The sequence below is a fragment of the Sander vitreus genome, chromosome 12 (assembly GCF_031162955.1).
Source record: "Sander vitreus isolate 19-12246 chromosome 12, sanVit1, whole genome shotgun sequence".
NCBI classification, from domain to species: domain Eukaryota; kingdom Metazoa; phylum Chordata; class Actinopteri; order Perciformes; family Percidae; genus Sander; species Sander vitreus.
Genome location: NC_135866.1, coordinates 3,605,545 through 3,741,421, shown reverse-complemented (window position 1 = coordinate 3,741,421; position 135,877 = coordinate 3,605,545). Strand labels below are relative to the sequence as shown.

The 135,877-nt window shown below is 41.0% G+C and overlaps 1 protein-coding gene across 1 annotated transcript; it reads right to left on the bottom strand.

The window, feature by feature from the left end:
- Positions 1 to 33,805: 33,805 nt before the first annotated feature.
- Positions 33,806 to 129,681, bottom strand: LOC144526635 (phospholipid phosphatase-related protein type 4-like). The gene is given in 13 exon segments (XM_078264236.1): positions 33,806 to 34,297; positions 34,421 to 34,854; positions 42,002 to 42,134; positions 43,719 to 44,337; positions 50,094 to 50,322; positions 52,130 to 52,265; positions 68,703 to 68,876; positions 70,421 to 70,478; positions 75,516 to 75,711; positions 80,164 to 80,200; positions 80,202 to 80,294; positions 93,713 to 93,898; positions 129,598 to 129,681. Coding segments are annotated over 13 exon segments (2,871 nt in total).
- Between the last annotated feature and the right edge of the window lie 6,196 nt (positions 129,682 to 135,877).

Below are 135,877 nucleotides of genomic sequence, written 5' to 3'. Positions count from 1 at the left end.
TCGAGTCATTCAACATGGAAGCTAAAGACGCTCTGTTGACAACCCTTCGTGAGCAGAGAAAGTTGTAGGAAAAGCTAACCGACCTTGAGGGAAGGTCCAGGAGGAACAACGTGCGGATATTTGGAGTCCCGGAGGACTCGGTCATCCGTTTTGTCGAGGAGCTGCTACAGAGAGAGCTAACTCTACCAGTGGGGACTAACCTGCTAATTCAACGGGCACACCGAGCGGCAGCGAGGAGACTCGGTCCCGGTGAGACTCCGCGGTCTATAATCATAAACTTTCTTCAATTTGACACCAATGAGATGATATTAAGGAAAGCCTGGCAAAAACTTAAGCTTGTTAAGCTTGGCAACACACCCCTGTTCTTTGACAACGATTACACGGCCGAGGTGGTACAGAAACGCAGAGCCTATATGGAGATCAAAAAGACCCTCAAGGCTAAAGGCATCCGGCTCCAAACGCCCCTGACCAGGATCAGAATCCACTGGTCCGATGGACCTCGGCTCTACAACAACGCGCAAGAGGCAGCTAAGAGATGAGGAAAAGGGGAATGGATGTACAGATGAGGGAAGATGACGAGGGGCGCACGATGGAGGAGCGGATACAGGTGGCATCGCGGTGGCAACACATCGGAGGACCATGGGCGCATGGTGGATTAACTCAACGCGCGAGAGGGAGGCTGCACGAGTTTCGGAGAGCCGAAGATGACATCTGATTTAAATGGGAGAAGCAGACGTGAATAAGGGTTCATCTTAAAATAAGTATGAATCACGATCATATACTAACTGTATAGTACGACATGTTAATGTACAGAGACAGAAAAGGGTAGGGAAAATAGATTATTTGTATTATTAGCTATTATATCCATTTATACATTTTTGTTCATAAATACAGAGAATTGCTTTGTGGTAAGATAGCCTTAAGATGATGTCAGGGTTTGGGGATTAAGGATGGGAAAAAGAGACTAAGTCATTGCAATACCCCAGGAGATATTTGTTTACCCATTTACTTTGTGTTAAATGTGGAGTTTGTATACTAGGCTATAGCTTGCCTGCCACTACTAGGCTTTTCATATGTTCTATTCAGACTGGTAGAGTGGGAATGCAGAGAAATGTTGGACACTACTAGAAGGCAAGGGGGACTATAGATTATAGACTGATTATAGAGGTCCGTTGTTATTGGAAGCATTGTTTTGGAGTTCGAGTTCATATTGTTGTTAGAATTGCAGGTGTCAGTGGGAGAGAAAGGGAAAACCTAAAAAAAGGAGAAGATGCAACATAGCCAACTTAAAGTGGTGTCTCTGAATGTGAACGGGTTGAATAACCCAATGAAAAGAGGGAAGGTCATAGCAAAGCTGAAAAAAGAGGGATCACAGGTTAGTTTTTTTACAAGAAACAGATTTAACGGATCAGGAGCACAAAAAATATAAAAAAAATTGGGATTTAAAAATACATACTACAGCTCATACAAAAAAGGGAGGAAAAGAGGGGTAATGATTTTAATTTCAAATACAATAACATTTGAGACTTTAAAGGAAATGAAAGATAAAGAAGGAAGATACATTCTGATTAAGGGGAAAATTGAAAATCAACTAATTACACTCGTCAATGTCTATGCACACCCGGACAGTGATAAGAGTTTCTTCAAGAATTTATTTGAAGTTGTTGTTCAAGAAATAGAAGGGATACTGATATGCGGAGGGGACTTTAACATCACACTGAATCAGGATTTGGACAACTAGTACAAAGAAAAGTAGCAAAATTCAAGTGTCCCGATACTTCCTTAATACTGTATTAACAGAGCTAGGAATTTCAGATGTTTGGAGGGAACTACATCCATTCGAGAGGGATTTCACATTCTACTCAGCTCCTCACTCAGTCTATACAAGGATATATTATTTTTTCATGAATACAGCAGATAGATTTAGAATAGAAGAGTAAGAGACATCTCAGATCGTTGTATTCTCCACCTGACACTAAATATGAACAGCGGGAAAAGGAATACTGTATGGAGAATGAATGTTAGTGTACAAAATAACTCAGGATTTGTTGAGGAGATCAAAACAGAAATAAACACATACAGGAAAGAGAACGACAACGGGGAGGTAGATTTTACTACTTTTTGGGATGCCATGAAAGCAGTTATGCGGGGAAAACTAATATCTCGAGCAGCATACAACAAGAAAAATAGACTGAAATTATATCAGAAGAAGATTGAAGAGCTTAAAAAATTTGAGCAACAACATAAAGACTCAAGAGATGCAGGTTTACTTCAACAAATCAAGGAAGTGACAAGACAAAAGTGAATGAGATACTAGGAGACGAAGTGGAAAAGAAATCTAGACTTCTGAAGCAGACTTACTACGAATCAGGCTCCAAAGCTACAAAATTACTAGCTAGACGAATAAGGAAACAGCAACTCATGAATACAATCCATAAAATCAGAGATCCCACAACCAATTCACTAGAATTTGAACCAGGAAAAATAGAAAAAGTATTTGAAAAGTATTACAAAAAGCTGTATACAGAACCGGACTCAGCAGATGAGGAACTAATAAGAAACTTCTTAAGTTCATTAGATCTACCAACAATAGGAGAGAAACAAAAAAAATGTATAAATTCATGTATCACAGCAAAGGAATTGGAAGAAGCAATTAATAAGTTAAAATCAAATAAAACCCCAGGGGGCAACGGCTTCCCGGCCGAATGGTACAAAATGTTTAAAAAGGAATTGGGTCCAATGTTATTAGCCGCATTCAATGAAACCTTCTTTCCTCTTGGAAAGAAGCCATAATCACGGTGCTTCCCAAGGAGGGGAAAGATAAGGAATTCTGTGAAAACTATAGACCAATATCAATATTAAATTGTGACTATAAGATATATACAACCATCTTAGCAAAGAGACTCGAAACTTTTATGACAGAACTAATTAGCGAAGATCAATGTGGCTTTATTAAGGGACGCCAAACACAAGACAATATAAGGAGGACTTTACATAATTGAAGAAGTATAAAAAATTGGAGAAAGTGCACTGCTGCTCAGCTTGGATGCAGAAAAGGCTTTCGATAGCGTTAGTTGGAAATTTCTATACCTTACTTTAGAAAAATTTGGTTATAATACAGACTCAGTAAACATTATTAAAACACTATATCAAGACCCAAAGGTTAGAATTAAAATAAATGGCAGTCTCACTTACTGGTTCAACCTGGAAAGATCTACCAGACAGGGCTTTTGCTTATCACCAACTCTTTTTGCGTTTTTCATCGAGCCTTTGGCCCAAGCAATAAGAGAAGATGAAGGTATAGCGGGGATAGAGGTGAAGGGCACAGAACATGAAAACGGGCTTTTTGCAGATGATGTTATGATCAGTCTAAAACAACTGGATGTTTGTCTTCCAAGACTTATGGAAAGACTAGATTCATTTTATTACTTGTCAGGTTATAAACTCAATGTGACAAAAACACAGGTAATACCCATAAACTATATCCCACCCCAAGCCATTCAGCAAGCATATAAATTCAAATGGAAAGCAAAAAAAAATAGAATACCTAGGTGTAATTATTAGTAGAAACCTAACAAAACTGTACAAAATTAATTATGGGACTCTAAATCAAGACATTCTAAAAGATATGGAAAGATTGTCGGCGCTAACATTGGATTTCAGCTCTAGAATAGAAATCATAAAGATGAATGTGTTACTGAGAATTTTATATTTGTTTCAATCATTATCAATAGAAATTCCCACATCACAATTCAAAGAATGGAACAAAAAAATCTCACGTTTCATTTTGGGGGGAAAAAGGCCAAGGATAAAGTACGCAACTCTTCAGATTCCTAGGGACAGTGGCGGATTAGCCTTACCAAACCTCTTAGAATATTACTATGCCGCACAGATTAGACCTTTGGTATATTGGTGTGATCCTGAGTATACTGCAAGGTGGAAAGATATTGAATTAAAAAGAGAGGGTTACCATATCCAAAGTATGATTGCAAACAGGGACATGTTTAAAAAATATAAGAATATGCTTGATCCAATTACTCGATTCGCTCTGGAAATCTGGTTTACAGTGATTAGGAAATACAATTTAGAGAGGGAAATCAAAATTTTGAGCTGTATGAGCAATATATTGAGCAATATGCACAATAATTGATCAGGGCAAAATTAAAAGCTTTCAAAAACTGAAGAGGGAATACGGACTGGAGGATTATTACCAGTTTAGGTATTACCAAATTAGAGACTTCTTTGAGAAAGAAATAAAACCAGATCATCCTCAGGAGCTGAACAAAGTAACTATAACACTATGTAATGCATATAGAAACAATACTGGAAAGGTTGTTTCAGCACTGTATCAGGGTCTAGAGAAGAACAGAGGAACTTCTACACTGTATATAAGAGACAGATGGGTAAAAGAAAGTAAAATACCATTCACTGTGGAGGACTGGTTTAACTTATGTGATGTACAGCGTAGCGTCTTTCTACATCCAGGATGTGGAAAGAATTTTGCTGGAAAAAATATGATCAGGTTCTTTATTACTCCCAAAACAAAGAGCAAATTTTCAACTACACAACAAATATGCTGGAGACGTGTGTGGGGAGCAGAACGTAGGTCACACCTATGTTTTTTGGGAATGTACTAAAATCAGAAATTATTGGAATGATGTGTGGGTAGAATTGAAAACAATACTGGGATATGAACTACCAAAGACTTTTGAGATATTATATCTGTGTAACCTGAGAGGGGAAAATGTACAACATGAAGACTGATTCCTGGTTAAAATTCTGCTGGCTGCGGCCAAGAAGGCAATCACCAGAAATTGGTGTAGAGAGGACCCTCCCACTCTGAAGAACTGGCTGGACATAGTCCAGAAGATACTCAACATGGAAAGACTCATATATATATTGAGACTCCAGCAAGCAAAATACGATAAGAAATGCAAAAAATGGACAGAATACCAATCACAATGAAGAGTCACCACCGGAAACTCTGATGTCAGGGACATTTGAGTATTATTACTAAGAACATGTACCCCACTGACGCTGTGCTGTGTTCTTTGTTCTTTATTGTTTATACCAAACATCAATAAAATCTGAGTGAAAAAAAGATCAACATGCCTTGGATTTATTTCAGTTACCTAGCTTCACCAAACCTAACAACCGCGATCCCGCATAAGCTGTGTCACGACGGTGGTTAACTTAGCACAAAAAGTAAGGAAATTTGTGTTTGGTAGATTATTTCTCTGCATTTGTGGGATGAGCAGCAGCTCTGAGTATGTGGGTTGCGCCCATGAAAAATTTGCCAAATCTTCTCTGCCATTGCCAAACAGGTTATTATGCTGTTGCTATTGACACTTGTTTTGAGGTTCTGGTACCCCCAGGTGTGCCAATCAGGTGCCTGATTTAGAGATGAGATTCTGCAACCAGTGGCAATCCCATATCTCCACAGTCTGGGACCGAACTCTATCCTCCAAGATGACAACGTTCGCCCCCACAGGGCGGGATTTATCAGAGACTACTTCCAAAATGTGGGAGTGGAGAGGATGGAATGGCCTGCCAGCAGTCCTGACCTCAACCCCATTGAACACTTGTGGGATCAGCTTGGGCGTGCTGTTTGTGTTAGAGTGACCAACACAACCTTACGATTTACGACAAATGCTGGTTAAAGAATGGGATGCCATCCCACAGCAGTGTGTGACCAGGCTGGTGACCAGCATGAGGAGGTGGTGCCAGGCTGTTGTGGCTGTGTATGGTTCTTCCACACGCTACTGAGGCTCCTGTTTGTGAAATGAATAACTTGTTAAATTGCCTTAAAAATGTCTTGTTTCTTCAAACTTCAATCATCCAATCCACCAAACAACTTAATAGCAGAATATGCTGTTTGGCATTGGCAGAGAAGATTTGGCAAATTTTTCATGGGCGCAACCCACATACTCAGCGCTGCTGCTCATCCCACAAATGCATGTTCCTTACAAATAGGGCACTATTTGAAAGGGAACTAAACAGGATTTCCAACAATATAAGATTTATTGCCAAAAAGCATTGTTACCACAGAGAAATAATCTACCAAACACAAATTTCCTTACTTTTGTGCTAAATTTAGTTAAATCAACCCAGGGTTTCCTAATCCAGCAAACATCTACCAGAGCCCCATATTTTACATAAGAAGAGCAAACTATAATTCTACATAAATATGAAGAACACAGACAAGATTTTACAGGCAAAACGCAATAGAGTCGTTGCTTCCTAAAAAAGAGAGGAAAGCTAGAAAAAAAAGCCGACGCTGTTATGCGTAAATGGCTTATCAATATCACTTCCCCATCAGTCAGGCACAAGATCTGACCATAATTACACTTGCGTGCTTTCCATAAACTGTCGTTGCTTTAGCCTATTATTTCAGTTGCAACCCTGGTAGTGGTAAGCGATCGTCGGCGCAAATAAAAAGTATAAAAACATAATTCAAACCGATGTGAGAAATTGGCAACGCACGGCTCAAGAAGCCGACAAATAGCCCATACGTAATTCCCTCCGCTGAAAATCTTTCATAACAATACCCAATCGGGGTTGTCGGCCTCTAAATGTTTTAACTTTTATGAGCGCATCTCTCTCTCTCTCTGCACACTGAGCGCCATCAGATCTTCTAAGAATGGTGACGCCGTTATCAATCGAGTATTATGAATCGAGTAAGCGGTGTTGTTACACCGGTTGATCTCTAATTTCCAACATAACCTGCTCCCAAGCAGCTTAGGTGTTCAGCATAAGTTACCACGGCGATTTTACCCGGTATCAAGTGATCCACCGTCGCGATACACAACACCCTGGGTTTACCTGAAGTTACCTCGTTAACACCAAATCTTGCTTTGTAGTACAGGCCTCAGAGGACATTGAATACAGGGGCAAATGAGCAGGGAGGGAGCAAACAAGTGAAAAGCATTAGGGTCATCTCAGACTCAACAGGAAACAAAGCTACACCAGGACACATGAAACCAAACACTACAAAATAATACAGGAAGTAAACCGAGCGAAACATACAAGAGGAGTACAGGAAAAACAGAACAAATAACAAGGAACCAGGAATCAATCAAAACAGAGAGCAATGGTAACAAAGTAAAACAGGAAACATAACAGAAACCCACAACCCTAACACTTTCTCTGCAAAAATAAGGATGTAAATGGACTGTATTTATGTTACACTTTTCTAGTCTTAACAACTACTCAAAGCGCTTTTACATATTGCAGGCACCATTCGCACACATTAATACACTTCAAAATGGGACTGCAGGATCAAAACACCAACCTTCCGATCGGTAGGCAACCGTCTGAGCCACAGCCGTCCCTAGGAAAGCCCAATCGCCAAAAGTCAAAGCCGCAGGCAGCATTGAATGGGTTTCATTCTTTACAAAGCAGAGATAGTCCCTTCAGCTGGTTTAATTCTGTATTGAAAAAGGGATGAGATCAAGCACACAACTCTTTCAACAATACAATTGATGCAGCAATATAATAAGCCCCGCCATTTTTACCCCCTTTACGAAAATTGGCAATGGGTTTTGCAGTACAAACGTTGTGTTTTTGGCGCCTCCCTATGAATTAAACTCAAAATCTTCAGACAGACTGAAGATGTGGTACAAATTTTATTATTGATCAAACTGTTAGTGAGTTATGGCCAATTTCCTGCTAAGCTCCACCCTTGCCGAAATTATTTCACATTTTTCTTTTTTTAAATTTTTGCACGTATTGTTTTTAATTATTTGACATATTTCTTTAACCCTTGTGTTGTCTTCGGGTCAAATTCGACTCGTTTTCAAAATTTCTATATCAGAAATATGGGTTTCTTTTTAACTACCTAATTCAACACAAATCTAACCGGCATGCATTGGGCGGCGATCGCCGTTGATCGATTCTACGCAGGCCTGGCTCATCTCGAACAAGCCCACTGGTTTGGTTCTCTCTGGCTCGACTCTGGCTCTCTCACAGGATCACACCGGCTTCCACTGAAGCTCTCTCCCTGTCACTGGCTCAGCACAGATACTTAACACCTCCCCTCGTTACAGCTAAGCAGCCTCAACTGCGGGAGTGACGTCACACGCTCAGGTGCACACCTGCAGAAAACAGCAAAACACAAGCAGAAAACAATATGGCACGTAACACCCTCTCCCATAAGAGGAAACCCCTCTCCAATCTGTACATCACTGTAAATCTTTCCACCAACATTTGTTCTACGTTACCATTCCTGGCCCACCATTCTGACTAGAATCTCACTTTCAAGGGGCGCAGGAAGGGGGGTGCTGAGCTGGATTTTATTTATTTTATTTTTTAAATAATTTAATTCGCTGTCTGACATCATTTATATTTTGGTATATCAAATAATGAGGCAAATAGCAAAAAAGGGTTATGGATAGGTTTGAATGTAGCCTACTAAAAATGAACTGTTATAGCTGCTATAGAAGTCAAAGTGAAAGTGAAAGTGAGTCATGTGACGTGACTCGCTGTGGATTGAGGCTAGTTGACTGGAACGTTAGTTGTAGAGAAGAATATGTCGCAGAAAAGGATACAAGATTGTTTCTTCCGGCATAGTAATGCGGCTAAAATTAGCAAGATTTCATCTGTAGATGTTACAGTTGATGTTTCCTCGTCATTGCATGCATTTTGGCGAGAGTTACGCTTTCAGGGCAGAACATCAGAGGATCAGCGACTGCGAACCAGCAGTGTCTCGCAGTATTTTCACTGGACGCTGATCTTCAGCCTTTCCTGAAAGAGACACAAAACCATCAAAGATAAACGGTTTAAAACAGTCATCAGGCACTTCAGGAGCTAGAGACTCTATGGACTCGACTCTGGGGGAAGTTTTAATTAATCCCACCCCCTTTAGCTGTTTTTAAAAGGACCCCAGCTGCTTCTGCTTCCAAGCTTCACAATTAGTAACTAAGTGACCAGACTTACGGCCGACGAAGCATCATTTTTCAGACTTTTTATTTGTTTATTTTTTTATTAAACATTGACAGATTTTCAGGTCATGACAGTTTCAAATGAAACTGAAACGGTTCCTCTCTCAGATAGAAGCTAAGGGCTTCTAGGGGCATAAACTCCAGTACGCTGCATATCCATTTGGCAATGCTAGGGGGTTCCTCTGACACCCACTTCAATAAAATACATCTTCTAACATAAAAGAGCAGGATTTTAAGAAGTTTTAGCTGATTAGAAGGAATATCTGGAGGATGGTCTATACCAATAATACAGAATAAGGGAGAGATGTTCAGTGCCTGTCCTATTATGTCATTAATTTCTTTACGCACATCTTCCCACAATTTGTGAATATGTACACAGTCCAATAGACAGTGGACATATGAACCTTCCTCAATCTTACACTTAACGCAAAACTTTAATAAGTCCGTGTTCATTCTGTTCCTCTTCAATTGAGTGAAATATGTAGTCTGTGATTAATCCGAAATTGCAGTTCCTTGGCCTTTATTAGTGGTGATACACCCAGATGAGGTAAGCCAGATGTCGTCCCAGTCTTCAGTTTTGAACACCAAGGTCGCTCTCCCATTCTGATTCTGAAGTCCCGATACTATTTACACGGATATAGGTCAGAAGGTAGGATGGAAGTAGACCTATAATAGCCTTGTATATGAAGATATGCCAGTGTTGAAGTCTCTGTGTTGATAGAGAAGGCCATCCAACACGTTCATACAGTTCACAATGGTGAGTGAGGGCTTTAAAACCAGTGATGAACCTCAGAGATCCATGGTATACAGGTGCTGGTCATATAATTAGAATATCATGAAAAAGTTGATTTATGTCAGTAATTCCATTCAAAAAGTGAAATTTGTATATCATATTCATTCATCACACACACAGAGTGATATATTTCAAATGTTCATTTCGTTTAATTGTGATGATTATAACTGACAACTAATGAAAATCCCAAATTCAGTATCTCCGAAAATTAGATTACTTAAGACCAATACAAAAAAGGATTTTTAGAAATGTTGCTGAAAAGTTTGAACATGAAAAGTATGAGCATGTACAGCACTCAATACTTAGTTGGGGCTCCTTTTGCCTGAATTACTGCAGCAACGCGGCGTGGCATGGAGTCGATCAGTCTGTGGCACTGCTCAGGTGTTATGAGAGCCCAGGTTGCTCTGATAGTGGCCTTCAGCTCTTCTGCATTGTTGGGTCTGGCGCATCGCATCTTCCTCTTCACAATACCCCATAGATTTTCTATAGGGTTAAGGTCAGGCGAGTTTGCTGGCCAATTAAGAACAGGGATACCATGGTCCTTAAACCAGGTACTGGTAGCTTTGGCACTGTGTGCAAGTGCAGTCCTGTTGGAAAATGAAATCTGCATCTCCATAAAGTTGGTCAGCAGCAGGAAGCATGAAGTGCTCTAAAACTTCCTGGTAGACGGCTGCGTTGACCCTGGACCTCAGAAAACACAGTGGACCAACACCAGCAGATGACATGGCACCCCAAACCATCACTGACTGTGGAAACTTTACACTGGACTTCAAGCAATGTGGATTCTGTGCCTCTCCTCTCTTCCTCCAGACTCTGGGACCTTGATTTCCAAAGGAAATGCAAAATGTACTTTCATCAGAGAACATAACTTTGGACCACTCATCAGCAGTCCAGTCCTTTTTGTCTTCAGCCCAGGCGAGACGCTTCTGACGCTGTGTCTTGTTCAGGAGTGGCTTGACACAAGGAATGGAACAGCTGAAACCCATGTCTTGCATACGTCTGTGCGTGGTGGTTCTTGAAGCACTGACTCCAGCTGAAGTCCACTCTTTGTGAATCTCCCCCACATTTTTGAATGGGTTTTGTTTCACAATCCTCTCCAGGGTGCGGTTATCCCTATTGGTTGTACACATTTTTCTACCACATCTTTTCCTTCCCTTTGCCTCTCTATTCATGTGCTTGGACGCAGAGCTCTGTGAACAGCCAGCCTCTTTTAGTACAAGGTGTCAATAGTCGTCTTTTGGACAGCTGTCAAGTCAGCAGTCTTCCCCATGATTGTGTAGCCTACAGAACTAGACTGAGAGACCATTTAAAGGCCTTTGCAGGTGTTTTGAGTTAATTAGCTGATTAGAGTGTGGCACCAGGTGTCTTCAATATTGAACCTTGTCACAATATTCTAATTTTCTGAGATACTGAATTAGTTGTCAGTTCTAATCATCAAAAGTAAAAGAAATAAACACTTGAAATATATCACTCTGTGTGGAATGAATGTATACATTATACAAGTTTAACTTTTTGAATGGAATTACTGAAATAAATCAGCTTTTTCATAATATTCTAATTATATGACCAGCACCTGTACAGTGTCCAGTGCATGTAAACTTTGAGATGAAGCATGTATGTATAAATCATCACCATAGTCAAGTATAGACATAAAAGTGGCAGCAACCAGCCTCTTTCTAGATTTGAACGAAGAATTTGATTCTGAAAATAAAACCCTAGTTTAAGTTTTAATCTTTTTGCTAGCTGCTGAATATGAAGGGTAAAAGAAAGAGATTCATCTATTAAAATACCAAGATATCTGTACTTAGAACCTTACCCTGGGAAGTGAGAATTGAAGGCAGATTTGATTTGGATTTCGAATTTAAAAAAAAGCATGACTTTTGTTTTTTTCAGCATTTAAAACAAGTTTTAAAGGAACACGCCAATTTATTGGGACTTTAGCTTTAGCTTATTCCATACATACCCTTCTCATCTCCGTGCGTGTTGTAACTCTGTCTGACGCCCCCACCGCTAGCTTAGCCTAGCACAGATCCTGGAGGTAACCGGCTCCAACTAGCCTACTGCTCCCAATAAGTGACAAAATAACACCAACATGTTCCTATTTACATGTTTTGTATAGTCACAGCGTGTACAAATAACAAGGTCACATGAGACACAGCCATCTTCTAACTATATAAATACTGGGAACTACAGTCAGGTCCATAAATATTGGGACATTGACACAATTCTAATCTTTTTGGCTCTATACACCACCACAATGGAGTTGAAATGAAACGAACAAGATGTGCTTTAACTGCAGACTTTCAGCTTTAATTTTAGGGTATTTACATCCAAATCAGGTGAACGGTGTAGGAATTACAACAGTTTGTATATGTGCCTCCCACTTTTTAAGGGACCAAAAGTAATGGGACAATTGGCTGCTCAGCTGTTCCATGGCCAGGTGTGTGTTATTCCCTCATTATCCCATTTACAAGGAGCAGATAAAAGGTCCAGAGTTCATTTCAAGTGTGCTATTTGCATTTGGAATCTGTTGCTGTCAACTCTCAATATGAGATCCAAAGAGCTGTCACTATCAGTGAAGCAAGCCATCATTAGGCTGAAAAATCTAAACAAACCCATCAGAGAGATAGCAAAAACATTAGGTGTGGCCAAATCAACTGTTTGGAACATTCTTAAAAAGAAAGAACGCACCGGTGAGCTCAGCAACACCAAAAGACCCGGAAGACCACGGAAAACAACTGTGGTGGATGACCGAAGAATACTTTCCCCTGGTGAAGAAAACACCCTTCACAACAGTTGGCCAGATCAAGAACACTCTCCAGGAGGTAGGTGTATGTGTGTCAAAGTCAACAATCAAGAGAAGACTTCACCAGAGTGAATACAGAGGGTTCACTACAAGATGTAAACCATTGGTGAGCTCTCAAAAACAGGAAGGCCAGATTAGAGTTTGCCAAACAACATCTAAAAAAGCCTTCACATTTCTGGAACAACATCCTATGGACAGATGAGACAAAGATCAACTTGTACCAGAGTGATGGGAAGAGAAGAGTATGGAGAAGGAAAGGAACTGCTCATGATCCAAAGCATACCACCTCATCAGTGAAGTATGGTGGTGGTAGTGTCATGGCGTGGGCATGTATGGCTGCCAATGGAACTGGTTCTCTTGTATTTATTGATGATGTGACTGCTGACAAAAGCAGCAGGATGAATTCTGAAGTGTTTCGGGCAATATTATCTGCTCATATTCAGCCAAATGCTTCAGAACTCATTGGACGGCGCTCACAGTGCAGATGGACAATGACCCAAGCATACTGCGAAAAGCAACCAAAGAGTTTTTTAAGGGAAAGAAGTGGAATGTTATGCAATGGCCAAGTCAATCACCTGACCTGAATCCGATTGAGCATGCATTTCACTTGCTGAAGACAAAACTGAAGGGAAAATGCCCCAAGAACAAGCAGGAACTGAAGACAGTTGCAGTAGAGGCCTGGCAGAGCATCACCAGGGATGAAACCCAGCGTCTGGTGATGTCTATGCCTTCCAGACTTCAGGCTGTAATTGAATGCAAAGGATTTGCAACCAAGTATTAAAAAGTGAAAGTTTGATTTATGATTGTTAATCTGTCCCATTACTTTTGGTCCCTTAAAAAGTGGGAGGCACATATACAAACTGTTGTAATTCCTACACCGTTCACCTGATTTGGATGTAAATACCCTCAAATTAAAGCTGAAAGTCTGCAGTTAAAGCACATCTTGTTCGTTTCATTTCAACTCCATTGTGGTGGTGTATAGAGCCAAAAAGATTAGAATTGTGTCGATGTCCCAATATTTATGGACCTGACTGTATATTCTCAGAAAGGAACTGGTGACTGGTGATCATGGCTGACTTTGAGGAATTGTCTGAGGATTTTTACTTGGTATCAAACCAAGATCCAGAACCATATTTTTTTGAGCCAGAATACACAGACGAGGAGTTACAAATTTTGGAAGCTGATAGACAAAATGCCGAACAGACTGAGGTCGAGGGGATAATCAGAACGAACATGGACTGGTGGTGTAAATGTGGAACATGCCAACCTATGCCGACAGAAGCCGAGTGCCTTTGTTGTAGTGAATGGGACCAGAGCTTGCCATCGATGGCAAGGCTTGATAGCAATGAAAATCTTTGCGTCACTACCACAGAGGATGCCCTAATACACCCGGCAGTTCCCGTTGTGACAAGATCAACTGGAAGACCCCATTCTGAGTGAACCTAATGGACAGCTGTCCACCAAGTAAGTGATTTTGTAATAATCATGACGCATAGTTCAATGCAATTGTAGTATAGCCATCCTATACAGTTGGTCTATACACGTAACACGTAATATGCACACATGCCAACTGACATAGCACCCTTGAAATAGCCTTTCATGATCACCTGTTTACTTGTAGCCTAGCTATTCATACAGACTTTTCTGTGCTCTTAGTCAATACAGTTTGGTGTCCTACCACATAGTTTTGGAGTGGGCCCTGAAAGGAGAAACTTTGGGTAGAAGCAACCGTAAACTATTGCCACCATGTGTGGTTGCTGCCATTCGAAGAAAATATCCCTCAGAGACTGGTGTCTATGTGGGATTTCAAGAGGTGGAGGAGGCAATGGAAATGTTGTAACTGTAAGTGCCAACACCAATCACACATAAAGTAATTAGGCCATACTACATGTCTTTATCATACACAATTGTCGACACAATTCATAAACTGGTGATATTCCAATCTATGACAAGAATAAAAGTTGCATATTTTGTTGTGTTGGTATTATTGTACATGTTGCATAGACTATATCTGTGAATAAAGATATGTGACTGACAACATAGCATAAAAGAGCAACCTACGAATATCAGAGTAGTACTTGTCTTGATTGTTTTGTCCCTGACTACATTACTCTGTATACACTTTGCATATTCTACTCAGCCTGTCTGATACTTTGACACTGGTCTGTAAAATGACACTGTCTTACAGTTTCTTCTCTGCCCACACAGATTCCATCCTTTGACCTCTTACAAGACAGCAGAGCTTTATTTAATCTTGAAAATATGTGAAACCTTGATTTGCTTTATACTTATTGTAATATTTTCTAGTTCAAATACATTCTTGCAACATCTACAATTATGTCTTTTCATTGTTGTTGACAACATATGGTGTGTAGTCAGTATGAGATTGAACACCTTTTACTGCACAACTTGTAGGCCTACACAAGGCAGATGCACAGGAGAGCTAAGAGAACAAGATAAATCACAAACTGAGAAATATTTTTATTTATTTTACAATAGCTGGACAACAATAACAAAAACAATATACTGTACAACAATAATAACAAAAGAGTCACTTTAGGTGGCAGTGGTGAGAGGATGAAAAACAAGCCTATGGGATGCTAGGTGGGTGGGGTGGGTGACCATTTATTTATTTATAAATATATCATACCATTATGAGTCTGGACCTGTGAACCTTGATGTGTGTCCGGAAATGACCTATCCTGCTTCCTGGGTTTTGAAACTCTGGCGATGTTAGCAGCCAAACGGGGAACTTTGAAATGGGATTCGGGCTCTTGGTATTTCACCGATGGATCCAGCCTTCTCTGAAAGACTGCATCCATCATGTCGTTCCTGAAAGTCTGTGTTGTTTCCTGGTAGACAGGTCTGGCAATCCACTGTCTGGATTGTTTTTGGAAAACCACATTGTGTCTTTGGAGGCCTGAAATGAAAACCAACATGACTGAGGACTTTAAGATAAATAGATAAATATGGTAATTTATATATTTAGGCGATAAATTACATACAGATCATTACTGATATGTGTATCGCTGAAAACTCTGAAGTATCAGGAGGTTATAGTATCAATATAATATATTTTTAGTACTTACCAGACGCTGTTTTTGCCTGTTGTTTGCCTGTTGCTCTGTTTGTGCCTTGTCGTTGTGTGTTGTGGTTCTCGTTATGGTCCATGACTGCCAACATTGTTCGCGCTTGCATTGATGCATATTCAAAGTGCAATCTTTTGGGACAGTATTTGAGAAGGGCATTATGGAAGACCTCAAGTTGTCCTGGTAAAACAGAAATAAAGACAGTACAAATGAGAAAATACTGTATAAACAATACATGGAACACATATTACAAGTTGTGTGCATGATCTGTGGAAGATTGACTTTATGTAATGTTCATCATTGTCTGTGGTGCAATATTACCACCTAATGTAGCTCAGCGTAAATTCTTTCAGGGAGACTTCAATAACATTACCACTTTTCTCCTAAACGGATCAGCTGTTTTCGAGTGAATGGATTTTCAGTTAAATCAATCAGATTCGGCCTCGTATTTCACAAGCCAATCACAGCATGACATCCATGTTTTAAATCTGTTCTCTCCTCTGCGACTGTCAGTTGTCATTTCAGGAAGAGTGCGACCCTCCTCCTCCCCTTTCACCTCCAGCAGTGGCAACCACGGCGTTTTCTTCCGGCTGACCGCTCCCTTCGACTCCTTAGTTCTGGTCTTTGTGCCCCCTTCACCACCATCACCAGTGTCTAGACTCCATCAGGGGTATGTTCGGGTTTTCCTAAACCCTTTAAAATATATCTACATTTTATACGGTGGAGTCTAATCTCCAAAGACTATGTACAATTCATATTTTGCATATGTAACTTACAAATAAATCTTGCATATCTGCAACGAAGTCTCTCCTGATTGAAATAGTTTCACAGAAATAGTTCCCACACAAACTAAAATGTATGAAGCCAATTCAATAGCTGTGAAGTATTTGAACAGTGCCATTTGTTCCAGGTCTTTCAGTAGGCGTGCATTCATAACCATTTCATATAGGACCTTGAAGGCAGGGGAGTCTTCGGCCAACCACTCAGTGTGGTAGCATTTGTGTTCCATGTCATGTTCTTCCCAGCGATGGACCCCACAGGTATGATGGAGAATTGACTTCCATCGTCTCAGCAATTCCTGACAGTAACATTAGAGCACAAGCAGAAATCTTTTCAGGATTGTCATAACATACAGGACGAAAAACTAATTTGAACAAAAATAGACCCTAAAAAATAAAATAGATAGGTGATGTGTGCGAGCCAGCATTGACATTCCACTTTGCATTATACCTGCTTACAATATGCACATGAGAAATAAATTAGACTTTGCCTTTGCAATATGTGTGTGTGTATATAATGTATGATTGTGTACCTTTGGATCTCCTTTTGATGAGCTACAGCTCCACCACATGTGATTGCTCACACTCTTTATCCAAGGTGCCAGGTGCCGTTCTTGTCAAAAGAATGCCAAAACCAATTTTTTTTTTTATTCCTAAATTAAAATAAGGAAAAGCATTATAACAACAGTGCACTTCAGAAAATGCTTATTATATATGGTAATTGTGATACACAGAGAAACCCCAGACAGCACAGCAGAAGTATCAGTTGTGCACAATAGCGCACACTAACAACAACAGACTAATATTTTGCGGTATGCCATGGATCAAACTGGTGTTCTATATTTGGAAAATCCTCCCTCATTATTTTCCTGATAGAGGGATGTCTGTCAGTTGTGACAACCTTTACATCGATCCCTTCGTCAAGGAGCTTTTCCAGTCCTTTCTGGAAACCCATTGGCTCCATCGCAACAGAACTTTTGGCCTGGGTCACCTAGAGGGAATAAGTAAGGGTTACTGCCTACTGTTGATTACATTTCTGATAAGACTTTTTAGAACAATGACTGAAGTTTTGTATCTATTATTATATTTATTATTGATCACTTTTACCTGAATCAACTCAAATGTTACAATCTGATTGGTGGAGTCATCCATGAAGGAATATGTAGTGTTTTTCAGGAGTGGCCTGGGCTGTCACTTCTCCCATCTCCACAGATCTGCACTTCCTCACCATCCAGAGTCTGGCAGATGAGTCTTGCTCTTATAGTGTCCTCCTGCTTCTTGTAATCTTCTGCGATAACTGGAATCAGGTAGCTGGACTGTATGCTATAGTAGGTGGTTTTCTGGGGCAGCTGAAGGTTCAAAAGCCCTGCCCAGTCAGCAATGTCTGTGTAAGTAGCACCAGTGAAGAGTGTTGCTGCTGCTGCTGCTGCTAGCAGGTTGCTCTCCACCATTCCACGGAAGGTTGGGCATGATTCCCAATCTCCAGTGTGTCCACTGTTACATTGCCATGTGACTCTGATCCTGCTGCCAGATGTTTTCACAGTTTGGTTCACATCACACATTGCAGCTCCACAAAAAGCATTTTTGGAAGAGTTCCATGAGTTTGGACTCATTAACCAGCCACTTCCTCTCTTTCCATCCTCTATATTGTCCAGGAATGCTTGCTGTGCTTCCTGTGGTAGAGGTGGAGGGGTTTGTCAGGGACAAAACTGGAGTCAGCAGGATCAGCGGCAGGTTCTGAGGCAGGTTCTGAGGCCATGCTGATGTCCAAGGCAGATGTTGCTGAACTGATATCCATTTCAGAATAATCAATTTGGTGTGTTTCCTGTTTATGATAAACCAACATGGAAAAGTTTAGTTTCTCTACTCACCTTTACATGCATACATGTTTGTCATCAGTTAAAAATTGATTTTCAATATTCAGTTATCTGACTATCTATTTTGCATTTCATGATGATCAAGATAAGTGTCAGCTGAATGATCAACATGTATGTAAATGTTTTGATAACGTTTGTTACCTATCATGGATAGATAACCTGGCTTGCTACTTACATCAAAGATTAGTCTTTTTTTGGCCTGCAGGTAGCCATTATCATGAACGATGACGCAGTGTCCTGCAAAGGAAATATAGATTGTATTTAGTTGTAAGATTTGTTGCATTTATCACACAGAACGCATAAAACAATTGAATGATAGAATATGAATTATCCTACTAATTGACATGTCCAGCTGGGTGCCAAAAAAAATCAATGGCTTTGTCCCATTAGCTGTCAGAGCAGTACTTGTGAGCTGCAAAGGTAGTGGGGCTTTGAACTCTGCAGTAGGTGCAGCAAAGGTTTTTTGGGGGGTTGAGTGTGGTACACCGGCAAACAGGCTGGAAGCATCCTCAACTTCCAGCAGATCCTGCTGCAGGTCACTCAGCTCATCCTGATTAATACATATTACAGAACATGAATAAAGGATTATTATTACAGGAATCGATATATTTGAAATGCAATTTATTACAGCTGAACCAAATGTATACAACAGCATATAATACAGTAATGTTAGATAAATGCAGTGGTGTAGTCATGATACGCTGGTATACCCACTAAGAATCCTCCTGGGGGAGGACGCACAGACCCCCCCCACTATGATATGGCCCCCCTCCCCCAAAGGCAGATTCTGGCCAATATATATATATATATATATATACAGGACAGTATAGCCACTACAATATATTAGACTACACCACTGGATAATTGCATTACAATAGTCTACATTAGAATAAGGGGAAAGTAATAGCACAAGGCAAATTGTTTTTGCACAATGAACCCACAGACAGTAGCCTACTATTTCACAAACAAGGTCACTGTTTCTCAAAAATGAAAACCTCCCCCCTCCAATTCATTAGCGCTATAGTCCTGAGAGTTAGCCATAGCACCACTCATTTGATACTGGGGTGAAAAAGTGCATTTGTGACAACACAATAACATTACAGGGGATACATGGAGCCCGAGAACAACTGCAATGGTAGTGACCACCCTATTCATGTTATAGTGTTACTAACGTTAACACTGTTACAATAGTCATCTAAAAACATAACGTAACACTTACCGCAGCCGCAGGGGATCCACTTTGTCCTGTCTGTACTATCGATGGGATGGCCAGATCCTTCAGGACACGTGTGGCTAATTCCATTTTTTAAAAAATAGTCATCCTCAGTGAAATTTTCTGAGCAAACACGATGGTACTTGATGATGGCTACAGGTGTGTTTGGATCTATATCCAGAGCCAGTAGCCATAGATTGATCCGGTCAGCGTTTTTGGTTGGAATTCTATGAAACATCATGGTATTACCTGGTCTCCCCTGTTTACAATACAGCGAACACCCATGATTGTAAACTATGCTTTTACTATCTAGTAATTGCTGACTCAACAAAGGCACTCGGTTTCTGTCGGCATAGGTTGGCAGGTTCTGCATTTACACCACCAGTCCATGTTCGTTCTGATTCTCCCCTCGACCTCAGTCTGTTCGGCATTTTGTTTATCAGCTTCCAAAATTTGTAACTCCTCGTCTGTGCATTCTGGCTCAAAAAGATATGGTTCTGGATCTTGGTTTGATACCAAGTAAAAATCCTCAGACAATTCCTCAAAGTCAGCCATGATCACCAGTCACGTTCGCTACTAGCTAGCTATTCACATTGGTTTTGTTGACGGAAATAACAACTGCGCTTTTCAGGTGTTGCACTCCGCCCAAGCAGCAGTGCTTCGCCTTTCTGAGAATATAGTTCCCAGTATTTATGCGGTTAGAAGATGGCTGTGTCTCATGTGTCCTTGTTATTTGTACACGCTGTGACTATACAAGTCACAACATGTAAATAGGAACATGTTGGCGCTATTTTGTCACTTATTGGGAGCAGTAGGCTAGTTGGAGCCTGAGAAGTTCCTTTAAATCATAAAGATTCTGTTGAAGCGTGTTAAAAGCAAGTTGTAACTGGGAGAGGGCCTGGTCTGCGGTGGGTGCTGAGCAATACAGTACAGTGTCATCAGCATAAAAATGAAATTTTACTTTAGACACGTATATAGAGGATGAATAGCAGTGGCCCCGAGACTGACCCCTGAGGCACGCCTTTTGTTATTCTGAGAAGTGCTGAAGTAATTAACAAACCAGCTGACAGTTTGTTCAGAAAGTCCAGCCCTACACAGTCTCTGCTTAAGCACTATGTGGTCCACTGTATCAAATGCATTAGAAAGGTCAATAAAAAGGGCTGCACAGTGCTGCTTGTTGTCCATGGATTCAATAAAGTCATTTAAAACCTTAAGAGCTGCCGATGTTGTACTATGCCTTTTTCTAAAACCAGATTGGAAGTCAGATAAAACATTATTACTGTTAAAAAAATCATTTAATTGATCACTGATAAGGGATTCTAGAACCTTGACCAGGATAGACAGTTTAGAGATCGGTCTGTAGTAATTTAAGATAGAAGGGTCACCACCTTTTAACAGAGGAACCACAAAGGCTGATTTCCAGATTGGAGGAATAACATTTGTGTTCAAGCACAGATTAAAAATATTAGGGGCACGGCAATAGAATTTGCTGCTAGCTTTAAAAAGTAGGGATCCAGTTTATCAGGGCCTGTAGATTTTGTTGTGTCCAAATGCTTGAGGGCTTTATTTACGTCTGAAACTGTAATAGGACTGAAACTAAAAGACTGACTAGAAGGATCCAGACCAACAGTCTCAACTGTAGAGGAACACTCATGTTGAGGATTGAATGACTCAAATAAAAACCCTGAGGCTATGAAATGTTCATTGAAACAATCAAGCATTTTGGCCTTGTCAGTAACTTTTTGAGAGTCTATCACAATGCTTGAAGGAAGCTCCTGGCCTTTACTGTTTTCTGAATTTGATAGTTTTCCAAAGTTTTGATGGATTATTCAGGTTATGAGTGGTTTGAGAAAGAAAATGATCAGCTTTGGCTTTTCTAATTTTGAGAGTACATGTATTGCGCAGTTGCCTGAAGACCAGCCAGTCAGAGTTCTGAATAGATTTTCTGGCTTTTGCCCATGCCACGTTGCACTCATGGAGGATATTTGTTAAATCAGGAGAAAACCAAGCATTGTTTCAGCCTTTGACTCTGTACTTCTTTAGTGGAGCATACTTATTAATTATATTGGTAAACCCCTCATGAAAGAGGTTCCAGGCACTTTCAACAACTGCACTGATATAAATTTTTTCCCAGTCATAGTCATAGATAAATCATGAAGGAAGCCTTGTTCTGAGAAGTGCTTCATATTACGCTTGACTATAATGCGTGGTTTTGTTTTAGGTATTTTAGTATTTCTAACTGTTGCTACGACACAGTGGTCACTGATGTCGTTTGCAAATATGGAAGCAGTTGAGTACTTATGAGGAACGTTAGTTAGAATCACATAGCAATGATTTTTCCGTGTTTTTAAAGTTTGGCCATGTGGGACTGTCAACAATCTGAAAGAGATTTAATGAATCACAGTAAGCTCTGAAATCATCAGATACTGGTTGTAACCAGTTCCAATTAAGGTCTCTGAAGGCTACTAATTCCTTAGAGTTAAAATCAGAAAGGAGTTGCATTAAGGAGGACAGAGCACTGCTAACAGCTGAAGGTGTCCTATAACAACCAACGACCGTTATTCAAAGTGATTTAGAGACTTCGAGCTCCAAGGCTAAAAATTCTAACTGTTTAACTAACGATATTGACAGCAGTACATTAACTTGATACTGTTTTTTGATGTAGATTGCTACACCCCCACCTCTATTATGGCGGTCAGTCCTAAAAACATTATAACCACTATTATTACTTTCTTTATCTGAAACTGATTTACTTAACCGGGTTTCAGACAAGACAAATACATCAGCATCTGTAGAGTGAGCCCAGATACGCAACATGTCCATTTTAGGAACAAGACTGCGTACATTCAAATGAAAGAAAACAAGACCAGACCTTTCATTAAAATCTGACAGGGTGTTAAAGCTTGTAGGGGTGTCTGAGCCTGGGTTGGGCTGCACATTCCCTGACAACAACAGTAATAAAGCAATTAAACATTTTTGCTTAAAGCAACACTAGAGAACTTTTTGTAACTTAAAATAATGTTTCTAAAATTGTTTCAGTGGTTCATCAACTCGTAACAGGGTGAACGGCACTCTCTACCGGCTATAACCGCACTATGCAAGTTTGCCAGATCGGGTAGCGGATCTGTAGTTTGAATGAGACATAATGGGGCAATTCCGCTTCCAACCTGTAGGGGGACCGAAGCGGGAAAAGTTCTCTAGTGTTGCTTTAAGTGATTTCTTGTATGATTCATTAATTCTCCGTCCAAAATTGGAGTCTTGGAGCACACAAGAGATTTTAATATTTGTAAAGTGTGTAATATTGTTCCTGTTGTTTTCACTAATCACTCTTTGGTTTTATGTCATGTTTTTATTAGAAACATGAAGCCTAAAAGTGGAAGGGATATTTTAGCAGACATCACCAGGAGACTGATATAGTGGAACTAGAGAGATTACGTGAGTCAACAGGAGATCAAGGACATATTGAAGCCCTCAACATCAAATAGCTAGTTTTAGCCGACCTGCTGTACGTTAAAGTACAGGGTGCACTGGTCCGGTCCCGATTTCAGACCATTTCGGAAATGGATGCTCCCTCTTGTTTCTTCTTCGCCCTGGAGAAAAAGAATGGACAGAGGCGGGTAATTCAATTTATTTATTTATCCACGCACTGCTTTCAGACACAGGGCAGGAGATCATGGAGCCGAGGCAGATCTGAAGGCAAGCCGTAGAGTTTTTACTCCTCCCTCTACTCAAGCGAGTACGAGGAGCAGGAGGCTCTACAAGAGGAGTTCACGAGCGGGCTACCTCAGGTCTCTGCGGAGACCAACTCCTGTCTTGAGGCACCCATACAATTGCAGGAGGTCCACGCTGCCCTGCCGAGTATGCAGGGGAGACGTGCCCCAGGCATTGATGGCCTCACAGTTGAGTTTTTTAAAGCCTTCTGGGACATATTTGCACGATGTTTTAGATGTTTTTAATGAAAGTCTGGCCTCTGGCTCCATGCCCATGTAATGTCGCAGGGCGGTTGTTACGCTGCTACCAAAAAAAGGCAACCTGCAGGATATAAAAACTGGCACCCTGTGTCTTTGCTGTGTGTGGATTACAAGCTTCTGTCCAATGTCTTGGCCTCTAGGCTGGGGAAGGCTATGGAGCAGGTCATCAATCGGGACCAGACCTACTGTGTGACGGCAGGTCCATGGTGGACAATGTCCACCTCATTCGTGATGTTTTGGAGGTCTCCAGCTCGTTGGGTTTTACCACTGGTCTGATTTCTCTAGACCAGGAAAAGGCTTTTGACCGCGTTGAACACAGCTTCCTCTGGAAGGTAATGGGGAAGTTTCAGCGCTTGTTTCATAGCCAAGATCAAGGTGTTGTACAGTGATTGGTGATGGTTGAGACTGTGCTGAAGTTTAACGCCGGTCTGTGTGCTCCTTTTAGAGTGTGTAGAGGCGTCTGGCAGGGCTGTGCTCTGTCCGGGATGCTCTACGCACTCTCCCTGGAACCCCTCCTCAACAAACTACGTACCAACATTGAAGGTCTGATTTTACCTGGTTTTAGTGAGAACATGATCTTATTGTTTTTATTAAGAGCCAGCGTGAGTCAGACATTTTAGAAAACATTGTTTCTAAAAAAGTGGAGCCCTCGCTGTTGGTGAATGGCATGACATTCTCCCAGTTCTCCCCCAAAACCTGGCCTAGAAAAAAGATGGCCTAAAGTACCTTGGTCTATTCCTCGGTAATGAGGTCATGGTATGGAGAAACTGGGAGACCGTCATGGAAAAAAATTGAAAATAAAATGAATAAATGGAAGTGGCTGCTCCTTCAAATGTCTTATAGAGGTAGAGTTTTAGTTTTAAACAATCTTGTTGCATCCCTTTTGTGTCACCGGTTATCTTGTGTGGACCCCCCGTCAGGCCTACTGGCTCAGATCCAGAGAAAAATGGTAGATTTCTTTTGGGGGGGTCTGCAGTGGGTGCCACAGGGGGTGCTGTTTTTATCAAGAGAGGAGGGGGGACAGGGCCTTGTCCACCTGGCCAGCAGAACGGCCACCTTCAGACTTCAGTTTATACAAAAGTTTCTGACGGGGCCGCCTGACTTGGTGTGGAGGAATGTGACCAGCTGTATCCTTAGACATGTGAGTAAACTGGGGCTGGATGCTGCTCTGTTTTTAACTGATCCTAAATTTTTAAAGTTAAGTGGGTTTCCTCCTTTTTATCAGGGCATTTTTAAGTCTTTTTAACTGTAAATTGTGTGGTAGGTCTAACTCTCTGCACTGGTTGTTTAAGGAGCTGCAGCAGGCAGCAGGGCCTGGACTATTGGTGGCCGGGGCTCTGGGCTCTCTCCTGGGCATGACATCCATCCGGGTCGCACAAAGACTCCTGAACCTACAGTATGGACACAAAAGCTGAGTGGGAGAGAGAGGAGACTCCTCATGGAGTATAGCGGGGGGGAGGCTAGGCCAGACCCCACAGACCCATTCCCAGAGGTTTACCTGAGCCCAGAGTTTGGAGAGGAGACCGGCCAGGGTAAGTGAGCATCATGCATACAAAATTTAGGCACCAAAACGACAAAAAAAATGGTGATTTGCAGTACTCCTGGGTCTTATGTTCTCAACAGGACACAAACTCTGCTTGTTTTATGACCTCTCTTATACAGCAGCACCTTAATGTGGTGCTGACAGTAATAAATATGTGGCATACATACGAATTACAGTGCCTTGCTTTTTGTAGCGATATGTACGAATGGTTCATGAGAACAACCTGAAATGAAATATTTACAAACTGAGACAGAAAGATTTGATATCAAACTTTTATTTTGTTACAGAGACACCACTGGAAAACAGAAACGTAAGGATGTCTGTCATCATCAGTACACTGTCACTGTTGTACACGTTCACAGAGTCATTTCAAATGTAACAGTTCAGCCATCGACACTGCAGGTAGCACTCAACATAGTCCTGCTAGCCCAAATTTGACGGCACAGTCAAATAATCCTAGTCCCAATGCTCCATCCAACAGTGTGCGGAGGAGGAAAATGAAAAAAAAAGTGGATTGTGGCTTTATGTGAAGCGTATGTGTTCCAGTCCCAGAATGCTGTTCAGTATCTATCTTTACATGTACACACTTTGAATACAGACTTGCATCCCAGTTTAGGTCTGGACTTAGTGTCTTGTTAAAGCACAGAGTGCTAATATGAATTAACAAAGGAGATAACATGTAGAAATAACACTAAAATTAAGAAAAACAATGGGTTTTTTGAGTGCTAGCTAGCTAATGCACACTGTGAAGACAAATCACTGGTTTTGGTTGGCAATTGTGCCTGTAAAAACACCCAAAATTAGAATATTTGGGGGGCATGGTGGCACCCTGAAAGCTTCTCAGAGTGACTCAGTGTGTGTATGTAAGCCAGCCAACAATGCAACACATGTACTGTACAGCAGAATCAAATATACAGGTGTGTCATCAGCGTACACCAAAACATAGCCACTGAGAGTCACCACACACAGATTGAATACCATTAATACTCACTGGATATAAGGTGTGACATCATAGCTGTCTCAATCGAATGACTATTCCTCTCTGCTTTTTGCCCTAAAGCTTTTTATTTATCTCTCATTTACCACTCATGTATACTCCACAGAGTGTGTTCTGTCAGGCTGCACAGTCCACTGACAGCTGCAGAGAACACTAACATTCACACAAATGGTGGTAACCATGGATACATGTCTGGGTCCTGCAGCAAGCAAAGCAGATCTAAGCTATAACTGCAGTCAGTGTTTCCTACAGCTATCAGCAGAATGTTTGGTGTGTGTGTGTGTGTGTGTATGTGTGTCCCATACATAGGTTTTACTTGGGCACACCGCCCAGGTAGATTAAGACCCACCCAGGTTGATAATATCCGAATTCCATCGTTTTCCAAATCAACGATGTTTTTTTGTTTTTTTTACAGCGTACACAGACCAGCGGCCTCCAGCCCCTCCCCCCTTGTGAAGTCACTCTCGCTTCACTTCAGGCTCAGAGGCTATAGTTAGTAGTAACTTGCTGCTGGTGGTCTTGCCGTGGGATTAACTGTATTAACAAACCAAAGAAATGCTGTGGCCACGCTGCTGTAAAAGCTCCCTGAACGTCATTTATCAGAGTTCGGTTGTTACCTCTCTCTGCGGCAGTCTCCTCCACTCCATATCTTTATAATGGAGCTAACCGGAGCTAACCGCTAACAGAGCTAATCGTTGCTAACTAAGCCTTCAGTTCCCGTTCTCTGTGCCTGAATCCATTAACTGTATTTATGGACTCAAGCCGTAATAAAAGCCGAGATTTTATTAAATTGGCTGTAAAAGTTTTAAACTACAACTCAGAGTTGTTTGAATGACAGAAATCTTCAGATGAGATCTTAATGAATGCAACAAGGACATGTATAGTGTGTGTGTGTGAGACATAATTAACATGACGGCAGCTGTTTTACAACCACTTTCTATTAACATGTTAGAAGCGTTGTAGTGTGCCAACAGATGTGAGGCCTGGGTTCAGTCCATTGAAACCTAGAAATGGAGATAAAAATGTAATTACAGACTTTCTAGCAAGTCTATGCTAAACATTAGCATTTTCCATCAAGCTTACAACCCAAACTGGATATATACTGATGAGTATAAAGATACAAATGTCTATGTACAGCGATAGAAACAGCAAACCTTACTGTTGATCGTTATAAACAGCTAGTAGATCATGTCGACTGATTATAAATCGGATAGAAAAAAACACCAAGACCCACACCAAGAATTCAATAAGAATCAGTTTTGTATCATATTCTGTAACCACTCATTGTGGATCCTATTAGATCTACATGACATAATATATAATAGCATTGCAGTAACATGGTAACAGTACTGCTGGACAGTTTTCTACGACAGTCCACTGTCTTGATCACATGAAGAAATAGTGCAACATTTTGGGAAATTCTTTCCAAGAGAACTGTTGAACAAGAGCGTAACTACAAATGCTCATGTTTTCATTGCTCTTCTGGTGTCCAGCGGTTTGTAGTCAGTCTCAGAGGTTGAACTCCAAACAGAGCCAGGCTAGCAAGTTACCTCTGCTGCCAGTCTTTATGCTAAGCTAGGCTAACCAACACTTCCTTCTTCACTAACTGTAAGTATTCCAACCATGCAACCATACACATGGGAGTGCAGATGGTTGCCATGGCAATAGCATTTGACAAGCAGATATAAAACAAATCTTTTTCACATACCCTAATCAAAAATATCTGTATATCATATCAATAGAGATTAAATAAAGTAAAAGACAAAATAACTGATTATTATAAATATGACATAATTATTAAGTAGTTATCTGTTATCACATTCATCTGATTCTGATTTTCATAACAAACGGGTATATATGTGGTGTAACCAGGAAGCCATTCATTGTGTAACAATAGGTAGTATGTGAAGGCTAGCTATGTATGCTAGCATAACAAACAACAGGGACTCTTTGTATGCAAGCGAGCTAATACACACTGACGCACAACTAGTGTATTCCCAACTTAAGACTCACTTCAACATCAGCTAGTTCAACCCAATTTTATATACATATTATATGATGATTTCATATAATAGTATGAGGGATAAATATAAATATGATAGTTAAGGCTCCAGTTTGGCTGGAGTGTTCCAGGGTTTACCAGCTGAAGGAATCATGCAGCTAGCTAACACACTGTGCGAAGGCTTCACAGATGATCAGGCGCAGGGACATTCTTCCAGTAAAATGCTCATTCTTGAGATCACCATGACATTGTAATCACTGTACTTCACTTGGCACACAGATTGCTTGGACACTGAGCTACCTCCTCCTACTCTAACCATATTTAAGCACAGATGCAGGCCGCCAGGGAGCATGGTTCTCAATTTACCAATGCAAAAACTTCAGTGAAGTAACAATGTCACTTCTTAATTGGAAAAATACTAAATCAGAATACTAAAAATCTGAATTAGTTATGCCCATAAACATTTTTTAAGGTTATTCTGCCAATACTTTGACTATTGATTGTACGCCTTACCAATCCAAAGGTTTCCCTTGCAAACACACATCAGTATCCAAAATCATCTTCTCTTTTCCACCACACCATATCTAACAAGGCTCAGCAAATAACATTTCAATCAAAACATAGTTCTTAGTTGCTCTTGCTAAAAGCACATACAACTATACTCAAATGTACAATTTTGAAACGAAGATATTCACTTTCAAATATTTGTACTGAGTAGCGTATGTAACTGAAATTAAAATCCACTGACATGCCTTACATGAAATATTGGATAACATTTTATAACACATTCCACAACATTGATCATATCAAAATATACTTCTCTGTCTCCAACACTATACAAAGGAATAACACATTCATGTACGCCATTTGTTTTTACAGGGACTGTCTGACTGTATCACAGTATTCATGTTACACACCCTGTCTCACTGAACATCCTCATATGATATGCTGAAAACCAAAAGGCCTCATTCACAAAATGTATGGATTCACACATTAAATGAGAGTTTTCATTACATTCCTCTGGATGGTGTTACATTAATAGCACACCTGTATCCTGCCATGGTTGTTATAAGAAAATATTGGCTAAAGGTTCAGGCAGGTAAAGCAGCTTTTGTTAGGGGGTGGGTTATGTGTAGACAATTAAAAAATGTTAAAGTCTTTCTGTATATACAAACTTGACTCAAAATTCTTGTGAATCCAGGCAGTTCATGTTAAGTGTCCATGGCACTTCAACTGGTTACCTCAGTATTGCTGTGCTTCCATATTACAGTCTGACATCATCTCACAGTCTGGCACCATCTCACAGCATTTAAGGTTAGATGTGAGATGATTGTCTAATCAATGTTAAAGGCCGTCATAATATGTAAAGACTGGGGATCTTGCAGGGTCACACATTGCGATTTGGGGCCAAAATACATTTCTGATCTGCTGCTACACTATGACCCCCCCAGACCTCTCAGGTCATCTGGGACACGTCTGCTTTCTGTCCCCAGAGTCAGAACGAAACAGGGAGAATCCGAGTTCAGTTTTTATGCATCACATATCTGGAACAAACTCCCAGAAAACTGCAGGTCAGCTGCAACTCTCAGTTCTTTTAAATCAAGGCTTTCTTTTTGATGCTGCCTTTCTTTAAACAATTGTTCATTTCTTATACTGAAGTTGCATTGTTGAAACTGTATGGCAATCTATATAAGCATATAAAGAGAATTAAAAAACGGGAACGGGAACGGCAAGGATTGCGGGTGGATTACGTGTATAGAGCAACGGCTTATACATTGTCCCATACTAGTAGCCTAAAATCTCGTATTTTATCTGCTTTTATATTTTTAATTTCTTTTAACTGCTCTTCAATATTTTATGTAAAGCACTTTGAATTGCCTTGTTGCTGAAATGTACTATACAAATAAAGCTGACACCAGCTACTGCCTGTTCTCTCCAAACCTCCAGCTAAAATGAACAATATTATTAAAACCCAAAAACATAAAACTAGATCACTGATGACCACGAGAGGCACAAAAACCTTTTTGAATTCTTTTCATCAAACATGGTCAGTGTTTCTTGCTGACTCTATATCTGATTTAACTGTGTCCATTCTTTATTGTTAGGTAGAAAAGAAATGAGGACACGCACACATGTAAAGGAGTTGAGTAGCAACTGTCACATTCAACCATATAAACTTGACATACCGGCTGGTTTAACTAGAATACTCGCTATAATAATTTTTTTTTGAAATATTAGAATATAAGTCCTCTCCACTCAGCTATTGCGTATTCCATTAAAAACATATGAATAGTCTCTTCACAACGCCATCAGCAGCAACATCATCACCAAAATCTTCACCATGGCCTTGCACCTATACAATAATCAAAAGGGACATTTGACCACAAGTGGGAGTTTACAGAGATATAAAAATATGTACATAGCTATAAATATCCATCTGTTGACACTGTCATCACGCTGCAGTAATTGTGCTTTCTTAAACTCGACAGGATCCAAACTTGAGGATCTTTATGTTCCCAGGCAGATTAGCATCAAAACACTGACTGAATCTCTATGCGACTAGCCCACAGCCACAGTAATCTTTTGATGGCACTTAAGTTAAGTTAAACAAAGAATGTAAATGATGAGTAATGTCCAAACGCTGTGTGTTGTTTCTGGTAATCAGCAATCTACATCAATTGTTTTGTATGTCTGAAGGTGCTAATAAAAAATGAATATTGACACAAAAAAAAAAAAAAATCAATCACATCATGAATTCAACAACGCATGCAAATACCAAAGCAAAGGAGGTAAGTGAGGAATATTACATCATAACTGGGAAATAGGGCCAAATAGTATAAGAATTTAGTTATTTCACAAAGTGTTAACATTTGAAGTAAGTTGTGGTTTTACTAGAAAAGTCACAATATTTTGAAAAAGTTTAGAGAAAAAGTTTAGAGAAACTCAGCCAAACTGATGGTTGTTGAGGATCTAAAGTTGTAGCTTTCAGAAATCTGCACTGTTTAATCACAGATGTTAGAGCAAGGCTAAAACAAGCAGACATAGACATTTTGTTGCTCTGGAAATGTTACAAAATGTATAGTACGACGGTATAGTACGACGATATTGGTCGTTTCAATCCTACCCTCTAATACGACCTACAGGAGCGTTTTCCGTTTACTCTCAATCTAAATGCAACAGTTGCGGGTTCAAACAAGTTGTTAATGTTGTGAAACTGTTGCAGTTTGGTTAGGTTTAGACACAAAAACATCTCAGTTAAGTTTAGAAAAAGATGGCGGTTGGGTTAAAATCAGACGTTACTTCACTTCCGGATACGCACGTGATGCAGAAAGTGACTTTGTCTGTGAACTTATACAAACTCGCCGCTTACTTTTATTTTCAAACGGGACACGAGTCCTGTGTTGTTTGACCCATCCATGCCCCTACTTGCCTCCTTACGCGTTTTTAATGACTACGGCCACTAGAGAACAGCGGCGGCACCTAAAAATAAAACATAAGCATACTGTAATAAAACTGTACAAATGACTTGTGAAGTCTTTTTTGAGGGAGGATAGTCTCTTGTGTTATTATGGTATGACATTTTACCATACAATTAAGACATTATATAGTATACTTGTAGTATTATATCTTTATTGTAAAATTTCAATTTATTTTATTAAATTTGATTTTTTTTCCTCAACTTACAATATTTTATAATATTGCATTGGTAATTCTTGTTAAATGAAAGTTTTTCATGCAACATTACAACTTTTTCCTCAAAATTACAGATTGTGTTGTATTGTAAAGCCTTTTTTATTAAGGAGTTTCAAGGTTCAAAATCAGGGGGAACTGGACTTGGGTAAAGCTGCTCGAAGATTCAGAACCGAAGCAGTCTCTCGAATGAGAGACAAAACGTCTTCAACCAGCTTTAAGCAATTCTTGTAATATTGCACTTTCTAGTAAAATTACACTTTATTTTATTTTAATATTATGCCTTTTGTTTTCTCAAAATGACAAACATTCGTGTATTTTATACCTTTGTTCTAAAATTACCGTATTCATTTATTGTAATTTCTTGTTAAATTACATTTTTTTTTTTTTTATATAGTTTTTTGTAAAATCACATCTATTTACATAAGAGAATATTAACTTTTGGTAACACTTTACTTGAAGGTATCTACATAAGAGTGACATGACACTGTCATGAACACATGACACTGTCATGACAAAGTCATGACACATGAACCCTAACTCTAACCCTAACCATAACTTGTCATGACAAAAACCGAATGACACTTACTAAAAGTGTCAAACGTTTATGACTTGTTTATAATGTTTATGACACGTTCATGACAGTGTCATGTCACTCTCATCTAGATACCATCAAGTAAAGTGTAACCAAACTTTTTTTCTCATAAACTTGCAACCTTTTTCTCAAAATATGCTAGAATTATTTCTTTTAATAATTTATATAATTTATTTAATAAATAACTTATTTTTTCCCCAACAGTTGCCCTAAAACGCAATAGTAATTACACCCATTCTTTAATACTGGGAGACATGATGCACTGATAAAATGAACCAAACAAAAAAGAAAAAACTTGACTTCCTTCAGTCTTTGGACTTGTGTATGTAAGTTTGTTCAGATGGCTCAAATGCTGTATGTGCCAGTGTACAGTACAGCAACTACACAGTCAGAATCATATTCATATACTGCACATAATTAAAACACAGCAGGTAAAAAATAGAGCACTATATTTAAACACAAAGTCCCATGATATTGTTCTTATCCAACACAAACACAATACCACCATGACCTAAGAGATACTGTTATTGCCCAGTGTGTAGCCCAGACACAATAAAGACTGTGGGTTTAATTTCCACTGTGGCCACTCACATTCGTATATACAAACACAGCACAGTTATGGACTTTGAATGCAAGCGTCCATCTAATGGCATGTGGTTACATAGAAAGTTTTATATATATATATATATATATATATATATATATATATATATATATATATATATATATATATATATTGTTTCCTGTGTTTGACAGAAGCATGAGAGCTGACAATATACTGTATGTATACATGTTGTGGAAAGAATGTTATCCCATGGACAGCTGATCTAGCAGTCAGAGGTTAGGGGGGCAGAGTCATTAGGCTGAATCCAACCTTGCTGGCAGGGAGGTATGGGACAAAGCAAGGAGGATGGAGTCTCTCCTTCTGAGTGAGTCAAATGGTCAGCAGTTTATTAAGCTCATTATCCTTGTGCCTATGAAGCAAATTCACTCAATGCATTACATTTACAAAAAACTGAACAGTGTATCAAGAAAAAAACACAAGGAAAAATGTTGAATCAAACTCACTACTCTAAACATGGGCCCTCACTATAGTAATTTCTTATTGGCCAGTTGGAGCTTGTAGGCATGGCTAATTGTGTTGATACTCTCTATAGCTTTTGACCGAAAGAGGATTGTGAACCTCTTGCTAATTGTTTTTAAAAAGCTTACAGTATGTCTCCTAGTAAGACATAACATTTATTTAGTTGGGTACTAAACCAGCTGCGGTGCTGGGGGAGACATAATTGGCTATATATTGTGTCCTAATTGGCCAGGTAAAAGATTGGCCAGGTAAAAGGTTGTGGGTGGGACTAGCACTTTTTTGTGGACAGATTTAACCAAATTTCCTTTAATATTTGTTCCGAACTGAAGTTCGGAATGGCCCATGTAGCATCTCCATTGACATTTTGTCCTGGTCAAGTAGGACATGTAATCACAGGTATAGATGGATTTATTTAACACTGAGCATGTCATTCTTTATAGGCCAACCCCAGAGTAGGAGGCGGAGTGTGAGTCAGGATGGGGCGGGGCAAGGTAGGGGGAGGCGTTGGGCTAGGACGAACAAACATCCCCTGCATCTGCCTGCTTGGATGGTTAGGGTGGATGGGGTTTTCTTGAAAACTTCGAAGGTTTTCGTGGAAACGGTTGCTGCTTTCGTTGTCGAGGCGGTTACTGTCATCACAGAGGCGGTGGTTGTTGTGGAGATCGGGGGTGGGCCCTCGATCTGGGACATGGACGATGTGGGAGCCACTCTTCCTCCTCAGGGTGGACTCACGGCTGGACGAGGTAACCGACTGGCAGTCTGAGCCACCGTCGCTGCTGGCAGCCGTCCCCTCCACCGGGGTGACCCTGATGGTGGTGATTGCTTGCGGGTGGGGGTGGAAGGGAGGAGCAAAGGTGACAGTGGGGGTGAATGGCATGTTGGGGTTGGTAGAGTTGGGGTTGAAGTTGGCAGAGTTGGGGTTGAAGTTGGCAGAGTTGGGGTTGAAGTTGGCAGAGTTGGGGTTGAAGTTGGCAGAGTTGGGGTTGAAATTGGCAGAGTTGGGGTTGAAATTGGCAGAGTTGGGGTTGAAGTTGAAGTGAATGTTATTATAGTTGGGATTGTTGGGGTTAAAATTGTGGTGCTGGAAGTTGTTGGGGTTATTGGGATGTAAAGGATGTAAAGGGTGTACAACATGTGGATGGTTTGTGTATACACCTCCTACCACGCCCCCTCCGTCTCCTCCTCCGTCTCCTCCTCCCCCTCCATCTCCTCCCGCTTCACTCTCAAATTCAGTTCCTGCAACGCTCCTCCGCCCATCCACTGACCCTCCATCCCTCAGCGAATCACAGCTGTCAGTGTGTGTGTTCAGGTCGTTGAGGGTGAAAGCTGACTGCCGGAGCGAGGCTCGTTGTTCTGGTGGTTTCCATCGCCAGGAGCCACTTCCGTCGGTGCTTGGAGGTTTCACCACAGGTTTGTTTGATCTGGACTCTGGGTGGGCTTCAACACGGACTATGCTGCCACTTCTTTCCAAACCTCCTCCTACAGAACAAGACAAATGATCAATAACTCAAAAAATATCTTCTGCTACTAAAAATAATAACCATCTTGAAGGTTTATATCAATACAGTACATCTAAAAGGCACAGCACTCATAGTGCTGTGATTGCCACTAAGCAGAGTCCAGAATCTGATACATTACTCCTTGCCAATTACTTTCCAGACCGTATTTAGTCTATTGCTGGGAAAAAAGTATAGAACTAAGCTAGCTTCTTTTCCCAACAAGCCTAAGTAAATACTCCTAACTGTATGTGTGAAGGCACAGAGGTGAAATCATAGGAATAGAATGACAGAGTAACAGACATTACCATTCAAATCAACATAGCAGGATGGTCAGAGTGGCTGCCATTTTCATTTGTAATGTTGCCATTGCAAAGAACTGTAACTAATGTCCATATACACCACCTTGCGGCACGTCCCGGACACACTGAGATGAGGTTTTGCAAAAGATGATTCTGGGAAAGTAACAAATGTGTTTCCCTGAATGCTTAACTGTTCCCTCCAAGTTTAGGAGTGGCAACATTCTATATTTTTGTTACTGGCAAGAAATCCCATGAAAACACAAAAATATACTATGGTCAGTGTGTCTCTCAAATACTTTTTGATTTCCTGTCCTTAATGAAAGAAAATGTCACTCAGTGCAACAGTGTGTCTCATTGATGTGTTTTAGTAGTTTGGACAACAATGAAGCTCTATGGCACAGAGGAAGAAAATATACCAGGCTTTGATACACACAAAATACTTCTTAAGTGTCTGCATTGCAGAAAAACTGCAGACACTTTTGGACCCAGACACAGAATGAATGATGTGGAAGCAGCCAATCATGTTGGTGATCTAATAATAAAACAGCTTACAACAGAAAGGCAGTAAGGCAACACATAGCAGTAAAATATAAAAAATCAAAACCGGGAAAATTAAACACTTTAAAAAAATAAAACCACTAGGAAGAAAATGTCTGGGACAGTACTCACTGGGAGAGATGACGAACTACCAGAAAAAGGTAGCGCAAAGACTAAATACACAGGGAGACCAGTGTGATTAGACACAGGTGAAACAAATCAGGGTTGGGCAGACCTTACAAATGAGGGATAACAGCGGCGGAGCAGGAAACCCCAGGCAGATGGTCTGGGGGCAGGGCAAAGCTGATGGCTTCAAGCGGATAACCAGAGGGCAGGGCAGATAGGCTGAGCACCTCTGGAGGCTGATCAAGGAGTCAACTACTGGAGGTCAGTGACGGAAATTGGATCCCTCTGGAGGACAAAGACGGCGACAAGACCCCTCTGGAGGAAGTGACGAGACCCACTGGGATGCTGCCCCAAAGACAGAACCTTACTGGAAGGCGATCATGAAGACGGGACCCCACTGGAACACGTATTAACACTGGAACATGGCCACAGAGGTGGGACCCCACTAGAAGACGACCACAAAGACGGAACCCCTTTCAAGGTCAGCCTGGGGACCCATGATCAGGAACTGTAGCCTGTGGAACCAGGGCAACAGGAGAAAGAAACTGATAACGGCTGCCGCTCAGGAACTGGTAATTGCCGCGGCTCAGGAACTTGCGGCAGCAGCTTCTCAGGAAGAACTTTGCAGCAGCTGCTCAGGAGGAACTTGGAAGTGTTGCAGCTTGATAGGAACTTGGGAGAGTTACCGCTCAACAGGAATAGGTGTCGGATGGACCGGCGACTGGGAACCAGTAGCAGGTATCTGTTTAATCACAGATTCTGGCTGGGTCTGGTTGGATGTCAATCAGACATCTGGGCTGAGGAAACTCTGGTTTGCTAGCCAGCTGAGGCTTGGAAAGCTGAGAATTCACCAGCTGGAGGCACAAAGGCTGATTGGCTGCTGACAGACTTGCAGACAGGACTGGAAATCTCATGCTCTGTAGCCTCCCAGCTAGCACCAGTTGTTAAGGTAGGGCTGGATCCTCTTCATTTAGTGAGCAAAAAAAGCTTAGGAATATGCTCACCCTCTGAGTCCTTGGGGGGAATAACCCTAGCTCTTGGGACGTTCAGCTGTGGGGGAGCTGAGGTTGTCGCAACACAGGAGGCCAGGACTGCTGCATGTGCACAGGACACTGGAAAGCAGACTGGGAAGCAGGCTGGAGGTTAGCTGGCATGGGGCTAGCTACCTGGGAAGCAGGCTGGTGGTTAGCAGGCCAGAGGCTGACCGGACGGGTTCTGGAACGGCTTGCCAGGGTGGCAACATGGCCCAAAGAAACACTGGGTTTCTTCCACAAAGCCTGGAAGTCTTGGGGATGTTTCGATGACCTCCCAGAGACAGTTGGGTTCCCAGGAATGATTTAGGGGCTGGAGCAGGCTCGGGACAGGCTGGCTGCAGACTCACATAGCCAAGCTTTAAAGATAGTGGAGGTAGGCTGAGAGGCTAAGAGTATGCCAGGGTGCAGGCCTGGAGGCTGGTGGACAGTCAAATGGACGACAGCAAGTTGAGGAACAAAGAGACTCATCCAAGGCCTCTACTTAAACCACTGCTGCTGTGCATATTTCAAAAGCTTTATTGCAAAAGCTTTTGCAGAGTTTGCCAGCGTGGTTGGGAGGCAGTTTTGCTACAGTCCGATCAAACTCAAAAACCTTTTGTAATAAAAGGTGTTGCTCTGCTGGGTCCATATTTTGGTCAGTTTGTACTGTCAGAGTTTCAAGTTTGTGCAGGTTTGGACCCAAAATGCAAAAAGAACAGATAAGGAGGCAGGCAGATAATGTTCAAGAACAGTTGGTCCAGCAGGAAGTTAACAAGCAGTCTACTCTAATGTCAGGGCAAAACCATAAACACTGAAAACACTAGGAAACTCACATTAGGAAAAAGGCTGGAACTCTTAACACTCGAAAGAAGGAGGAGAAAAGGAGGAGGAGAAAATGCTGTACTCGTGCTGTTGTTTATTTGGTTGCCATGACTTCACGAGTGATGACATCCTGTCACTTCCAGTTGCTCACCCTTAAAGATGAGAGAGACTGTTTGCTTGAGTTCACTGAAGCAGATAGCTCAGAGACGTGTAATTACGACTTTCTGAACCAGTGGCAGCAATATACAATATACATATAACAGTGTCATGTTGGCCTTATGCACACCTCTTCAAATGTGTTACCCGGGTCTTTTTGTCTTTTGGGAACTTGTGGGATTTGTGGTTTATGGACAAAAAAAAAAAAAAACGTTATCACCAGAAGTATCCTTTACCATTTTAATCTCCAGTTATTTCTGGTTATCAAAATCTAGTGTATTTTGCCTTAAAGTAAATATAAATGGACTGTATTTAGAGATCGGTTTTCTAGTCGACAACTCAAAGCGCTTTTACATAGTACAGGAACCATTTACCATTCATACACATTCATGCCGAGGCTGCCATACTAGGTGCATACTAGACATTCACACACATTGACATGCTCGCATTAAATTATATATAGTACTCGAGTTAGTTACTCGCAAAAATATTGGACACAGCCGGTGAAGGGATCCCGACTGGCGCTGGCTAATGTTGCCATGCTAACAAGCTAACTGCTAACGTTACCGGAGCACCGGGCAAAAGGGCCACGGCTGGTTACAACCACTGTGACAGACATATGACAGAAACTGTCAAAAGTTTGACTTCCCCCCTAATGGAAACATGCAATTTAACTTTGGCAAAGCAACCGTGTAGCCTGAATTGTTGGATTGGGACACAGCTTACGTTCTCTACAGGTCGCTCTGCAATGTATGTAACGTTATGTTATGGAATATTATTGTGGCTTACGTTACTATCGCCAGCCTAGTTAAGATATGTTGGACAGTAAGATGATTCCCACTTTGTTATAAACTGGCATGCAACTATAATGTATAATGTACAGTGTATAGACAAGCTGTATAACGGGTCTGGACAGTCGGGCACAAAGCTCTGCAAGGTCGCGGTCTTTTTAGCGGTCATTGTTGTTACGGTTAGTCAATAAAAGGGCGACTGTCAGCCAGGTACAGAGCGCCGCAAGAGCATGGTTTTTATAACCGTAAACATAGCAGCATCTAGCAACCCCACTGCGCTGTGGAGTAATGTCTGGCAATGCAAGACTAGCATCTAGCTAACATTGACAATGTGGGAAGTTGAACTTCGAGTCTGGGGAGAAGGGGCCGAGAGAGACAGTATTTTGAATTTGGACTGCATTAACCACTTTAAACGATAGCTGTCAGTATTGGACCTTTAACCCTCTAAAGCCTAAACCATTTTTTTTTATCTTTGTTCCACCTGGTCTCCTTGTCTAATAATGCTTGTATAATCTCAACCCTGTAATGCACAATCAAATTATAGACATCATTTATTTTATACTACCTGGGCTATCAGGATATGTTTGCTGCACGGATGTCACATGGATGTATAAATTGTTATATGACTGTAAAAAAGAAAAACTAAAGGGAAACTGAATCTCACAGAAATGTATTGAAATCACACAGAAACAATAAGGAAAAAGATTTTTGGCGAGGGTGAGCGTGTGTGTGTTGTGCGTGTGTATGTTGTATGTGTATTTGGGGGTTGTTATGATTTTTTCTGCAACCTGTCCACGGCTATAGGGAAAAATGTGTTCCTGGGGGCTGCCTGAGGGGAGGGTGGTGAAGAAGGGGTGTACGGAGTGAGAGGGGTCCTGCTTGAACCCAGGGCTTCTCAAAGTCTGGACCCAACGGCAAGTCAATCCAGGCCCAGCCCTTTTGTTATGAATACAATACCTTATGCTGCCTTCTTTTAAGTAATTGTTTATTTCTTACACTGCACTGTCACTTTTATTCTGTTATTTCATATATGTCTTATTCTATTGAGGTTGTTTTTATATTTTATTAATTGTTTTAACTGGCCTTTAATGTTTTAAGTAAAGCACTTTGAATTGCCTTGTTGCTGAAATGTCCTGTAAAAATAAAGCTGCCTTGCCTCAAGAAGTATAACGTTTTCCATTTTAAATACATTTTCTATTAATCAATAAATTGTCAGCGACGTTGAATATACAGTAGTGGTGTAACACACCGTAGCTGATCCGTAATCCGTGCAGATCCCGCTCCGGTTCTGATTAATTGTTGAAAAGTTGAACCATCATAGTGTGAAATACAGTTGTGCTGCCGCTGTTATGGAACGGGGTGGAGCAGAGCGATGAAGATGCAGCGAGACTACGTCTGTAGCTTGTTCAAGTCACAGTACCAAATTGAACTTATGTTGCTTAAAAGTTATAAGTGAGTTGATTAAATGTTATTTTGTTATTGCCAATCATTCTTCACTAAATATCAGATGTGGACCTTTGAGTGATACGTTCAGTACCCCTGAAATAACCGTTGGGATTTATCCTTCTGGGGTTATTGTGCAAAGTCTGCGAAAAGACACTGCAGTTCCAGGCTGGATTACAAAGCTTCTGGAAGGACTATGATCACATAGAAGACCTGTTTGGAAAGACCCAGATTTTAGCTTTGATGCTAAACAATCAGAATGATGCTAGGTTGAAGCGATATAGATATTGAACATTGCGTAAGGTGATTTATGAATTCATAATTATGGATTTATTGTACAAAAACATGCAGCTCAAGGCTAGATTATAAAGCTTACATCTGGAGATATTGAATATGACGTAAGGTTTGCTGTCGAATACGTCATTGTCATCCTCAGCGGGTTAATTTCGGCAAAGCTCTCATACAATGTTTAATTAAAATCTCAGCAGTGAAATTATAATAGAATGAGAACATGGCAGTTGTTTAGCCGCCAATAGGTGACTGTGAGCCGGCTACAGGCACCGCCAGATGACAGCCCTTTCAGGGGCCATGGTAGTTGAGTCAAGCCAGAAAAAGTGAGCGTCATGCGGCGCTGACAGTTAAGGAGAATTCCGGCAGATTTTTACCTGAATCTTGATCGCTATATATCTCTGAGTACTGTCGATAGGAAAAAAAACGAGCAAAATCGGTGCTAGCAAACTGGAGTTGCTGCAGCTACGTCCAGAGCTCCCAGTTAGCTAAAATTCAAGTTTTCGTCGCGAAGGCATGACCTCTGGAGGACATAGCCAGATCACCGGCGCTCCGTGGATTGTTGTCGACAGCGGGGGGCGACGAAGGTGGGGAAAGCAGAAGCGAGGATAACGGTCGGGTCTGCTGGCCCGGCCAAGCTAGCTACCGGCAGGATCGAGACAGGTGACAGTACAAACTTTGAATTGAGCAAAGGCTACCGACGTTGCTCTTTCTACGGACTAGAAGAAGAAGAAAAAGGTAAACAACGGCAGAACTGTCAACAGCATTGACATCAGTGCTTTGATTTGATTCGATGACCTATTCCTATTTCGTCGGATCAAGCCTTTCATTCACCATAAAAGAACTCTTAATCTTAACCTAGTAAGTTTACAAGAGAGACTTGCAGTCACTCTGAGAGTCCTGGCATCCGGTTGTCGGCGAACTCGTTCAGGCCTCCCGTTTCCGTTTTGTTGAAGAAAAAAAAATGTGCATAGTTGAGTTGCTTAGCCTTGTTTCAATGTCGGAGGTATGGCTTTTTGGCTGCAACTTTTCCATGAAGACCACTTCTGGCCCGACTTCTCCGGACAGTAGATGGGTGTACCTGGGTCCAACTGGTTTCTGCCAGTTCTGAGCTGATGGCACTGCTGGACATCTTCCGATTTCGAAGGGAAATAAGCTTGATGTGTTTTTCATCTGCTGCACTAAGTTTCCTTGGCCGACCACTGCATCTACGATCCTCAACGTTCCCTGACTTTTTGCAAGTGTACCTATAAAAATGTATGCTGGTTTGAAGGCAAAGGGTAGTAACACCAAATATTGATGTGATTTAGATGTTTTTTTTGGTCGCTCACTTTGCATTTTGTAAATTGATAAAAATAAACAGCATTCTTAGTTTACAGCATTTTTTCCACACCTGCCTAAGACTAAGCGCTGTGTTCACACCACATAGTACTATTTCATTTTGAAATTATTTTCCATTGAATATGGAAGATGAAAAATAAGTGTTTTGGCATGCCTGAATGGTGGCTCTATCTATGGTATTGAAAGGGTGATTTAATTCTTGCATGTTTTGTTTTGTTGTGCATGATCAAAAAACATTCCCCCCTCTGCTTTCTTCACATATCGCACGCTGTATATATAAATATACTGTAACTATGGGCAGTACAGACCTCCTCCCACTGCTCCTGTGGTAGAGGCTGGTGGTGATGGGTCCTGGTCTGTCAAGGCTCGGTACCGAATGGATCCACCATCCTCCGACCGAGGAGAGTGTAGCAGACCCTGCTGTTTGGATAAGGTTATCACCTGGAATAGGAGGATGACAGTGGAATGTGAGCTGTTTTGCTGCTGAGATACTTACTCATTACATAACTTCTCTTCTTGTAGGTGGAGTGCTATTGCTACAACTAAGAACCTTTTAACAAAAAGGTTATAAGGTCTACGCAAAACACACAGCCTGCATTGAAATTATATTATATAAATAAATACATTTTATAGACTTCAATAAATTCCTGATCTTATAACATTACAAACTGTTGAATAAGCTTTAAAGCACAATGACTCTATAAGGTCAAAGATATAGGTTGCATCTTGAAATACTTCCAACACCACTGCATTTGGCAAATACAGCAAATACCTCATCAGTATTACACACATCAGTATTACAGTCACAGGAATGTCAGAGCATCAACATCACTCCATCACTATTTTGCCATGTACATGCTTGTATTTAATCTGTGGTGCATAATAGATACATTTATGTCTTAGAATATTTTTTAATCACTATGGATTTACCGGTCAGTGAACCAAAATGCGCTCCAGCGCTAAAAATTATGTTTATTTGTTTGTAAGCTCACGTTTTGCTCACAGCTCTGGGGTTTCTTGTTCTCTTCAGAGAAGTTGATGAGGCAACAATTATCTGTAAACTAACTCAAGTTGCCAATTCAATAAAACTCTCAAACATCTGTTGATGAAGACTGTGGGATGTGGTTAAAGCTCAGCAAAAAGTCAAAACACCTTTAGTACAGATTAGTTTGCCAAACTACCCTTTTCGGTAACAATTTATAATAACTACACACTATGAAGCATTACTTAAGTTAATTCATCATTTATAAAGCATTGTTCCTACATTATTACACATCAGTATGGTATTCACAGCTATACATGTTTTATTCTTGATAAACAAGCTCATCTATAATTTATTTATGAATGATGGATTCACTATTTCTAAATTAGGTTTAACATAAATAAACCAGGTATTTAGTGTCAATGATTGGTATTTACTTAACTAATATTATAGCGTGTAGTTATTTATATATGTAGTTACTCATTGAGTTACTTATTTTTTTCAATTGTCAATTGCTCTATTAAATGACATAAATTGGAGTAGTATTTTTGTATTATTTTTAATGATCTGTTTGATTTATCTTGTTTGACTGTGATTTAGATGTAGTAAAGGGTAGGACCTGATAAGCCTATGGCTTCTATCCATCCCTTTTCGAACGGGTCGAGATGTTGAAAAAAATGTTTCTTATATTTTTTTATTTGTTTGTATATATATTTTATTTTAATAGTTCAAAATAAAGATTTCAGTCATTCTCACCTCCCCCATGCTAGCACTTTCTTAAAATAAATAACAAAAGGCCTTTGAACTCTAGTACTCTGAACGTTTTTTTGTTGTTTGTCTGAGAGGGATACACTTTTGATAAGATCTAGGTCTTATACCTATGGAGTATGAATGCACTTAATGTATGTCGCTTTAGACAAAAACCTTTTTTTAAATTAATGTCATGTCCACTAATGTGATCTAACAACACTTGACTTGCTTTTGATTCACAACAGACATATAGATTAAAAAGGTAAAGTTGGTGAAGAAAAAGAATGATTAACCTGCATAAGACGAGGCTGTCCTCCAGCACTGAGTGGCCTGCAGGGGATGGTGGTCTTCTCAGCCACTCTCAGCCACTTTTCCCTTACTGACCCACCTCCATCCATAATGCTGTCCTCTGATTCACTCTCCTGATCCCTGCTGGTGAGGTTTTCCTCCTCAGGAATGTGAACCAGCTGGGAGGATCCAGGCCGGGATTGGATAGACACTCTGGCCCCACCAGCCATTCCGCTGCTGCCATTATGGGTCTGGTGATTATGATTGGCCATAGGAACAGAGCTTGCTGCCAGTTTCATGTATTGAACTGGAATGTGAGCCCCAGCACGCAGCTCTGTTTCCTGACAAGCGATAAGTGAAGGCAGGTGTAGTCCACCTCGGAGCTCTGCCTCCAGGCCCATGGCAGAAGGTTCAGAGGAGCAGCGCAGCTCCATGTTCCTCTGAGGAGATGAGGAGGAGGCTGGTCTTATTCCATCCATCACCTGCAGGGACAGCTTCCTATTGTCGTTTTTATTCTTCCACTGGCTGAGCAACTGTTTGGATCGGGTTGAGTCCATTGATGCATGGATGGAGGCGTGACGGCGTGGAATGCGACCCTCCTCCAATGAGGAGCCTCCGTGGGACCTGGAGGAAGGGGCAAATAAACTTTAAGGGCATCAGGACAAAATGTATTGAAGAATATAAGATTACTGTGGCAAGCATCCATCAGCATTTTATTGAAGTGTTTTCATACTTGCATTTGTACACCGCTGACCATTGAGGCAAGTTACCCGCATGCTTACCACAGCAATGTGTTTAGCTAACACAACACTTATGATAGAATATTATTAACAGGGCCCAGTGGGTGTCATGGAGAGAACAAAAAAAAGTTTTCACTGTTTCCTGCACTTAAATTAATAAAATATTCTCTCAACATTTTGTGCTATCGAATATATGTCTTAGTAATTTATGCAAATGGAACATTTGTTTGAGAGCACAAATTCTGCTTTCTCTCATGACAAAAGAAACAAACATACTGTAGTCAATCCTATTGGAGCCTGTTACTGTCTGTGCAGAGCTAGTAGAAAGCACTCATGCTGTGTGTGGCTAAATTTGGACCAACTTTTAGAAATGCTGAGGCCAGTGGCAAAGATAACACAGTTAGAAACAAAGTGGCATCTGGAGTGTGGCAAAACGCTAGTCATGAAGAATCAAATCCCCTCCTGCCCTCTCTTTCAAAGCCAATGCACTGTGTACCACAGCACTTCGAAATTTTGCGATAGAGAAAATGGCCCCGCGCCAAAGCATTTCCAATACTTTCTGTCTTTCAAATAAAAAATAATTAGATGAGGAGCCAAACAGAACTACAGGGACAGTTTGTTGGCAGCCAACAAGCAGAAACAGCTGGAGCAGAGGTTACACCTATCTCCCTCAGACTGACTCAGACTGCATCAGAGATGTGAACCGCTGAATGGGCCATAACTTTCTCCAACTTAACACCTCCAAATTAATAATACTGTTCAATCCACATAACACCATCCCTAGTCCCATCAGCCTTGGTCCACTATCCAGTAATATCAAACCCACTGCCAGAAATGTAGGAGTCATTTTTGAGCCAGACTTCACCTTCACCCCACATATCAATAAAGTTGTCCAGTCCTGCTTCCTCCATATCAGAACCATCTCTAAAATCAAATACATACTGTCACAGCATGACCTGGATAAAGTAGTCCATGCCCTCATTTTCTCACGTCTAGATTACTGCACCTCTCTTTTAACCGGCATCAACCACAAATCATTATCCCGCCTCCAGCTGGTTCAAAACTCAGCAGCCAGGATTCTCACTGGTATTAACAGATGGCAACACATTACTCCAATCCTAGCTTCACTTCACTGGCTCCCTGTCCGTTTTAGGATTGATTTTAAGATTTTACTGATCACTTTTAAGGCTCGTCAGGGTCTGGCACCCAACTATGTCTCGGAGATGCTTGTCCCATACGAGCCTGTTCGCAGCCTTAGATCCTCGGGCGGGGCCCTTCTAACCATTCCATGGTTCGAGGCTTGTAACCAGAGGTGATCGTGCCTTCTCGATCAGGGCGCCTCGGCTTTGGAACGACCTGCCCAAGGAGATTAGGCTTGCTGCATCAGTGACTTCCTTTAAATCACTTCTTAAAACACATTTTTATAGACTTGCTTTCATGTGATGCTGTCTTTTTTATCTTTTTGCCTTTTCTCTGTTCATCGCATTACTGACTGTCCTACTGTAACTTGCTATTTCCACTTACCTCTCTGTCCTTTAGAGCTGCCTCATCTTTTGCTGTGTATGTATAGGTATGTGTACTGATGTGCTGTGTAGTTTTGGGATGGATTTCAAACATGAACTTCAAGAAAGCAGCAGGACCTGATGGTATCAGTGGACGGGTCCTCAGACTGTGTACTAACCAGCTAGCGCCAGTGTTAACAATGATATTCAGCCTGTCACTGGCTCAGTCTGCCATACCCACAGGCTTCAAGATGTCTGCCATCATTGCTGTGCCCAAGAAAACAAGACCAGCCTGACTGAATGACTACCGCCCAGTGGCACTCACCTCTGTAGTGATGAAATGCTTAGAACGAGTCAAGGATCATATCTGCTCCTCACTACCCAGTACAGTGGACCCACTGCAGTTTGCCTATCAGCCCAATCAATCACCGGAACACACCACACCATAGCACACATCCTCCACCCTATCTCACCCGGAAAAGAAGAAAGCTACGCAAGATTACTGTTCTTTGACTACAGTTCAGTGTTTAAAGGGAACCCATTATGCTTTTACGTATTTTCTATCATATCTTTAATGTTACAGTGTCGGATTTTCACATCAAACGTGGCCAAAGCTTCAAATAATGAGGTAAAAGTATTTCAGAGAACTCCCTGTGAGCAAAAAGCTCAGATTTCCCAATGTTCTGAACGCTCCGCTTTCAACGGTTTTTTCTACTCTTGGCTCTGTGTCACGTGACTCTGAGCTGGGTTGCTATAATTGGTCATCTGCTCCAGGCAGGCTACGCAAGCATTTTTTTAGGCTAACGTTACTGTAGTGTTTATTGCCACAAGTGCTGTAGCTACATGTTAACGCCAGAGAAGCTGTAATCTTGGCTACCAATGTTGTTCATGTCTCCCCAATTTCGGGTCACATTACTATTATCTGTGATTTTTGACAGTTAAAGGTGCTGTTATATTCCATTACTGTCCAATGCTATAGTAATCTAGATCTTTATATAGAAGCAGTGGAAAGAAAATCCAACTTTATCATCCAGGATGCCTCCCACCCCCTCCACCATAGCTTTGAGCTATTACCATCAGGAAGAAGGTTCAGAGTGCCTCTGTATAAAAAGTCATTATACAACAAATCCTTCATTCCCAATGCAATACATATACAAAACTCATGCCACTGACACATCACACACACTCTGCTTTCAATCAAATGCACTCTGCTAATAGCAGGGAAACCTGCAATCTTGGCTGCCAATGTTCATTTCTCCCCAATTTCGGGTCACATTACTGCTGAAACATATCCGGTTGGGTAGTATTTGGTTTAAAAGCCTTTATCTGCGATTTTTGACGTTAGAAAGTGCTGCTATATTCTATTACTGTCCACTGATAACTATAGTAGCTGCATGCTAACATCAGGCAAATATGTAATCTTGGCTGCCAATGTTCCAACCTTCCAACCTGAAAATAATTATTTCCATACTCCCTTTCAAACTCAGGGATAAGTTCAGGTCTGTCGCTTGTGACATACAGGAAAGACAAACGGAGAGCAAGTTTCAAAGATCTGGTACATTTTGTTGAAAAAACAGGCTAGGATCCGCTTAGATAAAATCTTTCGAGACATTTAAGTTCCCCGCCTAGCCAACAAAGCTTCTTGATCAAGGACCTTTAAAACTACCACCAAAGGAAGTAGCTTTGTCACTGCCACAACTGCTGTGTCTGAAAACTCAGAGGAGAACAAAACGTACCCATTGCCTGCCACTGATCCAGGAACTTTTAATATCAACAGGTCCTTGTGAACAGCTTCTGTTGTTCTGTGATTGAAGTAGTTGATTGATTAATAGGGTTGGGCATCGTTTGGATTTTAACGATTCCAATTCCAATTCTTCCTTTTGATTCCGGTTCTTATCGATTCTCGATTCCGATTCTTTGAGGGGTGGAGTTGAAACGGGTCACATGCCTATTTTCACAAATAAGAGGAATGTTTTATTTTGATTCAATGGCGGTTTGCAGTTTTTCAAGTTTTTCCAAGTTTTTCAACGTAAAATAAAGCCACATTAGAGCACCGCTTACTGTGCTCCAAGGCTGCAATGCAACAAGCACCTGGCCGCTTCGGAAACCAAAACTTGGGCATATTAAATTGGGAAGCGATGATCGGATTTGAAACCAAACGATTCCAAACGATTCCAATAAAGAAACGATTCTGATGGAATCGTAATTTTTGAAACGATTCCAAGTAGGAATCGGTTCTCGATGCCCAACCCTACTGATTAACATGAGGCATGGCATACACCCGCCAATCACCACTGACAATATCTGGCAGAATATGATGATGAAGCCACCTCAACAACTCTTCTTTTGTATGTCACTCTACTGTTACATCAGGAGACTGCTGAGTTGATTTCCTAATCCTGATGAGTAGACCTGATATGGCCACAGAGATGGCCTTGCTATTTCAAGCTCATCTTCTCCACCTTTTCCTAGGTGTTTACTCTGACATTTCAAAACTTGAGCCAGCTAGCTAGGTAGCCCAGGCTAGCAGAGTCAGCAGGAGACTGGCATTTGATTTCCCGATCCTGATGGGTGACTCATGGCCACATGCCATCACTGTCCAACCACATAAAGCAGAACTACTATTTGTAAAATAGACAATTCAGCATACATTGTGGGGAGCTGATGGAGAGCTAACAGGAGAGCCTTCTTATTCTCAAATTACATCATACAAAATATCTACATCATACAAAATTAAAAACGCTTTCCATTCATAACATGACATCACACCTAAGAAGCAGTTAATTTGTAAGACGAGCTTTGTTCCAATCTGTGTGCATTGCCTTTGCAGTGTCAAAGAGGACTCTAGCCATCTCATATAATTCTTAGAAAAAATGAAAAGGGGAAAGCTTATACAGAAGGACATTATGATTCATACTGTCAAATGCACTGCGTAAATCCAAAATGATTGATCCTACGATCAAGCTTTGACTAAATTTGTTCTATGAGATTACAAAGGGCAGTCTAAGTGGAGTAAAAAACCAAATTGCATTGGGTGAAGTGAAGGTGAAGTGTGACATGTCCTGTATTTGAAAAATGCAGCAGTTGATCTCTTACCACCTTTCCATTTTGATGCTATTGGCAGGATGCTAACGGGCCAATAGTTTGCTGCATCAGTTGGTTCACCGGTCTTGAAAATGGGTGATTGCAACTGCACATTTCCAGGCATTTGGGAATGTTGATTGGCTTATGGAAAGAATAATAAGGTAGGTGCCAAAATAACCTCTTTATTACTCTTAAAAAAAAAAAACGGGAATCATATTCATAAATGTCTTTAACGCTAGAGTTTTTGAGAGTACTGGATCTGAACTCTCTCCGCTGTGAAGCTAGCGCTAGTGGGATCTCCATTTGCAGAGTAAGGCTGTACCGGACTCTCCCGGTGACCATGCTGCCCCGGGGGAGTGGCGGAGCAGCGAGAAGCCTCTGCTGACGAGCGCAAACCTTCCGCTGTCTATCAGTATTAAATTGAGACAGGTTTTATAACCTGTGCAAACGTCGTTAAATAGTCCAATTCCGTGTTTTGGTACAGTTGGTTTTAACACCTGATGCGAGCCGTACAGGAATACGTGGGAAAACCACAGTTTTACCGACATTGCCCTGACCCACTCCGTCTCTCTGCTGAGCCCTGTTCATGTAACAGCAACAATTAAACTGTATTTTACACCATAATGGTTCAACTTTTCAATGAATCCGCGGTTCACACGCATGACCCATAGGGGCGGTCCATTACACTACTGTTTTCCTTGACATAAAGACTTTTACCATAAATTTCTGCCTAAAAATGTATGAGAATGCAGGAAATTAAGTCTTTGTTGCTAGAAATTGTTGTTTGTATTTTTTATTTTGGAAAATATTAGTTATTATTTTTCTTTTTTTTAAATATTGCACATTTTTTGTTTATGTAGTTCTTCTTATGGTCGTTTATATTTGTATGCTAAAGTTACTGGATGTAAAATACATATTTCAAAATTGTAGTAGCCCATTTCATACATTTGCCTTGATAATCAGGTAAACTCATGATACCTACAGGTGAAACAGTTTGTGACAGTTAAACATGAGCACATTATGGCCCCTTATTACTAGCACTAAAAATATTTACCTTGGCAGTGTGCTGCTGCTGAAGGTCATCATGTTGTCATGGTTGCCCAGGGGACTGGATGGGGTTATCACCTCCACCTCAGCACTGGCTCTTTTCAAATTGGACATAGACGGCTCTCGGTAGGAGGCACTTCGCGTCAGGATGGGCTCTGGTCGGTTGGGGGACAAAGTGTGGGAAGAGGTCCTGGTGATGATGGGCTCTGGTTGGCTGGGAGCCAGCGTGTGGTGACCTGCAAGTGGATAACAGGGAGAGGTCAAACTGCTAAAGTCAAGTTAAAAAGGGGGTGATCTGAAGCCATCAAAGTCATCATTAGAAAAATAAAAAAAAATGACTAAATTAAAACTGTGAAGACTGCTTGGTTTTGGTCAGGATCAGACATCAGAGAAGCAGCATCACAAGTTCATGTCACATCTGCTTTAATTCTGAAGAGGTTTGTTTGCCATCCAAGTATTTTTATTCAAATAAGGTGTATTACGTTACAAGTTAAAGGGGCACTCAGGATCAGTACAACTACTGGCCTGTGAAAACAGTATTATAATGTCTTAAGTGGCTCTAAAGGCAGTTACACACCAACCAGACGGCCGACCGTTGGCAGAAAAGGCAGTTGGACTGACAAAGTCTCCCCGAGTTGGTCAAAAAAGTGCCTCGGAACACACCAAAGCGACGAGACGTGATACGTCTCCATAACAGCAGGTGGCGCTAATCTGTATTGTCGCCCAAAAGCTGATTGGACGAACGCATCACATAGATCTGGCTGCTGCTTCCGGATTTTGGATTTTTCGAACGGCCATTACTGGTGACTCATTCAGATTACGATCTCATATTGTACTAAAATAGTTCACCGACACGTTTCTGAAAACATTTTAAGCGAGAAATAGGCCATGCAGTTGCTGAATCTGTCTTCATTTCAGATCGACAAAGGTCAGTTTAAAAGATTTTCGTCAGATTTTGAGAGGCTTAGTCACACTCATCCCGCTTGCCATTTCCAGGTGAGTCCCGACTGCCCTGTCTCCAACTGAGCATGTCAGGTTGGCCAAAACGAAGGCCGATAGCTCCTCCAACGGACGACGGCACGGAACACACCGAACAGACTCGAGTCAATGACCTCGCCAGACTGTCCAACGGCTGATTATGGGCCCGGTGTGTAACTGCTTTAAGTTAGACAAAAATAACCCTGAATATGTCATCAGGTCCTGGCTTTAACAAAAAGTCTGCTTTACAAACTGAGGGCGTAGAGTTTGGATATGTAACAAGCATGGAGGGTTTAATGAAAGACACTTTTTGATTAGCATTGTGGGATGTGTAGCATCCACCAGTTTTGGAGCTTAACCCATTACAGGAGGATTCAGGATATCTCTGCTTCTACAACTTTAATTTGCACTGGGAGACATCATCAGCCCTTTTTCTGCTCTTCTCTCAGAGACTTTCCTCTGCTCTGTGAGGCATGTTCATTAGATTTAATGGCGCTCAATCCTAACACAACATACAAGTTAAAAAGCAAACGAACATTCATTGCGTCTTGTAGAAAAACACAACTTGGGTTGAGATTGATAACTTGTGCTTACTCGTGTAACGGTAACGTAGCTATTTTGGGGAATAGCTCTGTCTGTAGGTCAGTGTGAAGCTGCTCTGTTTCAAAGAATATAGGCTAAAAAATCGTGCATGCAGGCTGAGATTCAACCATGGTGTTCTGTTTAGAGATGCAGTGACTTAAACCAAGTAAGAGTAGAGGAGCTATGAGTAACATTAAGGTCAGATGTGAGTAGGAAAGTCAGCTATTTATTTTCTCCTTTGTTTTTGTTTTTATGGCATTTCACTTTGTTTGATGTCATTGCACTGTCGGTACACAGTGTGACTGTGCTCATTAGCATGCCCAAAGCTACACTTTTGGGAAAGAGCAAAGCTGAACCACAAGGACCTCTGTGCATATTATTAGGGTTTTGTGTAGCATTTTCTTCTGGAAATGTATTCTGGTAGTTGACACATTATGGATGCCATCTGTAATTCTAAGATATACCTGGCAGGCATGGGTTTACCTTGGTGGCTGTTGCTAATTGCTGATTGGCTGACATTGGGTAAGGAGGAGAGGGGGGGCTCTCTTAGGGTGGGGGTAGGTGCTCGACTTCTGGACCGATCCTCACTGGGCTGGAAGTTCCCCACTGCATACACACCCTGCATACAAACACACACAGTGAAACACAGAAGAGCATGCAGCAGACATAGGCATAAAAAAAGAGTTTGGCAAATCCAGTTTCAGGTGGCTACCATGTCAGCTGCTCAATCCTACACTCAAGCCTTTACTAAAAGCCCAGTGAAACGGAAGTTACAATGTCCTATATTCAGTGATGTGATGTGTATTGGCGGGGTTTAGTTCCTTGAGGGATCAAATCTCTTAAATGATTGGGTTGCTTCAAAGCAATGACTTTGTAAATAGGGCAATGCGATACAGACCTGTAGTAATACCATAAAGCGGCAACGTCCGGTGCGGAACAATGTCGCCAATTTGGAAGTGCCAAAAACTGCAGTTCATCGAGTGGTCACTTGAGGCTGGCTCCAAAAGCGAGTCAATTCCCACATGCGCCTATGTTAAAATGGCCAACTTTTTACAGCAGAATTAAACACGTTTACTAGGGGTGGTAATCACCAGAGGCCTCACGATACCATATCATCACAACACATTAAACATATTGCAATATTCTGCGATATATTGCAATTTATTACCTTGCAATTTATTACCTACTTCAAATTTTTCCCAATTTCAATTTATGGCCCTTAAAAGGAAGCTCTGTCAACATCTATTTCATCTAAAAAGATACATTTCCCTGTTTGTTCATGTCACTTTAATTACATTGCTGCAAAATGGGACTGTCAAGCAGACAAACTGACCAAGACATATATAAAAATAGATCGACACTTGGCGGCTGTGTATCGATAAAGTATTGCCACAGAAAATATTGCGATGCTATCCTGTATCGATTTTCCCCCCCACCCCTAATGTTTATGTAACCGACCCCAAATTGGCTGGTTGTGTTTAAAATTTCAAGCAGGGATGATATGATTATGTGATCAATATTTGTCATCATAATAGGACATTTAGTACATTCATCCAAGCTAATTTGAACGGAAGCTGAAATATTCCTTCAGATATAATACATGAAAAACACAAAGTATGAGTTTCCTATTTTCACTTAATCAGACACTAATAGCTCAGGTTATGCCATGTTGTTTTAATTGAGTCATTTTAATTCTCAACACTTTTCAGCAGTGGCAAACACTTTGCGGTAATGCCCACTAGGTGGCAGCTGCGCAGCACTGGTGTCGTTTTTTTCTTAACCTGTTACAGAGGGATAAACGGCGAACATTTAGCTCTGAAAGAATCTTGATGGTGGTGTCTGAAAACTTTTATCTGTTGATATAGCTGCACTGTGGGACTGTGTGGCGGACTGTCAGAGAGCGCGGGTGCAACGGAGGAGCGGTGTGTTTCCACTCTGCTAGCCGTAGCATGAGAGAGCGTGGTGGACTGGACTCTGAACTTCAGGCCTGAGTTTGGATTTCCATTTCTACTATCTCACCAGTAAGGTCTTTCCCTCCCGTGAATTTGGAGGATCGTGTCGGATACATTTTTTTTAGACTGAGCTCAAACAGGTACTGAGTTGTGCACAACTAAATTTAAGAGACTATTGCTGCAGCAAAACTTAAAATGTGGTTTCTGGCCAGAACATATTTTGTTGACATTTTTTTGGGGTGGGAAATGGGAGTGTAATATGTGTTGTTGGACATTTTCAATAATACTAATTTTTCTTGAAAAGAGTTACTGTGTGTTTGTGTTTTCATTCTCTGTGTGAAGTCAATAATCATCTACAGCCAAAGACAAATTAGTGTCAGTGCATTTGATATCTATCTTATCTTTATCCCTCGAACCAGGACATTACTAAAAGTATTAAAGTAGTGATCCCAGACCTTGAGGTGTTTTTGCAGGTAAATGTTGAAGGCTGATTAGAACCTGGTTACATTTACAACCTGGTTAAAAAAACAGTTTAGGTCTCTATAGCTTAGTTCACTCTTCATGACAACTTGGGAGTTTTTTTTGTTTTTTTTATAACTCACCCTTTTAAATTATATTCAGGCTCAAGTTCTGCATAATTAAGAGAACAGCCACTTTGAGTGACAGGTGGCTGTGACACAACCCTGGGCCTCACCTCTGCTAAGTGTCCCCATCAGTTCAGCTAAGCTAAGTCGAATCACTGCACTTGACCTCCCCGGCCTTGTTTTTGCCGTTTTCAAGCAAATATCCAACGCATAATATGGCTTGTTGTGTGTTTAATTGTACTAACAGACCCTCCAAGAAGTCTACTCTCCTGTTCTTTTTGTGGGTGAAAAATTATTTAATTCAACGTTGTATGTTAGCATTATTAGCACGTTAACTAGCTTATTAGCCTTAGAGCAAGACGCCCAGATAGGGGAGCTTTTAACAATAAACCTGCATGCAACAAAGTCAAAACTTGAGTGTTACAATTTAAAGTGGTAATATTACAAATGATGTTGCAAAATAAATGTTAACCACATTATTTGGGACCATGCTGCCCAAGGGGTGTAAATTCCAGGGGGGTCGGGAGGGTCAGGACCCCCCCCCCATCTAAGGGTTGTCCCCCCCCTAGAAATATCATTAAAACAATGCTGTGTATTGTAAATAACATAATGATGTATACTAAAAATATCTGTGTAAGCAGTAAAACAATACAAACCCCAAAAAATGCTTTTTAAGTTTAGAAACATTTTGAGTCCCCCCTCCCTTGCCTCACAGTGGTTTGGTCCACTGCATGCTGTAGTGACAGGAATGTAGTAAGTAGGCGGTTCAAGGCTGTTTTATTCACATTAAACATCGGATGAAGTTTTTCTTTTCTCAAATAGAAATGATGCTGAGTAATTAATGAATTAGTCATGACAAAAAGTTTGCTATGTTAGTGTAGCTAATATAATGTAACGTTACCTAGCTCAAAGCTTGTTGGATAGAAATGCACCCACTACAACTAACGTTACCACGGCGATAAGCCTAACGTTATGCGTGTAAACTGATATTAGCGTTAATATTGAAGATCTACAGTTGTGTTTTGCTGAATATGAAGTTAAGTGGCTGATCAGTTAAATATAGGACGCAAGATCATTTTATAATTATATGACCGTGTGGTGAATCTATGAAACTAACTCATATTTAGACATCTGATGTTAAAGATTTGTGTTGTTAAAAATGACAGAGAAAAGAAAAACAGACATAAGATCCTTTTTCAGTACACCAAAACGCCAAGTAAGTACAATAAGTCTTCATATCAAGACAATTTGGCAACATCTTTATAAGAATGGGTGTTTATGGAAATAATAACATCACTATGTTACTGGCAAAGGAGACAGAAAGAACTGAGGAACAGGGAGACCAGGGACAGTCAGGTGTAGAGTCTCAGGTAAATGTAAATGGACTGCATTTATATAGCGCTTTCCTAGTCTTAACGACTACTCAAAGTGCTTTTACATAGTACAGGAACCATTCACACACTGTTCATCAGATATCAATATCTTGCCCAAGGACACTTCGACATGGGACCGCAGGGCCAGGGATGAAACCACCAACCTTCCGATTGGCAAGCAACCTCTCTACCACTGAGCCACAGCCGGTAAATGTGTTGAGCTCAGTTCATATTTTTGGAGGTGTGTGGCTGTCAGGGTGAGCAGAGGAGCTTTACCAGTGGCTCACTAATTTACATTATGATCAGCTAATTTAACAAGTGTACAAAAGTATTGTATTTCTTTTATATGGGGACACTTTTTCAAAATAAGTCATTATGTTTTAAAGTATTTTTGTGGCTTAACTTAAAAATAAATACATGGTTTTAAAGAAGATTTTGGTCAATTGTGTACACATGTCCTCTACAAGTATAAGTGGCTGTATTATTTGTGTCCCCTTCAAAAATTGCTCTTCAGAAATTTTATGTTTGTCCCCCCCCTACTGTTCAGATTTACGCCCATGATGCTCCCAGTTGACCGTCAGCAGCAGGAACCACTGAGCAGCGCAGCCAAGCTTTGCTTCTGTCATGGATGTAAAATAAGACTATACCGATCTATACTGGCAAGGTAACATTACGCTAATGTTAGGGGGGGGGGGTGGCAGTAGCTCAGTCCATAGGGAGTTGGGTTGGGAACCGGAGGTAATTTGATGGCCCAAACACAAATATTTTTTATTAATAGTATTACTAAAACAGGCATTTTAAGATTAGGCATATTTCTTCATTTTAGCTAAACTAAATAGATTATGATCTGTTGAACATTGAAGTACTTTAGGTTGCATGTAAAGAAGTCTTTGAACGAGGTTAACCTACACACACTTACACATTTAACTTGATATATCTGTTTGTAAATGAATAGTCTTGCAAGACTCGCTGCCACCGTGAGTTCTCTCTGCACAAATACAGTCCACTTACATATGAAGGCACTTTTTACTTCTCAAGTTTGCTCACACATACAGTATTTCCAACATAAATTCCCAGCTTCCCCGTGCGCCTCTGGTCGCCCAGCTTTCCTGGCTCACATCACGCTGCTCAAATACTCAAGACACAGTTCAGCAAACAGTTCAATAGTAAATGAAATCCATCAGCCAGCATGGCTGTCTGTCTCTGGTGTGTGCCATCGAGGTTCCAGCACACTATTGCATCAAGGGAGAGTGTAATTAGTCAACAAGCACCAGCTGTGTCAATCAACTCAGCTGGCACTGCTCAGGAGCCCCCACCCACACACCTCTCTCCCTGCTGCTCAATGCAAAACACACCCACATCCTCCGCTGAGGAGTAACTGCAAAGCTGCATTCATAATCATTCAACCACAAAGGGGGCCGCAAAGATCCAGAACTGCTCCAGCACTTTTCATTAATAAGTAAATTAATCCAATCATACATCAGTGTTTCACTGTGCGCTGTTAGTCAATGAACAAGGCAAATGTCTTTGCTTAGTTCACGTCTGTATAACTGCAGGACAGTCAAGTGTATGTGCCTAGCTCCCATTTTATAACAGTAGGAGAGTTGAGTGTCTGTTATTTAAACTGCTAAAGTAAGCTGAACAGGTGAAGTGTCAGTAGGCACCTGTGTTGATGACATGATTTATGATATAAAATCTTAAGTAAAACCAGTTTGACTAAAATAAAGTAAAATTAAAGATATATATATTTTTTGCAGGACTAGATTAATTGAAATGTTCAATATAATCTGATAATATTTGACAGGAATAAAACTAAATTAAAGAATAGCTGACAACATTCAGGGAATTTGTTTTGGACTAAAAGTAATGAATAAAATGTAATGACTTTTCATCAACTAAAACTGGACCAAAACGTTTTGAGTTGTCACATTATCAACACAATGTACCTAAATTTACTTAACGTCTGTTCAAGGTGGCGCTTTTAACTCTAATATAATGCTGGATATTTTAATAATTAATAATGTTATATTTTGTGAGTAAAATCTGAATCTGCAACATAACCATAAAAAAATACACAGTAAGTCAGTAGTACACCGTTGGGCTGCATTGGGGGCCTTCTGTAAGTTACTTTGGGGTACAATGGTTCTGGACAAAGCTACAAGCAGCAATACAGGAGGCCAAGCATTTTGAACAGGCACTGCACTGCATTAAACGGTCCATCCATCCATCTTCCTCCTCTTATCCAGGGTCGGGTCGCCAGAGCAGCAGCTCTAGCAGGCGACCCCAAACCTCTCTCCTGCCCACTTGATTATCCTGTTCTTTCGGTAGATCGACAGCTTTGCCTTCCTTGCCTGTCTCTCTTTTCGTCCCAATGGTACGGTAAAGCGAATTCAATACCGCTCCCGCTGCTCCGATTCTCCGGCCAATCTCCTGCTCCATTGTCCCCTCACTGGCAACAAGACCTTGAGGTACTACATCTCCTTCATTTTGGGTAAGGACTCATTCCCTACACTGAGTAGGCACTAACATCGGTTTCCTGTTAAGAACCATGGCCTCAGATTAAATGACCCAACAGTAAATCCCCCTCAACCAGCTACAACATTAAAATAATGCTTACATGTTAATGCATCTGTAATGATACTGTTACAACCTCGTCCTTTGCATAGCCGTTTGTTGATATAATATCAGTTTATTGTCTTTTGAGTTGTAAGCTGGTAGGCATGTGTGTCTGGGAGATTCATGGTTAGATGACGGAGATCCTATGAGAAGTTTGAGGAAACAGAGGTGGAGGGCCTCAAACGGAACCACCGCTACACCACAGACAGAAAAACAGAGAAACACTGGGAGAAAGACGTTCCGACGGAAAACACTTTAGGCCCAAATGCACTAAAAGCGATAATTGACACGCCTCATTTGATGCGTCTTAATTGATGACGCGCACTGCAGGCATCAGATTTGAAGTGCCAACACCACAGTACCAGCAGTATTTTAGAAAACGCTCGCTATTTAGGCAAATGTTTTGTATGTTACAGATACCCCTATCAGTGGGGGCATTAGACTTTGTCCCTTGACGGACAGGGTTGTAAAACCTCCGTCAGCCCTGCAGTCACTTTTCATCACGAAAACAGATTTTTCGTTTTGCAATGACAGCGCAGGTAAATATGTAGTTATAGTGTTTGTTCTTCATCCTCCACCTGCATTAATCGCTCATTATTTCGCGATTCGCCCATCACAATTATTATCGGGCTTTTTAAAGAAACTTTCACACACTCAGCTACCGTGAAATTTTGCATTGGTGTCGGCGCAACGAATTATGAGCGTGATTCACACAATCATTAACATCCTCTAATATATAAATAGAAGACAGTTTATAGAGTGGATCTCCGCGGTGTACACCCCTATCGCGCTGCTCTCTGGTGTGGCCAGTTTAATTATTTAACAACGAACACGACCTCAGTCAGTCAGTGAGACAGCAGAGAGACAGCAGAGAGACAGAGAGAGACGGACGTGAAGCGCCAGTGCTCAACAGTTTGGGGCCGTAAGGCGCCTGAATATAGGCTACATGAATTAATATATATTTTGATTCGGATCACATCATTACATAGCGTATTACAGCAACTCTCCCAAAACATATAGTGAAAAAACAGTTTCGGTTACGCTGGGTCCTCATTTTGACGCTCCAAAATCGAAACAAACTCGGAGTAGAGTATCAAAACGCTTTTGGTGCGTGTTCGGCCATTTAAAACAATGGGTGTACTTCAAAACGCGTGCGTCAGACGCTTTCAGTGCATTTGGGCCTTTTGCTTTCTTGTTTTCCCACAACCACTCTTTTTTAAATACACCTTTTTTTAAAACAACCTGAACGAACACAATGAGGGAACGCTGGGGCTGGCCATGCCCAGCCGCTTTACCACCGTGACAACATGCAGCGCTGGGAGAGTCGGGCTTGACAAAGTACTACCCCTTTAGAATTAGGGAAGACCTACACTCACTCAGGCAAGTTAGTCTTATCCTCAGGTTAAACGCGACACGTAGGGACAAGGAGACAGGCGGATTAGTGTTACCGGCTGAGTTAACCTTTAGCAGCGGTAATTCGTTGTTTATCGAGCCTCAAATCTTGCAACTTCCACTGGTGAAATATTTTTTGTTTGAACTGTGTTAAGGACTGATTCTGCATCATCTGATGTAGAGTTAGTGTTCCGGAGCACAGCCTCACAGATCAGCAGCCAACGTTTCCTCCTGCAGGATGAGGCCCAACAACAAGGGTGTAGGCGGCTGAACAGGGCTGTGTGCGTGTGTGTGGGTGTGTGTGTGTGTGTGTGTGTGTGTACCGGCTTCAGTTCTGCTCATGTGTGTTGCGGGTATGCTGGACATGTTTATCCGAGTGTGTGTGGGCTGAGGGTGATGGTGTGTGGGAGGTATGAAATATCCACCAGATTCCACACATATATGTCTACTTCATGCAACTATACTGAATAATACACTGTAGCCGGTCATTGTCAGTGTGCCAAAAATGGAAAATGACAAACTCAACAGAGGAAACGCTTTGGCCTCATCCACTATTTTGTAATGTATCACCCTTTAGGCGTCTGCTTGGGTTATATAATGTCATGTCTGACTTTGGAACAAAATATCACAACCCACTGGGATTTCAAGACTTTCCAAAGGCAAAATCAACTGCCACATTACTTAAATTACAGCTGGCATGAGCTTGAACAACCTTGTTCAACTTTTGTGGCGTACTACTAGCCTGAATGCCACCACAGAATAATTACCCAAGGAATAATTAGGTGAAAGTTACTGCAGCATGCCACAGGGTTGCAAAGCAGCTATATTTTCCACAACAAACTAACTTGGAAAGGAACAAACATAAGGAACATAAGATGCTTATTTGATCTCAGTTTACCCAACAGTGTTTACCTGAGCTGCAAGAGAGACAGATATTATTGGAATATTGGCAGCGGTCATACGCTCTCTCACCTCTTTGAGGGTGAGCAACTGGAACAGTGACAGGACGTCTTCACTCACGAAGTAAAGACAACCAAATAAACAACAGCACGAGTCTCGACGGGCTAATTTACAATGGAAACCACGCTCACGCTGGTCTGTGAAATATGACAGCTATGGTAGCTTGGAAAATAAAACAAATACATTTTGGGACTGAATTGGATAAATTAAGTGTTTATCAGACCCCAGACGAGACAAGAAGTTAACATTAGGAGTGCACCCTGCAGTCCTATTTGACTCTGACTCCCCGCTTAAGGAAACATGCTAAGTTGAAATACTATCTTTTCTGACAACAATGCTAAAGCCAGTATTTTCTCCTTTGAAATTTCTGTTCCGTAACGGAATGTCTGTTTGGGTTTTGGCCATTTTGACAGCCGGGCCGTGTTGCCAGATATACCTGTAAAAACGCAAACCTAGCGTGCTACAGCCATGGAAGCAGTAAACAAAACAAACAGGATCAACGAAGATGGAGTCATTCTGCCCGTCCTACATTTTTTTCATTTCTAAACGGTTGCATAACCACAGACGAGGTAAAACACGGATTAATATTGGAGATGCATTTAAAAGATGGAGACAGCTTAGAGCCCAAAAGGACACAGAGTTGACAAATTTCCTCCTGAACAGATAAGCATTGAGCTTCATTCATTTATTTTACAGCTAACGTTTATGTGCTTGCATTAAATTATATACTGTATAGAGTACTCCAGTTAGTTATTCGAAAAAAAAATTTCAGACACAGCCGGTGAAGTGTTCCTGACTGGTGCTAACGCCGCCATGCTAATACACGCTAACTGCTAACGTAGGACCCATGTCATATGCCAGAAACCGTTTGACTTCCGTATAATGGAAACATGCAATTTAACTTTGACAAAACACCCTGTAGCCTGAATTGTTGGATTGGGGCATAGTGTTCTCTACAGGTCGCTTTGCAATGTATGTAACGTTATGTTATGTTATTGTGGCTAACGTTACCATCGCCAGCTTCAAGGTGTATGATATGTTGGACAGTAAGATGAGTCCCACTTTCTTACAAACTGGTATGCAACCATAATTTGTAATCTACTGACTGTACAGTGTATAGACAAGCTGTATAACGGGTCTGGAAGTAGTAGTACCGACAATCTCCCTCCTGCCCGAAATTGTTCCCCGCTTCTGTTCAGTGGTCGTAGCCAACAGACATTGACTGTGCCCTGAGTACAGACGACCGCGAGGTCGCAGTCTTTTTTAGCGGCTGTTGCAGTGACGTTAAGTCGAGAAAAGATGGCTGTCAGTCGGGCACAAAGCTCTGTAAGATTGCGGTCTTTTTAGCGGTCGTTGTTGTTACGGTTAGTCGATTATAAGTGACTGTCAGCCGGGTACAGAGCTCTGCAAGAGCACGGGCTTTTATAACCGTAAACATAGCAGCATCTAGCAACCCTGCTGTGTTGTGGAGTTATGTCTGGCAATGCGAGACTAGCATCTAGCTAACATTGACATTGTGTGACGTTGGGTTTAGATTTCTCAACCTGGCAACTCCCATGAACTTCGACGCTGGGGAGGAGGGGCCAGGGGAGTCGACTATTTTCAGTATTTCGAATTGGGACTGCAGTAACCATTTTAAACGCTAGCTGTCAGTATTACATATTGGACCTGAAACTTTTTCCAGGTTAGTGGGGTGCATACTGCTGAAAACCAACATGAAAACATTTTGTAATGTTCCCTCAGCATTTTGTATTGTTGCGAAACTGTATGTTAAATGAGCAGTGACGTTAAATCATTTGTTTACTTAAGTGAAAATGTGATCTGAGATTCACATTGCAAAATGTGTCATGTAACGTTATCTGGAATTGTTTATTAGCTATGTGTGATATCTGTAAAGCTGAATGGACTAAAACTGATTTAATTCTGATCCAAAGACTCTGTGAGAGGAAGGACACTATATCTTGGAATGTTATTGTAAGACATTTGATGCTTTTAAGAAACGATTGCAAGTTAAAGCGTAACTCTCGCCAAAATGCAACCTAGGGTCTTTTTGTGAATGGACCCGAGTCAAACTTTCGTTTAAAAGCACATTTAGGATGGAATCGCCACTTTTAAGATTTACCGAATTTTCGTTTTTTGGTCAAATGGCCTTTTGAATGGGAGAGCTAGGGGCACTTTTATGCTAGCCTCAAAATAGCTATTTTTAAAACACTTAGAAGGCTCGACACAACATGAAACTTTGCTCCAAGTATCACCAGGGGCTCTACACCTTAACGAAAGCATTGACAACATTGTTTATGTACTCAGAGTTTACTAAAAAGAAAGGTTTTGAACAACTCACCGTAGCTCTTGTTGTTTCCGGCCGCTACCACCTCGGCAGTCAAAACGAGTTGATATCCAAATGCGAATGAACGGACTCCATATGAGGCTTCTTTTTCAACTACGAGGTCAATATTGTTTTTCAATAACAACAAAACAAGAAATAATCCATGCATTTATATGGAACTAAGCTTAAGGAGCTTTCCATCTTTACTCTCCTCCCTGTTATGTTGCATTCGGAAATCGATTGTTTTTGACTGATAAAATGGCTGAGGCCAGAAACAACAAGGGCTACGGTCAGTTGTTCAAAACCTTTCTTTTTAGTAAACTCTGGGTACACAAACAATGTTGTCAATGCTTTCATTAAGGTGTAGAGCCCCTGGTGATACTTCGAGCAAAGTTTCATGTTGTGTCGAGCCTTCTTAGTGTTTAAAAAATAGCTATTTTGAGGCTAGCATAAAAGTGCACCTAGCACTTCCATTCAAAAGGCCATTTGACCGGAAAACGAAAATTCGGTAAATGTTTTTAAACGAAAGTTTGACTCGTGTACATTCACAAAAAGACCCTAGGTTGCATTTTGGTGAGAGTTACACTTTAAGCAAATTGCAAAAAACTGTAACGTTACTGTTGTTCTAACCATGTATAACTGTGTCTAAGGTATCAGCTGATGCAGCCTGGTTTGGATACCTGGGCTCAGGGCTCCACAGGAAATAAAAGGCCCAGCTTCCTGGACTTGGTCCGCGCTGGCTCGCACTCCTGCCGTTTTGTATGTTCTAACACCCTACACACATTTTACACACATCCACATGCACACAACTGATGTTACTGATGTTCACACTTTATATTTGTATTTAGTTCAAATTTACATATATTTTTGGTAATAAATCTCAAAAAAGTTATTGGCATTTTGTGTCTCTTCCCAGTTTTTGTCATGACCTAGAACCAGGTTTAGCTCTGCCAGGTTTAGCTCTGCTAAATGGTATAAGTATTTCATCTTAGCCTGTGTTGTGAGTATATTTGCTTGGCTGATATTGTTTTCCATTCATTATGATTCGGTAAATATGGCATGTTAACCGGCTGGTGCACGTGTGCATAAAATTGCGGTTATGCGTCGGTGGTGCATACGGTTCCTTTGTTTTACTGTTTTTGGCGGTAAACTGTTTTGCTCATTCATGCAATGACTGAGGGGAAGGACACAACACTTTTGGGCTGACTGAACAGGGTGAGTTGGAAGATTTTTGATGACTCGAGTTTGTAGAAATATAATTTATGTATTGTGTTATTTGGGCTGAATGATGAGTTTAATCCTAACGCCAGACGCTGTTTCATGCTGGGAACAGGTGAGCAAGAAGTCTGATGTGTTTTTTTCAGCTGATCCATCAAGCTTTAGTGCATAATTACTCTGTGCAAGTAGCTGCATGAAGACTAGGTGGGAGCGTAGTTAGTGGGTCTCTGTGTGTTTAGATAGTGGGGAAATCGAAAGCGGCTGCAGGTCCGCCCTCGTATTATGCCTGGTGAAGCGTCAATGCTTGTCTGGCCCTGTTTCAGCGTGAACAGTTGGTCTGTTGTGTAAGTCCAAATGTCAGAAATTGAAGCTTTTGTTGCTATTACTGAGCACTTTCCTGTAGCTGTGGGGGACAAACGTCTAAAAGAAATGTTAAATAGCTTTGAACTATGAAATCAGAATTTGTCCAAAAGGAGATAATGATTGACGATGATCATTTTCTTTTCTTTTTAATTTACTTTTTATTAGTTTTCTTTTTATGTGCTATCTGGGCACGAAACATACAACATAACAAATAACATAACATGACGAGGGGAGGATAAGTGCATTAAATAAAACAGCAGTTAACGTAAGCACATCATATATAAAAATATAAAGATGCTGTTTGAAAATAGGGAAAAAAACGTTTCTTGATAAAGGATTCAAGACATGACGGAGGATTTGTGCATTAAGTAAAACGGCAGTTAACATACGCACATCATACATCAAATTATAAAGATGCTGCTCGAAAATAGGGAAAAAACATTTCTTATTAAGAGGATTCAACCTTATTTTTGCGATCTATATGAAATCAGGTCTTACATTTGACACATAGCTAAGCCATTTTGACCAGTTCTCTACAAAAATATCTGTTTGGTTCCGTAGTTTGAATGTAATTCTCTCCATAACATATATATTATAAATTATATCAATCCACTCATTTATTGTTGGTTTGTCTTTCTTAAGCCATTTTCTGGTCAAAGCCTTTTTACACTCCGCTAACAACACACTCAAAAGGTATTTATCTCGCTTTGCATATTAAAATCCATCCAGATCACACAGGTACATACGACTTTGAGATTTAAAAACATTTTCCTTTTAAAAACAGCCTCCAGAACCCCAAGAGCCTCTCTCCAAAATGGAGCCATGGAGGGGCAGCTCCAAAAAATATGAAAATGATTTGCTAAAGTATTCTAACAGGACCTCCAACAGGCAGTCTGCTTTGAATAGTAGGTCTTTTGTGCTGGAGAACAAAAGAATCGAGTTGCGTTTTTCCAACTGAATTCCCTCCAGGAGGGGGAGCTTGTCACTGACCACTGCTGTCTGCAAGTCCTGTCCCATTCCTCTTGTGAGACTGCTTCCCATCTTTCCTTAATATCCAAAGTATGATCACTTTTAAGGTTTTGAAGAGCTGAGTATAGTTTGGATATTATCTTTTGGAGGGGGACATGTTAAGAATTTCATCCCTCCCCGAGGCAACATTCCTAAGGAATTTCTTGCTCATAAAATCCCTGATTTGCAAATATCTAAAGTGATCCTGGTTCTGCAGTCCAAATTTTTCTTTTAGGACCTGGAACTTTATTTTATTTATTTTTTATTTTACCTTTATTTAACCAGGAAGAGACTCATTGAGATTAAAAATCTCTTTTTCAAGAGTGTCAGGACACGCAGATTTTTAATCTGCTGCCTGTCTGGGCCAGGGCCAAGACAGGCAGCAGTACAACCAAACATATAGTACATACAAACACAAAATATGCAAAAACACCAAAAAACATAAAACAACTGACACAGCAAATCTTTCAAAGTCAACCACAATCCTAAACACATCAGGCAAAACATCTGCAGCCAGATGTGGCTGCCTCCAAGTCAATCATCACCCTCTTAAAAGCGATCAATGAGACCAGCTCAGTAAGTTTCATGGATTTCTGTAACTTGTTCCAGGCAGAGGGAGCAGCAAACTTAAAGGCCTTTTTTCCCAGCTCAGTTCTAACCTTTGGAACAGACAGAAGGAAAAGATCCTGGGAACGAAGATTGTAAGTCCCGGTACTATTTACACTGATATAGGTCAGAAGGTAGGATGGAAGGAGACCTAAAATAGCCTTGTATATGAAGGTATGCCAATGTTGAAGTCTCCGTATTGATAGAGAAGGCCATCCAACACGTTACATACAGTTCACAATGGTGAGTGAGGGCTTTCATACCAGTGATGAACCTCAGAGCTCCATGGTAAACAGTGTCCAGTGCATGTAAACTTTGAGATGAAGCATTCATGTATAAAACGTCACCAAAGTCAAGTACAGACATAAAAGTGGCAGCGACCAGCCTCTTTCTAGATTCGAACGAAAGGCAGGATTTGATTCTGAAATAAAATCCTTTGGGCCATCTTTTTGCTAGCTGCTGAATATGAAGGGTAAAAGAAAGAGATTCATCAATTAAAATACCAAGATATCTGTACTAGAAACACATTCAATTTTCGTACCCTGGGAAGTGAGGATTGAAGGGAGATTTGATTTAGATTTCGAATTTGAAAAAAGCATGACTTTAGTTTTTTCTGCATTTAAAACAAGTTTTATAAAGATTCTGTTGAAGCGTGTTAAAAGCAAGTTGTAACTGGGAGAGGGCCTGGTCTGCGGTGGGTGCAGAGCCAATGTGTCAAATTTTACATTAGACACGTTATGATCAATGTTATTGATATAGAGGATGAATAGCAGTGGCCCCAAGACTGACCCCTGAGGCACGCCTTTTGTTATTTTGAGATAGCAAGAAGTGCTGCCCTCCGCCTGCACACACTGAGTTCTGTCTGTAAGGTAGTTAACAAACCAGCCGGCAGTTTTTTCACAAAGCCCAGCCCTATGCAGTCTCTGCTTAAGCACTATGTGGTCCACTGTATCAAATGCTTTTGAAAGGTCAATAAAGAGGGCTGCACAATGCTGTTTATTATCCATGGATTCAACAAAGTCATTTAAAACCTTAAGAGCTGCCGATGTTGTACTATGCCCTTTTCTAAAACCAGATTGGAAGTCAGACAACACATTATAACTGTTAAAAAAGTTCTTCAACTGAATCTTGACCAGGACAGACAGTTTAGAGATTGGTCTGTAGTTATTTAAGATGGTAGGGTCACCACCTTTTAGCAGGGGAGCCAAAAAGGCTGATTTCCAGATAGGAGGAATGACATTTGTATTCAAACACAGATTAAAAATATTAGTTAAGGGCACAGCAATAACATTTCCTGCTAGCTTTAAAAAGTAGGGATCCAGTTTATCAGGGCCTGCAGATTTTGTTGTGTCCAAATGCTTGAGGGCTTTATTTACGTCTGAAACTGTGATAGGACTGAAACTAAAAGACTGACTAGAAGGATCCAGACCAACAGTCTCAACTGTAGAGGAACACTCATGTTGAGGACTGAATGACTCAAATAAAAATCCTGAGGCTATGAAATGTTCATTGAAACAATCAAGCATTTTGGCCTTGTCGGTAACTTTTAGAGAGTCCATCACAATGCTTGAAGGAAGCTCCTGGCCTTTACTGTTTTCTGATAATGATTTGATAGTTTTCCAAAATTTTAATGGATTATTCAGATTATGAGTGGTTTGAGAAAGAAAATGGTCAGCTTTGGCTTTTCTAATTTTGACAGTACATGTATTGCGCAGCTGTCTGAAGACCAGCCAGTCAGAGTTCTGATTCGATTTTCTGGCTTTTGCCCATGCCACATTGCGCTCATGATCTAAGAGTGTGCAATATGCTGTAAGTCCATTTTCTGCCCAAGCTTTGCACCTTGTGTCATAGTTATTCGGTACAAAATCTGGATCATATGCAAACCATTTAAACCTTTCAGTTTCTCTCTTCAATTGATACTTTTTAAGTATTTCACACCATGCTGTCAAAGAGCCAATTATCCATGGGTTGTTGGGGTCCGAGAGGTGATTAGTTAATGAAGGATCTCCAATCAAACTATTAAGATGATGATCATTTTCAACCCTTCTGAAGCCTGTCATCCAGCGGAGATTTACCGGCGGGTAAACACAGACTTCTGGGTACTGGAGAAGTTCATCTGCATGTACGGCAGAACAGAAAGTCAACAAACTTTCTTTTAGGTTACCAGCTATCGCTAGCAGTAGCTAGCTAGCTTGGTTGGCAGAACGCTGAACAAGACATTTTTTGGCGACCAGCATGTTCCAGTTAACTTTGACAACACACACTAAAAGGGTCAGAGTTTAAGATGAAAACACGGAAAACAGTCAAAAACAAGTTGAGGTCTATTTTAATGTCCCCAGTGTTAGCATGGTTAGCATCGCTAAGCCTCTGTCCTGATTGACAGGTGCTAAAGCATCCCCTGCTTTATTGTCTGTTTTAAGATAAATGGGACCATCATTTACTAAATGAACATCATGCTGTTTTGCTGAAGACTTGAATTTGAGATTGAGACCATAAACCCATTGTGAAAATGTTTACTGAGGTAATAAGTCAGAAGTAGGTCTTATTTTCTCATCGATTTCTATAGAAACAGACTTCTTTTTGGCGGGACAGTTTAAGCTACACAAGAAACCCTATATACTGAAGATGAAAATGCTTGTGAGTGGCTAACTGTGTTACCAGATAAAAGGCAATGGCAGCTCCCAGTAACCATCCACAGTAGACATCGACAGGATGGTTTCTGAACTGGATGATCCGGGTCAGTCCGGCCAGGATGGCTAGCATGACGAAGGAGAACACCAGGAGAGGCTTCAGCAGCTTGGCAGAGTCTGTCAGTGCCGCGTTGAAGTACATCTGAAACACACAGGGAGCCAGTCAGGATCAATAATGTTAATATAAAACAGATAATCCCACACCTCAGATTAGTGACATCATATTCAATCCACACTTGTGCTTAAATATATTGGTAACACTTTATTTGAACGGCTGTGCATACGAATGACATAACACCGTCATTATTATGACATGACACCTATCATGAACACAAAGGAGTCATTTTGAGTGTTCATGACTGTTGTCATTAATTGTCATTCGGTAAATTATGACAATTTTAATGCAAAGTTAGCATTGTCCGAGATGTCTTTGACATCAGACAACAATCTATGTGTTATGACAACTTGACATTAAGCAAGACAGAACAACCTGTCGATGTCTTTGTAACGACAACTTTACATTAACCTAGACAACATAACCTGTCATAAATATGTCATGACAGGCCAAATTATCAAACTTTAATAAACTATTTAGCTTTATGTCATTAAGAGGTTGGTTTTTACATTGACTGTCATGAGAGCATTATAATTGTGTCATGAATATCTTTCCTTGCCCTCAAGTAAAGTGAAACAATTTGGGCCTGTCATGAAGTTTGATTTCATTATCAAATGCTTATGACGGTGTCATGAATAATATCCATTACCTCAAGTAAAGTGGAACCATTTGGATTTGTCATTAAGATGTCCTAAAGTGGTCATATTATGCTTTTTGGCTTTTTCCCTTTCCTTTATTGTGTTATATATCTTTTTTGTGCATGTTACAGGTTTACAAAGTGAAAAAGCCCAAAGTCCACCCCAAAGGGACTTACCATCTTCCAGAGAAAACACTGTTCACAAACTGCTCCAAACTGCTCTGTTGTAGTCCAGCCTTTACTTGACCATGACAAACGTGCGTCACTTTGTAACTTTGTCATTTGCCAGACTTTTGTAGTACCTTGTGTGTCTCACTCTCCAGCAATATCCCTCGTGTTACCTTCCCAGTGTTAGTACCTTGTGTGTTTCACTCTCCAGCAATATCCCTCATGTTACCTTCCCAGTGTTTTTGTAGATCTCTAGCACGTATTTTGACCACGTCTTTTGCCTGCCGATTTTGTGACCTTCGCCTGTGATTGTACTCTGTACAATAAAGCTCCATTACCTTTTACCCTCTGCTCTGAGTCGTGCTTTTGGGTCCACTGTGCTCCTTGACAGTTACGTTGTCTAGGTTAATGTCAAGTTGTCATTACAAAGACATCGACAGGTTTGTATTGTCTTGCTCAATGTCAAGTTGGCATGACAAAGACATCTCGGACAATAATAACTTTGCATTAAAAGTGTCATTCGGTAAATTATGACACTTTTAATGCAAAGTTAGCGTTGTCATAAACACTCAAAATGACTCCTTCATGTTTATGACATGTTCATGTCATAATAATGACGGTGTCATGTCAGTCTTATGCACACCCCTTCAAATAAAGTGTTACCAAGATATCTTACCATTTGTAAATGAACTACAACTGCCTGCAGCATTTCTGTTTTAGGTGACATTGTCTCAGTCTACATGGGAGGTGTATAGGAACCACTTACTGAGATGTAGACAGCAGCAAAGGCAGCCAGAGTTGCATGCTGGGAGGGAAACGACTTCCTATGATGAAAAAAATAAAGTTTTCTTTCTGGTAATTTTCATGATCAGACAGCTAAGGACAGTACTGAATATTCATTTGCAGCAGTCAGCTGGCTTTAAAAGAAACTTAGACCTGTGCGTGCGTGTGTGTGTGTGTGTGTGTGTGTGTGTGTATGTGCGTGTGAGGGAAATTACGAGTTCCCCTCCCAGCGGACTCCCAGAGTCCAGGACACCTTGACATTGTCACAGCTCCCCAAATATGTTACCAAATACATAGAGGTCCATTATGGGATACATTGAGTAAGGCTTTGGCTACAGTAGCTTGTAGTACAATAACATGTTAGTCAGTTATTATGCCCATTGTTTAGATCACTAAAATTATTAAACAAGTTACATTCAGTAAATCATATCTCATTACATACTGTATGCACATAAATGTCACAACTGCAAACTGTAATGAGTGAGTGCCTAAGGATATTTACACAAGGCGCTGCAAGAAAAAAATCAGAGAATCATGAAAGATCCACACACCCACCCACCCACCCACACCCACATTTTATGATGAACAAATAAAATAATTAACAAAATAATAATAAACTGTCTGTTTCATCTGTTTATACATTTACATAAACACATTTACCCGCAATAATACTGTTCACAGAAAAACAAAAATATAATCATGCAGAGGACATGGTGTTTAGAGCTTTAATTTAAAAAAAAATCCTGACATTTCCAAAGGAGCTCAAGCTGCATCTGGAGAACGCCCGCTCTACTCCAGCTAATTCCAGAGTACAGAGTAACAATGTGTGTGGAGCAGCTCAGCAGACTGGTGTTCAGAGAAGCACAGAACATTCTGTATCAGTCTACTAAAGCCTGCTGGCCTGTGCACAAGTGTGCAGTATTTTGGTAAAATGTTACATTTAAGAGATTTAGAGAGGTCTGTGTGTGCCTCTGCTGTTTAAGGCCGCATTCACACAGCCTGCATCGGCCATCCGACAGTCCGGCAAAAACACAGGTCTTTCTGTTAATTTTGAATGGGTATGGTGCGTTTGGACTGCGGTTTGCCGCAGGGGGGACACTCAAAAAAATCGCGGCAGGCCTGCGGCGAAAAGTTGAGACCGACTCAACTTTTAGGGAAACACAACCTGACATCATGCTGCTGTGACCAGTCATGTAGCTGGAGATCAGACTTGTCGGTGTGTTTTCAGCTATGGTTTGAGGCGGTGTGACAATCCCATACAGGAAACAGGAAACATCACAGTCTCTATCGCTGCCACAAGAAAGTTTTAAAAGACTATGAGGGTAAAAAAGAAAACACAAGCACTGAACTGCCCGGGACTATGTGTAATAGCTGAATGTTTCCTGCAACTATACATGGATTTCTCGGCAACGTCATCACTGCTTGCGCACGCAACCGGGAGGCAGAAAGAAGACGTGTTTCGTGTAGCTAGTAGTAGTAGCATAGCGTAAGTCAAAATGCCAAGGAGTTGTTGCATGGTTAATTGTACAAACAGAGCCAGTGATGGGTGCCTGATGTTTAACATACCTAGGGGGAAGCGTGCTTTTACCAAAAAATGGCAGAGGTTATGGCTTCAAGCCATAAGAAGGGCAGATTGGGGTCATATGCAAGAGTCAGGCTCCCATTGTATCAATCCGAAAAGTTGCAGCTTGTTCAGTTGTTCAGCTAAGTGATATCTACCTGTCAGGGCTGTAGTACTCGAGTCCGGACCCGAGACAAGTTTAGACTGCTAGCTAAAGCTACGCCGATGTTTTCCTAACGTTAGCGTAACAGCATTAGCCTAGCCTGCTAGGTAAATATTGCGACTGCCTTCGGAGTTTCTTATATCTGCGTCCACGTTGTCAACATAAGAGCTGTGGCGTTAGTGCTCCTTTTGTACCATAATTTTATTGAATGAAATATTAAGCTTTGCTCCTACGAAATGGGTGGGTTTTTGTTACGTTACACACAAAGCTAACTGGCTATAGTTAGCCTGTACGTATGCTAGCGGACATTAGCTAACGTTGGCGAGACCGCAGCAGTAGAGTTTCGGCGAGCTAACCACGACAGTGTTGTCGCCCTCTCGCTCACAATCAACCTCTGCTGCTAACAACAGTCAACCTGCAGTGAGGTTTTGAAATGGAGACACACATATCGTATCTTTTCCTGGAAATCCTGGCCATTATGTTTAGGGCATAAACCAACCATAGGGGTACAATCAGGGGTAACCCTGCTGCTAACATTGGCTATTAGTCTAAAATGACAATTATAGCCATACATATATATATCACAGTAACACTGCAAAATTAAAGACAGACAAACAGATCTAACTAAAATCACGTTTTATTTATATACAAACAATACAAACAATAAGGAAAGCTTCAATACTTAACGTTAGTAGCAGACCAGTTTACCAATCTGGCTTTCTGCCTCTGCGCACGCACCCAGTAATGTCTGTAAACAGGAAACCCGTGTATGAAGCACTGTGCTATGTCTCACTCATCTCTTTTCTTTCTCTCTCTCCTGTGAATTAAAGCTGCCTTCAAGTGCAGTCGGAAACGTCGAAATCTATAAACGATTTGACCGAAAACAGTAATTGTGAAATATAAAGTCTACTTGTGCTTTGTTGGGGGGTTTAAGAACACAACAGGACGTCACATAGATGGGCTGTTTTATTGACACTCCCCCGGCCGCACCACCACTGTAATGCTATTAAATTGCTTTGTGCACTTAACAATGAGAGATCATTCTGTAGGTGGTGCCACTAGAGATGACAGAACACTGGCAGATCTGGGGCGTGGCATGCGCACACCAACAGGTACCAACAGCGAGGCCAGAGAGGTTACTGTAAATACTAGGGGTGGAACGGTACATGTATTCGTATTGAACCGAAACGGTACGGGCGTCACGGTTTGGTGCATGAATTTACACGGAGAATACACGGTATAAAAATAAATAAAACTTGCGTGCAAATTAATTAATGTAATGTGGAACTAATGTAATGCAGAACTACGGTTAGATACGCGGGTTCTTTAGGGACACCTAATCTGTAGCCCCGCCTTAGCTCTGAAGCTGATTGGCGCGCTGCCTATGTAGCCGATCTCTGCCTATGTATTCAGTTTTAATGAGTCAGAGATAGCAGCAATAAGGACGAGTATGGCGAGTGGTGGCGACCCACAAGAGTTAGAGGACCAGTCAGTTCCAGTAGTACAGGCAAAGAGAGTGGTGGATAAGACTGCTGTTGTAGATTAGTGGTACTTTTCCAGCGTTGCGGCTCCGAACCATAACGTTAGTTGGGACAGACGCCTTGTTTCTTTAGGCTAACTATATTAGCTTTAGCCAGGCAGGGAGCAGCTTTCTGCGGTGAAAAATGGCCGGGAGACACCGTGAGAAAGTTGCATTAATCAGGTAATTTAGAGAACAGAGATGCTGTATTTTCTGTTTTATAGCTGATTGTCTTATTTTGTTTACAAGTTACAGATGGAGTCTGGAGAAGATTTGGGGTACTTATTGTTTACATCTTACTTTACACACAAGCAACAAAACACGGTGTTTGGTGTTTTTAGCCTCAATGTCGCCTTCCAGGCAGCGCAATGGTTAAGGTCAAAGAAGTTATGTTAGTGCTAAGGTGAGGTTAGCCGCCCATAAGGCAACATTGAGGCTAAACACGCTGGCGACGGCTGGGCAAAATTCACAAGTTCACTAAAGGTTGGTATCTATCTCGTGAACACCTTTACACAATCACACATTCACAATCACCGACCCGACTCTTAGAAAACAAGCGATTGCGCCTGCTTTAGAAAGTTAACTAGTCGCAAGTTTGCGGTAAAATGCAGTTGGGTTGTCGAGGTCAAAACACTATATAGCAGCTGTGAATCAAATAAACATATTACATAATGTTATGGCATTTTTTACATTTTTTACACAAATTGCTTTCGAATCTGCGGGAAACACTGGACATGCACAATAAAAAAAAAAATTTGCCTTTTGCATTTTTGTTTTGCTTTTGTACCAAACTCGTACCGAACCGTGATGTCTGAACCGAGGTATGAACCGAACCGTGACTTCTGTGTACCGTTCCACCCCTAGTAAATACTGTAAAAAACAAATTTGGCCAAATGGTTGTAGAGGATGTCATTATTGATCACACTGTTTTACCTAATGTGTATTACCTAATGTGAAAACTGTAATCTATCTTTTACACTACAGTAGCATATTACTTTCAGCATTTCTAATGGCGATTTAAAACATTTATCTTGCATTGATTGTTACTCTCCAGGAACCATTACCCAATCGTGGTGGAGAGGTTTGTGTGTTCCTATGAACCTGAGGGCTGTATTGTCTGGAGCCTGGTGCTCCTGGTACGGTGTAAATATCTTAAAAAAGATTTCAAATTTCAATATGATAGATTTTTTTTTCACACACAAGGCTGATAAGCTGCAGCAGCACTGTTGGACTACCTCCACCTTCTCACAGACCTACGAGCTATTTCGGTGCTTAAATAGACCAACAATGTACAATACATACAATGTAAAAGTCCAAACATTAAGAATAAAACAAGCCTTATCTTTTAGCCTGGATGCCAGCCGAACTTAGCCCTGCCCACAACATTTGAGGTCGGGAAGTTTGGTCTGGACTTGATCCGTTGTGGAGCAACTATGCTCGAACCAGAGCTGTTCGGACCAATCAAATTGCCAGGGCGGGCTTTATACGATGATGGACAGATGATCAAGAGTAACGTAATCAACCACGTCACCAAAGAGCGCTTGGGTTGAATTTGTTTACAACAAAGATGGCTGACGCGATGGCAGCCATCTTCGTTGTAAACAAATTCAACCCTGTTATACTGTTATAGAAGATAGACAGTGCATTCATTTTAAAAGAGGAACAGAGAACCGCGATCACGTATGTATACACATTGCCACATCCGTCCGTCCATGCGTGTGTGTGTGTGTGTGTGTGTGTGTGTGTGTGTTGTGTGTTTGTGTGTGTGTGTGAGACTCCAGAAACACCCACACAAAACCTCTGACACACTCAGTAGTTGACACACTTTGCCTTACCTCCCAGCATTGATCAGCCCAGTGTCTTGTCCAGAGCAGATATCCTCCAGAATAAAAGCTTCATCACAAGTGGACATGTTAATGTGGGTCAAGTTCGGTTTACACACATCCAACCAGTAGGGTGTGTGTTGACCAGTGGACAGCTGGAGAATATCAGTTATCAGTGCTGTCACACACAGGCCAAAGATATGCACACCTGTGAAAAACAGCAGCAAATACTGGATCAGTACAACATGTAACCGTGTGACACTTTGCATTTTAAAATGTCATTTATTGTGTATTTATTCTGTGTCCACTCATATTCTGACAGTACATTCTTATGTTAAGCCGTTTTCACATATGAACTCATAGTCTCATGCGTCTCCACTTCCCCCCCCTGTACAAAATGAAGCCAAATTCCCCTACATACGAGCGATGACATCTTTTCAATGTGGACCTACTAAACTAGCAGTGCGTACTGATTTGCTCAAAAAGTAACATAGTATGCAGTATGCATACTACATCAAGCATCATCTTCTGTATGCCAAAAAAAAATTTAGGACAAAATATCTAGTATGCCTCTTATCAGTCTATCAATGCAAAGCGCCGGAACAGTCACAATAACCGCGGCTTGCCGTTGTGGCCAACAACTTTTTACACTTTTCGTCTGCTCCTTCATCACTAAATTCACTTCTGAGATTTTCTAGGCGAGAAATCAACAGTGTAAAGTTTGACTATGAGCAGTTTTACGAAAACGGATGGTCAAACGCTGATTTAAGAAGCGCCATAAACCGACATGACAGCCAGATAGTGCCTACCAGGTTGGCAGGACGGACAGCCATGCTCACAGAGCCCGCTGTGATTGCGGGCATAACGTTAACGAGCTCGCTGGCCGACTGTCACACACACACACACACACACACACACACACACACACACACACACACACACACACACACACCAATAATTTACTGTAGAAGTTGAGTTTCAGTCTGTTTGGTAGATAAATAAACAGTTGTACATAAAGTGGTAACAAGCTGTGGCATGTGTTATTAGACTTAAGGGGACACACCAAAGCATTTATTGGTTTATTTCAAACAGTGTACAGTAAATGTATTGCACTAGATATATCACAATGCTAATGTCCATCTGTTGTCCCTGAGAGTGCACATCTGTATCCAAAACATAACACTAATGTACACTTGTAGGACAGTAGCCTGGTCCTACCAGACTCTCGTTCATTTCATTTGTACAGAGAGTCTGGCCACTCTCCATTGACAAGTGTTAAGTTCCTTGAAGGCGGGTACTCTGTTGAAGTTTAAAACTATTGGATCTGCCCAGAGCCACTCTGGATCTGCCATAACCAATCGCTAACGTTTGGTTGTGACGTATGTCATGTGCATGTGCAACAAGAGGATGGACCGACAACAACTATCGGCTTAGCATCGCTAGCGTTTGCCCTAGCCAACTCCTTCACCACTAACGGAGCGAGCTGGAAAATCAAACTGTTCCCAAACCCCGTGGGGAGGAGGGCCACAACATCATGGCCACCAACAAAACTCAGCAAAGACTGTTCTTGCTCGGGCTTTAACTTCTGGATATTCGGCAGCGTTGCCACAACAGACCGACTGTTTTGTTCATGTAACAAAGTTACAGAGAAGATTAGAGAAGATGTTGAGCAATGCTTTATATACCAGTATCCCCTCGTTGAATACTGTGTTTGTCTTGTGTCACCATGAGCTGTTAGAATAATTGTTTAAGGGCGTTGGAGCTAAACCATGCAGAATCTTATAAGCACAGAATATAGACAAAGTTAATTCTTACAACATCTTTGTTCACTTATCAACATTCCTATGCATAGACAAAGTACAAAATATGGTTACAGTCTTAGAGCCCTTAGATGTTCCTTTACTTTTTTTTTAAAGCTTAATTTATTATGCGCTTTGGCAATCTCTGCTGGAAGTGAGTTCCAAGCAACCATCCCTCGATACAATACTGTACGTTGCATTGATTGTGTTTGGGCTCTAGGAACTTTAAAAAGACCTCTAGTGGCATGTCTGGTGGGGTATTTATGTGTGTTAGAACTAAATGTAAGTTGACTATACAAACAATTAGGAATTTTCAATTCATTAATGTTTCTAACACAAGCCAGGAGTGATGCTGAAAGTCTCTCCGCAACTTTCAACCAGGAGATTGACATGCATGTTGTTTACATTAGACCTAAGTGGACACTGAAGGGTAAAACGAGCTGCTCTATTCTGAACCAGCTGCAGTTTTCCTAGATCTTTCTTTGCAGCACTTGACCATACCATTGGGCAATAATCTAGATGTTATAAAACTAGTGTCTGCAGGACTTCTTTGGTCAGGTGTGGTGTTAAAAAAGCAGAGCATCTTTTTATAACAGATATATTCCTCCCCATCTTTGCAACAAGATAATCTATATGCCTTGTCCATAGCAGTTTACAATCTAAGATAACACCAAGAAGCTTTGTTTCCTCTACTTGCTCAACCGCTACATTATTCAGCATCAAATTCATCTGAGGTCTAGAGCTCAAGGAGTGATTTGTACCAAATACAATGCTTTTAGTCTTTGACATGTTTAGGAATAGTCTATTGTAAGTAACCCATTCTAGTGCTATCTGCAACTCTTTGTTGAGGGTTGTAGTTATTTATAGTATATATATGTATATAAATATAATAGTAGGTGCACACATGTATATTGTTGTATCATCTGCATACATAGACACGTGCTTTTTTAAAAGCAAGTGGAAGATCGTTAATAAAAATAGAAAATAGTAAAGGGCCAAGCGAACTTCCTTGTGGAATTCCACACTCTAAATGTTTTGTATCAGAAAAGCTTCAATTAAAGAATACTCATGTTCTATAAGATAGATAATTTTCTATCCATGATAAAGCAGATGGAGCAAAACCATAACATACAAGTTTTTTTTCAATAATAATGTGTGAATAATGACATCAAAGGCAGCACTGAAGTCTAACAGTACTGTTCCCACAATATTCCTCTGATCAATTTCTTCCAACCAATCATCCATCATTTGTGTAAGTGCAGTGCATGTTGAGTGACCTACCCTATAAGCGTGCTGATAGTCACTTGTCAGATTCTTAACAGAGAAGTAGCACTGTATTTGGTCAAATACAGTTTTTTCCAATAGTTTGCTAAGAACAGGTGACAAACTTATTGGTCGGCTGTTAGTGCCGGTGAAGGCAGCCCTAGCTTGCTTGGGTAAAGGAATAACTTTAGCATCTTTCCAAATTCGAGTAAAAACATTACTTACAAGGCTTAAACTGAAAATGTGGCATATAGGAGTGTCAATTTGGTCAGCAACCATCCTCAGTAGCTTTCCATCCAAGTTGTCAATACCAGGTGGTTTTTCATTAGTGATGGATAACAATGTTTTTTTCACCTGTTCTATACTCACTTTACACAATTCAAAAGTTCAGTACAGTACAAATTTTATTTTACTTTCATAATACAATTTCTTCTTGTTTTTATTCATTTTAGTTTAAGTTTGTAAGTTTATTAGGACAATGCACATTAATCAACATTTCTGTAAATGCACCAGTGTTGCAACCTTCTTGCTGTGAGGCAGAAGTGCTAACCACTGAGCCACCGTGCTGCCTCACAGTAAGTTTCTTCACCGGTGCATGCTTGTCAATAACTGGGTCCGTCATTTTACTCACATCAGACAAATATATTTTACATCATCCACATACGACTCACAGCAGAATTGCTTGTATGATCTCTTAAACACTACTTTAGGCCCCGCCTTTGGAACTTTAACTTTCCTGGATATTGCTACTAGATTTTGATCGCTAAATCCTATGGGAAACAACACCGTTTTTGAGCACAATTCTACAGCATTAGTGTAAATGTGATCAATGCATGTGGATGATATACTTCTTGTACTGTCCTCGAATACCCTGGTAGGTTGATTAATGACCTGAACCAGATTACAGGCACTGGTTACAGTGAGAAGTTTCTTTTTTAGTGGACAGCTTGATGAAAGTAAATTAATGTTTATGTCTCCCAGGAGGTAAATCTCATTATTTACATCACATACTATTTCAATCATTTCACATAAATTATCTAAATACTGACTGTAGAACACCTGGTGGCCTATAACAACATCCCACCAGCATTCGCTAACATGGAGGGGGCAGGGCTTATGACCTATACTGCAGCCAGTCACCAGGGGGCCATCCAGATGTTTTAGCTTCATTTATACAGCCTATGCATCAACCCCTGGTTCCCACCTTCTGGAAATACTCGAGACGAGGGGTGGCGCTGGGTAGAGTGTGCAGCAGACAGGACATGACACCGATTCCACGGCTTCACAGAGCCGTTCCTTGAATGTGTCTGATGATTTTGTATGTTTTCTTCTAGGTTTGCACTCGCTTGCTGTAATTTTTTCACAGATTTTGTAATAGTGAGCTGGCAGGGTAAACACCGTTGGATGTCTGATCGAGTGATTCAGACATTTGCGTTGTCACGTACAGCTCTGCCGGGTAATGTCTACATAATCTCAGGTTTGCAGTGTATGTGTTAAAGTATCTTTACTGTTACAGCTGTTGCCTGTTGTCATTTGTTTCTTTCTGTTTCTGTGCTAGAAAATGCATATAACCAGTAGCGTGTATTGTGTTCTCCCACCTATGAAGCGGACGGCCCTGCGGATGTAGGAGTTGAAAATTACAGCCTGCAGCGTTGATGTTGGCCTCAGTCTGCGTGGCTGATGACCTCCTGGAGAGATAGCAGTACAGAATGGCTTCTCCTATAAGAATCTGCACAGAAAAAAAAGAATGAAAAAAAAGATTGTTGGCAATGCAGATGCTACATCATCAGATAAATTTGGCTCACTGATCCGCTGAATAAATGAAATATTTCTGGAGCATTCATTGGCACACTAGGGCTGGGTCATATGAAGAAAATAAAATATCACGATTAGGGGTGCAACGGATGACAAAACTCACGGTTCGGATCGGATCACAGTTTTGAGTCACGGATCAGATCAATTTTCGGCTCAGCACAAAAAAGGGGGAAATTTTAATAATTGATTATAAATGTAAAACCAATAATTTACAACAATAACTTTTTTCACCAGTAAATTGCTGTTAAACGACGAAAAACAGATGACAAAAGGGTATTTTACAATCACTTTGAATGCATCATGAGGTTTACCAGTGTTAAGTAAACGCACCATTTAGTCCCGTCTGTGTTGTTTTCCGGCAACAGCAGTGACCATAGTGCTAGTTTGTGTCTTTTAACTCGTAGCTCTAGCGGCAGACAGTTGTACGTCCCGTTGTTGGAATCCTCTACAGTGAAATACAGTCACACTTATATCAATATCTGTTTTGGTACAGATATTGTAGGGTTGACTATTGGTGCTTTCACAAAATATTTACACAATGAGATTTTTTGATAAATAATCATCAGTAATGTGGATATACTGATATACTGATATACTATACTTGGTAAAGGCAAATAAAATAGCAGCAAGAACAGTATGGTAAGTTCAGAAAATGACATTACTGTAGTGCAGCCTGTTAAATCAGGAAATTGGTTAACACTACAACTGGCATTCTGTTGGTTGGGGGACTTTAACAGGGTTGTAACACAAAAAATCCAGGAGTGCAGGAGAAATCCGATAGAAGATTCGCAAGCACACAGAAGCAGCCTGAGTGCGATGAGAAGGGCTGAAGCTGGGAGCAGGAAATCTCTCCAAGCAACAACATATCTGAGTCCGAGCAGAAATCACACAAACGGACGTAAAAGCATATTAACCATTCACTGCACGTGATCGCTAGTAAACATATTACACTTGCTCTGCTAGTCAATCGTTAGCTAGCTAGCTTTTAGTGCATTTAAAATGCCTAAAGCGAAAACTCTATAAAAGAGCCTTTCTTCGATGTCATTTTTCAGTTTTTCAAGAATCGGTTTAGGAATCGGAATCGTTTTAAAAGTACCAGTTAGGCATCGGAATCGTAAAAATCCAAACGATACCCAACCCTATCGGCGATCACTCGGAATCGAGTATGATGGTCCTCCTGGGGTGTGTCCTTCTTGTGTGTCTTCAGATGCTCCACTTGCACAGCCGATTCGGTGGTGTACTTCACTGTCAATGTTTGCTTTTAAGGAGAGGTGGCTACCCAGGTAGGGAAAGTGATCCACGTTCTCAAGATATTCATTTGCAATTGTTATTGTTGGCGGAGGTGCGGAGATGTCTGGTGGGGGCTGGTGGAGGATCTTGGTCTTTTTGATGTTCAGGGTCAGTCCAAGAAGCTTGTAAGCGCTAGCAAATGCATTGATTGTGGCCTGAAGATCTTCTTCTGTGTGGGCTGCAATAGCATTATCGTCTGCATGTTGCAGCTCCATGATGGAAGAGTGGGAGAGCTTTCGATTTAGCTTTAAACCTGTTTAGGTTGAATAGCTTGCCATCTGTTCTGAAGACAAACTGGACACCGGTGGGTAGATTGTTTCCAATGAGATGGAGGATGGCTGCTATAAAGACTGTGAAGAGAGTGGGGGCAATGATGCAGCCTTTTTTGACTCCGGTTTCAATCTTAAAAGGTTCAGTCTCAGATCCATTGCAGAAGACAGCTGCTGACATGTTGTCATGTAGGAGTCTCAGGATCCTGATAGATTTTTCAGTGCATCCACACCTGGACAGGATTGTCCAGAGGGCCTGGCGGTTGACGGAGTCAAAAGCTTTGGTGAGAACTATGAAGGCCATGTATAGTGATTGTTTTTGTTCCTTGCATTTTTCTTGTAGCTGTCTGGCTGTGAAGATCATGTCAGTTGTGCCACAGGCAGGACGGAAGCCACATTGTGACTCAGGGAGGATCTCTTCTGATAGTGGGAGGAATCTCTTAAAAAGAATGCGGGTGATCTTCCCGGTGGATAGGAGGGAAAATTCCCTGTAATTACCACAGTGATATACAGTGGGGCAAAAAAGTATTTAGTCAGCCACCAATTGTGCAAGTTCTCCCACTTAAAAAGATGAGAGAGGCCTGTAATTTTCATCATAGGTACACTTCAAATCCAGAAAATCACATTGTAGGATTTTTAATGAATTTATTTGCAAATTATGGTGGAAAATAAGTATTTGGTCAATAACAAAAGTTCATCTCAATACTTTGTTATATACCCTTTGTTGGCAATGACAGAGGTCAAACGTTTTCTTCACAAGTCTTCACAAGGTTTTCACACACTGTTGCTGGTATTTTGGCCCATTCCTTCATGCAGATCTCCTCTAGAGCAGTGATGTTTTGGGGCTGTCGCTGGGCAACACAGACTTTCAACTCCCTCCAAAGATTTTCTATGGGGTTGAGATCTGGAGACTGGCTAGGCCACTCCAGGACCTTGAAATGCTTCTTACGAAGCCACTCCTTTGTTGCCCGGGTGGTGGGTTTGGGATCATTGTCATGCTGAAAGACCCAGCCACGTTTCATCTTCAATGCCCTTGCTGATGAAAGGAGGTTTTCACTCAAAATCTCACGATACATGGCCCCATTCATTCTTTCCTTTACACGGATCAGTCGTCCTGTTCCCTTTGCAGAAAAACAGCCCCAAAGCATGATGTTTCCACCCCCATGCTTCACAGTAGGTATGGTGTTCTTTGGATGCAACTCAGCATTCTTTTCCCTCCAAACACGACGAGTTGAGTTTTTACCAAAAAGTTATATTTTTGTTTCATCTGACCATATGACATTCTCCCAATCCTCTTCTGGATCATCCAAATGCTCTCTAGCAAACTCCAGACGGGCCTGGACATGTACTGGCTTAAGCAGGGGGACATGTCTGGCACTGCAGGATTTGAGTCCCTGGCGGCGTAGTGTGTTACTGATGGTAGTCTTTGTTACTTTGGTCCCAGCTCTCTGCAGGTCATTCACTAGGTCTCCCCGTGTGGTTATGGGATTTCTGCTCACCGTTCTTGTGATCATTTTGACCCCACGGGGTGAGATCTTGCGTGGAGCCCCGGATCGAGGGAGAATATTAGTGGTCTTGTATGTCTTCCATTTTCTTATAATTTCTCCCACAGTTGATTTCTTCACACCAAGCTGCTTACCTATTGCAGATTCAGTCTTCCCAGCCTGGTGCACGTCTACAATTTTGTTTCTGGTGTCCTTTGACAGCTCTTTGGTCTTGGCCATAGTGGAGTTTGGCGTGTGACTGTTTGAGGTTGTGGACAGGTGTCTTTTATACGGTTAACAAGTTCAAACGGGTGCCATTAATACAGGTAACGAGTGGAGGACAGAGGAGCCTCTTAAAGAAGAAGTTACAGGTCTGTGAGAGCCAGAAATCTTGTTTGTTTGTAGGTGACCAAATACTTATTTTCCCGAGGAATTTGCAAATAAATTCATTAAAAATCCTACAATGTGATTTTCTGGATTATGTTTTCTCATTTTGTATCTCATAGTTGAAGTGTACCTATGATGAAAATTACAGGCCTCTCTCATCTTTTTAAGTGGGAGAACTTGCACAATTGGTGGCTGACTAAATACTTTTTGCCCCACTGTACATTGATATATTTGTGGCTGCCCGCCACGCAATCAATGTTGACCGTCACATACTTCCGTATATACTCTCTCTCTCTCTCTCTCTCTCTCTCTCTCTCTTGCACACAAACACAACAGACCCGACTGTGAATAACTCCTCCGTGCAGATTTTAATTAATTAATTAACATTAATTAATGCCATTGATTATTCTACACACTCCAATACAGTAATGTAGGTGGCAGTATGAGCCTTAAACTTGGTTTGCGAGCCGCTAATTAACACACAGCAGAAGAAGTTGCTTTTTCCCATATCGATCTTTTCCCCTGCAGAGAAGATGGCTGGAGACCATCCGGAGTTTAATGGTTAGTATTATGAATTTATTATCGGTATTTATTCAGGGTTTTCACTGCATAGAGAAAGTTTTGGCGCCCCTTAAAGCGGTTTTAGCCAGCGCCAAAGGAATATCACGAGCGCCAAAATGTCTGATTTTCAGCTGCCAGCTTCCCTCTTACACCCTCATCCACGGTCACTACTGTATACACACATGCGGCTGGCGCTGATTTGACTGGAAATGAACACTCCGCTGTATAGCGCTGATGGTATCTCCGTTTGCAGAGTCAGACTGTACTGGACTCTTCCGGTGACTATGCTGCTCTGGGGACCGGCGATGCAGCGAGAAATCGCTGCTGTTGGATGCAGAGCTCTTCATCCGCGAGAGGTCCGACTGCTGTCTGGCTACGCTGCCGTCCATCAGTATTAAATTGGCTCGATGGTGTTTTTTGCCTCCAACGGCGCTTTCCAGGCAGCTAACCCTAACCTTAACCCTAAACATAACCATTGCCGTGCTGCCTGGGAGGAGACGTTGGGGAAAAAACACCAAAGACCATTAAATTGAGTCTGTAAAAGTAAGTTAGTCCTTTTTTCCGTGTTTTGGTACAGTTCATTTTAACACCTGATGCGAGCCATATGGGAGTAGCCTATGCATGAAACTCAAAGTTTTGAGTGCTGTAGCGGCATTGACCTGACTCCCTGAATATGCAGGGACGTGGTCTCGCGCCGCCTCTGTGCTGAGCCCCGTTTACGTGACAGCATCAGTTAAGCTGTATTTCACACTATGATGGTTACATTTGCAATTAATCCGCAGATCACATGCCTACCGAACTGTAGGTGTGGTCCATTACACTACTGTAGGCCTATAGGCTATTCAACATCACTGACAATTTATCAATATTTCAAAATAGAAAATATTACACTTCATAATGTTTTGTTTTCATAACACTATTGTATTTTTGTACAAATAGCTACAACAGTAATAGCAATTACCTTATGTAAGTCACTCCTACATTTTTCAACTGAGGAGCAAAACGTGCTCCTTGGGAAAAAGATACGGTTATGCCCTGTTCATACTTATCAAATGATCTGGACTTTGTTGTCAGATGCAAAAGCCCCCTTCCCTTACGGATGAATTACGAATTGTAATTGTTACCTGCAGAATTTTGTATTTTCCTTGACATAAATTAAGATGCTTTCACCATAAATTTGTGTGACGGATGCATTCAAGTTAAGGTTAATGTATTATGTTCTTAACACGCTTTTAATCTCATAGAAATTCAAAGAAGTTATTAGCATGTTATTAGTAATGTAAGACGCCTAACGTTTGCTAGTAAGGATATAACATTAGCACGTTATCAGCTGCGTTGTCAAGGTTAGCATGCCACGTTAACATTACCTGCTAGTCAATATTGACTTATGTGTAAGAGACACAAAACAATCCCCACTAGGGTAATTGGGTAAGTTGCAAACATTTTAATTTTCAATTTTCAAGAAGTTAACAACTTGTTGAAAGATTACATTGTGTGCTGTAACTGCCCCTGCACCCTTATAGCCTTGTGAATGGGACTGTGGGCAGAAGCTGTTATACAAAGTTGCCAAAAATATTTGCAGTATAATTAATATAAGAATTATGCACCTCTTTCCGCGCGTGGACACTCCCCCCCCCCCCCCGGGTCAGCTACCACCGCAAATGGAATCTAATTCTGTGTGAAACACTGTACCACATATCTGCTTTGTCACCCTTTTTGAAAAGAATAAGTGCATCCCTGAGGTCTGATGGTATCACCTCCTGGTCCCAGATTTTCATGATGAGGGCATGTTTATGCTGATGAAGGCTAGCACCTCCAGCCTTCAGGATTTCGGCAGGGATCCCATCAGGGCCCATCTCTGCTGCAGCCTTCTTCCACGTCCACAGCCATTGTAGTGATCCACCTAGGTACTCAGACACCATCCTCCGTCAGCTTTGCTGTTGAGGTCTTTTTCTTGAGTCGCGCTTCGCCTGGCACCTCGACCTTACCGCCAAGACGGCATTGCTCTTGGGATCTCAGGTACACACAAGCCTCTCCACCACGGCAAGGTGGCGACTCTCCAGAGAAGACACACACACACACACACACACACACACACACACACACATACTGGAATGTTCACGGCTCCATCCGAGACAAGATTATAATATGTCCAAGAGTCATTGGCAACATTGTTTGTGGGTAAGTAACTAACTATAACTATAACTAATGTCATAGTATCCACTATTCAAGACACACTTTTATCATTAACAATGTATGACAGCAAAAGGATAGGGTCACTGCAGAAGTTACTTATTATTTTATTAACCTTTATTTTATCAGGAAATAATCCCATTGAGATTCAGAATCTTTTTTTTAAGGGAGTCCTGGCCAGGACAGCACGGAGTGAATCATGTTTTTTGGATTATTGGTTATTATCATATACCGTTAGTGATGCGTCTGTTTTTGTTCCTGCATGCTGCCTGCTCTTATATCCCTGGCTGTCAGAGCTCTCTGCAGCGCTATTGCCTTGAAAATAATGTAATTTTTAGTTTCATAAAACGTCCCTGAATATACCAATATGTAGGACATTACTACAAAACTTCCTGCTATTACGTTGTCTTCTTCTGTTATTTATTAGTCTCGCATTAACAGAGCTACACAGCGCTGTCTGGAGTTGACGGCGAACTGAGTGGTCAACGCAGCGGCTGTGAAACGGTTTCATTTCCAATAAGTTCTTCACAATAAAAGTCCCCCATTATTTTGGTATTTGAATGCTTTTATTATGAATACTAAAATGTATGAATTATAAATTCAGGAAATTCTGGGGCTTCATCAGCAGTAATGTAACTCCTAGCAAACGATGAAATGTAAAATAAAGCAGATATAATATAAACTAAACTTCAAACCACAGAGATTCTGTTAGGAGCTACAAACGTACTGAACACAGAAACTTATAAAAACATCTCTCCTCTCGTACTCTCCTGCACAGGTCAGGCCCCCTGACTCCCCTAGAGGGTCAGAGGTTCACCCCCCATAGTCTCACAAAAACCTATGGGGACCACTAAGGACAACTACTAAGTAGCCCCAGTGAAACTTAAACTAAACTAAACTAATGTATGTGCTACATTAAATGAGAAAGAAATGTGTAAATCTCATTTCCAACTCTGAGTGTAGTCCTTCAGTGCTTCGTCCTCTGAACACCACAGGATGGCGCTAACACAAGTGGGCTACACTGCCCTCTGAATTGACTTTGTTTCACAGCGATCATTTCTCATCCTGTTCACCGTTCAGCTCTCTACTTCAGGCTGCAGCCGACAGTACACATGGCGGATCCTTTGTTCCCGAAAGTCTTGTTGAGAAAAGTCTTGAGAAAGTCTTGAAAGCCTTGATCTGGGGGCAATGGCATGGCTGATAGCTAGCTTGTCTTGTTGTTAATGCCATGGGTTTATTCTGTTTTATGTTTTATTTTCTAACTTTTTTTTTAATTTTAAGCAGACTGTTTTTCAGCCTCTCCTTAAAAAACCGAACCTAGAGCCAACCCTACCCAGCAACTATTTCAAAGCTCCCTTTCATATAATTTTTTTTAGAAAAGGTTGTTTCGACCTATATTTGATTTCAGTCAGGATTTCGTCAGAAGCACTCCAGAGACCGCTCTTAAAATCTCTGACATAACGATGTCCTCTTACCCTGGCAATTGTTTGTCCTGGTTCTGCTTGATCTCAGCGCTAGAGGTCGACCGATTAATCGGCCGGCCGATTTTTGGCATTTTTTTACATAATCGGCATCGGCCAATATCCCAGTAAATCAAGCCAATTAATAGGCAGGCGCATCTGCGGGCAGCCTAGTGTTAAAAACATGAATAGACGACATTTTTTACAGCGCACTCAGACCAGCTGCCTCCAGCCCCTCCCCTCGTTAAGTCTTGTGCCGTGTGTCTCGCACAGTCACTTCAGACGCTCAGACGCTACCGTTAGCAGTAGCATATTCCTGGTGTTCTTGCCTTGGGATTAACTGTACTAATGAAACCGTACAAAACACCGTGGCCACACCGCTGTGGAAGCTCCCCGAATGTCATTTATCAGAGTCTGGTTGTTACCCCTGTCCGTGGCAGTCTCATCCACTCCTATTAACAGAGCTAACTGGAGCTAACCGCTAACGGAGCTAACCACTAACGGAGCTAATCCTTGCTAACAGAGCCTTCAGTTCTCCGTGCCTGTATCCATTAACTGCATCTATGGACTCGAGCACGACTAAAACCCTTAATTTTATTAAATTGGCTGGACGAGTTTTAAATTACAACCAAGAGTTGTTGAATGACAGAAATCTGCTCAGATAAGATCCTAATGAGTGCTACAGGACATGTAACAGTAGGATCCCCAAAACACAGATAAAACACTTCGACAAATGAACAATGATCTAACAAACAAGGTGAACAAGAACTGACTTTAGAAAGCCCTAGTCTGATGTGATTCAACAGGAGTTAGGAGGAAATAGTGTTGAGATTAATAATAACATGTCACTTTCTGTGAAGCTTGCAGATTTGTATTCTCAGAAGTTTAATAAATGCTGCTAAGTGCACTAAACTTTATTTTTTCATTGAAAAGTTTATTTGACAAAGTTTATTTTCTTCTTACCTGTTTCGTTTATTTAATATATTTTTCATACATTGTTTATACAATATACAGTATGTTTTTACATTATACATTTTTAATTGAAGTATACAAGTGTAGATTGGTGAAGTGTTCAATAAATGTTTTTGTTGAGAAATTCTGTGTATATTAGTGTTACATTTTATCTTTCAAATAGAGGTTTAAAAACAAGCACATATCGGCCAAATATCGGCCAAAAATAAATAGGCAGCATTTATCGGCCATCGGCTGACCCTGATTTCTAAAGATCGGTCGACCTCTACTCAGCGCAGCCTTCGATACTGTTGATCACCACATTATGGTAGAGAGGATCTCTGGGAGAGCCCTTGATTGGTTTTCTTCATATTTGTTGGGCAGGAGTATTTCTGTGGCTGTTGGCCCTTATACTGTATGTCTGAGTTTGCTGCCTTATCATGTGGGGTGCCCCTGGGTTCGGTTCTGGGACCGATGTTTTTCTCCCATAATGGACACATTATCAGCAAATGTAAAGGTATTTCATATCACTGCTACGTGGATGATATTCAATTCAATTTTTAGATTATTTTTTTTGGGGCTTTTTCTGCCTTCATTTTTGATAGGACAGCTAGGTGAGAAAGGGGAAGGCGAGTGGGAAGACATGCAGGAAATTGTCACAGGTCGGATTCGAACCCTGGACCTCTGCGTCGAGGCATAAACCTCTCAGTATATGTGCGCCTGCTCTACCACTGATCCCACAATTTAATTTTGTTAACACTTCCCGTACTCAAGTAGAAGTACAGATACTTGTGTTAAAAAATAGTCTGGTAAAAGTAGAAGTACTGATTTAACTTCTTCACTCAAGTAAAAGTAACAGAAGTACAGGCTTGGAAATGTACTTAAAGTAAAAGTAGCCTTGTGAATGACAACCATTTTTTATGCAAAGCTACCTGGACCACACAAATGTTACTAGAGTGCAAGCTGAGAGACTTCAGTGGACATGGAAAAAAAGGCTCTTTATATGCCATTGCCTACATTTTTAATGGCTGTCTGCCAATAGGCCTAAAACATCACATATGATTATTGTGACAGAGACTGGGACTCCAGGTTAATAAGATTCTGACTGAGTAGCAAGATATGAATTAAATTGTGATTCTGTGAGAATTTAAACACAAGTCCTCTAACTTCGTCTGAGAGGTTTGAGACATTAACGTTAACATTAGCCCAAAATAAAGTTGATTTGAGACCAAGTAACATTAACTTAAGTGGTCTCGAAAACAAGAACGGCCTTAAGTAACGTTAACGTTACTACAGCACTGTTACACTAAATCAAGTTACTGAATTCATTTTTAATATAAAGCTATAGATGCAGATGCGCTCGCTAACCTTAACGTTACTTGGGTTACTTAACTAAATACTAGCGAACCAAGGCATCGTCATTGCTAGCAGGAGAACAAATGTAACTGACCATAAACGTAAACTTAATAACGTTACTGAAACAAACAACAAATAGCTTTTGATAACAACAAAAGATGCATTTACCTCTATGTGTTTTTTCAAATTTGATGGTGAATTCTTGAAAGCCAGCAGTTCGTGGTGTTTTGGTTAGCACAATATGCAGCACATTATAACAACGTATATTCCCATACCTGTGTTTCTTCGTGTTTGGATTATTGTAATTCCCTTTTTACTTGCCTCAGTAAATCATCAGTAACTGGCTCTTTCCCGCACAAAGCTGAAATCTAAAGGTGACAGAGCTTTTGAAACAGCGGCTCCTAGACTGTGGAATTCTTTGCCACGTTTTTTTTTTGCCTCTGTTGATATTTTTAAAAAGCAGCTAAAGACGTATCTTTTTAGTAGCGGTCGACCGATATGGGTTTTCTCTGGCCGATGCCGATGCCGATCTTTAGAAATCAGGGTCAGCCGATGGCCGATAAATGCTGCCGATTTATTTTTGGCCGATATTTGGCCGATATGTGCTTGTTTTTAAACCTCTATTTGAAAGATAAAATGTAACACTAATATACACAGAATTTCTCAACAAAAACATTTATTGAACACTTCACCAATCTACACTTGTATACTTCAATTAAAAATGTATAATGTAAAAACATACTGTATATTGTATAAATAATGTATGAAAAATATATTAAATAAACGAAACAGGTAAGAAGAAAATAAACTGTCAAATAAACTTTTCAATGAAAAAATAAAGTTTAGTGCACTTAGCAGCATTTATTAAACTTCTGAGAATACAAATCTGCAAGCTTCACATGTTATTATTAATCTCAACACTATTTCCTCCTAACTCCTGTTGAATCACATCAGACTAGGGCTCTCTAAAGTCAGTTCTTGTTCACCTTGTTTGTTAGATCATTGTTCATTTGTCGAAGTGTTTTATCTGTGTTTTGGGGATCCTACTGTTACATGTCCTGTTGCACTCATTAGGATCTTATCTGAGCAGATTTCTGTCATTCAAACAACTCTTAGTTGTAATTTAAAACTCGTCCAGCCAATTTAATAAAATTAAGGGTTTTATTCGTGCTCGAGTCCATAGATGCAGTTAATGGATACAGGCACGGAGAACTGAAGGCTCTGTTAGCAAGGATTAGCTCCGTTAATAGGAGTGGATAAGACTGCCACGGACAGAGGTAACAACCAGACTCTGATAAATGACATTCGGGGAGCTTCCACAGCGGTGTGGCCGCGGTGTTTTGTATGGTTTTATTAGTACAGTTAATCCCAAGGCAGGAACACCAGCAATATGCTACTGCTAACGGTAGCATCTGAGCCTGAAGTGACTGTGCGAGACACACGGCGCAAGACTTCATGAGGGGAGGGGCTGGAGGCAGCTGGTCTGAGTGCGCTGTAAAAAATGTCACCTATTCATGTTTTTAACACTAGGCTGCCCGCAGATGCGCCTGCCTATTAATCGGCTTGATTTACTGGGATATTGGCCGATGCCGATTATGTAAAAAAATGCCAAAAATCGGCCGATTAATCGGTCGACCTCTACTTTTTAGTCAGGCGCTCGTTTAGCCACATTGGTGGACTTGTTGGAGTGTGTGAACACAGCATCCTTCTTTCATTCCTTCAACCAGCTTCTTTGAAAGGTCGGCTCATATCCAAAAACCTGTTGATATCCAAGTCTTTGATAATGTTTAAAAGTAGCTGTGTTTCTCCTTATTTTCTTTTAGCCATGCAGCTCTACCACAGCCCTGAAAACTGTTGGCTGGTGGGTTTGTGTACGACAACCATAGCAACGCAAACTGGCCGTGACCTGTCACAAACTTCAGTAAAAACCCTGATTGAGACGCATTTTCCCTGTTTACATGTCCAAAGAATGCTTCTAAAACTAGAATAATACCGGAATATCCCACGTCTTAAGGCCCTGACACACCAAGCCTGCCATCGGCCGTCGTTCCTAATTGGGCCAAAGGCGACCGACCGTCGTCCTAGTTTGTGCGGTGTGTCCCGCACCGTCGCCAAGTGTCGGCCTTTGTCGGCCTTTTTTCGGCCGATTCAACATGTTGAATCTGTGTCGTCCGCTGTCAGCTGAACAGCCAATTCATCTGATTGGCTGTTCAGCTTGAAAACGAGCGTGAGGAAAACAAAAATTTACATCTCATCTGATCAATCCAATACACATAAGAACTGTCAAAACTGGTCAAAAATTACATTTGAATGCGTCTTCTAAAAAACACAGGTTTGAAGGATTGGAATATCTATTTTTGCACATTATGTCCATAAGATGGTAAACATACAACAAGATATACATATCTACTTGTGTAGGCATATTTATTTTTAAAAGATCGCTACATACCTACATATTACAAAATAAACTAACGTTAATAAACTAATATTCTATACCGTGATATTTAATATAAAGACCATAATAGACCGCTAAACAATTAGCCCCCTAGCAAGCAAGCTAGCTTACCACCCAGCCCGCCAGCCTCTAAATTAGTCAAATGTAAGAACTTAATGTTTAATTCACACGCTCTTGTCAAAGCGAAGGAAAGCAAATTGCTATCGCCAGATGAGTGACAATTTTGTTTGGCAAATTTTCTGTAGCCACTGTAGGATGAAGGCATGTTGGGTGGAGGAAATTAGCAAGCTAACGTTAGCTAACGAGCCAGCAGCAGGCCGTTCGGTCGCTCCCACCGTAGGGAGAATTATTTGCCGAGAGAATGGATGACAGCCAGGGAGAGGGACAGTGTGGTTAGCCACCTCCCTGTGTCCGTTGTCTTCCCGTCGGGGAGTGAAGCAGAGGGACCGTAGGCTCTGTTCGGTTCTGCCGCTGATCGAGCAAACACTGTTTGTTGTGGGTATCATAGCAACGTTATTCGGTTTCCCTTGTCGAATGACGAATAGATTACCACCGCCTGCTGGATTGGAGAGTCATTTCCTCTCACACAGGCAGAGAACGTATGTGCTACTTGGCCGTCGGCTGTAGTCTCTGCGGTGTGTTCCAGTGCTAATTTTTGGCCAAGACAAAGGCGACGAGGGCCGACAAGAGGCCACAGTCAGCCACAGTCGCCACTAGTTCCTGGCCGTTGGCTTGGTGTGTCAGATCCTTAAATCGGAAAAATGCTAAATTCAGAAAAAGCCTTATTCTGAATATCCAGACTGAATATGCTGTTTACATGACCTGAATCAAATATGATAGTGGAATATTGGTGTGCTCTACAGTGTGTTAGCCACATGTACATATTATATACTGTATAGTCAGGTCCAGTGTGAAGGTTTACTTACCGTGGCAGTGGGAGCAGCGAAGGCCAAGCTGAAGAGCAGAGGCAGTGGGCAGACTTCCTGTCTGGGTAGGATGTACGGCAGAGACAGACTGCGGTCATTACAACTGTACCCATAATGCACCGGCTGGAAAATATCCGTCAGCTCCAGGAAATAAAGGCTGACAACAGAGGAGGCCAGGATAGGGAGCTGAAGTAAAGAAACAATACAAAAGAATTAGGAAAACAGTTTAAATAAAAATCTAATGTTCATCAGAAGAAAAATATTAGGACTGGGTATTCAATCTGTCAATACTTATGCCAATGTGACACCTACGTTTCTGTACTGACACCAAAACATGATACCTTGCTGCTAATTTAAACACTTTTTACAAAACTTTTTTTCAATTAAAAAATGTTAAATGTGATCAATGAGTTGTACTAGACTTTAGCCTGAATATTCCAATTTAATGAATCAATTAATTTTATTTATCACATGAAAACATACAAGTTACAATTCCAGTGAAATGTAACCACATCAGTTCCTTCAACTTGTGCATGATTCATCATAGTAGTCTTGGGTAGTGTCCATAAGATCCTAGTGTCCTGAGGGTAGAAGCTCCTCCTGAGCCTCTCAGTGCTGCCTGGTGTATCTGATACCTTCTTCCCCACCTCAACAGGGTTACCAGGAATTTGCGATGTCGCGATCGCACCAATTCACGTGAATTCAACCAATCTCTGTGAATTTGGTGCGACCCTGAAACAAGTTTTCTTTATACCAAAACAAACTGCCCTGCACTTTTTAACTGTGCAACAAATTGACCTATGGGTACAAATAAAGTTACCTGAACCTGGAGTCGTGAGTACAGCAGGAGGCTCAAAACACAGCCCTGGGGTGCTCCGGTGTTAAGGATGAGGGTGGAAGAGGTGTGTCCACCCACCCTCACCACCTGGGGTCTGCCTGCCTTGTTCTGTTTTCTTGTCTTTTGTTGTTAAAAGTGCCTTGTGATTTCTGCTGCAACCTAATTTCCCCACGGGGACACTAAACTAACTAATATCTAACTTCCTAACTGTCAGGAAGTCAAGAATCTACATGCACAATGAGGTGTCTAATCCCAACTCCTTGAGCTTTGTGACTAGCCTGGAGGGAACAATGGTGTTAAACCCTAAACTGTAGTCAATAAACAGCATTCTTACACAGGTTCCCTTCTTTTCCAGGTGAGATGGTGTGGAGGATGTGTGCTATGGTATCTTCCATTGATTGGTTGGGACGGTATGCAAACTGTCAACCCGTTCTCACTCCCAACTCGTAACAAAATGAAGCCTGGTCAGTGGCTCTCAGCGTTAGCAACGCAAAAATCACCCTTTAGCATCTGTATGGAACACACCGGGCAGAGCAGCAGCTCAACCGCGGCGCTGAAAGATGACGTAGTATAAAGAGAGATAAAGGTAGTGAGTAGTACAAAAGTGTTTCAAAAGTTGGGTGGGGTGGTGTACGGGTCAAACAACATAGGACTTTCACCCAGAAGACCAGGGGTTTGTGTCCCATTCTTGTCCCGTGTGTCACTAAAACGTACATTTAGTAACCCCAACCATCATCTTTTCCTAAACCTAACTGTCACGTTCTTGTGCCGCATGTAAGTTAAACGTACGTCCCACCCCAGACGCCAAGAGTCCCGACCAAGCGCATCTAAATATGACGCCAAAGGGCCGCTAGACATGGGTGCACTGTGCTGGGTAGTGAAAACCAGATCCTTGACTCGTTCAAAGCGTTTCATCACTACAGAGGTGAGTGCCACTGGGCGGTAGTCATTCAGTCAGGCTGGTCTTGTTTTCTTGGGCACAGCAATGATGATGGACTTCTTGAAGCATGTGGGTATGACAGACTGAGCCAGTGACACATGCTTGAAAGCCCTCCTGAAATCAAAATTTTAATGAAAATGCAATAATCCAATTTTCATTTTCACATCCTTGTATGGGCATTAAATGACTATAATGATAATGCAATTTGATAACAATATGAACATTTAAATGAAAACTCCATTTTACTTCATTTTCAAACACTTAACCTGCTCTTCAGTGGACAATGTTCAAATGTAAATTCAATATAAACAATGCAGCCTAATTTTCCATTTAAACAAGCAATATGTAGGTCTCAATTAAAATGCATTCTTAACCATTTGAAAATGATAATGCAAACTCAATTTGACTTTCTTAAAGACTGAACCTGCTGTACAGCGGACACTATTAAAATGCAATGGCACCCCGAGTAATTGCATTGCCATTAACATGTCACCACTCACCCACACATCATTTTTCCATCTACAGATTTAGCTCCTGTACGGATCAGCTCATCACAGGTAGTCAGATCAGTTCTGAGGCCTGCCCTCATGCAATAAGAAAGACTTCCTCTTCTGTTAATTTATAAAACAGTTAGTATTTTTTTCAGCTTCATTAATTATGTCATGATAAAGTAAAATGTGAGAACTGTGTCATACACTGACTAGTGTCAGCCATAGTGTTCAGAGGAAATGTTTTGGGGTATTAATAATAAGCCCATACATGATGGTCCTGCACTGACGCAAACCTCCATGTGAGTAGTGACAAGGGACATCATCCTCCGTTCTTAAGACTAATGAAGATATTGAGGTTTGAATTAGAGATGCCCTGATGATGTTTTTAGCCTCCGAATCCAATCGCGATCATCAATGATGCAATATATCTGCCAATAATGGGCCAATGTAGATTATTTTTGTGTTGTTTTTAGGGCTGCGGCTATCGATTATTTATGTAATCGAGTATTCTACCGATAATTCCATTGATTAATCAAGTAATCGGATAAGAAATACTTTTGTTTTATTGAAGAGCAATAATATACAATAGTTTGGTTTAATTTTCGGAAAAAGCAACATTTTTATTGCCTACGTTGCTTACAATATCATCTCTCAAAATACTAAACATATTAAGTGCATGTAAGTGCCATATTACATTGTTTTTAAAGAAAACATTTTCTGAAATGCAATAACAACCTCAAACTAAGGCATACATTAAACACACATAAACATTACCTTAAATTGTGCAACTTAACTTTCAGAACAAGTTTCAACCTGAGATTGATCTGTATATAGGCCTATATGTAAATATTAGTTATACTCAACCAATTTGTATTTATATATTTGATTACAATGTCACACAGCTCTGTTACACTTATGCTAGTAGATCGTTGATCAGCTGTTTCTCCGTGAAGAGAGAGAGTGAGAGAAAATGGTGCGCAACAATCACCTGTTTTTCTGAAGGGATAGTCAACAAGTCGGATCTTTAGATCAAATTGTGGTCACAACGTCTTTTATTTTGGTAGTTGTTGTGTTTGGTGTAGTTTCATCGTCCATATGACTCTGTGGTTTACTTTTGTCGGGTCCGCTTCGTGGAATGGATGATTAAGATAGACTCAATGTTTTCTGTTGAGATGCTAAAGCACTGAAGTCGTGCTATTATTGTGGTAAGCTAGTTCGATTTAGCTGTAGACACATTGTACAGAGTTTTCGTTTTAATTACGTTTGAACTGATTCCAAACTTTGGACACTTTCTGTCGTTTTCTCCAGCCTGTCTCTTCTCTTAGTCCCTCACTATTTACGCTCCCTCACTATTTACGCTCTTTCTTCATTTTGTAATCAGTCTTCATGGCATGTGTCGCCAGCAGCGTCAGCCCGGTGTGCGACAGTAATAAGCATCCGTGCAGAAACAACGTGAGCGATACAACGTTGGTAACACTGATTAAACGAAGCTCCGAGGCAAATCATTTTGCATCAAGGTTTTTTACTAATCAAATTATTCGAGTTACTCGAGGAATCGGTTCAGCCCTAGTTGTTTTGTTTAGTTACAGCCGCTGATATGGCTGTGTTAAGCATTGGCCAGTTAACCTGTTTGTAGTGTATTGGGATCTCCAGCAGGTGGCAATGTAACAGGATATATAATGGTGTGTCACTCTTTAGTAAACCTATGAATAACAATCACAAGTCATTCTTATACCCTTTTCCTACCAAAAATTATTTGTTGTTTTTGAACGGGAAAATCTGCTTCTGATATTCCTTACCCATTGCGAGTATGCATTTGTTTTTTTCTTCTGATGCGTCACGTCCGAAGACAAGAACGCACCGGGAAACGGGTATAGTTAACTTTTCCTGCTACAGCTTATAGCACAAAACTGCAAACTCTGCTGTACCGTTCTTATTTTACATCCATGTGCTGCATATTCATATCTATACTCAGTTTAAAAGATGTTCATGAGTTTTTGAGAGGCAGATGCCCCACTTCTCCAAACTTCTCACGACACTACCAGAATACATTGCACAGCAGCTCCCATAGAAATAAATGGGAAGCGGGGAAATGACAGTGGACACATTCCCCAGACCAGGTGGTCTCTACGGCGTTTAAGTGAGCATCATGCGGCGATGAGTTAGGAATAGGCACCAAAACGACTAGTTATCATTGCTTGTGTTACTATCTGACGTTTTCAGCCTTTTTTTTCTCACTCTCCGCCGTGAGCTTAAACACTCCATGCTCCACTGGGTGACAACTCTCCAACTATTGTTTTTCTTATAGTACCGTGCGTGCGCCTGAGCGACCACGTGTGGCTCCTGGCCAATACGGTGGATGGGAGGCGGCCGCAGGAGGACTTCACCTCATATGAACAGGTAGTCACAGACATGCGGTTGTTGCTCTCGGCCGAGCGTTATTAACTATATGTGTGTAAGGGCCCCTGGTTAGCTCACCTGGTAGAGCGGGCACCCATATATAGAGGTTTACTACTCGAGGTTTACTACTACTAGCCCTTTTCTGCGGGTCATTCCCCCTCTCTCACCCCTTTCAAGTCTAAGCTGTCCTATCAAATAAAGGCCTAAAAATGCCCCAAAACAAATTCTTAAAAAAAAAAAATTATATATATACAGACTCAGTCATTAGTAGTGATGTTATTGAAAATCTGGATACAATACTTCCTGTAATAGTTCTAAATAAGGCAGTGGGGGGAGCAGAGGCAAGCTAGGCTCTTAGCACAGTGGGGACGGAGCTTCATCACAGGGCCCTCTGCTACCAAGTCATTTTAAAAAACGGTAAAATAGCTGATAAATGCATATGTTATAATGTGTGCCAAGCAAGCCTATATATCAAAAAAACACAAAGAAAAGCCACATTTTTGACAACTTTGTATTGAAGAACAAAGAAAACAGTTTGCCAGTCAAGTTAAAATGTTTCAGCACCGTGGACAGCGACAACTGATTGTCAGTGATGGTGCAGGCCAAGTGAACTCTCTCAATCAGTCAGTCCCTCCAGGATGTTACGATCGCGCCAATTCACGCAAATTCAACCACTCACCGTGACTTTGGTGCGACTCACAATTTTGACCAATCACCGCAACTTTTCCGCAAATTTGACTAATAACCGGAGTTTCCCGCGACTTCGATCAATCCCAGCAGTCCCACGTGCCAGACTTTACGTCAGTATAATGTGACTCTGAGAGCCACTCACCAAGCGGGAGTGAGAGAGAGCTTGTTTCCGATATCAAGACGAGACTCGAACATCTCACATTTACCAACAATACGTACAGTGAAAGACCGTGCAAAACATTTCAGACCGTCCTGCCAACCTGTATACATTGTAACATCAATGTACGCTGTAACGTTTTTTCACTCTAAAGTCAGCGGCTGCTGTTTCAATCCTGTCGGCTGTCTGCAGCGGGCGGGGGCGGGGCTGCTGCTCATACAGCTCCCCCCGCTACTGACGCGCACACACACAAACACACACACGGTGGATGCAGGAAAAACCGGAGATGAGACGACACAAAGACCTAAATTGAGGACAGCTACTCTCGTTATTGTAATTGCAATCATAAGTTAAAGTCCAATAAGTAACGTTACTTTATCAAACCATATGAATGTGTGTCCCAGGCCTGGTAAGGAAATTAACTAACAATATAAAGATCAACAAGCCACTGACACATATGTTCAGATTTGATTCATTCAATAAATTATAATTTTCTGACTTAAATCCACCAGCCATTTTCATATTATACCAACATTTGCAGCATCCTGAGCCTTTTTGGTAAGGTTACTAGGAAATCTCAGCCCAGAGTAGTTTTATTCTCCCCGAAACAAGTTTCCTTTTTATTTTTAAAGAACTATGGAAAAAAAAAATCTCAACTTTTTTTGCAACTTTCACTGTCTCCCGCAACTTCATTGCAACAAACATACAAAAGACATCACAACTTTTATCGCAACTTTTTACAAAAGCTCCCGCAAAATCTGCCATTTTGGGCCGCAACAATCTCAAAAAAAGGCCGCGAAATCCTGGAGGGACTGAACAGTGCCACGCTACATAATTGACACAGCACTATTCTATAGGGCTGTCCGTAACGATTATTTTTGTCATTGATTAATCTAACAATGAATTAGCATATTATTCTAAAGATTTTTGAACTGAACTTTGGGGAATCAGTATTTTTACTTAAGTACTTGCCACTTGGCTATGACATGGATTTATTTCATCCCTTAATATGCAGTAAGATAATCACTGGCAAATGTATTTTTGTATCACTGTGGGACAAGGAAAATAATTAAAACGCACACTCCAGCCTACGTTAGTGGCCTGAAGCTTATGCTTTAAGAGATTAGCATGTGTGTGGGGAGTGTGTGGTAGAGCGAGTGAGAGAGAGACGGCGATTAGCTTCGGAGCGAGTACCGACTCTAGAGTCATAGTGAGAGAAACAAAGTGTCTCCCCTGTGCTTTCTGACCACGGTCGGAAAGCTGTAGCAGGAGAAGTTAACCCTCTCCTTGATATCATGTTGTTTCTGGAGAAGGAGAACCCGGAAATGACTAGCTTCCATTCATAGCTCTATGCTCATGCTTTATATTGTATCACATCGAACATTTCTCATTCTGTTCTCCATTATGTGTCTGTTGCTACATGAGGAAACTGACCATAGAAATGGAATGAGAGCAGAACGGACTGGTTTCCTTGGTCATTTGACTAGTTCAAAAGAAAATGGCGCCAAGGCACTGTGCATTGACCGTAGAAATGGAATGAGTTACAATGGTACACATAAAAATAGCCGCTACTCTCATTCTATTTCTGATACTGATACACACAGGGGCTGCTGTCAGCCTGTAACATTAGCCTAACCTTACTGTAACATAGCCTGTCAGAGACCATAGTGATGTTGATGTGTATTTTTTGCTCACCACAAATAAGCAAGTTCCATCCATGAACGTGCCAGATTTAAGGCTCACATTTATTTGCACCTGCTGTTCTTGGAAAGAACAAGTTAAGATAACACAGCTTTTAAAGTGTAGACTAACACGTTTTTTTACTGCCTGTGGGCTTACTGTAGTTTGTTTGCTTTGGTCCAAATCAGATGATGAGTTTGTAAACCTGGTTCGGTTTTGTTTCACACCTGGAAAAATCCAAGCGTCATTACAAATCACGGAAGAACGTTCACTCCTCTTATTGGCCAGGTGTGTCTGGGGGCAAGCAAGAAAGTAAATACAGGAAGAAGGTCCTGTGTTCTGGACTTCTCCATGGTCACACCAGCTCATTTCATTGAAATAATCAGACATTGTTTCGCGAGCAAAGTTACTACATCTGCTCACCGAGACTTCGCTCTGCTCTGCCGGTGTCCATCTCCAATTTTAGAGGCGGATGGTTTGACCACAGAGATGCGCATGACGGACAGCGAGCTTGACTGCAGTCTATTTCTGAGAGAGAAGCATTGAAGCTGCTACAGTTTGCTGCTCTGCTAAGCACACCTGACTACAGGAGTAGTTCTCCGACTTAAAAAGATGAGAGAGGCCTGTAATTTTCATCATAGGTACACTTCAACTATGAGAGGCAAAATGAGAAAAAAAAATCCAGAAAATCACATTGTAGGATTTTTAATGAATTTATTTGCAAATTATGGTGGAAAATAAGTATTTGGTCAATAACAAAAGTTCATCTCAATACTTTGTTATATACCCTTTGTTGGCAATGACAGAGGTCAAACGTTTTCTGTAAGTCTTCACAAGGTTTTCACACACTGTTGCTGGTATTTTGGCCCATTCCTCCATGCAGATCTCCTCTAGAGCAGTGATGTTTTGGGGCTGTCGCTGGGCAACACGGACTTTCACCTCCCGCCAAAGATTTTCTATGGGGTTGAGATCTGGAGACTGGCTAGGCCACTCCAGGACCTTGAAATGCTTCTTACGAACCCACTCCTTCGTTGCCCGGGCGGTGTGCTGGGATCATTGTCATGCTGAAAGACCCAGCCACGTTTCATCTTCAATGCCCTTGCTAATGGAAGGAGGTTTTCACTCAAAATCTCACGATACATGGCCCCATTCATTCTTTCCTTTACACGGATCAGTCGTTCTGGTCCCTTTTCAGAAAAACAGCCCCAAAGCATGATGTTTCCACCCCCATGCTTCACAGTAGGTATGGTGTTCTTTGGATGCAACTCAGCATTCTTTCCCCTCCAAACACGACGAGTTGAGTTTTTACCAAAAAGTTCTATTTTGGTTTCATCTAACCATATGACATTCTCCCAATCCTCTTCTGGATCATCCAAATGCTCTCTAGCAAACTCCAGACAGGCCTGGACATGTACTGGCTTAAGCAGGGGGACATGTCTGGCATTAGCCTTTGTTACTTTGGTCCCAGCTCTCTGCAGGTCATTCACTAGGTCCCCCCGTGTGGTTCTGGGATTTTTGCTCACCGTTCTTGTGATCATTTTGACCCCACGGGGTGAGATCTTGCGTGGAGCCCCAGATCGAGGGAGATTATTAGTGGTCTTGTATGTCTTCCATTTTCTTATAATTTCTCCCACAGTTGATTTCTTCACACCAAGCTGCTTACCTATTGCAGATGCAGTCTTCCCAGCCTGGTGCAGGTCTGCAATTTAGTTTCAGGTGTCCTTTGACAGCTCTTTGGTCTTGGCCATAGTGGAGTTTGGAGTGTGACTGTTTGAAGTTGTGGACAGGTGTCTTTTATACTGATAACAAGTTCAAACAGGTGCCATTAATACAGGTAACGAGTGGAGGACAGAGGAGCCTCTTAAAGAAGAAGTTACAGGTCTGTGAGAGCCAGAAATCTTGCTTGTTTGTAGGTGACCAAATACTTATTTTCCCGAGGAATTTGCAAATAAATTCATTAAAAATCCTACAATGTGATTTTCTGGATTCTTTTTTCTCATTTTGTCTCTCATAGTTGAAGTGTACCTATGATGAAAATTACAGGCCTCTCTCATCTTTTTAAGTGGGAGAACTTGCACAATTGGTGGCTGACTAAATACTTTTTTGAGGTTTGATCACGTTCTCACCACAAACGAACTGCTCCAGAGTTGGATTGAAAGCGTACCAAGACCACCTTGTTTGGTCCGCTTTTGGTGCACCCGAGTGTGATTGATCACGTCCTCACCTGCCCAAACGAACTCCACCAAGGGGGGAAACAAACTCTAGTGCGATTCAACCAAACTAAATGAAGCAGGTGTGAAAGCGCCCTTAGTCACTACCCTGCATCAGGATGAATCAGTTACAATTGCAATTGTTTCCATCCTCAGCCAGAGTCTGGATCATGAGTCCAGCGGGGCAGTTTGTGGAGACCATGAGGACCAACCGGGATGTGGATGATATCTGGGTTGTTCTGAGGTGGAAAAACCTTCTCTAACCAGTCCCTGCAGTTGAATGACCCAGGGTCATCCCTGCCCTCTACACAGCATTCACTGCCTCACCCAGCACTGCAGATGGAAAAGCTGCTGCCAGTCCAGGAGAGAAAGAAGGCCTGCAGGTTTGTGAACAGCGTAATGGCTACATGTCTTCATTGTTTAAGTGGTAGCTTTGTACATCACCATAATATAAGGTTTAGCACTCCTGAGCCCTTTCCCAATTCCCACTTTGTGCATCCCCCATTCCTCTGCTCGCATCTTACTCCTGCCCACAGGAGATTTTTAACAAACATGAGACCTCTTTTCCTCGGAGCCGTCATTTAAAAGCAATGTCAATGAAATATGATGTGCGGCACAGCTGCATCAGCTGTTCAATGTTTTGTCACACGCTGTACTTTATATCTGTCAGATAAGCAGGACAGTGTTCATGACAACTTCTGTATTTACTTTGAATTCAATTCACAACATGGCAAAATGTACATACACATACACAGTAAAACACTACAATGTCTGTATGAAAAGAACTATACATACATATACAGTATATTAGGCATATATATATATATATATATATATATATATATACACACACACACACACACACACACAAAAACAAATGCACTATTATCAATGTGTGGATCGGCTATTAATACTAATCCGTGTGTCGGCTTAAAATCATCCACACTCCACACTTTACTTCCCCTCGGCAATCCCTGTAGGCTGTGTTGCTTTTTAAATTATGTATTGTATTAATGTGTGAGTATCTCCAATGTAAGCAAATATCTTATGGAAATGTTGCTTCTTTTGAATATGTGGCTCTTCAGCTGAGCTCCTCCTCTCAAGCTATATTTCTAAATATCTACAGGCCATCTATATACTGTGCAACCTTCTTTGATGCCATTACTGAACTGCTTTCTATAATCTGTATTAACTTTGACTATGTAGGTATTGCTGGTGATTTTAACATTCATGTTGACAACCACCAGGACAGAGGAACCAAAGAACTGTGTTATGTTTTTGAGAACTATGGACTGACTCAGCATGTGACGGAGCCAACACACAATAAGGGACACACTCTGGACTTGATTATCTCCAAGGATCTGAACATTTCCAAGGTTGTGGTGACTGATGTTGCTCCCTTTGATCATTCCTGTGTTTTCTTAAACGGCACTATCTCTGTGCACACAAGTGTTCAAACAGAAGTAATCAGAAAACGGTATATCACTGAAAACACCAGTGAAACAATCATTCAGCTTTTCTCCTCCACACCTACCCTCTCTTGGGTCTCAGTCAATGAGTTTGTAGATCATTTAAATTCTAAAATTACAAATGTTATTGATGCCATTGCTCCCACTAAGGTCAAAGCTGTCTCTGGTAAAGAAAAGATCTCAATGGAGAAATGCCATGCTGGTAAGAACAGAAAAAAAGAGCGTCGAAAAGCTGAACCCAGGTGGCGAAAAACAAATCTCCTGGTCCATTTTGACACCTATAAAGAGAGACTTTGCATTTATAATTTGGAACTGAGGAATGCAAGGTGGTCCTTCTTCTCTGACATTATCACCAAAAACAATAATCATTTACATGCTTTGTTTGCTACTGTCAATAGGTTAACAAACCCCAGTACCAGTAGCATCTAAACTTTTATCCACCAAGGCCTGCAATGACTTTGCTGCCTCCTTCACTGACAAAATTCAGAAAATAAGACAAGCAGTCAGTGCCTGCATATCAAGTTCAAGATATGTTGTCACAGTGTCCCACACAAAAACAATTCAAATATGACGCAATTGTATGCGAGGACTGGAGGCTTTTTCAAAAATGTTTCAAATTTTTTTTCAGGTATCTTCCCACAGGTCATCAAGCCACTCTTAAAAAGACACGTCACTAATGAGAAATTATGGGATGATAAACCTTCCATTTTTATGTAAAATAATTTAAAAAGCGTTTTTTTTTTGTTTTTTTTTAACAAGTTACCCTTTTCTTGTCACTAAACAACAGTTTTGATGCCTTTCAGTCAGGTTTTCAACCACACCACAGCACTGAGACGGCTCTTGTTAAAGTCTTTAATGAGCTTTTTTTTCAAGATTTCAGTATAAGTATTACTTCATCTCATTGCTGCATGTGAAACAGTCGACCATAACATACTACTAGGCAGATTGGAAAACTGGGTTGGACTTTCTGGCACAGTACTAAACTGGTTTGAATCCTACTTAAAGAATAGGGAGGACTTTGTGTCTATAGATAATTATGCATCTGAGCGGACACATATGACGTGTGGAGTTCCCCAAGGCTCAATTCTGGGGTCTTTTCTGTTTAACACCTGCATGCTTCCACTGGCTCAGAATATGAAAAACAACAAAATAAGTTACCATAGTTATGCGGACGACAAACACATTTACATAACCGTATTGCCAGGGGACTATAGTCCAATACGCACACTGAGTAGGTGCATTGAACAATTCAACGATTGCATGTGCCAGAACTTTCTTAAATTAAATGAAGAAAAAACAGAGGTGGTTGTTTTGGAGCCAAAGAGGAACGATTGAAAGTCAGCACTCAGCTTCAATCGAGTGTTAAAAACATTGAACAAAGCCAGAAATCTTGGGGTAGTCATGGCCTCAGACCTGAATTTCACCAGCCACATTAAGACTAATTACAAAGTCAGCCTACTATCACCTAAGAATATATCAAGGGTTAAATGACTTATGTCTCAGCAGGATTTGGAAAAACACAGTAACTTTTATTCTTGTATTTTATCTGTTTTTAGATTTTTAACTGTTTTTTAGTGTTGTATGTAAAGCCCTTTGAATTTCCTTGTTGCTGAAATGTGCTATACAAATCAAGCTGCCTTGCTTTGCCTTAATGAGCCCCTATTATACTCATTTTCAACATCATATTTGTAATTTTGGGGTCTACTAGAATAGGTTTACATGCTTTAATGTTCAAAAAACATGTTTCTCATACTGCCCATTGTTGCAGTTCCTTCTGCCTGAAACACTCTGTCTGAGCTCTTGGCCCGCCTTCCTGAAAAGCCCAATCTGCTCTGATTGCTCAGCTGGCCACTCCGTTGTGATTGTCAACCAAATTCATCAAGTCACTGGGCGAGCTGTGGTGCTTGCTCAGGCAGCACCTATGGGCAGCACATACGAAAAACTGGGCTGGCATACTCGATCAGTGACATCACTAATGGAGGAATTTCAAACAGTAATGTGGGCAAGGCGTTTCAGGGAGTTGAGAAAAAGTCCTGTCTGTGGGAGAGAAAGCTCCATTTGGAGTGAAATGTGTTTTATTATACTGTAGTAGAGCCCGACCGATAAAGGATTTTTAAGGCCGATATCGATACAAATATTTGGAGATTTAAAAATCTGATATTCCGATATATCGGCCGATATATATTAAAAAAAAAAATAATCCAGAAACGCGTAACAAAACATAAACAGATTTCCCTAACATTAGTTATTTGAAGTTATTTATCCTCACTTTTTAGTGTTTAGAGTTTATTTTTAAACTGCATTATCATAATATGATAATGCAGTTTAAAAATAAACTTGTTTGTTTTATTGTCACAACAGAACAAAGGAACATCAAAATGTATGAAAGTTCTGATAAATAAAATTTATAAAAATACAAACTTAAGATATAAAACTTAAAGTCCTTTGAACAGTAGTGTACTGAATCAGTCAGTCTTCAATAGCTCCAGTCCAGCAGAGGCCTTTTGGGATTGCTCTCCTCAGATGGAGTTTCAGTGGCAGAATCTGGTGGACTGGTCTCCATAGCCTCTTTCAGCCAGGTTTTCACTTTTGTCCGAATTTCTGGTACCAAAGGACGCTCTTTGTATCGTGGGTCAAGGACACAGGCAAGCACCACCTCTTTAGAGTCCTTAACTTTTGCAAACCTTTTTTGCAAGCTATCCAGCATGGTTTTTCTCATGGTTTGAATACCCCTGGTGGTTGGTCCCTCTGACTCAAGTAAACGGTATAACACTGCTGTTCATGGTAAAAATGCAGGATGTGGATGAGTCTGCTCTACTGAATTCCAGTGTCACCTCCTCCAGTGGTCCAAGGGTCTCTGCCAGGTCCGACACAATGGACCATTCCTCTGCTGACAGACATGAGAAATGTCCATGGTCGCTAGCATATGTAGTGATGGCTCTTTTTTGTTCGATCATCCTCACCAACATGTGTAGTGTAGAGTTCCACCTCGTCTGTACTGCCTGTATGATAGAATGCTGTGGGACACCTAGCTCCTCTTGAATTTTAGACAGGTGTTGCAGTGCCGTAACAGAGTGGTTGAAGTGTGTAGCAATTTTCTTGAGCTTTGCCAGAATGTCCACCACCACTCTCTGGGAACTAAGGCAATCATTTATAACCAGGTGCAGTATGTGAGCACTGCAGCTCAGGTCTGGCATCTCAACAAGGCGCATGCCTTTCACCTTATTTGCCCCACTGTCCCTGAGCACAAGCATGACCCGCTCCTCATCAATTTCCCATTCCTCATGGCTGGGTTGGTTCAGTGGGAGAGCAGGTGCCCGTGTACTGAGAGGCTTATTACTCGACACAGAGGTCCAGGGTTCGAATCTGACCTGTGACAATTTCCTGCATGTCTTCCCCCTCTCTCTCCCCTTTCTCACCTAGCTGTCCTGTCAAAAATTAAAGGCGGAAAAGCCCCAAAAAATTATCTTAAAAAAAAAATAAACAAAATTCCCATTCCTTAAGCATGGACAGAAATGTCTCTCCAATGTACTGTCCTGTCAGGTAATTATGACATTTAACCAATATTTGAGATGTGTGAAACACTATTTGACTGAAATGGTTATCAGAAATAATCTCAGAAATAACTTATTTAAAAAAAGACTAAAATGTTTTGACTAACACTTGACTAAAATGACGAGACTTTTAGTCGACTAAAACTTGACTAACAAAAAAAGCTATGTGAATGACTAAATATGACTAAAACTAACAAGGACATTTGGCACAAGACTAAGACTAAATTAAAAATAGGTGACAAAATTAACACTACTTCTCGTAGATGTCTTTGTGTTTTCGGAGCATCGAAATGAGGCACCGAAATAATAAATAAATGCTTTTCCGTCCGGTAGATACAGTACCGGTCGTTCAGGCACCGGTGCCCTATTAGCACCAGGTTTCGGTACCCAACCCTAGTCTCTCTCTCTCTGAAATCTCACAACAGATTGTTAAAAGAAAATACTACAACAAAGTATGGGAGTATTTCCATCAAACAACACCAGGGACAGCAGTCTTTATTATTTATGTTTACTTTATAAAACTTCAGGAAGCTATTTTTGTTTATTTCTTCTTTTTCTGTAATGTGTATTATGTTAAAAGTTTCAGATTTATGAAATCATTTAAACAAAGTTTTGTGTTGGGAGTTTGTAACATTCCAAAATGAATAGTAGTATGTAGGTAGTAGTATGTAGTAGGCGATTCTGAAAACGACCTTTGACACTTAAAATTTACTCCCAGACCCCCCCTCCCCACTTCATAGCACATCTTCAACCCCTGTACTTAGTAGGACACAGCCGTGGACAGGTGTGAAAGGGAGAAGTAGCAACAAAAAAACCTCCCCATCAACCGAGTGTGCAACTGGACAACAGATTTGCTCCACTGCTGCAGGACCCTGAATCTCCGTCTGATGACCTTGATTATATTGTATCTTTGTAAGGCAGATGGACTATTTTTTGCCGCCATATACCCCATCCATGACACCGTTCTCTCTGCTTACCATTTCACCCCATTCCCCCCCTGTTGAAGTTCAGTGTTTCCGCTATATACATTTAGCAGCAGCGCACCGCCGGTACAAAATTGTTGCTTCAGCTATTTATGAAAAGTCATGAAGTCGTAATTATACGTCTCTGCAAAGCTGTCTGCTCCACTGAACTCAAGTGAACAGTCATCCGCGCTCTCTCCCCTTTTGAGGGTGAGCAACTGGAACAGTAACAGGACGTCATCACCCGTGAAGTTATGACAACCAAATAAACAACGCGAGTACAGCAGCTTCTCCTCAGGCAAGGTGACAAACAGTGACAAAAGCCGCAACGTAAAAAAACACACTCCCGCTGGTCCCATGAAATATGACAGCTACAGTAGATTGGAAAATAGGTTATGGACACTGAATTTTATGAATTTACTGTTTATCTGATCCCAGATGAGACAAGAAGCTAATGTTAGCGAACCCTGCGGTCCCTCTGCCTCTGACTCCGCGCTGCAGGAGATGTTGTGTTATGTAACTTTTTTCGGGTTAGTGGGGGTGCATACTGTTTAAAACCAACATGAAAAAACGTAATGATCCCTCAGCATGTTGTTTTGTTGCTAAACTGTATGTAAAATGAGGGCATAATGAGTATACTAAGGTACCGTCCATTGCTGGATTTTTCCTTAGCAGAGGTAACAATAGCTAATGTTACCAAATAAGCCCACCGACGCCAACGTTATTGTTCATATTTTGAAAATGTGATCTGAGATGCACATTGCAAAATGTGAAATGTATCTTCATATTGTTCATTAGCTATGTGTGATACCTTTAAAGCTGAATGGACTCTTTATTGGATCTTCTTTATTCTGATACAAAGACTCTTTCTGTGAGAGAAAGGACACTAACATTATATCCTACAATGTAAGACATATGATGCTTTTGAGAAACAATTGCAAATAAAGCAAACTGTATCTAAAAAGGAACTACATGCTGATTTCACTCAGGTAAAGTTATGTTGACAACTTCTTCCAGCTGTTTACTGGCATGTCTAAACTGGGAGTACTTTGTGTCTATGTGTAAAGATAATTACTCATACAGACAAATATGACGTGCGGAGTTGCCTAAGGCTCCATCCTGGGGCCTCTTCTGTTTAACATCTACATGATTCAACTGGTTATGGAAACAACTAAATAAGTTACCACAGTTATGATGACGACATACATTTACATAACCATATCACCAGTATTGAACAAATCAACAATTGGATGTGCCAGAACTTTCTTAAACTTTCTTAGACTCAGACCTGAATTTCAACAGCCACATTAAGACAATTACAAAGTCAGCCTACTATCACCTTACTTTTATTTTCAGTAGACTTGACTACTGTTATGCCTTTACAGGTCTCTACCTGCCCGCTCGCTTCTCATTAAAAATGAATTACTAGCAACATCAATCGTTCCCCGTGTGAAAAGACCTTAATACAGCAGACTTTCCCGGTGTTGTCAGGCTGCTCTATGGTGGAGATGTTTAACATATCAACACATTCATCTTTAACACTAAATACTCAAGCTGAAGTAAGAATACTGAACTAACAGGTGTCACTGACCAAATCAATCTTCACAGGTGACATTGTCAGTATGTTTAAAATAAGAGACCAATACAATTGCCAATTATCACTGATACATACTTGTAATGGTATACATGTCCCATAATACGTAACAAGGAATACCAGATCAAAAATATCAAAGATATGTTTGAGGACATTTAGAAACACTGTTTATTAGATTGTCTGTCATGAGGGAGCACTGACAAGTTTCACACTGTAAAATGTTGACCAATTTGATAAAAAAGAATGTCAATATAATGAAAAAAATAATATTGGGGTTTTTCCTGGGTTTAAAGCTCCCATATTATGCTCAATTGTATTTTAAGGTTGTACCAGAATAGGGTTACATGGTTTAATTTTCAAAAAACATATTTTTGTTGTACTGCACAGCTCTCTCTCACTGCTGCAGATCCTCTTTTCACTCTGTGTTCAGGTCTCTGTTTCAGCTACAGAGTGAGACATCTCTTCTTCTGTACTATCTTTGTTTGTAGTCGCACATGCGCAGTAGCTAGGTAAGGATCATGTTAGCTAGCTGTTTCCATAGACATAAAAGAAAGGCTGTTTCTAGGCCTGTCACGATAACAAATTTTGCTGGATGATAAATTGTCCCAGAAATTATTGCGATAAACGATAATATTGTCGTTCCGAGACCATTTTCATCTAATATAATGATAATGGCATAATAATGCAGGTACACCTTTTCAAAGATCAATACACTTTTATTTCTAAAGAATATTTAACACTGGAACTGGAAGACATTTTAAATATCCACACATATGTCTTTGATCTCCTTTAGTATGTCGTCTTTCACGCTGTTGTACAGTTGTGGAATTGCCGTTTGTGACACGTATATGTTCTCCCAGGCAATTGGTACTGGCTGTCAAATGTTTGCAGCATTCCTCGAGTGTTTGTCCGATAGACTACAGACTCTGTACTACATTTAACAATTATTTAACACTAAATATTAAATTTAAATAATATATAATTAATAAATTAAATCTATCTATATGGCTATCTGCCACATGGCGAGTAAATGTTTGTACCAAAATAGTTCTGTTTTTCAGTCTTCATTTTGGCGAAGATGCAGCTTCGGCTCCTCTGCAGGTCGGAGCTTCGTGGGGGCGGGCCGAGACACACACACACACACACACACACACACACACACAAACACTGGCGCAACTCTGACACACTTTGCGCACTCCGTGTCCGCGGACAGCTGTAGGCTTGTACCGTTAATATTCTGTGCATTGTCGGACACATGCAGCCACTTTCCTGAAACCGCTTGCGAGACAGACAAGTCCACAGCAGTGTGTATGTCCAAGCCTGTCCAAATCCTACTCCAACTCTCAGCTAGCGTTTTGGGGAGATACATATTGTAGCAGGGGACATATTGTAGCAGGGGACTTTAACAAGGCGTCCTTAAAGTCTGTACTTCCTTGCTTTTTCCAGCATGTAGATTGTGCTACTAGAGGGAAGAACACACTAGACCACGTATACTTCAAGGGGGTAAGCCTCTCTCCACAACGCGTAGCTCCTATGGCGCCATTTTGATGCTAACAAGCACTCACCCGCCGTTAGCATCCTATTGACTGCCATTCATTTTGACGTCACTTTGACAGCGAATAACTTTACATCTGAAGCGTTTAAAGACTTTATTTGTCCAGTGTTTATTTCTAAAGAAACACGACAATGTATAAAAGGCTCCATTACCTTGTATCTCACGTTATGGATCCGTAGCAGACGTTTTTGTAAAAATAGGCTAACGATTGTGTCATAACCACGCAACTTACTGTCACATAGTAGAGGAATTACCGTACAGTACAGGAGAAGTTAACCATCATTTAAGTTAGCAATAATTAGCCTGTGCCTAAGTTATCTCCTTACATATACCTACGCTCTCTGTCTCTGCAAGATTGGGAATAATTGAGATTTCTCTTGGCACAGCTACCAGAAGACTTACAACTTTCAGACAGGTTGCTCACGTCACATCTACGTCTTCAAGCTCAGTTGGAGGCTGCGCAGTAACGCTCAGCCCTCACCGGAAAAGTGCTTCTAATATACTTCACTGGTCTCCGTCCAGAGCAACGGGATCTGTTGGTCCATTTTTTTTAACTGTCTATGTTCTTGCAGATACAGAACTGCGCCTCTCCCTCACCTGGGCCAATTAGATCACAACCAACTACTCCTGATCCCAGCATACAGGGATACAAGGACTATACAGCCAAGTAGGACTATCAAAACCTGGCCTGACACTGCCCTATCCCAGGTCCAGGACTGCTTCCAATAAGGACATGGTTGTGTGCAATATGTTATAGATCAGAGCCTTTGTTTATTATTATGACTTCATCTTGCTTGTATGCTGTACAATTTACATTACAGCAGAGGTGTACAACTGAATGTTTACTCAGAGTTCAATGTTCCTACACTTGTTCAATTAGTATTTTGTATGTCTTTGAATTGCTTCAACACTGTGCCCATTATTATCATCAGTGATTAAGTAACTCAGACTCAGGATATCGTCTAATTATCGTTATCGTCTAAATCGCCAAAAATATCGAGATATTATTTTTTGTCCATATCGCCCACCCCTAGTATCTGCCTCAAAAATCCAGTGTTGGTCAGGCTCTACTTAAAAGCTCCATAAAAGACTGAAAAATACAACAATCGTGACAAATGGGTGATTGCTGACAATGATTAGACAACATGTTCTAAATTGCCACACTGGAAGGCAGGGCGATTAGCCTGCTGTCATAAAGAGGAGGAGATGAGATGATGCATTTGTGGTGTTACATGCCACAAACACTGACGAAAGAAGTTGTGTAAAGAATGAAATCCTGTCTAACTTTCTTCCCTCAGTCTTCTCACTATTGTTTTTTTTCGGCAAGTTACAAAACATGTCGGATACAGCCGGTAAGGTTTTCAGAAGCTGTTGATGATCGTACTGTTGAAAGGACTTAGTATGCATACTGAGGCCTTCTATGATTTGCTTTTTGGAAATAATAAAAAGGACACAATAAAAAAAGCAGAATACATTGAATTCTTACTCACTAGGCGTGGAAACTCTCCAGACACCTCTCTGTCAGCTCCACAAAATGTATGCTGAATTGTCTATTTTACAAATATGAGTTGTGCTTTGTGTGGTTGATGTTGGACTGTGAAGGCATGTGGCTATGAGTCACTCATCAGGATCAGGAAATCAACTTGCCAGTCTCCTGCTGACTCTGTTAGCCTGGGCTAGCTAGCCAGTTGGCCAGTGGTGGCTTGTTAATAGAGGGCTCTAGGGCGCTGCCCCCATCAAATTCCAGAAATATAAATGTATGCAAAAATGATTTAACATTCTTTTTATAACTTTTTGGCATGAGAGTCCATCGAGTGTACACACACATGTTCGTGCAGATCGGACAGATGCCCTAGGAGGAGTTAGAAAAAGTAGGTTTCGCATATAGCGATTTTGCTAATTAATTATAATACAACTGGCATTATTGCACAATTCCTCCAAGTACCTAACTAAAAAACTAAAAATCCCAATCCTTACCAGAGTCAATATAGTGTGCAGTAACTCCTAAATAATTTTGATTACTACAGTGATCACCAGTTAATGAGACAGCGTTTGCAGCACTCTGCAGCAGTTCCACGGTGGCTGCTTTCTCCGTGTCATACAGGCTGTGTGTGGGGCTGCTGTCTCCCTCGACGGCAATAAGACGGGTCAGAACATGCCAGCCGTAGTACGTCTTTAAGACTCGAGTTCTCTACGATGCTGACAGATCTGCAGTTAGTTGCCACCCGTTTCGCAAGAGCTGTAGTAATTTTTTGGGATTTGGTTTCATCCACAGGTTGGCAAGTAGCACTCTCCAAAATAGTGCTTTGCCTGAGTGGGTAGCATGCTAGCGGGTAGCATCACGTTAACTGAACTATATGCTTAGCTCCGCTCTGATGGATTCTCGACACCACGGCTCTTGCCGTGGTGTCGAGAATCTGTACAGAATCTGTACAGAATCTGTTAACTGTATTCATGTAATATGATCATTATTTGCTTTCTCTTTCATTATTAACTCTCTTTTTCTTTTGACAATATTATAATAAATTATCTTTGTCCATTGCAGAAACTCCCTCCATTCCAGTGGTGAGCAAAGCAGTGGTTCTTGGCCAACAAAGAGGCGCCGGGCGCTCAGTCCAGAAGACCGTGAAAGGGTTGCAGCAGAGGTGAGTTTGTTATAAAAATCAGTCAAAATACCATTTTACATTATATTTGTGTTGCAGAGATGTCCTGCCCACATATATTCTACAGACTCAAGAAAAAAACATTTGTTTGGTATAAATCCTTACAAAAATAATAATTTTAACAGCAATAATTAACAGCATCCTGAAAAGAATAAATTGGCAACATAAAAATAAATGATCAAATGAAATATGAAGTCATAAACTACCCACCAAAAACTACACACCAAAAACTACTGTGTCTTGTATGGGACAAAAAACTCAAATGGCTCTATTTTTCTTTTGACAGTCATTGCAGCAGTGACAACTAGTGGCCTACTCCAGGGTACTACCTTACATTTACATACATATATATTTTTTACTTATCTCTATAGGTCTGTGACACCATCCTGGGACACACTAGGGAGCGTTTCTCCTTCACAGACCACCTTGTCTTTGCCACCTTGTTGCAGGGGGACAGGTTTGAGGAGTACAAGGATACCTTTCCTGAAGATGCATTGAGCAGCACCATGAAAGCGTACCCGATGCTCAGTGGAAGCAAGCTGAAGACAGAGCTCAGTCTCATCTACAGCAAGGAAGAGTTCAAATCCTGCTGCGGCACTGTGGACATACTCCAGCTGTTTATAGAGAATAATCTCGAACAAGTCTTTTCCGAAACTGTGACTCTCCTAAAAGTTGTCATTACCACACCCATGACCACGGCTGAAGCTGAGAGGTGCTTCTCAACCTTGAAAAGAATTTTTAAAAAAAATCTCAGAAACACCATGACCCAGGAGAGGCTGAATGCATTGGCCATGCTGTCCATGGAAAAGAGACTTGTTACTGAGATGACATTAATCAGTCATTGAGTAATTTGCTGGCCAGAAGGAAAGGAGAGCAAAATGTATGTTCACTATCTTCTTATGTTTATAACTTGAATCTTGTATCATATTGTCTTGCTCTTCTTAAATACAAAATAGTAGTGCTGTCAAATGATTAAAATATTTAATCGCGATTAATCACATTAATGTCACAGTTAACTCGCAATTAATCGCACATTTTTATCTATTCTAAATGTCCCTTGATTTCTTTTTGTAGCTAACTGTTATCGATCTCACAACGTGACTTTTTGCCCGAAAGACATCATTGTGGAGAGTGAAACGGGAGACTAGAAAAAGGCGTTCAGGTAGTGTTGTTAGGATGGCTACAGTAAATCATAGGCTCCTGTTATCTAAAAGATTTTCAATGTAATGGCTCAATATCTAAATGATTTCGACAATGTGGATGAGGTCGTTATAATTGGATGACCTACAGTTTCAAGCACACTTCGTTTGGATACAAGCGTTACATTTACACTAAAGATAGACGGGATTCTGGACAGCGATGCCCACGCTGCGCGCGCGCACGCACACACACACACACACACACACACACACACAGCAGAGATGTGTTACAACATGCAGCACATGCACCTGACTGGAAAAGACACCGCTACACTCATTACTGTAAGTAGGCTACAATAAAACCTAAAAGTAAATACGTATCAATACCCACTCACCTGTCTACAGGCATACACATGTAGGAAGAGATGTATTTCAATCTGATCTGTCTAGTCAGTCCACTCTCGTCCACCGTGCTGTTTACACAAACACAGCTCTACTCTACTCCAAATTTTGACAACCAAGCTAAAACAAAAGCTGTCGGTTTGTAGTCTAACTGTTTATCTTAGTTTGCCTCAAATCTTGAAATTTGGACAAATTCTTGTAAACTTAACTGCTGGCTAAACTAACCATCCTCTCTGCTGGAGCATTTATGAATGTATTATAAGACCAAAACAAACCAACGTGGCTACTTAATATGCACGTGAATGACGCCATCTTTATGTTCACGTCTTCATTCTTGATGATGATGCTGGTTGTATTCTGGCCCTCATGACACCTGACCTAGGACTAGGTATAAATTAAGTACATTTGCACAATGATATGGTATTAGGCCTAGGCCCAATTTGTTAGGAATACCAGTTGTACCATAAAATAGGATGAGAAATAGTATTGTTTTATTACAATTCTATACAACAATATTGAATAGGGTAATAAAATGGGGGGGGGGGTTGCTGTTCGGACAGACCTGCCCCCACTGCTAAAAAGAAATCCTAAAGGAAACACTGGTGTACTATATCATGCATATCTGAGGAAGTGAATACATCGTTCTGATCATTTTGAAGACATATCAAGCAAAGCCTTAGTGGCCACTGAGCACACTGAGGAAACCAGGCTACAGCAGGGATGTTTTTCTCCTCTTAATGTCTCTAGCCCTCAACACACAGATGTAAAAATACACTCCATTCAAAGGGCCATGTTGCCTAGCAGCCAGTTGGTGGGAGGATGGTGTGACTGTATGTGAGATAGAAAATGTAGGAGACAGAGCAGCTCTGTCAAGGAAAGAAAGGAAAAACACAGTTATTATGATAGATTCAGAATGTTTTCATGCCAAAGCCAAGAAAATTCAGCCCTATCATCCAACAATAACCAATACTGATACAATATTGTTGCTTCTGGGAAAAAAGGCCAAGCTGAAACTATCCTTAATTGTGCACTCTGTTTTCAGTTAACACGGCAACATTTTAAGAAAAGCATCAAATCAGTAAAAACTATGTGCCAACAGGTTTTTTCCTTATTAGTCATTCATCCATGAATTAGTGTATGCAATGGGCAGAAGGCAGGGAAACACTCCATCACCACCCAACACATCAGACTCTGTGAACATGTATTGTTGCACAATATTTTCACATACAAAAGCATGACGATATGTATCAGTCAGCTGAGAAATATCAACTTAATATCAACCGGTTTGCACACTGTGGTGTGGAGTGGGAGTTGGACTGTCAGTGTTCTCTCTTCCTTCCATCCCACTGCCCAAGCTGCATCCACATTAAGCTTCCTTTGAACACTGGTTTTGGTTTTGCAGTATGTTTCCTGGCCACAAACAGCCAATGGACGAGTATTATTTAGTAGTTCTAAACGACTCTGAAGGTAGCTGATTTCCAGACCTACCAGAAACTGCAGTTGCACTTCTCTTCCCCAATTGGTGAATACAAGCCAGGATAGCCAGACAATTAAAAGATTTCAACATAATTTAAATTATGTTATTTAAATACCGAAAGTAACAGTAAAGGTTCTTTCAAACAGTTACGGCTGCACCATAGGTTTTCTGTTTTTTTTAAGGGGTGGCAGTAGTGCCCGACACTAAGGCTTGTCGGCTTGTCCGGGACAAGTGGATTTTTTTGTAGGGCAAGTGGAAGAGAAATTGACTTGCCCCATTGGACAAGTTAAAACTCAAACAAAATAAAATGCCATGTTACTTCACGTTATGTGCCACTCATCACGTCTGTGTTACCGATTTTTATTTTACCAATTTGAAACGAATACATTAACTAACGTTAGACCCAGCGGCAGCGGGTCAGCGGACCGCTAACGTTAGACCCAGCGGCAGGGGTCAGCGGACCGCTAACGTTAGACCCAGCCCATTGTTCAGCTCATTCTCTGTAAGCGATGCAGCATGAAAGCACGGCGGAACCAGCAAGCCAGCCAGCCAGTGTTGGTTGGCTAACGTTAGCTTGCTAACTCCGCCTTAACGTTAGCCCCTCGCCACATCGTTGACAGAAAACGAGCCGAATAAAGCTGTCACTCGTGGCGATAGCAAAATAAAAATAATTATAAAATGATAAATCTTTACCCGGACAAGTGACTTTTGTGCATGGACAAGTGAAACGTAAATGTACTTGTCCAAAGGACAGTGCCTCAAAAAGTTAATGTCGAGCCCTGCTACATCATCTGATCCTATAACCACACATTGAGCATTATTCTGCCAGCAGTTGACTTTAGTTGGGTGTTTCTTATACAGTAGCCATCACTGCTGGCACGGTCGCTGTTTAAACTGGCATTGGTAGAATACAAGCCTTTTGCCAGATGTGCCCTTGTTGGAGCCTTACGTGTAGGAACAGCTGTTGTGAATGTTCATTTATTGAGTTTTTCTATGATCGGTAACAGCTCAGTCACTGTTGGGATACTTGATATGTATTTTACTCATGGCGACTATATGAATATTTACTAGATGAATTAATGTGCTGTACTTCCTATGGGGACTTAATCTTAAGCTTGTCTATACCTTGGTGACTCAGTTTCCTTTTTACTGTAGTAATTCCAAGAGTTGGGGCAATTTTTGGTTTCACCGGTCCAGTCCGTTTTACGAGGCTAAACTGGTTTGATTTTATGCAAACGGGTTAAAGTGGCATTTGTCAATATGACGCCTACTGGCAAATTAAAAAGTAGGCGACATCAGCAACCTGTGCTGACGCCGTCACTGCGCTTAATCCATCTTGTATTGCAAGTGTTGCAAGTGTTGTGTGTTGTAGTGTTGGGCAGTAGCGTTACTAGTTTAACTACTTTTTCAATTGCATTACGGTTTTCTGAATCAAATTGCTTCTCAGTAGCTTAGTTTGTTTATTGATCCAGTAGATACAAGCTACATTTACCCCAGCGGAGGTTATTTATTGGTCATGCGCACAACAATAACAGAAGTAGTCATTGGCATTGGCTAGGGTTGCACGATATTGACAAAATGTGATATTGCAATATCGATTATGAATATTGCGATGTCGATATTAATTGATATTTTTAAACATGTAAAATTTCAAAAATTATGGGAAAACGCATCAAAATAAATTCATAACAAATACAACACAAGGTTTATTTCAACTTACTGTCATATTGGACTGGTAAAACATGAATAAATAATTAACGACCATGTCTACAGAACAGAACATGTTTTACTGGTTGTACAATATTAAAAAAAATAAAGAGAACAGGACACAACTTTTCTTTCGCTTCTCTGATTCGTTCCGTTTTGTTGTCTCTATCTATTTCTTCACCTACACTGTCACTCTCTCAAAATATGCACACACGTGGTACGCTCCCTAGGGTTTGTCACGTAGTGGCCCCATGCGCTGACGAGCACTAACATGTGCAAGTGGCACGGTAACTGGCCAATGAAACATTCAGATCATTATAGCGTTTCAAGCGGGCTCTAAATCAAACACAAATAAGCCACACAGCCAACGGACGGGACGCAACAAAATATTGCATTCTTATTGCGACACTTTCGATGTAATATTGCGCAATGTGATATTGCGATAACGATATTGAGTCGATATATCATGCACCCCTAGCATCCGCATTGCCTCAGGCACCACCACGATCCTTAAATAACTAAAAGAAAGACAAAACAAGTACAACAACGCACAAGTAAAGCAAAATCTGAATCTAAGACAAAAGAAAGAAATAGTGCAAGTTAAGATATAGGTCTAATATATAAAAGAATAGTTGCTACAGTCGGAAATAAAACTGCTGAGGATCTACTACCAATGCCAGGCTGGGGTGGGTGCTGACATATCTACATCAAGGAGCTCACAAAGCAGAAGTGAAGCAGAGGGAGGGAGCTCGGACTGGAACATGTGGCGGTGAACAGCCGGATTGAGAGTCTGACAGAGTCAGTGTTTCCCCTTTACCCAAGTTTATGTTCCGTCCCCGTCTGTAACTGTTTACAAATGAACGGTCAATCGAGAAGGTATGTCTCTCACCTTTTCAGTCGGGCGGCTAAACATTCAGTTACTAGTATCACATGTGCGAGCACAACCAAGCTCTGTTGTGAAACCTAGACAGAACAAGAGTGAGCAAATCCCAGGGTTAGTTGTGCTGTGACACCATGTTGCTGTTGCTTAGCTTGCTACATTTATTTGGGGGCTAACGTTAACTTCAGTGTAGTGAAGCTTTATTTAATGTGGAGTAACTGTTTAGCTTAGATCAGTAAACTTTCCAATAGCGTGCCTAAAACTGTTAATAAGCAGTATGACATTGAAATTAACATAATGTTATTAGGGGTGCACCGATCCGATATTAAGATCGGATATCGGCCCCGATATTGACAAAATAGCTGGATCGAAAAATTATCTTAATTATATTATTAAGATATCCGATCTTAATATCGGATCGGTGCACCCCTAATAACATTATGTTAATTTCAATGTCATACTGCTTATTAACAGTTTTTTTTTTTTTTTTCCTCCGTCGCAGCACCGGGACCCATGTTAACTGCGTACCCTTCTCACTCATGGTAGTAACTTTATAACACAACAATTAATAACCCACAACTAACTCTCTTTAGCAGGATAAAACACCATAGCACACAACAATTTGTGACTTAAACAATTTCTAACACTAATAATTTTACATTTACAAATGTACACCGCCGGTGGCATGTTGGGTAAAATTATAGCTGCTAGCTTGCCAGGTAGCCTAACAGTCTGTTAAGCTGGGAGAGGCTCCGGTCGCTACTGCACATTCAAGAACAGAGAAGAAAGCTAGAGGATGAAGAAAGACCGGACATACACCACAACAACGTATGCTCAAGAGAGGAGCCATCTGTTGTTGCTGTGTAGTTTTTTGTTTCTAAAAAATGAGACATAATTTAGCCACTGTTGTTGCCCGTCGCTCTAACATTAGCTACTTGGTTGCACTAACGTTACTCGGCCGTGCTAACGTTAAAGACATGTCACTTCAAGCATGAGGCGGAGCAACATTACGAACGCAATCCACCTGCGGTCCCGCTACAGACCGTTGAGAAAGACGGGTTCAGAGCAATGATTAAAACACTGGATTTAAGATGTCCTGCCCCGCTGAAATACGTCCGCCAACCTACTAACATTATCCAAACACCGAAGGAGGCTGACAGAGTAGCTACGTTCAGTCGCCCACTTTTCTACAACAACCTAACTTACCTGTGGCCAAGGTAGTGTTTATACAACTATCTTACAACTATTTTGTTTTGAAAGGGAAACAATGTTAAAGTTGTTTTATGTGTATTCATTCGATTTAAGTTTATTTTACTACTTTGCACAATAAAAAATAGTTTAGATTCTGTAACTGTTTCATGCATTCATTCATATAACGTTATTGTATAATGTTGTGGAGCCAAGCAAACCCTTTTGTAATCAAAGCTTTTAGTAAACATGATATTAAAATGTTTTTGTGATATTCTATGTACTCCTGACAGTGGAATAAGCCATTATAAACCTATATAAAGGCCCATTATTGTTATTTATTTCAATTTATTTTAAGAAGTTTGATTACATTATATTTTTGATTTGAATGCACAATTGTTTTTTTAAATAACAAATAAATAAGAATTCAATACATTACATCTATGTTATTTTGTCTTAGTTAGGAAAGTAAATTTAGTTAGGAAGGTCTGGTGCCTTTAGGAAGGTATAAGGTGGAAGGTATACAGTTTATTATTAATTCAACAACGGTATCGGATCGGTATCGGGTATCGACAGATACACAAAGCCCAGGCATCCGTATCGGGACTGAAAAAGTCGGATCGGTGCATCCCTAAATGTTATGTTTGTTTATAAACCAACAAACTACTAAAGTGCGGTACCTAGTGGTAAAATGTGGTTTACACCGTCTCAAGCCTACTAACTAATTTGAACATATAGACCCTTTGGTCTAACTCTCTATTTTCTGATTTGTAATCACTATCATTATATTGGTTGGCCAATACTTTTTTCACACTTTCACAAAAACTTCTAGTAAAAACCTTGAAGGCAATCTGCTGTCTGCAACCATTATTGCAAGTATGTTTGGCTCAATGCATAGCTGTACACGTACACCCATAAACTTTACTCTACAAGTTGCTATATCTACCTACTGTAATCTCATCACGTAGCTACATAGAGCCAGTTGTAGACATGGCCGTAGCCAGCTATAATGTAACCAAGGTCCGGACCTCAGGAATTATTTCCTAAAAACCCACTGCATCTCTGCCTGACGTGAAACCGCTTAAAACTGACAGCGAGACCGGACCACACCGCCTACTCAGCAGAATGTGTGCGTAGGCCTGTGACAATTATCATGTTACAGTGTTTCCCACATAATTAGATTCTATTTGTGGTGGTAGCTGACCTGGGGTGGGTGGTGCACGCGCGGAAAGAGGTGCAGACGTATTATATTAATTGTACTGCAAATATTTTTATACAAAATTCTGCAGGTAACAATTCAACATTTTAAATGTAATGGTATAATGCAGTAAGGGAAGGGGGCTTTCGCATCTGACAACAAAGTCCACTTCATTTGATTAGTATGAACAGGGCACAACTGTATGGGGCAGTTAAAAAAATGTAGGAGTGACGTACATAAGGTAACTGCTATTACTGTTGTAGCTAATTTGTACAATAATACAACAGTGTTATGAATACAAAACATTATGAAGTGTAATGTTTTCTATTTTGAAATATTGATAAATTGTCCATGATGTGGAGTAACAGACTGCCCCTACAATTCGGCAGTCATGTGAACCGCAGATTGTTGCAAATGTAACGATCATAGTGTGAAATACAGTTTAACTGCTGCTGTTACGTGAACAAGCCTCAGCAGAGAGGCGGAGCGAGACCACGTCTCTGCAGCTTAGTCAGGGAGTTAGGTCAATGCCGCTAAGCACTCAAAACTCAGTTTGAACAGTTTATTTGTTAAGTGGTAGTAAATGTACAGTGTAGGTTTCCGTTTGTCTCTGAATAAATTCTCCAGAAAGAAAGTTCCCGTGTCTTGCTTCTCAACATCACAACAAAACAAAAAGAGCCGCGGCAGTAGGGGAGAGCAGCAGTCAGTTGAAAAAACTCAGACACAGAGAGAGGCTACGAGAGGACGGGGAAGCCCGTCTACAAACCAATCAATTATAAATATCTGGAGACGCAGCTCACGTATGTGATGACGGCAGGACGTAGTTTTGTCACGTATAGATCTTTAGTGCGCTTGTATAACTGCATTGTGAAACCAAAACTTACCGGATCAAATGTATACAATGTAACAAAAACATGAACCTTGGTCCGGACCTTGGTTCGGACTTTCATGTGTGAAAACGCCCTTAATCAAATAGGTAGGACTTTAGTCGACAAAAGGTGACTGTCCTGCAGCTACGACAGTTAAGTTTAGACACCAAAACGACTAGTTAAGATTAGGACTGTGGTTTGGGGATTTGGGCTTTTATTTTTCTAATCCGTACATAACTTTGTTTTGCTAACATAAGATAAGGTCCTAAGGGATATGACTGTTGATGATAATTGTTGATTTTGTTTAGATGTGCCAAATTGTAATTATATAAGTGATAATTGGTCGGACTGTTAAGCTAAAGCCATAGCGACTCCAAACAGCCTAGTCTGTAGCCATCTAAAGCCAGAGAAATTGAACAGGCTGTGTTTTTTTTAACGATTAATGCTGTTTTTTATTGAAGTTGATAGGGCTGCACCATATGAGAAAAATATGCAATAACGTTGAATATTGCAATAAAGTTTTCAGTATTCTGCTAAAATACAACAAAACTGCTTGTTCAATTTAAAACAAATAAAAGGAAATAATTTCTTTCTTTTATCTATCTAATAAAGCGGAGCGCCTCTGTATGTGTGTGTGTGTGTGTGTGTGTGCATGTATGTATGTATGTGCGTGTGTCTTTCACGTCACGCAGAACGCTTTGACTCCAGTAAATTTTTTCCTGCTTCCAACATTACGTCCAACGTTACATGATTGCTGAATATACCACACTATCTTGTCTTCACTTTCCTGGAGCACGAGCGGATAGCATACAGGAACACCGCAACTGTTGTGTAAGTTTGCCTCTGACTGTTACCACTTATAACTTATTACGTTAATACCGCCGTTTAAAAAAAAAAGTGAATCATACGCCTATTACTAGGGGTGTCAGAAAAAATCGATACACTTCAGTTTCACAATATTTTATTTTGCAATACTGTATCGATTTTCAGAAAGGCAATATTGATTTTTTTTTTTTATTAAAACATTTTTTATGTTAAAAAATATTCATGTAAGACAGTGGTTGAAATTTATGTTGTGTTTAAACCCCCTACCACTAGATGGCTATGCTGAGACGCACCACTAGTGTCAATACTGCCGACATTGTCTTTGCTGTAATCAAATCAGTGTATATTTATGATTAACATGAAGTATACTACTGCTTGAGTCCAGTAAATCAAGAAACATACAGTGGGTACGGAAAGTATTCAGACCCCTTTAAATTTTTCACTCTTTGTTTCATTGCAGCCATTTGCTAAAATCAAAAAAGTTCATTTTATTTCTCAGCACCCCATCTTGACAGAAAAAAAAACAGAAATGTAGAAATTTTGGTCATGGTCATAAGTATTCAGACCCTTTGCTCAGTATTGAGTAGAAGCACCCTTTTGAGCTAGTACAGCCACGAGTCTTCTTGGGAATGATGCAACAAGTTTTTCACACCTGGATTTGGGGATCCTCTGCCATTCTTCCTTGCAGATCCTCTCCAGTTCCATCAGGTTGGATGGTGAATGTTGGTGGACAGCCAATTTCAGGTCTCTCCAGAGATGCTCAATTGGGTTTAGGTCAGGGCTCTGGCTGGGCCAGTCAAGAATGGTCACAGAGTTGTTTCGAAGCCACTCCTTTGTTATTTTAGCTGTGTGCTTAGGGTCATTGTCTTGTTGGAAGGTGAACCTTCGGCCCAGTCTGAGGTCCTGAGCACTCTGGATGAGGTTTTCTTCCAGCATATCTCTGTACTTGGCCGCATTCATCTTTCCTTCAATTGCAACCAGTCATCCTGTCCCTGCAGCTGAAAAACACCCCCATAGCATGATGCTGCCACCACCATGTTTCACTGTTGGGATTGTATTGGGCAGCTGATGAGCAGTGCCTGGTTTTCTCCACACATACCGCTTAGAATTAACGCCAAAAAGCTCAATCTTGGTCTCATCAGACCAGAGATTCTTATTTCTCATAGTCTGGGACTCCTTCGTGTGTTTTTTGGCAAACTCTATGCAGGCTTTCATATGTCTTGCACTGAGGAGAGGCTTCCGTCGGGCCACTCTGCCACAATGCCCCGACTGGTGGAGGGCTGCAGTGATAGCTGACTTTGTGGAACTTTCTCCCATCTCTGGAGCTCAGCCACAGTGATCTTTGGGTTCTTCTTTACCTCTCTCACAAAGGCTTCTTCTCCCACGATTGCTCAGTTTGGCTGGACGGCCAGGTCTAGGAAGAGTTCTGGTCGTCCCAAACTTCTTCCTTTAAGGATTATGGAGGCCACTGTGCTCTTAGGAACCTGAGTGCTGCAGAAATTCTTTTGTAACCTTGGCCAGATCTGTGCCTTGACACAATTCTGTCTCTGAGCTCCTTGGGCAGTTCCTTCGACCTTATGATTCTCATTTGCTCTGACGTGCACTGTGAGCTGTAAGGTCTTTTATAGACAGGTGTGTGCCTTTCCTAATCAAGTCCAATCAGTTTAATTAAACACAGCAGGACTCCAATGAAGGAATAGAACCATCTCAAGGAGGATCAGAAGAAATGGACAGCATGTGAGTTAAATATGAGCGTCACAGCAAAGGGTCTGAATACTTATGATGTGATATTTCAGTTTTTCTTTTTTAATACATTTGCAAAAATTTCTACATTTCTGTTTTTTTCTGTCAAGATGGGGTGCTGAGTGTACATTAATGAGAAATAAAATTAACTTTTTGGATTTTAGCAAATGGCTGCAATGAAACAAAGAGTGAAAGATTTAAAGGGGTCTGAATACTTTCCGTACCCACTGTACATGTGTACAGACAAGGCTAGCAGCAGCGCCGCGTCCAACACCTTTCTGGTGTGTAAAGACAAAAATCCACGCAGCAGCCACGCAGCTGACACACAACAGAAACACCACGCAGGCAGTGTGTAGCTGCTTGCGTTTACACTTGCGTGCATGGCGGGGTTTAAAACATTACTGCAAAAGTCTAAGTAGCCTGTTTAACATCATTGTACTTGTCAAGAGTTAATAAACAGTACAGACTTGCTCGCCGTTTCATTAATAATCATATACTTACGTTCAGAGGCAGAGTCGGGACTTTTCCCGGTGGGGCGGTAGTGTTTCAAGGCCGCGAGGGCTGCTCTGATAATAGTTATACATTGCAAGTTCTTAGCAACACCATCCGGCGGCCTGGTGTGCCGCGGCCGCGCCGCTGCCCGCTGGTAAAACTGTGCAGCCTCTGCTCAAATCGTACGGCTAAGTTACAGACCACTCTTTTACAAGTCTCTGCCATTTTTCAAATCAAAGCAGTGAAGGCGGGGTGGAGGGGGAAGAAAAAGGAGAGCAGATTAACCAGCAGGGCGCGCACAGCGCACAGACTGGTGTGGAGGTGAATTACAGCGAGCCATTTGAGTCGGGAGACCAAAAATAAATAGGTAGTCAATAGTAAAACGACGACGTTGACTAAAAAAATTGCCGTTTACTTATTTTAATGGTCGATTACGTCGACTAAGTCAACTAAACGCAGCAGCACTAATTGCAATATATTGAATCGTGACCCATGTATCGTGAGACGTATCGTATCGCCAGAGTCTTACCAATACACAGCCCTACCTACTACCAGGGTACCTGAAACGTTACGCCTATATCTCCCTCACAAAAACCAAAAACCTGGCCAATACATTTATTACAGCCAATATATTACTACAATCACAATAAAGTACTCGACGGGGGACACAACACCTAATACTTTAATGTATTTAACAGTCTTTCCCCTAGGTTGACTGCAGCAATTTAAAAAAAAACATTTTGACGACGCTCTTGGGGGGAGGTTCGACGGCTTTGACTTTGACAGTTTTGCGTTACATGATTGACCAAAAATGTTTTGGCTTTCCCGGAGCAACAGCGGATTGCTTACATGGACATCGCACATTAGCAGTGGGCGGCAGGTCTGTGGAGCTGTTCGTTTCATAGTCGACTCGGAAGAAAGCGAACGTTTTGACAATAAACTACATCAACACAACAGTATGTGGAGTTAAACTGGACAGGCCCAATAACCTCTGAATAGTTCTACTTGTTGTTAAATTGCAATGTGAGCGGCAGCCAACGGAGGGTGCATTATGTCGGCAGGATAATTTAAAAGGCGACTACATTTTTTGTACAGCCCATTTCTGATACCGTGGTGGCAGAAATTTTGCCATGGTGGGCCGCCACTACAAAATCAACATAGAGGAAACACTGATGCACACTGAGGTGTTCTTTCTCTCTTACTGTAACAAACACACACGCATATATGAATAACATACACGTGGCAGAAGAAGAAGCTAAATGGGAGATGGTCTCTGTAGGCTACTCGCTCCGGTTCTGCTGGTTGATGAACGCAGATATGTGCTGATTGGCTCTCATAACGGGCCGGATGGGTAGCACACCGCCATGAGTCCATGAGGCAACTGTCTGATTACTCCACATTTTTTATGTGGTATTTTCTGATTAAATTCTCTAAAATTCTCTAAACGTTCTGCCACGTTCTCTGTCAGGTAAATATAGTAGCACAATGTCTTCCTCTGATGTAGTAAGGTAGTGACGTAGCCTACACTGTACGTCAGTAGTAGGCTATGCAGTGGAGTTGCATATTAAGTGGTTTGGGGTCCTTCTGTAAGTAATTTTGGGGTACAATTTGGTTTTGAAGAATTCTACAAGCAGCAATACCAAGCAATCGGCCCGTTCCAAACAGGCACATTTTCAACCGGCACTGTACGAGTTTAACAAATTGAACATTGAATTGAATATAAAATGCACCACTCAAAAAAGAATGATTTTTAAAGTTTTCTACCGATATTTTCTTTTAATATGTTTATTGCGCCAGTTGATATCGCAATGACGATTAAAAAAAAACGGTATATTGTGCAGGCCTAGATGATGATAAATGTTCATGTTCATTTAAGCAAAAAATACAATGTTTCATGATAATAAAGTAAAAATAAATTTACTTCATAGGCTGTGTACTTGTGTTACATTGTTTGGGTTACATAACAGTGTTATAACTAAAAGATGTCACCTATCCTGGGATTCATTCAAAAATAAAAAAGTAATAAATAAATATTTTTATATTTGACTGAAAAAGAAGATCAATTTTATTTGGATAATCGATTATTTTAACCCAGCCCTAGTTCAAATTGTGTTAGTGTGGCATTAAACCTAAATGTTCATATTCGTGTCGTCATTCACAGTCATTTATCAACACTGTGGCTGTCTTCCAAGCTGTTTTGACTGATTACTTTATTGATGAGGCACTTGCATTTAATGGACAAGCTGTATAAAACCTCCCACAAATCCTGCCACACGAAATTGTTGTATACACAAGGAATCCTAATATCCTAATATCATGTGGAGACTGCAGTGTCACTGGCTGCAGAAGGAAAGAACAGGGTAAACAGGGACTACAGGAGGGGAATACAGATGCTCAGTATCACTGCTATCAAACTGCACCATTACAGCCGGGCTGGCTCTTTGATAGAGAATAGCCTACAGTATCTAGAATGATAACTTCATATTTATTAGCATCATTAAATCTGATAGTGGTATAAGTGTGATTGCTTGCATCCTTAAACCAAGTGACCAGTCAGCCAACCAAATCAAACAGACAGCAGCCTGCCAACCAGTCACTTCCATTTGCACCTCTGTAGATAGATAGATAGATAGATAGATAGATAGATAGATAGATAGATAGATAGATAGATAGATAGATTTCATCTCTACAAAGTAAAAGCATGGCACCAGATAGATAGATAGCTAGCTAGATAGACAGATAGATAGATAGATATATTTCACCTCTACAAAGTAAAAGCACGGCAGCAGAGTGACACTGTCCTTGGTCTCATTCCCGCCTTTCAGCCGCTCCTTGGCACGAGACATCACGACCGGCAGGTGGTCTCTCCCGTTGCCGGGAGACAGGGAGCTGTACTTAATTCCCGTCGTAATTTTGGCGAAATTCCGACAGAGTTTGGTTCCCCCAAGCCCTTAACGGAGGACCTCCATCGCCTGGCGAGGTGATGCCTGTCAATGGGATTTGTCCGTGGTCGCCCCTAAAATGCGGTTTTTGGGGTTCAAAACATGGTGCCAGCGCATGGCTGGCACTGTCTTCCCCAAAGCTGTTCGCCCTGTGTGCTGACATTAAAACTCATCGTGAAAATGAAACCGACGTTCAGAGGAGAGCGCCTCCGGTCAGTAACGTTTCAGCACTCACTCTGCTCTGCCTCTGCTGCAGAAGGTCAAGTTAGCTACAATAGCAGTTACATTTCCTGTCATGACTTTCAAAATAAACCCATTTGGCTAGTTCTCCGCACTGTTTCCTATGCAAACAATAATTCCACTGGGCATTTTAAACGTGTGAAAACCTTATTATTATAGTAACTAGACTTCCAAAGGGGTTTTACTTTCTTTTTTATGTTTAATTTATACTACAAAGATTATAACCACATCTGGTCTATTAGCCTACTGCTAATTTTGGCTAACTTGACTCTGACAGCAGGTGCCAGGCAGTGGAGGAGATAGCATAAATGAGAAGATGTAACGACGTCTCACTCTGCACCAAATTAGGGCAAAAGCCTTTTGTATTTTCAGTTTTAACATACTTTTTTTATGATCCACAGACCTCACTGTGTCACTGTGAACCTTTTTAGCTAACGTAAATAGTTCTCTTTGTGAATTTTTCACAGTGTGGTCTAGCTTATCCACAGGCAGGCCTACTGACATTTGGAAAGAAAGAAAGAGATAAGATATAAGAAAAGAAAAGAAGACCAATTCTATTCACCTCCTGGGTAACAAACCTCAGTCGCCTATGTTTGAATAGACTGAAATGTGTCTGTAGCACACTTGGTCAGATTGTTAGCTATCTTGTTCTCATATTCTTTAATAAAATACTTATTGTGTCAAATTGTATACATTTTTATTTCCAATTGCCCCCAGGTCTGGCCTCTATAGGCCTTTAAAAAGAACCTAGCACTCTGCATAGCTAGCTATCACTAGCAGTTGATTTCTTATTTGGACTAGTGCAGTGCCTCTTTGGAGCGGGCCGAATCCTTGGTCCCTGTCATTTTTTTTCTCAACAAAACTTCAACTTCATTTAACTAACAGCCTGTGTTCCACCTTTGCTGTTTGAGGCTCCCAGACCGTGGTCGGGAAGCACAGGGAGACGTTCCCTCCAATGCCGACGCTCTGGCAGTATTAACTACAGATGAAACCACCGTGTCTGTTTTATTGTTCACTGTTAACTCACTTTACATTGTCTTCACTACCTTTGTTATCTCTTTTCCCTCTCGCTTTTTCCTCACAAAGCCACAGTGTTACTCCCGCTACTCTTACTCCGAGACCGCTCGCTCTCCTAGCCTGACCACACACTGACGTCACTCAACACACCTGCCATTCTCGCTCTAAGATACTCTCGTAACATATGGTTCTATCATGCGTGGCGCGGCTAGAGATTCGGCGTGTCCCCTTATTTTCGTCTAGTGGTCACACATCCAGGTAGCGATGTGGGCAAGGGGGGGGGTTAGGGCATGGAGCCTGGCTCAGCCTGCTGGGGAAGCCGCTACAGCGCACAGAACGGCCGGAGAAATGTGGTAACCGCCAGCAACAAAACAACGTGCTGGAGAGCCCAAGAGCCTGGGTGTTCATGATTAATTTCAACATTTGCATGTAGGATAGACAGGTCAGTTTTTTGGCGGCTGATCACTTTTTGGCATGACACCGGTAGCTGGTGAACCGCAATCAATGAGTCTTATTGATCCAATTGCTACATATGTCAGAGGTCGCACGCCTCTGGAGCAACTAGGGGTTAAGTGTCTTGCTCAGGGACACATTGGTTGATGTGATCTCCCACACCAAAGGCATGTGTCATATCCACTGCACCATCACCACCCACCCTTCTAGGGATGTAGCAACTCCCCTCCGCTGCTGTACTGCGCATGCAGGAGACAGTCACACACACACGCGCACAGAGATTCCTCGATTTCTAGTTAGATTAGATTATTTTGTATTAGATTAACTGTTCCTTTAACACCACTTTACCAACCGAGAATTAGGGCATGGCTTTCACTAACAGAGTGATTCATCTTCTCAATATACAACCTTTGGAGGAAAACCAAAACCAATCGATGAGCATGATGTCAGATGTGTTCTAAAAACCTACTTTCCGCACGGGTAGCGCGCATGAGTATGTGTGAACGCCCCCCCTTCTAGCACAACAGAGCCTCATGATGCCTTCAGGACACAGGGACATAAAACAGTGCCATGTTGTGGCCTGAGGCCTCTGCCTGCAATATGTTGTCAGTGTGGAGACGGCCTAAAGTCCTATCAGTTCCCTCAGCTTTACAGTGAAGTGTGACAGTCAGTAGTTGAAACAGAGATGAGCTTCAGGTACTTTAATTAAAAGCTGTATTTTTAAAATAAAAGATTGTGTTTTCATTTGTAATCTATACAAAGTGCAGAGTTATTTGACAGTAGTTACACATTAGTAGATCTAATTGTATCAATGGTACTAACTTAAAAATACATCCCAACAAATTAGGGTTTAGGAGAAAATTGTATTATTAGACCTCAAATATTACCATGTACCTTTTTCACTTGAATGCAATACAACACTTGAACAGAACAGAGACATTGTTAACACTGTGCTTTTGCAGGTCCCTGAAACCGAAGCAGCTGAATGGAGTTCAGCCATCATTCATCTAACTATAAATTGAGGAACCTCAGTGTGTGTGTGTGTGTGTGTGTGTGTGTGTGTGTGTGTGTGTGTGTGTGTGTGTGTGTGTGTGTGTGTGATTTGTGTGCGTGTGCGTGCGTGCATGCGTGTGGCCCACATGCGCAGTACAGCAGTACAGGCTCTTGGGTTCTCCAGCATGTAGTTTTGTTGTTGCCGTTTGAAGCATATCTGCATAAATATGCAAGACGTACATGAACAAAGTAATGGGAACGTATTTCCTGGTTATCAGGACAGGGTTTATCATGCCATGCATACATCACATCTCAAAGAATGACACCAGAGACTCCAGGCCTGTCTCCCCCCCGAAGCAGGAAAAGCTAACACTAAGCTCCTGTAAGCTATTTGAGTTTCCTTTTAGCGAAATACTCAGTGAATGTAAATTCATCTGGAAAACGGTGTAGCATATGTCTAGGGTTTTTATTGTGAAAGATAAGAACAGAAAGAAAGTCTCTGGGAAATGCTGTCGAGGTTGAAAGGAGTAATTAAGTTTACGTCCTGGTGTGTAAAGACCTTAAGAAAAGAGCGAGTCAATACGTGTATAAAGTAATATAGGTACGGTGCAAGAAAAGTTAAGTAGAAGTAAAGTGAGATTGGGTTAAAAAGTAAGATTGGATTAAAAAGATTATTTTGCAAAAACAATGAATTGTTGACTGAGTTGACCGGGTAATTATTGTGCATAATTGTCCAGGAATATTGAGATAAGACCACATTTTTGTTTATGGAGAAGGAGAACCAGGAAATAAGTAGAGGGAAATGTGATGCTACCAAGGTCTGCGTCATCGTGATGTGTAGTTACATTCCTGGGGAGGTGTACATCAGGCTAGGGCGCAGGCTATGGCATGGCTACGGCATGGCTACGGCGTAGGCTACGGCATGGCTATGGCTATGGCGCAGGCTATAGCATGGCTACGGCATAGGCTAAGGCATGGCTATGGCGCAGGCTATGGCGTAGGGTATGGCGTAAGCTATGGCGTAGGGTCCATATCTATGCGTACCTTTGGTGTAGATTTAACCATAGAACCATAAATCAGGCTTAACACAAACTCAGTGCTTTAGTTCACATCAACTGCGTCAAGCTCAGGTCGGGTTCCAGAGATGGGGACTCTAGTTTAAAACGCAGACTCAAGACGCACTTAAAGCGTAACTCTCGCCAAAATGCAACCTAGGGTCTTTTTGTGAATGTACCCGAGTCAAACTTTCGTTTAAAAGCATATTTAGGACGGAATCGCCACTTTTAAGATTTACCGTATTTTCGTTTTTCGGTCAAATGGCCTTTTAAATGGGAGTAATAGGGGCACTTTTATGCTAGTCTCAAAATAGCTATTTTTAAAACACTAAGAAGGCTCGACACAACATGAAACTTTGCTCCAAGTATCACCAGGGACTCTACACCTTAACGAAAAGCATTGTTTGTGTACCCAGAGTTTACTAAAAAGAAAGGTTTTGAACAACTCACCGTAGCTCTTGTTGTTTCCGGCCGCTACCACCTCGGCAGTCAAAACAAATCGATATCCGAATGCGAATGAACGGACTCCATATAAGGCTCCTTTTTCAACTATGAGGTCAATATTGTTTTTCAATAACGACAAAACAAGAAATCATCCGTGCATTTAAATGGAACTAAGCTTTAGGAGCTTCCCATCTTTACTCTCCTCCCTGTTATGTTGCATTCGGAAATACATTTTTTTTGACTGATAAAATGGCTGCGGCCGGAAACAACAAGAGCTACGGTGAGTTGTTCAAAACCTTTCTTTTTAGTAAACTCTGGGTACACAATGTTGTCAATGCTTTCGTTAAGGTGTAGAGCCCCTGGTGATACTTGGAGCAAAGTTTCATGTTGTGTCGAGCCTTCTTAGTGTTTTAAAAATAGCTATTTTGAGGCTAGCATAAAAGTGCCCATAGCTCTCCCATTCAAAAGGCCATTTGACCGAAAAACGAAAATACCATAAATCCTAAAAGTGGCGATTCCGTCCTGAATGTGCTTTTAAACGAAAGTTTGACTCGGGTACATTCACAAAAAGACCCTAGGATTTCATTTTGGCGAGAGTTACGCTTTAAGTCGGACACACAGTCACTTTAGACCTAACTTGAGACTCGTCCTGAAACGACTTCAGACTCGACTCGGACCCGAGATGCAGAACTTGTGAACAATCTTTATTTTTAGGAAACGTCTGATGAGCTGAATGTTATTCCTCTCCCTATGTAACCTCTAACCCACCAGGTAACACATAACGTATATCTTCTGCGTGGGCCACACGTGAGAAAGGACAACTAAGATGTTGATGTTGACCGTTCATCAGAAGCTTTGGCTTTAAAACTTCATACAACAAGTCCCAAACAAAAGAAGCACTGAATGCTAAAGATGTGGACTCTAGCTCAAAGACCCGAGACTTGACTTGGACTCTAGCTCAAAGACTTGTGAGTATCTCTGTCGGGTTCGGACATAAAAAAAAACTACTACTCTCTGGTTTGGACAGAAATATGCGACCTGATCAGCAGTTGGCTCTCACTGTCGTCACTGCCATGCTCTGTTTCCTCTTGCTCCTTCCATAGAACATCATCCAGGGTGCGGTTCAGGTGGATGGCTTTTTGCCGCCATCTGCTGTTGTAAATGTATACTGACATTTTAAAGGCTTGACCCCGAACATAAGACAACTCACTTTTTTAGACATATATCTAGGAAGAAAAACATATTGTATTCAGGCCAATATGGTACTCACAAATGTGGAATAATCTGCGGTTGAAAATTGGCCCCAAACATATACTGAGTCCTTTTTTAAATGAAACTACATTTTCTTCTTTTTTTTAGATTTACATCTTCACTTTTAGCTGAGAAACATAGGCTAGAGAAGTGAGAAGTATTGAGAGCCACACTAATTTAATCAAATAATAATAGTTTTAGTCTTTTAATGGGATCTGTTTATAATAACAAGGATATAGATTCATGCTTATCCCTCAACCTGATGTGATCCTGAAACATGGTTTTTTACCATCTGTTAGAACCTTTTCCACACTCAAACACATATAAAAACACTGAACAGCTTTCTCAGTTTTTGACTATAAAATCGAAAAATAGATGACAAAAACTGTCACAAAATACCCATAATAACACAACAGTTGGCACCTTCTGTCCCAAATTCTATTTGTTGAATATATATTTGTTGAGTAAAGCCTTTATACCATAGCACTGTTGAGGTATAGGTATAAACCACTGTTAGCAGAGATATTCTATCAGCTGTATTAACAGATGTTAGATTCAATGTGCTGTCGACCACCAACAGAATAGCAATAATCTCCCACAATAACTGAGACACCCTGAGAGGAAACCCTCCTTTGTCCGGCTGTTTG